The sequence below is a fragment of the Microtus oregoni genome, unplaced genomic scaffold (genome assembly GCF_018167655.1).
Source record: "Microtus oregoni isolate MIOR12 unplaced genomic scaffold, Mior012 000019F_ref0000042, whole genome shotgun sequence".
Classification (NCBI taxonomy): Eukaryota; Metazoa; Chordata; class Mammalia; order Rodentia; family Cricetidae; genus Microtus; species Microtus oregoni.
Genome location: NW_024543078.1, coordinates 18,616,953 through 18,752,500, shown reverse-complemented (window position 1 = coordinate 18,752,500; position 135,548 = coordinate 18,616,953). Strand labels below are relative to the sequence as shown.

The window sequence follows — 135,548 nt, the reverse complement described above, 5'->3', positions numbered from 1 at the left end:
AAAAGAAATTTTTTTGAAAGGAAGAGGGGGAAAAAAATCGCCGACCGGATGTTTCCAATTACAGCGGAGACAGAGAACAGAAGGGGGTGCGCGGGGGGCAGCTGGAAAGACGGGCAAGATTTGGAGAAGGTGTAGGTTGAAGGTGGGAAGAGATGCGGCAGGGCAAAACGCAAGAAAACAAGGCTCTGCGAGGAGAAGGGGAAAACAGGAAAACGAAGCAGAACTAGACAAATGACAAAGTGTTGAGCGCTGATTTATCGCAGAAGCCTCTGGTCATTTCCATATATTGAAATGCGCCCATGCGGCCAGTCAGTCAATTTCTCTTGAGCTGCTGCCGCTGCTGCCCACGGGCTGCCCACGTGACTCCCCTCAGTCAGCCTCTTACCACCCAGCCCCCGGTGCAGAGAAGAGGAGGAAAGACAGGGTGTGAGGCGCAGGAGGCGGCTGTGTGCTCCAGTGGGCGGTGTGGATGGAGGACGACACATTATGTGTCTGTGGGGGTGAGGGGGATGCGGCCCAGGCGGGGAGAAGGGGGATCCAAGGTTAACACTGCCTTTCTCTCTGGTGCCCCCTCCTTACCTCTTCTTTTTATCTCTCCCTTCTTAATGATCTAGAAGGGGGACAGAATACAGACACAGAAAACCTGATCTGTCTCCAAACACAAAATGGGGATGGGTGTGGAGGTGGAGATATTTAAGTCAGATTTGATTTTGGTGTCTTTGATATTATGCGTTGCTTTGGTAGTTTCTTAAAGAAAGGCACGTGTATGTGTGTGTGTGCGCGTGCACACACACACACACACACGCACACACACACACACACACACACACCCTAGATAAAAGCCAGTGAGTTGTTAAAAATGAATTTGCAGCGTTGGAGCTGTTAGCATCATTCAGCGAGCAGCAAGCTTGATAATTTCCAGGTGTTGGGGAAAGCCGTTGTCCGGGAGCTCTCACTGAGCTTATAAATCCCTGTTGGGAGGGAGAAAAAAAATCTTTGGAGGGGAATGAAATATCAAATCACAAGACTCCTATGTAGATTTATGATTGCATAAGAGGCTTGGTCATTTCCATATACTGAAATGTACTGTCCTCCTGAGTCCGCCCAGCCCTTCCAGGAGACTAAGCGTTCAGTTCTGCCTTGATCAATGTTGACTATGAAGCAAGAAGGGGAGGGGAGGTGGTGGAAAGCAGGCTGGCACCAGATGGAGCAGGGTCTCGGGGAAGGTCAAGGTTAGCCCAGGCTGCTATTGAGTCGGTAGCAGCCTCGTAGATAGATCTCTGCCTCGAAGGCACCCACTGGGGCTTCTCAAAATCAAATCTAATAGAAAAGGCAGTCACAGAATGAAATCGCTTCATCTGAATGCTAAAATTGTTATTAGGCTACATTAGAGAGATATCAGGCACGTGGTTACCAAAAAAGAGAGTATGCCTAGCAGTTTGTGTGTGAAAGAAAAGCTATGAATATGTTGATGACATCAATAATGGGCAGGTTGAATATATATATATATATATGTATATGTATATATATATACATATATCTCTTGAAGATACACATGTGTACATATATGTACGTCCACACACATATACATATCCTGAACACCAGATTAACGTATTAAATGACCATTTGTTTTTCTTCAGCAGAGGTATTTGAAGTTTGAATTGCTCAGAATTCTTTGGGAGAAAGGGGTGAAAAATCTTTCAGTCCAGAATAGGTGACCCTTACTGATCCTGCAGTTTGAGTCCCCCCAGGAATTTTGTTGGTGGTTTTGGCTGGGTTGTACCTTTGGAGATACATCCTGCACACTGTAGGTGATGTAGCCCGGGCTCTCAGCCTTTCCTTCTGGCCTTGGGCCCCTGATTAGCGTCTGTCAGAAGCTTTCTCCATTCCTCATTTGCTCTTGCATTCTTTTTTAGAGACAGTTGTTTCTGGAGAAAACGTTCTTCTTACAGACGGATCTCATTCTCTCATTCTAGGGGGAAGGCTGGGGCCAAGCCGCCCAGTAGCCACACTAGCCCGTCCTTATAATGGTTTCCCGTGATTGACATGAGGAGACCCATACTAGCTGTCTTTAACCCAGAGCCCCACCATATCCTAGAGAAGGATTTAGTCTTGAAAAATAAGTGTGGGCTACACTAGATTAAACATGATGACTGCACTCCAAGGGTTAATAAATTTAGAATTAACACATCGCCTCAGCTTGATACAGCTACTATAGATGATTTAATATGCAGCCCAAGCAGGTTGTCAGTCAGCTCACAGATGCAGATAAGATCAAACAGTCTCTTGATTCAATGGATTGAATGGTTGTAGTAGTGAGGGTCTAGAAGGTGCATGATAGAACATATAAGCTGGGTTCTGTGAGAGGCTTCCGCTCCCAACTGCTGTTTGTACACTGTCTTTCCCTAACAGTTCACTTTCTGTAGCAAAAACAGACCCGGGGTGGGGGTGGGGGCTACAACTGCCTTCATCACGTACAGTCATGGGTGCTTTAGATTTTGAGTTAGGGAAAAGATGAGATCCTTTAATACCAAGATGTATTTCTAATTAATTCTGTCTGGTAGTGGTCAGCAATTCCTCCCCCCCCCCCCCGTCCTCCTTTTTTTTTCTCCATGGCCCTTGAGGTCCAGAGCTCAACAGACAGGCTACAAAATTTCTGGGCGATGCCGATAAAAGCAGGCTCATTGCTGAAATGCTGGGGTAATTTCCTCCGTCCTGTGCCTTGCTCCGACTGTGAAGATCTGGATATGGAAACGAGATGCAGAGCTCAGTTGAAATTCAGACTCCAGCACATCGCCCCTGAGAAGTGTTTACGCTAGGAGAATGCTTACAGTTCTGAAACAGATAGTAAAAATAACCAAGTTGGGAGGGCTGGGACACTGGAGGGAGGCTGAGGCGAGTCCACAGGCAAAGTTAGGTGTCTGAAGCCCAGGCTTACTTTGGTGGCTGTAATCCAGATCTCCATGTGCACTGAACTGTGATTGTGTCTGTGTGCAGGTTTAATTTCCTTTTATCTGTCCCAACTCTAGTATTTAAACAGGAAGCCAAAAACCAATTCTGATAGAAATGTATGTGATTTAATATGATAGACAAGTTTATAACAGTTCTTATGATTTGATGAAGAGCAAGGACTCCTCCTAAACCCATTAGATTCTGTCATGGGAATATATATTCAGGCAATTTAAAAATGCATATTATGTATTCAGTAGACCGTCACAGGTCTGAATTGTACCGTGTTATTCTGCTCTGTCAGTATCTCATCTTAATATGAAAATCTGTAAAGAGTGACTATGGCGCCACCAGTTTCCCTGTGTCGATAACTTGCTTGCTTCATGTATTCATTTCGTTTCATTTTATTTTGAATCTTAAAATGTCCAGTCCACACTCTGAGCTAATGACCCACAAAATTTTCCTTTAATAAATAAAGCCATTTGAAGCTGCGTAATGGTTTTACGTGCTGTTAACACTAACTTTTCCCTTTCTGCCCTAATGTCCTAGTCAGCCGTATTCCAGTCTCCTTTCGTAACTGGGAGAAGGTTCTTCACACGTTTCATTCTTGGTAAATGCTATCTTGGATCTTAACATTTTTTCTGGGGGGGGGGAGGAGCTTTTGAGAAAAATCCATCTCCGTGTAACCTGTACATGAACAGATTTTGAGATAAAAATGAAATTTCCAAATTTAGATTGGGAAAATGATTAAACTGGGATTAGGACCAGCAGGGAGACTCCGGACCTGGGCATGACTGCTCCCGGAGCAAGGGGCAGTGGGCATTTATTTCACATCTTAACCAGATCGTAATGCTTCAGAATTTTATTTTCCCCGTCTTGGACAACCTGTAATTGCAGCAGGGGGCACCACCAACATACGAATTACTTGGACATAGGCAGCTTAGCTCTCTCTGCTTCCTCCACTACTTGGAGGCACAGCCACTGGAAGCAGTCATCTTGCAGAAATTTGCATATTTATGATGCCTCCTGCAGGCTCCTGTGATTGCTTTACAGTCAGGAAAGGTAACAGAAAAATATATATCCTCCTTTAAAACATGAAAAAGGATCATATAGAAACCGTGATTCTGATAGAAGACCAATCCTTCTGAAGCCCATAGCATAAAATCTGTTCCCTCAACATTTTTGTTTGGTTTTGTTTTAGGACTTTGAAAGGAATCTTCTGGAAGTTATAGAGACCAAGTCTGATTCTCTGAAAATGTATATAAAAAATACTTAATGTTTTGGAAAAAAATTAGCATAGATTTATCCATTGAACGCCTGTAAAGAACAGGAATTCTTACAGGCAGGGGAAAGACGCTCAATAGATCATTTAAAAGCCACGGCACATATATTTTCCAGTCCTCCTCATAAGCAATGAGCAAATGTGCAGTGTACCTTTGGATATAAAAGTTAATTAGGTCTCAGAAGAGAATAGCTTCATTTTTATTGGCTCTGAGTTCCAAGGATGCCTTCGATACACCTTTTCTCCCAGCCCTTTTGACCTGCTTAGTGGAGACTAAGGCACCCTGATCTGGACTCTCAGGCCCCTTAGATCTGAATACCAGAGCTTTGTCATTCTGGTTGCTGTCTGGAGGGGCGTCCCAGCAAAGTGGCCTCATCATTAAAATCACACTCAGAAAAATCTTCTCTCTCTCTCTCTCTCTCTCTCTCTCTCTCTCACTCAGGCAATGTGCTGTCTCCTCAGGGACTCCAGTTCATATCGTTTGGCAGAGAACACATGATGTCCGGGAACATGGGGGCTGAAGTTTTTTAATTCCCAGCGATCGAGGCACCTTGCTTGAGTTTCCTTCTCCTGGAAGGGCCGAGACTGCTCCTGGGGCTGGCATCAGCAAACAACATCCTCAGTGGGTTTTGAGTCCATTAATCCAAAGCTTTCTCTGTCTCTCCTCTTTTCTGTGAGAATGCCTATCAAAACCAAGAGGGTAAAAAGATTTTTTCCCCTGCAATTAGAGTATATGTAATAAAGATACCATGTAGTAAAAATAATATGTGCTATCAATAATACGCAGTGACATGAATGCCTGACCCGCCTGCAGAAGGGCTCTCTCACCACACATTAGTCTCTACTGCGTGCGGGCTAGGAGCTACCTTTCAGTGTAATATGAGGTGATGTATCTGTCTGTTATTCTGCCTGGGAAAATTCTCATTAAAAGAACTACTACCATTAGCTTATGCTTACAGTGCAACTTTCGCCACATGTTTGACTGCATGGTATCACACCAAAAAATATCTAGAGAATGAATATGTAGTTTTTTTAAAATTGTTGGTTAGTCTGTCATCCTTAAAAATATTTTTAAAAAGGTACCAAGTGAAGTCAGGGACTCTTTTGCTCCTTTCAGCTCTCCCAGTGAGCAGTTTCTTCCTTCTAGAATATTCAAAAATTAGAAGCAGCGAGTCACAGCTTTCAAGGCATTGTCATAAAAGTATTAATTTTGGATGTTTCTACACACCAGATATCATGTCAGCCCTGCTGAGGATAAATAGCTGAACATATACGTCTGAACGCAGCATTTAAATCTCTCTGTGTCACACTGACTTGAAGAGATTGAAACTCTTGTGTGTGTAGATCAGTGGACATAAGAGGAGGCAGCCTGGAATTCCGAATGCAGCGCTGAAGCCAAAGTCACAGTTGTTTAAAAGAGTTGTCCCCGTATGGTCTGAGGTTGCTTCTCAGCTTGATATAGTTTTGCTTTAGGAGTGTTGACATATAATCAATGTTTTTGAATGAGTATCTTTCTGACTCTTTACAATCCTTAAATCAACAGATATGCAAAGGATCTAAAATCTTGAAAAAAAATGCCTTTCCATATTTACTATTAAAATAGTTAATGTACATGGACCACCCCTAATACATTTACAGTTAGAAGCTGGCTTAATTCTGGAAGTCTATGATGTTCACATTTTGTCCCACTTATAATAAAGCTCTGAGTTCAAGATTCAAGATTTTAGAAGATTATGATTACTTATCAGTCACCTTTGAATAGCTCATACTAATACTTTCCATTTTTAAGCCATTGTTTAAGCCAGTTTCCCTTCCCTAAAAATCCCATCTCAGGTTGGGTGGGACAAGGGTTGCCAATATTGGGCTCTGTGAGCTTTACCTCAGAGACCCAGGCTGGCCCTGGGCTGAGAGCCAGGTGGTATAGGCCTTGACATATCCAAGAAGGTATTCCTAGAGCACCAGGCTGCAGACCGAGTCTCACCCAGCATCCAGCTGTTTCAATAGTTTATTTAATTTCAAAATCCAAGAATGAAGAACAATGAAAAGGATATTTTGTCTGGAATCGGGTGTTTTAAACCTCCCGGGAATCTAAGTAAACCACTTCACAAGTTTTATTTATATGCCGGACATTATTTCCCTGCTGTCCTACTCCGTGCTGGGAGGGGTAGGGAGCAAAGTGGCACCAGGCTTTCCTAAGCACAGGCAACTCAGAATTTGGGCGAGTCCGTGACTTGTATTCCATATTCACGGAAGTAACTCTGTGGATACGCATAGGCACTTGGCTGTTTCTGCGAGGCACAAATGCACACAGTTTATGGTCTGTGGTCTGGAAAGCGGTACAGAGACCTGTCCTTCCAAACTATTCAAAACAGTACAGGAATGCGACCTTCTGCTCTGTGTTTGTGCCTTCTCACTCCCAGCAGCAAGCAAACACGCACTTTTAGAATTCATTTCGTTTTTCGAGATGTATTAAGTGCCTATTCCTTGTTCAGGGGCTGCTATCTTCACACGCTATCTTCACAAAAGTGTGCCAGGGGACAGTCTTCAACACTGCCGTGGGGACGGAGTATAGAAAGCTCGTTTCTCAAAGGCCACTGGCTGGTGTGGTGGCGTATGTCTATAAACTTGTCATTTGAGAGGTAGAGGCCGGGGGATCAGGACTACCCTCAGATATTACAGCAAGTTTCAGGCCGGCCTGGACCACATGCAACCCTGTCTCAAAAACAAAAACCCATCAATCCCTCCCCAAATGACTGGCTCTCTGATGACATCATAAAAGTTGTGGAAACAATAGTTTAACGTAGCTCTCTATGCCCAAATGCCAATATTCACGTTACAGTCTCATTCCTAGAAAATTGAGCTGTCTCGACAAAAAGAAAACATCTGTTATGACGAGTGACGGGAGCTGCCTTGCTCCACATAGATTTCTCATGGAGGTTTAGAACTGTTGGGGTCCTGGGTCATGAAGCCCTGACCACCAAAGCAGTGCTGGCGGTGTCCATTAGTAGGTCTTTGGCATGTGTAAGAGGGAATCTTACACAGCATGTTTGTGTGTGTTAGTACTTTAAACATAAAAGTCACCCCAGGCAGAGACTGTGTCTCCTGTTTGCTCAGTGTGGTCTTCCATCTAGAAAACCAGCACAATTCTTAGGAGCAGATTCTTAATTCTGTGAGATGCTTTTGAAAGAGGGAGAGAAAAACAGGCAGGTTGTTATACAACCAGGAATGGCAGAACAGGGAATTTTGTCTAATCTTTACCAAGCTATCAAAGGACAGCAAGAAGGGGTAGACATTTCTACCAGAAAGATTCTCTTTGCTGAATTTAGCTGGAAAATGGAAGAGAGAAAGAGAGAGAGAGAGAGAGAGAGAGAGAGAGAGAGAGAGAAAGAGAGAGAGAGAGATCAGCATGTCTGCAGCTGGTCAATGGCCTATGGGAGTGATTTGCCATTATCTGTCATGGCTATCGGCTAGGCATTGCTGAAGTCTATAAGAAACTGGTGTGGTGGTGCACACTGGCAGGCAGATCTCTGTGAGTTAGAGGCCAGCCTGATCTACATAGTGAGCTCCAGGACAGCTAGAGTGAATTGTGAGACCCTGTCTCAACAAACAAACAGCCAAACATCAACAAACAAATAAGACACACACACACACAGAGAAACTGGCAGAGAAGGAACTTAAGCCTGGTGATATTTTTGATATCCACTTTTCTTTTGTCTCCCAGCTAATTACTGAGGAGATAGATCTACTGACGCTCTTGTGAAATGAGAATAATTGAAGCTGTACGGTATCTGCTGGCCTGATTTGGCAGTCTGTAAACAGCGAGAAAGTAGAAAAAAGGAACTGCTCTTGGGGAAGTGAAAAAGCTTCCACAGTCAGGTGTGGTTGCTACCTAATATAGGGGCCTTTCTGTGAGAAGTCAGTGACCTAATGGATTGACAGAAGAACCCAACCAGGGCTACAGCTTGGTGCTGGCTCAGAGCTGAATCTGAACATTTACCTTAAACGAATCTTCTGCCTGCCTTTTATGGAAAGGCTTTGCTGAAGCAACCAAAAGGGGAGCTGCAAACATTTCAACTTTTACTCCACCTTTTAGACCATTTCTGCTGCCTACTGATGGATATATTAAGTATAGAAACACCATAATTGCCACTTTCCACCAGTACCACCTGTATCTCATCACCATCACCACCACCTCTATCATTACCACAACCACCATCTCCTCCACTACCACTATCTCCTTCACCACCACCATCACCATCACCATCTCTACTACCATCACCATCTCTACCACATCTCCATCTCCACCACCACCACCATCTCCTCCACTACCACCTCTCCTTCACCACCACCATCACCACCATCTCCATCACCATCTCCACCATCACCATCACCATCACCATCTCCACCACCACCTCCATCTCCATCTCTATCACCATCTCCTCCACTACCACCATCTCCTTCACCACCACCATCATCACCATCTCCATCACCATCTCCACCACCACCTCCATCACCACCACCATCTCCTCCACTACCACCATCTCCTTCACCACCACCATCATCACCATCTCCATCACCATCTCCACCACCACCATCTCTATCACCATCTCCACCACCACCATCTCTATCACCATCTCTACTACCATCACCATCTCTACCACATCTCCATCACCACCACCATCTCCTCCACTACCACCTCTCCTTCACCACCACCATCACCACCATCTCCATCACCATCTCCACCATCACCATCACCATCACCATCTCCACCACCACCTCCATCTCCATCTCTATCACCATCTCCTCCACTACCACCATCTCCTTCACCACCACCATCATCACCATCTCCATCACCATCACCATCTCCACCACCACCTCCATCTCCATCTCTATCACCATCTCCTCCACTACCACCATCTCCTTCACCACCACCATCATCACCATCTCCATCACCATCACCATCTCCACCACCACCTCCATCACCACCACCATCTCCTCCACTACCACCATCTCCTTCACCACCACCATCATCACCATCTCCATCACCACCATCTCCATCACCACCACCATCTCCATCTCTATCACCACCACCATCTCTACTACCATCACCATCTCCATCACCACTCCATCTCCATCATCACCACCATCTCCATCTCCACCACCACCATCTCCATCACCACCATCACCATCTCCATCACCATCTCCATCACCTCCATCATCTCCATCACCACCACCACCTCTATCTCCACCAATACCACCACCATCATCTCCATCACCATCTCCATCACCATCTCCATCTCCATCACCTCCATCATCTCCATCACCACCACCACCTCCATCTCCACCAATGCCACCACCACCATCTCCATCACCTCCATCATCTCCATCACTACCACCACCTCCATCTCTACCAATACCACCACCATCATCTCCATCACCATCTCCATCTCCATCACCACCATCTCCATCTCATTCACCATCTCCATCACCCATTACCATTTCTACCACTATCATCCTTATCATCACTACTCCCATCTCCACCACCATCACCATCATTATTACCTTAGCCATCACCACCAACATCATCCCCATCACTATTATCTCCACTACCACCACCATCACCATCATCACTACTGCCATCTCCACCGTTATCCTCCTCATCTCCATCTCTATCTCTGTCACCAACGCTATCATCGCCATCATCACATTAGTATTATTACCACCATCATCTTTGTTATCTTCTTGCACAGGACTGTCATTAGCCACAGCATCATTAATAAACACTAATTGCATATTATAGTGGTGATATACTGGGTCAATAGTACAGGCTTCATTCTGGCCCATTAGTTAATTCAAGGCAAATCCTTCACGAATCTGTTGACAAGGCCAAGCATAGAATGAAGAGTTGATTTCACAAGTGGTTCCCCCCTCTTTCCTGGGGTACCAGAGATTAGGCCTTACACAAAGTCCTTGCACACAGTAAGAAAGGTGTATTCCCAGCCACTTACAAATTCTATTTTGAGACAAGGTCTTGCTAAGTTACCAGGCCTCAGTCTAAGAAATAATTGGGGTTATAGGCGTGTGCCACACGTCTGCCTCTAGCTCCTTTAGCTACCGCTTTCTGAGCAGACCAGTTGATACCAGGAAGGTCCCAACGTTTCTGCAATAAATGTTAATAATAATTCCTTACTCTTGCACTTGTGTGCTTAATGTAGATTGTGTGTAACAGCTAAGATACGGAAAGTGCCATGTGCAGACACAGGGGCATATAATTTAGCCATAAGGGAACAAAACTCTGTCATTTGTGCAGTGTGAAGCTAGAGGACTTTTTGTTCCAGGCAAAGGCAGGCGAATGTGCACAGCCTCACTCATGTGCAGAAGCTGAAATGTTGGTCGGAGAACGCAAGAGGAGACTCGTGCTGAAGGAGCCTGGGAAAGGTGTGGGAGACACAGCAAGAGTGCCCAAAGCTGTTCGTAGGTGCAGGGTACAGTCGGGTGGGAAGGGTCACTACAGTGGGCGAAAACGGTTGACGGTAATTAACTAAAGAGAGAATTTCGAGTGTTTAAAACACAAAGAAATACGTCAGTGGTTACAGGTATGCCAATTACCCCTTCTGGTCATTGCACATTATATATGAGTATTGATAATTGAATCCCATAAACATGTACAATTACTGTGTCAATTAAAAATAAAAATATATCTGGAAATACCAACTCTAATTTTTCCCGCACAGTTGGTAGGCGAGATGAGGGCACGAGGTGCTCTTTCCCTCTTCTCTGGCAAATGCATATTCCCCCCCCAAAACTGTAACACAGAATTATACCTCTTTGTGTCTATCGTTTTTATAATTTATTTTTATTTTATGTTCATTGGTGTTTTACCTGCATGTGTGTCTCTGTGAGGTTGTTAGACCCACCATGTGGGTGCTGGGAATTGAACCCAGGTCCTCTGAAAGAGCAGTTAGTACTCTTAACTGCTGAGCCATCTCTCCAAGCCCTCTTTTTTTTTTTTCTTATTTTGTTTTTATATTTCGAGAGAGGATTTCTCTTTGTCGTCCTGGCTGTCCTGGAACTTGCTTTGTTCCAGGCTGACTGTGAACTCAGAGATCTGCTTGCCTCTGCCTTCTGAGTGCTGGGATTATAGGTGTGCCCCACCATTGCTTGGTACCTCTGTGTATATATCTGGTGTGACAATATACCTGGTATATAGTCTTATTTTTTTTCTGTGTGTGGATAAATGGATAGGTACACACACATACAAATATGCACACAAGCCCCGTTATATACACATACACTAACACAATAAAATAATAAAAACTTACAAGAATAGCAGAGATCTTGTCCAAATAAAGGACTAACTGCCTATAAAATTCCCTTTCAGACAGTGAAGTCATAGCTAGAAGTTGGCAGTAAGACCATCTGAAACTACTAAAAATCATTTTTGCAATGGAGAGAGGGAGAGGGAGAGAGAGAGAGAAAAGAGAGAGAGAGAGATAGAGAGAGAGAGAGAGAGATCCAAAACCTTCCACAGCTGAGTTATTTTGCCTTTTATAAAACAACTTCACATCTGGACTGATAACTTGAATTCCACCCAGTGCCATTTAAACAGCCCAAGTTATAAACCTCTTAAACTTGGGGTTTATAATAGAAACACTGACAGACCCTTAACTATAGTGCCTCATAGTAATGAAAGCACAACTATTTCATTACAGCAGTGTCTGGCGAGGCTGCTATAATTAAGAGTCTGTCAGCGTTTCCATTATAAACCCAAATTTTAAGAGGTTTTTAACTCACATTGTTTTAAATCACACTGGGCTGAAACTTGCTGTACGAAATGTCAGGCCAGATGTGTGTGTGTGTGTGTGTGTGTGCCCGTGCGTGTGTGTATGCATTGCTTTTCCTTTTGTTTACAAAAGGGAATGAAGAAAAGCGGAAGAAAAAAGGAAGCAAATAGGTGAAAGCTGTTTTAAAGTTTGGTTGTGAAAAACCGCATTGACAAAATAGTTTCCTTTTAGCAGGACAAGATTTGTGGGGAGAGGGTAGAGAATAGAGTCCAACCTGTATCTTTGCTTTTTTCCTGGAGTAGATTGGTATTTATCCAAAAAGCATTGTTAAAGGAAAAATGTATCATTGCATCCTGGGTTCTTGAAACTGGCCAGTTTGGAAGCTTGTTACAACGGAAGCTGCTGGAGCAATGCACATATTGCCTTCTATTGTTAACTGTTCAGCTGCTAGATGTTTGGGGTGATCTTCTGAGCTGTCCCTGGTAGGAATGACTTTAAGGCTTAAATGAACTCTCACTGTAGGACTGCCTCACCAAAGCCCTATTGGTTTTTGGGGAAATTAATATAGTTTGGGTGGTTAGGAATTGGTTTTATGGGTATGGTAAGAGGATTTGTAGTTGGTTAGTTCATTGACTCAAAGGCAGTTTATTGAGCATTTACTGTGTCCTGAGTATTGTAGCAAGAATCCCTAATACACTACAGTCAGTGGACATACAGCCTTGTACCTATGTGTCTTTTATGCAAAAGCTGGGATGTTAAATTAAGACCTTCACTCAGGATTGTTCTAACCAGAACGTCTTGTCTATTGAGATGAGTCCCTTAACTGTGACGATTGCTCCTCTTTCTCATGCATGATTGACTGAACACACAGCAGCCTGGTCCAGGGCCAGACCCACCCTTTCCTTTTCTCTTAGATAGGTGCATCAGGATGTATGAAGCAACCTGCCAGCCCCTCAGAAATCCAGGCAGCCACTGGAGAAAGACGTCAGACTGATGGATCTCTCAGGATGGGGGAAGCTGTGTCTTCCAAGCCCACCCCAGAGGAAGAGTTAAGCCTTTGAGGAAGGGGCAGCACTGTCTACTCTTGGGAGCCTCCTTAGGTCCAGGCATCAGGTCAGTTAGGCAGCAGGGGCAAAGCCTCTCCCTCACTCCTCTACTCAAACACAGCCTCGGCTCCTCGGAATGCATTGTCTAACAAACAGCAATGGGGCTAGCAGCCCCCTCTCCACAGTCCCAGAGTTGAAACCTGTGCTGAATGCAGGGTCCTAGCTGAAAGATGACTGCCCCTTTTCTATTTTCTGGTCTGTCAATTAGGTAACAACAACAACAAAAATAGATAAATAAAAAATAAATAAAAAAGAAGGAAAAAGGATGAATAAAAAGCAAGATGGGACGGATTGCATTTTAATCATTCAGTTATTCATTTATTTATTTTTGTCTATAAAAGTGTTTCACCCTAAAGGCAGACAGTGAATATTTTAATCTTGTAGTTTTCATCGAGACAGACTTTTTAACTCTTGGTTCTCCAGTTCGCAGCGAGTCCCCCGTGTCAGGGGATGCTCACAGAGGGCTGGGGTTATAGTAAGCCTCCCTCTCGAGCTGTTTGTTGACCACATGCACGTTCAGAGCCCTGAAGCTAAAAGCACTTTACACCATAAAATAAAAGCACTGTCTTTTTTTCTAAAAGGTTACGTCTGGAGGCCACGCGGCTCATACTTCATACCGAAAACTACTGAAAGGACCATGAAACCCTCTGTGATTTACACCCTCTCTCTGCATTAGGGTATAGATCTACTCGACTCTAAAAATACGGTGGGTTCCTAACCGACGTGAATATATGTGCATTATTTCAGAAAGTCTGTTAGAAAACTTGTCAACACATTATAAAGCATAAACCAGGACTTGGCTATTAAGTACGGAGATCAGAGGCAGAATATATACTGCAGGAAGTATGGGGAGGCTCCTCCGCCGGCAAGATAAAAGGGGGTGGGGAGGGAAAAGGAGGGGTCGTCTGCTGGCCTAGGGTTTAGGCACTGTCGTCACTACAGGTTTGGGAAAGAGCCCACCGAGGACTCTCAAACCAAGCAGCAAGGGTTCTACAACCCCAACGAAGTTAAACTGAACGGCTAGAAAATAATTCTATCGTTGTCATAATTTACTACTTTCTAAAAGCCACTTCTGGAAAGGTAAAAACACTTATTGTGTACCCAAGTGTGCACATTTAAAGTGACCTTTCACCCCGCTCCACAACACCACCTGCATCATTAATCAATACTTATGTAATATTTTCAAATCTCGTAGAACGCCACGTTTTTACTTCTTTAAACACTCATATACACTTCCCCTCCCCCACCTTCGGGCGCTGGAGTGAACATTCAGCAGCCAGGAGGGAGGGGCATCATCGGTACCCGCGAGCACTAGGGACCCAGAGGGGGGCCGGCTAGGACAGATCAAATGCCGACGCAGAGCCCTGGTTTTCTGAGCTGGGTGAAATCTGGTTGGGGGGGGAGGGGCGGTAGCGGATGGCAGGTCCCATTTCACTCTGGGCATTTTATGATGGAGAAATTAAATATATGTTAATCGTGGAAACGTTGCCGCTTTACCTCTGCACTGGCACCCAGGGCAAGCAGCTGCAACTGGCTTTTTAATGTATGTCTTCAGATGTGGCTTCCGAAGGAACCCCCCGGAATCTGAAACAAGTGCAATAACACAGCAGACCTACTTGTAACTAAGTGCTTAATTTCCTATGATTTTTTTTTAAAAAAGAAAATCAATAAAAATGGTGCCAGTTATTTATTGGAAATAACCACAGATAGTGGCCCTGATAGGGTGCCGGTTTTAGAGAGCACACGATTGTGTAATGAATTGTAATTCAGAAGACTGTTAAATGTGAACCACAGAACCTTTCAGAGGTAATAAAGTCATTACTTTTTACACTACAGCCAAGCCAGAAAAGCTTTATACACACCGTTATATATAAATCACACATATACAGTATATATTTCTACAGCACAATTTGTCCATGTATCTGTCTCCTTTCTGTACAGACTTTTATGGATGAGAACAAGATTCAAATCTGCCCAACCGGTCTTGAACGAGCCTGGCTTACTATTGTTACCTACAGGGGCATTTATTTATTTATTTATTTTCCCGAGGCCTCCAGGTTGAACTTTCATTCTCAGCCTACCTACCCTCCAGAGGTCCACCTCGGAGTCCTGCCTCCCCTGGCACCCCCCCCCCCCGCCCCCGCAGCGGCATTCTCTTGGTGATTCTAAGGCTGGTTTAACAAGCAAAAAAATCGAGGAAGAGGTGCTGGCCAGCTCTGAAGAACTCAGTGAAAAGGGGAAACGGTGTCCTGCAGTTAAAGCAATAAAGTCTTCCTGCTCCTCAAACAGACTGCGAGATCTCCCCCCCCCCCAAGGAAAACCAGCTAGAGGGAAACAACCCTCCCTCCCCACCCCAGTCTAAGCCACAGCTTTTCTAACGTCGGGCATCAAAACCTGTGTTTCTTCCTCTAAGGGGCCCGAAGCTTCGCCGAATCAGGCAAGCCATTTTCTAATAGGTTTGAAAGTTTCCTAAGACACAGGAATAAACAGCCACAAGCCCGTGAGGCTGGGAGGTGGGCGAGCGCATGCAAGCCCAGGGCCCTGCCTTAAAACAATACAATCCCCCGCCGGGTGGGTGAATTTACGGAAACGACACCTCTCGGAGGAGGGGTGCAGGGACGCTGGGTGCAGCCGCTGGAGGAGAGCGGAGGAAGGCTCCTGGCTCTGTAGAGACTCACAGATGTCCACCTGCAGCTCGGGTCTCCACCCTGCGCCCTCCGCGCCTCCCGGGACTCCTGTCCATCCCCCGCCCCCGCCCGGGCGCTGCTAGATTTGGACTCGGAGAGCGATCTCCCTGGCTGCGTCGGCGTCGGCGGCGACTGCGGCGGCTGCAGGGTGGTGCAGGCAGGCTGGGAGGCTGGGAGGCGGGAGACGCCAGGGGACTTTGCAGCACGTTTCTGAATAAACTTTCCAATCGCAGGGGGTGCTGTTGCTGTACATTTTACGTAAAACTGAAAGTATCCCACGCCAGAGTGAAGCCCGCTTTTTGACAGCAGCAGCGCGCGCGCGTGTGTGCATTAAAGAGACAGGGGTTTATTTCCAACAGGTCTTTCCTAATTTCCAGGGGAGGGCTGCAGAGAGGACAGAGGGGGCTTTGGGTTCCCGAGTGTGCGCGGTGGCTGCTGGCGCCTGGGCAGCACGGGCGCCTGGGCAGCACGGCCGTGACCCGAGGGCCTCACCACCGTGGCCTCCCGGCTGCTGCTGGTAGCCAGTTTCATTCCTTTTCCCATTTTCTCTTTCCTCAAGTAACAGCTAAGGAACAATTGTGTTCTGTCCGTAAGAAACATTTTCATTCCCTTTGCTCAGTGCTTTTACATTTGCCCCGGTGTGGGAGGGGGTGTGTCCCTCCTTGGAATCAGGCTCGAGGACCTCCCGCAGCGACGGGAGCAGGTTCCTAGAGACCGGGAATCTTGGGGCTACCCGAGCTTTGTCCTCAGACCAGCGACTGCTCAGGGGTGGACGCCTGGGTGCCTCGAGCCCCGGCCCCGGGTGCTCCCCTCTGGGGACTGAACGCACCCAGAATCGGGCTTCTCGGTCTTTGTATCTCGGCCTCTCTTTCTGCGACCCTTGGGAGCTGGGGACTCAGGGTTTCTGTGTGTGGCATTCAGACCCGAACGCTAGTTGGGTCGCTCAGATCCCGAGTCCCTGACTTGGCCTTGGGGGCGCGCTCTCGGCCCTTGAGCCCAGGCCTGCGCCGCCAGCCTCGCCCCAACCCCCTCTCTCCAGGCAGCTTCTGCTCCCTCAGACCCGGGAGCTGGCCTTCCGGACCGCCGACCCTCCAAACTTGGGCTAGATTTCGCTCTCCCGCGCGCTCCCTCCCGCCTCCCCTCGCCCGCTGCCGAGCTCTAACTTGGAGGCTCAGCTCTCAACTTCGGGTGATTTTTTTTTTTTCTTTCCTAGCTTTCCTTAGGCAAAGTTTCCCGAACGCTGCCGCGGGCTCGGGGCTTGCACTCCGGCCCTGGGCGTCCGCTGGAGGGGAGGGGAAGTGGGTGTGCGCATGGAGGAGGGTGTCCGGGACCCACTCTACCTGGTTTCCCTCCGCCCTCGCCTCCCGGGCTCTGGGTTGCAGCGTCCTGGAGCACTCTTGCTCCCCCCACCCCAATAATTTTTTATTTTAGGGTCGGTGAGTGTGTGTGTGTGTGTGTGTGTGTGTGTGTGGAGGGGGGAGTGGAGCAGGGCGCAAGTCTTGCTCCCCCCCCCCCCACTCCTCCCTCCCACCCCGCCGCCCCTTTCTTCTCTCCCGGCCACGCCACCGCCGCGACGCTCGCTGCGGCCACTGGTGAGCCAGCCACCCCAGAGCCCCCTCCCCTCCGCCCGCCCCTCCCCCAGGGGCCGCGTCTGGCGTCTGCGGAGCCCCCCGCCCCGCACCTCCCCCGCCCCGCACTGGCCATTGGCTTGTCCTGGTCTCTTTTTCATGTCCAGCCCCTGATGTGTGTCCATTGGTGTGAGCTTCCCCTTCCCTCCTCCCCTTCTCTCCTGCTCGCCCTGCCCATGTTTTGTGTGTCTCTGTCCATCCAGACTCCTGACGTTCAAGTTCGCAGGGACGTCACGTCCGCACTTGAACTTGCGGCTCAGGGGGGCTTTTGCCATTTTTTTCATCTCTCTCTCTCTCTCTCTCTCTCCCTCTCTCTCTCTCTTCTCTCTCTCTCTCTCTCTCTCTCTCTCTCTTTTTTTTGCTTAAAAAAAAAAAGCCATGACGGCTCTCCCACAATTCATCTTCCCTGCGCCATCTTTGTATTATTTCTAATTTATTTTGGATGTCAAAAGGCACTGATGAAGATATTTTCTCTGGAGTCTCCTTCTTTCTAACCCGGCTCTCCCGATGTGAACCGAGCCGTCGTCCGCACGCCGCCGCCGCCGCCCGCCCCGCAGCCCACCATGTCTCGCCGCAAGCAAGGCAAACCCCAGCACTTAAGCAAACGGGAATTCTCGCGTAAGTAACCCAATAATAGTAATAATAATTATTAATCACGAGGGCGCGCAGGACGCTAAGTAAGAGTGAGGTTGAGAGAGGGGTGTGTGCGTGCATTAAAAAAAATTCAGGTGAAAACCCTTCGTTAGTCTGGGTAAAAAGAGATTAAAGGGGAAAAAGCCCCACATCCCCTCTCGAACGAGAACCGTGTGTGCACTTTAGAGACTGCACGCACCTTTAAATTTTATAAACAATTGACTCCTCCTCTTTCCTTCTCTCCGCCGCTTTATTTCTTCTTTCAAAGAGGAATGCAATGATTTCTACTCCAGTTTTGCAAAAATAATGAACAATGCTAAGGATGCGAACAACTCACATGCAAACCTGGGGGTGGGAGCTGGAAGGAAAGGGGGGTTGCTTCCACTTCACTATAGGAAAACGGAGGGGGGAGGGAGGGCGTCAAGTCTAAAAAACAATTCCTGGGGAGAAAAGAGGTGAGACTGGCCTTAGGACACCAATGTGTACACGGTCAAGTGTGCAGTGGGAGGAAAAGTAGTCACCCCCACAATTGTACGAAAGTGGGACTGTAGAAGGGGGTCCCCCGGCGCTTCTCAGGCAGCCTAGTCCGGAGAGAGGGGCTGCAGCGCCTGGGAGAGCCGGGTGACCGGGAAGGACCAGAGTCGCGCCCGGCGCTGCCGTCTTTTGTTCCGGCCGGAGGTGGGTGTTTGTCCCGCCGCCTTTTGTGCGGGCTCCTCGCGCTTGCCCTCCTGCGCCGCCACCGCCGCCGAAGGGCAGAAGCAAGGGCCGAGTGAGGAGGCGGCCGGGGGCACGCGGTAGAGGGAGGGAGGGCGCACTAGCCGCCGCCGGCCGGTTGCCGTTGCCCGCCCCTCCTGGCTGAGCCCTGGAGGAGGCGAGGCGAAGACGCGTTAAAAAAAAAAAATTAAGTAACGCAAAAGAATGTACAATTCTTGCCCCCCAAAAGAAACTAAATGTTCCGCCTGTCGTATTTTTCATCGCTTTCCTGGGATTTGTTCACAACCCCCCACCTCTTCAGAAATTCCACAATCTTTAATAGAGAAAAAAGAAAAGAAAATAGAAAAAATATTCCTAATACCCCTTCCCCAAAACCCCATCAAGTTGCAAACTTAGAGCGCCGGCGGCGTGGAGAGGGAGCGAGGAACTCCCTCCTCTTACTATTTTTTGGAAGATTTTCAAAAAAAGTGGAAGTGGATTTTGATTGGGAAAAATCTCGTGTCTGAATGTTTACAAGCACCGCGTGTGCGGGAGCCTCCTGCCAACAAACAGACAGAGGACCGAGCGCGCCGCGGCAGCCCCGGAGCAGGCGGCCGCAGCGCCTGGGCCTCGCCCGACCTCGCCGCGCCCCAGTCTGGAGTCGGGTTCGCCCACCCGGCGCTCGCCGCCCACCCGCCAGGCACCGCGGCAGGCCACGCTGCGACTCCGCCAGCCCGGCCTGCGCTCCGGTCCGCCCCTAGCACAATGCCCAGCTCTCACTCCGACCTCCCAGACAGCGAAAGCTGCTGGGTGAAACTCGGTTTTGCAAAACATTTTTATTTTGCCAAGCAACTGGAAAGGCGAATTCTGATAGTCCCCCTCCACTCCACCCGGGGTACTCTTAGATTCCTCTTGTTCTTAACTCTAGACGGCCGGGAGGTTACCACGTGCTTTCCCTGCCCCCCTCCCAATCTAGCCAGTAGTCTTTTTGGACCAAAGCAGTTGCCTGGCTAGGTTGAGGAGGGGGGCGAGGCAGGAAAGAAATGTGTTGAGTATGCATTTTGGGGGTGCAGGGTCCCCGAAATCAGCGAGACCCACCTTTGGATTCTTGCCCTATACCCTGGGCCTGTCTTGCTCCGGGCTTTCTGTGAGCTTATGTAAGAGTGCTAGCGGCTGTGGTGATTATCTCCACCTGAAGGTGTGCTTAGGCGGGTGGTGGGCACTTAAGAAAGTTTGAGTCCTGTAAGGAAAGGCATGGAGCGCCCCCACCCCCCATCAAATCCTCCTTTCATTTATGACTCTTAATTTTTAACCAAAGCTTGAAGGACCCCCTTCCCATGTTCTCTTCTGCTTTTGTTGAGGGAGGGGTGCTCATTGGGAATTGCTTTCCCCCCCCTCTGGGCCCAGGAACTTGTCACACACTTCGGAAGCTCCCCCGCCCTGGCACGTTGCGGGGCCCTCCCTCTCCCCACCCCCGCGCATCTCTCCCTCGCCGCTCTCCCCCGCCCCCACTCCCACCGGCCGCGCCGGATACAGAGCAGACGCGGCGCGCGACGGTGTGAAGTTACAGCCCGGCCAGGTACCGGCGGGAAGGAAGGGCAGTGTTCGCAGGACTCGGGAAAGCCGGGACTTTGGGACATTCGGAAGGATGCTATGGGGGCGCAAGGGACAGTCTGGGAGGCTCAGTCCGAACTGCTCAGTACTAACTCTCCTCCCACTTGGGTCCCTTGTGGGACTCTGCAGACTGGGAGGGTTAATCTCTGCTGTCCCGGGGAGGGACACTAGACTAGGAGGCCAGTTGAAGGGGTCTGGCAGGGATCACTTCTTTGATTTTTCTGGGTGCTCAGAGGGCAGGAACCTCCCGGTTCCTATGACACCCCCAGCCCCCCTCCCCGTCCTCAGCTACGTGGACTGAATGAGCCATTTGGTCGCTAGGAGGCAGAACAAGATCAAGAAAAGCTCCGCGAACTTGAACCTGTACCAGAGCCTCCCCCCCCCCACCCCCTGCCCGGCGTTTCTCGGCGGGGGAGGGACGAGCGTTGAGAGAGTGGGGGTGGGGGGCAACTAACGGTTAGGCAGAATTCCCTTTCTCCACCCCCCATTACCCTTTAGGTCTTTGTTCTTCATTTTGACTTTAAAAAAATGCTTTTGGCTAGGGTAGTGGAGAAGCGCCGGGGCGCGCAGCCGACACCCCCACGTGCAAGGAGACCCGGCAACTCCACACTTCGGGGTCCTTTCAGGGAAGGCATTTTTGGTCTCGAGGAAGTGGGAGAGCGCTCTCGAGCTTAGAGGCCTGACTGAAAGCAGGGATATGGCAAGTTTGCCCTTGGCCTCTAGGTTCACTTTTTTCCACCCCCAGCCCCGCTCAGAGCGCAGGTTTCGGCGTCCACCGCAGTCTTACCGGACGGCTTGGCAACCCGACGCTCCCCCTCCCCGCCTCCTGCAGCTCTCGCCTGGAAGCCTGAAATCACAACAATAGTAATAGTTATCATCATAATGATGCGGGCTAGCAGCGTCATTAATAATGAATAACCGCGGTCGCCGCCTGGCGCGCACACGGTGCCCGGAATTACGGGCGAAACACATTTGCACAGATCTTCCAAAGTAAAAGTGTTAGCCTGTGCACACAGAATGAATTTCAGGACCCGCTCTCGGGGTGTGCGCTATGAAGCCAAGACTTGATCAGGTTTTCCAGCTCAGTTTTCCAAACCTTACTTCCTTTTCACCAACTAGTGGGTTCAGGGAGCCGGCGCTCGGCGGTAGCTCGGCTGGATGGGCGTGGAGGCAGCAGCCGAGTCCCCGGGCCACCCGTCGCCTCCAAGCTGGGACTGCGGGTCGCTGCTGCACGTGTTCGCTGTGCGCGCGGCCTGAGCCTGCAGCCAGGAAGGAGGCTGCTCGCTTTGTGCCGGGGAACCCGGGCGCCCAACTTCACTTTCTAAGCGGCCTACTCCCTCAGGGCCCCGGCCCCCGGCCTGAAGCCCTTGGCTTTGCTTTTGTTTCTTTGCTTTGCCTCTCTAATTTTTCAGCCTCGGTTTGCTTTATCGTGTTAAGAAAAGCCTCCTGGAAAGCAAACTTGAAGACACAGCTCCCATTTCCCCCTCCCCCTTCCCCAGCAGTCCTGATTTCCTAGCCTTCTCTCAACATTTCTTATAAGGATTTTGACCCCTTCTTTTAAATTTTGCAACGGGGCTGGGGGAAGGAGAAGAGAAATAAATACAAATATATAAATATATCTCGGTCTGCTGTCTCTGGGAGACTGAGACCGTCCAGTCTATCTTGTAGAAAGCAGAAGCATTTCATTTTGTCTTCCTCCCCTTGTAGAGAGAATTCGCGGCTAATTATTGTGATTATTTCTCCACTCCCTTCCACTTCAATCGAGGACTCCCCGCTTTGTACCGAGTTAGGCCCGAGCTTAGAAAGGGTGGTATTGTAGGAGAGAATTAGGATGGAGTTGAATTGAAGGGAGGGGGTAAAATGGCTGAGGTTAGGAATGTTTTTAGGGAATGAGGAATTTGCATTAAAATACAGAGAAATTATCTGATGCCCAGAAAGGAAATGTTGATTGCCACTGAGAGAGGATGTCAATGCAAATCAGTAGGCTGCAGTAAGAGAATTGTATTTTCATATTTTCTTTGTGCCCCATTTGGTCCGATTTTTAAAAATGCAGCAGCAATAATAAAAAACACGTTTTGATATTTGTCTGAACATTGCTAGCCAAATGTTTTTCAGGGAAACCGATGTTAAATGTATTTCATACATTAGGATATAATTCTTGTTAATTAGCAATAATTTACGTTAAGAGCATAGAAAATGTTGAGGTTACAGGTTTTATATCTGTACATTTGATCATCTTGTTATTTTCAAGAACTTTGCCTCCTATAAAATTAATTAGGTGAGATGTGGAGGTGTAATCAGCAACCTGTGAATTACCTCTTCATTTCCTGGTTCTGATTGTAAATCAGTTCAGTCACTACGTTTAGAAGACTTTAACCAAGTCTGTTTGGTACCGAATTACCTTTAACTGTTTGATATCTAAGAGACTATCCCCTTTGCTCCTAATACTCTTCCTAGATTCTGAAGTCCTTCAGGCCCTGGGAATAAAAATAACAGCAACAAAAACAAAACCCCAAGTGAATCCTGATGATAGGATTTGCAAAAATGTTTTACCTTTAATAGAACAATTTTTCCCCCTGAGCCTTTCAGTCTCTCAACCCCAGAACTTGCAGCTAAACAACGCCAGCCAAAAGGGCCACAGTTGCCAGTGTTCATTTGAAATACTTAATTCAAGCAGCAGAGCTCCTGGGTCAGGACTTCCCCCTCCTGACTTGGTCAAAATGAAAGCAAATGTGAGAGGAATGACTGAGGTCGCAATGCAGAGCGGTTTCCTTCGCCTCCTTCATCTGGGAAGCATACTTTCGTGCTCTGTGTTTGTCTTTTGATCAGGATGTTGGGCAAAGAAACATTTAAGTGCTTGCTTTGCCGTCTTCATTCGTAGGGAGATAACCTTCATATTCTCGTGATGACCTTATGTTAAATTAGGAGGCGCAGCGAATGCGAGCAGTGATGGCATGTCCTACTTGAGACAGGTGCGGCTTCGGCAGGACGCTCGCAGTACTATTTCACCCAGCACATTAGGGAGTTACTCCAGATCTTCCCCTCAGCATCTAGCCTGGGTAGGGTTGAAATAAATTTAACCTGAGTTCACTGGATTTTTGCACTTTATCAAAATCTGTTCCAATATTCTACACTCAAATTAAAATCTATTTTTTGATTCTCTGTGGCTTTAAGTTCATTAAATGTGAAATTGGCAGCTTGCTAAAGAAGGTCAGACTGATTAACTGTTTAAGACTTGTACGTTGTCTGCTTTGCTTTATTAACTGGCAGCATCTTGGACATGTTTTGTATTTTGTGATTTTTTTTTTTTTTACATTTTAGTATTTTAAGATGGTGTAAGCAAGATTTCCCAGCTCCCCTTTTTCCACTTGCAAGGTTAAAAAAAAAAAAGATAGAAGCTGCTCAGATAGATGCTGGAGTTGTAAAGTTTTTTAAAAAAAGGCAGATAGGAAAGAAAGCCACGTATATCTACCTTGTTATAACACTGGCTGGTGATTGTGAGTGCAGAAATATCCCGTAATGAAGCGTTTGGAGCCCGTTCAGAAAATTAGTCAACTTTGACTACATTAGGTGAAACACCTCAACTCAGAAGAAAGGATGCCCAGCCTTCTGACGTGTGAGCTTGGGAGTCCACTCTGATTTTTATGTCATGGATGCCACCAAGTACCAACATGTTTAGAATATTTCAGACATTCTTTTCTGCAGATTGGAAAAAAAAAAACCCCGACTAATTGGCTTATTTTCTTAAGTACTCAAGACTGTCCCATTTAGTGAATGTGTCTGAGAAGTGCCAGTGAATCTGATATTCCTTTGATTTCGTGGAGTAGCTGAGGATGAGGACAGAAAGATCTTGGCGGTGTGAGACTCACTGCCTTGTGATGGCTAGTTAGGTGGATGAAGTCACTTCCTCAGGGCTGCAGTGTGAGGGTGGCGGAGTCCTGGGTGGCGTAGCAGCCTTCTCTGCTGTGAGGCCACGCATGCACAGCTGGTGCGCATACCCACTAAGGGTGTGTGGGCTCATTCACCTCTTCTAGTCTTGGGCCTAAGAGTTAACTTACTGTACGGAGGGGAAGCAAATTTGGTTTCAGTTCACGTTTTAAATGTAATTGTTATTTAAGTTCTCTTTATATTGTGTTAACTATTAAGTCAGACTCTTCTCAAAAAAATTTACAGTGTGTGTGTTCTCTAGAGTTATTCAAGTCAGAGGGATTTCATTTAGACCATGATGGCCACCCTCATTGATGAATTAACTTGGTTATTGATAACCCTCCACATCATATGTTGCCTATCACACTTTTTGGGGGGGTGTTAGATGGAGGTTGCTGCCCACCCCTATCTTCGTGTGGTGAGGTGGGGGTGGGGTTGAGCATGTATGTGCTCCCTTTCCTCTCCACACTGGCTCTCTAAGAATTGTGCTTTTGTTTCTTCAACTACAGCCGAACCTCTTGAAGCCATTCTTACAGATGATGAACCAGACCACGGCCCGTTGGGAGCTCCAGAAGGGGACCATGACCTCCTCACCTGTGGGCAGTGCCAGATGAACTTCCCATTGGGGGACATTCTTATTTTTATCGAGCACAAACGGAAACAATGCAATGGCAGCCTCTGCTTAGAAAAAGCTGTGGATAAGCCACCTTCCCCTTCACCAATCGAGATGAAAAAGGCATCCAATCCTGTGGAGGTTGGCATCCAGGTCACACCAGAGGATGACGATTGTCTATCAACGTCATCTAGAGGAATTTGCCCCAAACAGGAACACATAGCAGGTAATTGAGAAGCAAGGAGAAAAGCTGTTTGCATGCTTTCTTTTTCGTTTGCAGAGGTGTTGTAGGAGCAGGAAGGCATGCTCAGGGGCCGTCTGTATTTCTCCATGTGACTGTCCATGGAAGTCTTGTTAAAAATCATCATTCCTGTTGCTTCCGTCCAGACTGCTGGAAATAATGTTTTCCCCACCTTACTGAGTCAGATGTAGGTGGGAAAGTGCCACACACTTGACATCCTCTGCCTGCTTCTGACAGTACCAGGTCTCTCTTCTTCCCCTTGCTTGCCTTTTTATTTTAATGTGTTGGACCTTACTACTCCTGCCTCAGTTTCCAGTGTCCACTTGTGGGCTGGTGATGTATATAAAAGGCAAGGTAGCCATATAGGCATTGCGGTTGAGCCAATGGCTTGTCTGAAGGTTTGGAAGGAGTTAACTGAGTTCCAGGGCTAGCCTTGGATCCATACTGGCTGTCAGCCTGTATGGGGCTGTAATTAAACACAGCCCCGTCGTGGGATGACACGGTGACCTTGACTTTAAGATGCCATTTTCGACTGGCCAGGCCAGAGTAGAGAGGGCAGTTGCTGAAGCGCACAGACATGCTTACTCGAAAAGTTTAAGGGCATGTTGGAAATTTCAAAAGGTTGGTTTGACAGGAATGGCTGCTCCCTGCAGCCTGCCTCCTCAGCTCAGTGATAAATGCTTCTCAGTGCTCTCTCTTGTCTCTGATGTGGTTTTGACAGATGTATCTTGATTTTGTTTGTGGTTTACACAACCACATGTCATCCTTACAAATGTCCAGTACCGGCTCCCCTGTTTCTTCTCTAGCCTAATGCAAAAATTTTCTTGAAAAAAAAATGCATGCACATATTCAATAGCTCCTTCTCTCTCTCTCTCTCTCTCTCTCTCTCTCTCTCTCTCTCTGTTAATTTTACCAAGGAGGTAGCTAGGTGTGTGGGTTTCTCAGCAGCTCCAGGGAAATGGAATTAAAAGCTAACAGAGGGACTTTAATTCCCTGCCCTAGTGGTAAACAGCAACACTAGGTAGTGGCTCTTAAAACCCTGTTTGCTTTAGCACATCAGACAAAGCAAAAGCAGATTCTGTGGTGACAGGCCTGCCACATCTGGGAGACAATCTCTTTCTGCATTGCTTCCACCCTACAAAAGCAGGCCTGCTCATTTTTGGAAAGGCAGCGTAGATAGTCACAGGGCTTTTGGAACTTGTCTCTGAAATGGTTGGACCATAATAGGTCAGTGATCTGGAGGGGATTAAATGGCGTATCACCCTCACCCTCTACAGCCACCACCCCCCAAGTCTGGAATATGATCATTAAGATCAAGTGTGGCATTTTTTAATCTTTATTCTTTCTTCTTCTTTTTTTTTTAATGCTTTCTGCAATAATACTCAGGTATTTTCCTTTTAGTGAAGTAAGGACTCTGCTGCCAGAAAAGCTGCTTGTGTAGAGTGTTTTTCTAGACGCTACCACATTGAGCTTCCGAGACACGGAGGTTAAGATTTTTATCCCCCCCTCCCGTAGGATGTAGCAATGACCGTTTCCATGTGCTGGCTTGTGACTGGAAGGAAAATGCACAGAAGTGTAAGGCATGATTAATGAAGCAAGAGCAGGCGGAAGGGGATTTGTCGTCTTTGGAGATCCAAAGCCTTGCTAAATCACCAAATATGGAGGAAGGCTTGTGTGATGTAACATCGTATTTACATATCGAGCTGCTCGTTTAAAAGACAAAACACAGTGTCTGTCAGGCAGGAATTAAAACCACACTGTATTCCTGAAGGCTTAAATAGGTTTCTCGGTTGCAGGTTAGCCAGTTTGAAAACCAGGGCCTCTGTATTTTGAAGACAGATCTGAAGGCTGAGGAAAGCCGTTTAAATAGTTAGGGCTTTGGACTTGTGCTGTTGTGACTCTACATTGATGTACTGGGAAAGAAATAGCCCTTAACCCACTGGTTGCCATAATCATAATGATCCTGAGATATCTCAAAAACTAGTGTGATAGCAGAGCCTAAAGAAGCCAAAAATGAAAAAAAGAAAAAAAAAAGCTGCAAATTTGAGATCTATTTCTAGGGGTAATGGTACATTGTTTCTCTGAAATGGAAAGCTCTCTCTGATACTCATTGAGTACATACATGCAATTCAGGTGTGGGAAACCTTTCATGCAGGAATAATTGCAACATCCTGATTCCTTCCATTGTGCCTCCTCACCTGTTTTTACCCTGGTCACATCTCCAAGTAAGATGTCAGTAACTAGAATCATGACTTCTCGTAATTCACAGTAACGAATTAAGGGTTTCCCATAGCGAAATTAACGTTCTACCACTGCACATAAATTCTGATGCTCTGGACCCCAGGTGCCCCTGAAGCAAGGTTCTGGAAAGATGACTTGTACCCCCCGCTGGTTCCTCCATACCAAGTCTACCAGGCTTCCCAACAGTAAGCATTCAGTAGCCATCTGAACTGTGTCATAGGAGAGAAGCAGGGGTCTCTGTTGGGGAAGAAGTACACCAGTGAATGACTACAAGAATATGGTTGGCAGCTACATGAAAGACAGTCACTTAAGCTTGCTGGGTAGGAGAGACTTTATGAAGTGATCTGAGTCAGGTTTGAGTTCGCTGTGTGCTCTGTGCCATTTTCCAGGCAGGAAGCAGGGATGAAATCTCCCTCAGTAAAGATAGAATTTGAAACAGGGTAAGGTAGAATTCTGAAGGGCAGCAATGAAATAGCTTGCATGTGGGCTGTGCTCAGGCCTCCCAGAATTAACTGAGGTTTTTGTTTGTTTGTTTGTTTTGTTTTGTTTTTTTCAGGATGTTTTTGCCTGATGACTAGATGGATGTATGTTCTCATATACCATGCATATATGTTACCTATTTCCATAGGCAATGGCCCAGCTGCATTTCCAGTTTTGTTTAGCTATTCAGAGCCTTCTGTGATTATTACCCACAGAGGCTATTGGAACAGTCTTCATTGAACTGGCTGTTATCAGCTCATATTGTGTGGTCCAGTTCATCAATATGCATGTCAGAAGCCCATCGACAGATAGGGGCAGCCTTTGACTGATGGAGCTCTCTCTCTCTATTTTTTTTTGAGTCTTTTATTTTATGATGAGTAAAATATTCATTGAAGATTAGCGAGTACGAAACTGTTTTTTTCTTTCACAGAAAAGGCCCCAAACATTATCTCCCAGTGTCAGTCTTGAAGTTTTGGCTCATTGCACATGGGAATCTTTAAATTAGGATTAGCCTATCATAAAGTTAGCTTTTAGACGGAATGGGAGAGCAGAAATCTGCTAAGATGCAGGGCAGCCTGCTGCTCCTGATGGAACACTTGTTTTTTCCTCCCCTAGCATCTAGAATACAGGCATTTTCACTGGGGTGCTTGGAACCATCCGCCTAGACAGAGCAACTGGTCTGGCTAATGAAACACAAGAGAGATTCTCTAATGAGCAGGGAAATATTAAAAGCAGCTGTATTAGCATGTTACTTACAGGTAAACCAAGTGATACCATTCTGCTTTTCCGAATTTACAGAACTAACTTCCCCTTTCTCTTTGTACCCATTCTCATTCTTTGCCTAGGCTAGATTGAACTGGAGGATGTGTTTGTATATTAATTGTAAATGAGACTATAAATGACAGTATTTTATTATGACTATCTATTTTTTATTTCTCTTTATTTGTATGATCCTGAATAAAAAAAAATACTGATCTCTGAAGTCAATTTTCAGTGTGGCAGCAAAAACCGGAAAACACCACCATTCAAAGAAACAAATGTACTGGCAAATGTTTTATTTACCTTCAGAGTCCGTAGAGCAGGGGAGGTTGTTTTGTAACAAATGCCTAGCATTTTCATAGGGAGGCCGTATTTGTGAGGCCACTGCCCACAGACTGATGTTCGTGGGACTGGGAGTACTGTATGCAAGCTGTATTTGTAAATAAGACAGGGAAAGGTTGTGGACTGGCAGCTTGGATGTTTTGTCAAAGTACAATGTCAGAGAAACTCTAAGACACATTGTAAATAGAACTGTCACAGTGATTGCGTGATTGAGCCACAGAAGTGTCCTACAATGGTTGGCATTGTCAGAGGACTTTTGAAAGCTTAATTAAACACGGTGGCCCGCATGGCTGCTAAATTTACTTTGGAGAACCAAAAAAGGAGAAAAAGAAAAACAAAATCTAAAACGTAGAAGACCCCAAAGATCTCAAAGTTCCTCTGATGTTACCCTCTGGGTGGCACAGAAAAGAGGCACCGTGCGTCTTCCAAGGGCGTCTTTCAGGAATAATAGTTTTGAAAATAGGTTCACGTGATGTGGAGAGCATCCTGTGTGTGATGAGGAGATTGTGTTCCTTCTGCTGTCTCCTGCTGTTACAGACAGTTAATGTAAAAATGGCCTTTTATTAGAAACACAAATATGTATTCCCTTCAAGAAAAGAAGCAGAGGGGGACAAAGTTCCCCTCCCATGCTCTGTGTTTATTCTCTGAAAACTAAAACAAACCAACAAAAAACCCCAAATGCTGTAATTTCTAAAATCAACCCATCCTGTGGGGCAGGTTGTGCACTCTCGTCTTAAGGGATCAGAAGTATGTTTTGCACACCTTCCTCCCAGGGAATGTGGCATTTAATTGTGGGGCTGTCCATGGGTTGGAAAATACAACTGGGCGTAGGAAAAGGCCAGGCTGGGTCAGGACAGACACCTTCAGTTCAGAGAAGAGGCCAGTTGGAGGCATATTAATGGCACATTTTAGAGTCCTGGGAGGTCATTAATTTCACACTGTAGCCTCTGTGTTTGGCCAGTATGGGAGAGATAAACTGGGGGCATATAACAAACTTGGGATACAGATTTTCGATTTTCATGATGTCTTATTGTGGTACTTAATAAAGGAAAAGAGACAAATGTGGTTTTTCACGGCTGTCACTGAGGAGCAAAGTTTGGCTTCCCTTGGGGGGAAGGACGGCCCCAGAAGATGTCCCTGGGTGGCAGGCTGCCCTACCTGGTTGATCTGTTTGCACTCTTTATTGCACAAAGCAACTATTTGAGGCAGATTTCACTTCAAGCTCCAGTCCATCTTTACATGGAGTAGTAGTAGTAGCTTCGTTCAGTAAAAAACACACAGCGTCAAGCTGGACCCAGGCTGGCACCTTGCCACATTTTAGCGTGAGATTTAATCACCAAGGATCTTTAGTAGCTTTCTGCTAGTTCAGATTTCATTTGGGTCATGGCTATGTCAGCAGGGTTGTGACTTCAAAGATAAAATGTATTTTTAAATGTAGGGTCCATTTTTAATATTTCAAATCAAACAGGCCTTTATTTTATGTGCCAATTTGGAGGACATAGTAAAGTTTATAAAATATGTGCAGACTATATAATTTAATGGAGAATGACCAGTATTGTTATTTGTAATACAAATAGAAAATTGACCATTGTACCTCTGCTGTGTTCCTTTTGCGGCCCAGGTAAATCAGCACTATTAAACTGCTTTTCCCTTTTCCTGCCAGGGTATGGAGCCCTGGCCAATATCTGTAAATTTACCTTTGTAATTTGCCATGTAGTTTTTACAACAATGACCTAATTAATTTGAGCACGAACCATATTATTGCTACTGGAGTCATTTTCTGTCACAAACTTAATTTCCAGGAAACGCAACCTGACGAATAAGAATTCTTTAGCTCTCCACATGTGTTCTCTGAGACCAAAGGCAAATTTAAAATAATAATAATACTAAAATGCCAGCATTATTAAAGCCAGTATGCTTGATGCCAAGCTCAATTTGAAGCCAGTAAACATCAGACTGTATTTCTAATCAGTTTTAGAATGTGACGTATTCCATATTAGGTTCGCTGGAATCTGTCTCCCTGCTTTTTTACTGGCCAGCTGCACACTCCCTGTGCATTTTAAAACATTTCAGCAAAGGATTTTGCTGTTCTTAGCAGGGTTAGTAACTTGGGGTCTATTTCTGAGCTCATTCGTCATTCTGCAATGGCATTGAGTTAGGTTGGCAAGGGAAGGATTCGAGGCATGGGGGGTGGCGAGGTCACTTCTGATCCCAGCAGGGAATAGGTGAGCTTCATTTGCCTTTACAATAGGCGCACAGTTACTGCACCTTGGAGGGGCTCTCAGGTGCCGCTCAGATGGGCGCATGTAAATGCCCTGTCAGATGTGGAGTCGGAATATTAATGCTTCTTCCACCACTGCACCATAATAAAGCTGTACACAGCAAGCTTAATATGCAGCTAGTCTGGGGATTGTATAAACTTAGATAGCCCAGTGTGAGCGACAGCAATGCAAGAATGCTCGCAATGCCACAGTTCCCATCCTGTTCTCCTCTGATCTGGAGCAAAATGGAAACATCGTCGGCTCCTCCTCTCAGAGTTCTCTCCCCAACTTGACCACCTCCCCCCCCCCCCCAGCCCACCACCAGTTAACCAGTTAGTTGGTTTAATTTTTTTTTTATTTTTGCCTGTGCTGGTATGGAGCAATGCGACATAATTTGTTTCATATGGTTAATTACAGGCGTTTGAATATTTAACATTTTAAATAGCCACAGTCCCAGCTTTTACTGTTAAAAGTATGTGATTTGAACAAAGGGATTACAGTGTAAATATTTGTGGTGATTTGCAACACCCTTTCCCCCCATTAAACACACACACACACACACACACACACACACTCACACGCACCCCCACCCCCACACTGCTGATTTCAGGAATCTGTACCTTTCTTTATACTTCTCTTTGAAAAGCTTCTCTCAATTGGAGCTCCATTAAAATATTTTTTTCATTATATTTTTGAGTCTGCTATTGCTTGAGGTTTTTATAGAGAATTTTTATAATGTGTTCGTTTAACAGAATCAACAGCTGTCAGGACCAGTTGTGGTAAATCCACCAAACATACAAAGCAAAATACACACGTTTCCTGAAACAAAACACTTGGAAAAATAAACGGGCAGAGCTGGCGAATTAGAAGTTTGTCGACAGGGAGCTGGGGTGGCTCAACTCTGAGTCGCCCCAGAGACCCAGCAGTCTGATGCAACACTGCTGATGGGTTACCTGAACAGGTTGTTCCTCTAAGGCGCTGTGCTGTGTACGGCTGACATGCACCAGAGGTAGGCTGGGCCTTCCATGGCTTCCCCTGGTCCTCCCTCCTTCCTCCTTTTTGATCCACCTAGATAGATAAAGTACCAAGTTCTTAGAGTGCTAAACAACACATTATACTCACCTAGACGTGAGATGATCTGTTGGAGACTCGTGTAAAAGAGGTGAGAAAGGCACCTTGCACACCTTTTTTTCTGGACAGGGTTGGCAGCGTGTTGTTCAGAACCAAGTCCGTCTCCACCAGGCAATTCCCAGTGGGGCCTTGGAGCAGGTATGTTGACTAAGGGGGTACCTGGGGACCTCTGGCCACTCACAGTGAGTTTTTGTTTGTGCTCTTACTGTCGTTAACCTTGGTGAAGAACAGTTACATCTCCAGTTTGATCATGCTTTTGGATAGAGGCAAACCCACCAGTTGAAAGCTCCCATGAAAATCAGGCAGGGACTGTCTGGGTGAGCAGCAGAGGAGGCTTCCAAAACAGCCACAGGTGCTGCTGCACCCCACCCCTTCTTCCCTTTTCTTCCTGAACTTTCTAAAACTCACAGGGACGCCACCCACTAAGCACAGGGCACAGAATTTTACATCCCTTAGTTGTTCATTGTCTTGATATGTAATATGAGTTCAAGAATGCTGAAGGAAAAATCGCATCTGTTAATTTTTTTGGGAAATACGATTCTTACCTAGGGGGAGCACAGTGCTTGGCTTGCTGAATCTTGACTTTTTATGTTTCAAAGACAGGGCATCTCACTGGACAAAAGAATGTAGCCTCCCCACATCCTGACTCTAGGTATAACATGATTTCATGGCCTGCTTACATTTAAGGGGCCAACCATAATGAACCATTTTCCCGCCTGTTTTAACTCCTGCCCCAGCCAAAACTCCTTTGTGTTTACAGTTAAAACAATGCATTAACCAATGTGAAAATTCCAATCTCAGGAGTTTCTCCTACTTCATTCCACCTTAAGATTTTTTTTTAAATATTCTTTTCCATTTAAAAGTGAGCACTAGCTACTGAAGAATGATTTTAAGGCTGACCATTTTAAATAATAAATCGTAACCTTCTCATGTTATGTTTTTGTTATGTTAAGGGGAAAAAAATCAATAAGGAAAAATTTAATTCTGATAAAGATACTCTTGGATCTTTGAAAACAACTGCTGTCCTTTTAACTAAAACATTTGAGCAGCTTCAAAGACCATGTATTTCTTCTGATCTCGGAGCTGTGTGACTGGTAGCAAGCAGGAAAAAAAAAACCCGCCTTATTCTACATACAAGTGGATTGCTTAACAAGTCAGCACAGACACGTACTTGTTTGTACAATAGAGATAAAAATTCCTGTATAAAAATAATTCAACTGCTGACAGCAGGCATTGTCGTTGGACCTGTCTTTTGTGCTTGTCCCAGCTCTGGGCCCTCCTCCCCTGCTATCTGCTTGGGGCAGCCTGCTGCCTGTAGGTTCCTGACCACACGACAATCACTGTATAGTAAGTGTAGAGGTACTGTATTTAAAGAGGACTATCCCAAGTCCTGTATATATTTCAGTCTCCTGTGTGAGTGGCCAGCAGAAGCATGGTAGGTAGAGGCTGTAATAGGGAAAACGACTCCAAGGCAGTTAGGGGGAAATTTGGCCTTCAAGTCCCATTTGCCCTGCAATGTAGCACGGGTCTCTAAACTTTTGTCTTTAATCTAATTCTGATTTACCCTGTCAGATCCCATACCAGCCCTCACTCAACTCTGCTCACGCAGAGTAACATTAGTGTCAGAATTGGTCAGGACTGTGGACCTGTGGCTCATTCAGCCCCACGTTCCCTCCTTTCTGATACACATTACAGTGTGGCTCCCATTAAGGCTGGGCCTGCTAAGATGGAACCCCGGGAACCAGGATGAGAACACGAGGTTTCCCACTCCCCCCTCGTTTTTACTTCACAATGCACCCACATTTTTGGTAAGATTGACTATCTCAGACGCCTGAGGTGGAGATGAGGGGTAGGGCGAGGGAAGAGTGGCAGAGAAAGCTATTACTGTCATATTTTTCGATAGTTTAAAGAAACCCCCACAGCATAGATGCTCTGGGGGCCAGCACTGGAGCTTCCAGCATGGACATGTGGTCCTTTGAAAGCTGCTATTCTCAGTGTGGCTCGTCCACCAGCTGGGGCAGGACTCGAACACACTTACACCTTGGGTGGGGTGTGTGGGGTTGCGGGAAGAGCAGTGCACTGGGAATTCTGCCACCAGGCTTCTTTAAATGTCGGAAGGTTAGTGAGGTGTCAGCAGGCAAGGACAGGCTTCTCCAGACTGGTAATTGGGAAGCATGAAAATCCAAATTCCCACGAGACTTTCCACTGACTGGGGTGGGCTGCTGCTGTTGGTGGGTGCACACCCAACTTTCTGCATGTCAGCTGATGTCTGCGTGACCCTTTCCTCTTGAATTAAGTGCTGCCTGTGCAGAATGGGGGCAGTGGGGACTCCAAATACCAAAGGACCGGATGTTCGCTCCCAGAAGTAAACCAGACAGTGCTCTCTCCCTCCTTTCCCATTTCTTTGCCTTCTTGCTCTCTTCCCTTTGGAAGCAGGAACTTCTAAACGGCATGCCACTCCAAGCTGATGAAAAAGCTGTTTTTCTACCACAGTGGATGTTTACACAGGAGAGGCAACTTGAGGGGGAAAGGCTTTCTGGGAGGGCGGGGGTGGAGGCGGCGGCGCGTGGTGATCTGTGCAGTTGGAGAACTGTGTAGTGTTGCCTATAAGCAACTCTGGGCTGTTTTTGATAAATTACCATGTTTAGAGATACGTTTGGCTCTTAAGGGCTTAGTTTTATGAACAAAGTCCGGAACGATGTTTGCAGTCTCTGTCTGTCTCTTAGCCCCTTTGGCTTGACTAGAGGCTCTATGTTTAGTTTAAGCTCAGTCTGGAAGATATAACAATTTTGCATTAAAAAAATGAGGAAATCATAGGAAGAAAAACCCTTTGCTTTTTGGATGAATCTTACTGATAATTTGCTAAAGCTCATTTGAATTTTAAGCACTTCTTTAATCTTCAAAGGCTAAATTGCTTTATGAATATGCATGGTGTGGGCAGACTTCAGTTCATTACCTAGTTGTAAATTCTAATGACCATTAGGTCCTTCCAGTAATTGCGAATTGTTTTGCATTTTTGATTGGCCTATTAACATGTACATTCGGTGCACATCAGGCTGGCCTGTCAGCCTGCTGAAGGAGAAAAAAAAGGTGAAAATTGTTTATAACACCAAGATTCTTAGATTTTCAATCTTGCAAAATTGATGGTGTAAAAAAAATTAAAGCCGTGTTTTTTTCTTCTCAAGATTGAAAGTTCACCAAGAGATTTGACATATTTAATTTACATGATGACTTTGCACTCCTTCATTAATGCAATTTGCATATGAAGCTGTTGTTAATCACTTTTGATCATGTTTTGTGTATTAGCTGCCTCAGTGGCTCTCCTCCTCAGATGCCCCAGCAGAAAGGAGCGAAATGATGCATCCTCTTGCCAAGTTTCCTTTAGTGGATTGAGGAGTTAGGAGTCTAACCTTGAGGAATTACATATGTGTTATCCTCTTTCTTTTTAACGTTAAGTACAGTTTGTGGATGTGTTGGCTGGAAGTTGTTCTCATGTGGGGAGAAGACTGTAAAATGTAAGTGTGTGTGTGATTGAGGCCCATCCAGAGACACACACAAGGATGGACTGAGCACCTCTGTTCTCCCCAGGCGCAGTTGGGCTGCTCCATTGTTAGTGGTTTGATGGCAGGGAGGCCTGGATGTTTCAGCGCTGTGACATCAGGTTCCCCGTTTGGAAGGAAGAAAGCTACATGGAATGGTGCATTGGCTCCTTTAAAATAAACGCCTGCACCTCAGCTGTGTCTGGGAACCAGGCTAGGATGGCTCTTTCATCTTGGAGGTCCAGCAAGTCTTCTGGTCTGAGCTCTATTGTATCTTCTAGTTGCCAAAGTGAACGGGGGTGGGGGGGGGGTGGGGGGGGGTGGGGGGCTCTAGATGCCCCTGTGCCTCCCTCCAGGTGTATGAGGGACCCGCTTGTAAAAACAAGGTGCTAACTAACGGTTTCCGATTCTGGAGAGCCTGTGATGTTGGTGTTGGTTTTGCTGGGGAATAGCCTGTGCTGTATTATTGATGCTCGTCTTTGGTTTATGGGTTTACCACTGGTTAACAAGCAGAATCAGAACATAGACACTGATATTCTGATTAAAAGGAATGTTTAATGAAAGAAAATAAATTGTGATGGAGAATGAACAGTGTATAAGAAACACAACTATAATTTTAACCTCGGAGGGCTCTAGCCTTGCCCTACTGTGACTCCCATCCATACCATGCTAAAAGCACGCTTCAGTTCAAAGTTGTTAATATTCAGCTGGGAAACAGTATCCAGAACACAAATAAATTATTAAGTGCATGAACTTTTTAGGCAGTAAGATGAACTGATGGGGTCCATCTGTGAGATGCAGGGGCTTTTTATTTGTGTGTGTCGAACGATTCTGCCCTCTCCGACTTCACAGCCTTTGGTCTCCGGCCAACTGCATGCATAATTGATTCCACACGCACTATCATTTTCTTGATGTAATTGCTTTACTAAGATATGATGAAATCTAATGGATAATTTGCTATTTGAAAATGGGCAAAAAAAATCTTCATATTTTTATGTTGAGGTGAGAGGGGACAGGAGAGGGGGTGTTCAGGTGACCTTAGCATTTAAGAAAACAAAACAAAAACGGGCAAGAGTAACTTGGCCACTCTGCTTCGGTATTGTAGCCTGTGGGTAGGAGGTCTTTGTGACATGTGGAAGCCAGTGTGTGAATCTCTCTGCCTCTCTCTCTTTCTCTCCCCTTTCTTCTCTCCAACTCCCTTCATTCCTACTCTCTGTCTCTCCCCCCAAACTTTACAAGAGAGGGATCCTCGCAAGGTAGAGGTAAACAGTTTGGTCACCGCGGCCTTATTATTCAGTCTATCCAGGAGTTTTGCCATGTAGGTTTATTTAACTTCCTGGAATGTAAATACTGACAGCCCTAGAAGCGGTAAGAAAGATGACAGCATTAGAGTTAAAAACGTGAGCGTGGAGTAGCTGTGCTTTCCGCCCGGCTATAATAACACTTTACATTGAAACATAATGGTGAGTCGAATCCGACTGAAAACTTGTGCTTATATGGAGTCCAGATTTCCTTCTGCTAGATTGGCATGATCTAGTGTACCCAGGGTGGATTGTTATGTAGTGGAGAAGCTGCATAAATGTCAGCACACAAATGAGTCTGCAGGAAGTCGGTGAAAAGTATTAGAATTTCTTAAATCACCATTAAATTTTGTTGGTAGGACAATCTCATTAACTCCTTAAAGGCTTTGCATAAACTGCTCCAAAATGTATTCGGAGAGAATTTACAGATGTTGAGACATTGTTCTAATCCAATCCAGTTCAGGCTTTAGATGTACCTTACAAAAACTGTTCTGCTTTTCCAAGTCCTGAAAGGGAGCAGAGGGGTGGAAGGAGAAATCCATCTCACTCTGGCAAACTGATTTCAAGTCAAGTCATAATAATGAACAACACATGATCTGAAATTTGATCAGCAAACACACACTTATGCCAAAGAGTTTTCTCTCTCTCTTTCTTTTTTTCTTTCTTCTATTACATACCAGGGTTCTATAAATCAGTAAGCCAGGCAGACAGTAACTATTGTAGGATCAGATTCTAATATGCAATATGAAGCTGCTGTTTTGAAGAAATATTAATGCCATCATCACCAAAAAAGACAATTCAAAAAAAGAAAAAGAAAAAGAAAAAACCGACCTAACCAAACAAACCCCAAACAAAACCCATAATTAACCCCCCAAAGCATTCTTTTTACAAAACTGGAAATGATAGAATAATTTTAACCGGGTGGGGGGGGGCACCCTACCTTCTGAGTGCAAAACTTTGAACTATTAATAGCCCACCAGTGAGATAGGCTGTCTTTGTGCCTTGAAATGCAGAATGAGGGAAATAATTAGCAGGGGAACAAAATTCTCAAAATTTGAAGAACTTGTGTGATTACTAGGGGTGCAGTGAAAGGAAAATGCAAATTCCTTCCTCATCTTAATTAGATGCAATTGTCCCGGGGGTGTGTGGCGTGGGGGATGGGCAGGGCAGGGTGTGCCGGACTGAGGCAGAGCTGGTGCTGATGTGGGGACAGGTTGCAGGGACAGTGACAGGGACAAAGGTGGCTTCCAGCACTGGTGCAGGGTGGGGTGCCTGGAGCCAGATGCCGACGCTGAACCCCAGACTCGAAGTTGACTCAAGTTCTGGGGGTTTCATTTGTCCAGTGTGTGTGTGGAGGTGGCCTGAACAGTTAGCTGGGCCTGGCTCAGAAAGCTCAAGCACCTTGGGCTAGCTTTCCTTGGCCACATGTGTGCCGTGTCTCTAACCCTGTCTCGGACAGAAGGGCCACCAGCTTCTCATGGTGGCCTCCTCATCCCTCCCTGCCCCCGAAGCCAGAGAGTAGCCAAAGCACACTCTTTTAGAGTTTAATGATGGTGGTTGGTCAGAGTTCTGCCAAAGTGTGCGGAACAAGTTTCGTTGGCTGCACTTCCCCTTTCGTGAAATAATAAAAGCCCCGGCCAAGGCTTATGAATCTATTTTTGTTTCATTAATATTATTTATTATGCATTTTATTAATATTTTTAGGAGGGACTGTGCTCTCATTTGACCATTTGTAGTTATAATTAATACATTCCGTACTGGTTGTAAAAAGTGTACTCGCATTTAATTGCAAGTCAGGGTAAATTAATGGATATGATTTAAAACAAAAAACTCACTTAAAATATTCTTGCAGGGGATGAAGGAAGGGGCAGTTCCTGCGTTTCATTTGTTCCCTGGGTGACAGTGGAGAGAGTGTGGGTCTAAGGGGACGGGGTGTGTGGAGGGTGGAGGAGGGGGAGGGGCGCCCAGGAGCTTCCTTCTTTTCTCCAGTCTCTGAGGTTGCCAGGAGGGGCTTAGGCAACAGTGGTGAAGTCCATCTCCGCCGGAGAAGGTGGGGAAGAAAAGGTTAGTGGCAGGAGTGAGGGAGCACAAAGGGAAAATTGTACGTCGGCAGCCTGGCCTCCCTGGCTATGGGGTAGCCAGACTGGTTTAGCAGACAGAATGATAGATTGTTTTGTCAAGGGTCCCAGGGTGCGCCCTGAACTTGAAGCACTTTGCTTATTTTGAATAGAAAGGGGAAAGCGCAGACATAATCGATGTCTAGTTTTTAGGAGCCCCCAAAGAGGTGGGAGAACAGAGAAGACTTGGGGAGGGGCAGGGGAGGCGGGGGGGGGGGGGGGGGGGAGGGGCAGGGCTGGATTGTGGCTGTCCATTAACAGATGAACTTGGCGGTGGGCCAGGCTTTAGATGAGAGCGTGTCAGGGCCTCAGTGCAGTCAAGCCTTTGCAGTGTTTTCCTCTCCCGCCCACCCTCCGGTTTTCTTTTCTTTTTTTTTTCTTTTTTAAATACCTGCTGACTGTACATCAAATGTTCTTAGGTCTTTTGGCCAAAGGCAGAAGATACACACACACACACACACACACACACACACACACACAGAGAGAGAGAGAGAGAGAGAGAGAGAGAGAGAGAGAGAGAGAGCTTGATTTTTTTCTCCCCCTCTTGAACCAGTTGAGGCTAGTCTTTTGGCTACATACTGGGGTTCTATCATCTTTCCTGGCTTGCCATTGAGGTGCGGGGGGGGGGGGGGGGGAAGACTTGTGATAACGCCAGTACCCAGAGGGCCTGGGATCCGAAAGGGTTATGTGTTCTGGGGAGGCCAGCGTGTGTAAGCTCCTGGGTGCTGCTGGCTAGGGCGTGCCCAGTGGGCCTGCGTCTGCAGGTAGGAAATTGGTGGAAACATTTTTTTTTTTTTTTAATGGCTAAAGTTGAACTTGTGGGAAAGCACCTGTGAATTAATCTCTTGGTGGCTGAGAACGATAATCTCGAGAGAGGCCCAGAAACGTGTCCATGCTGGCAGCCCAGCTCTCCCCACACGGGGCCCATGGCAGACCTGTGTGCTGGGGCTGCTTTTGTCCCGATTATCTTATCTTTTTCAGTCTGTTTCTGTGTTTTGGACTTATTGTGACATTATGCATTCCACATATGAGTGCTGGAAGCCTGAGCGACCAGCCCAATAACTCTCTGACACTCTTAGCTCTTTTAGTGTGCCGCCGTGGCCCTCCCACCAACAGTCAGGGAGGTAATTGAATTTCCCTGTTCTGTGCTGGCAAGAGGCAGATTCCAGTTCCCACCTGAGGTGCTGCTGCCCCCCCCCCCCCCCCATCGAGCTGTCCTTGTAGGATTCCAGCAAGGGAACACCAGGGCTTCCAAGTGGTCTGAGGACCAGTCTGAAATGCTGGTCACACATTGTTTTTGTCCCCATAATCTTGCAAAGACATAATTTCAAATATCCCTATGTAATGAGATGAAACCATATTTCTATCCTCAGCCTCATAGGGAGATGCATTAAAAGGAAATCTCCTTACTTAGTAGCAACTAGAAATTGGGAAAATTTGGGGGGGGCCTGTGGGCTCATTCAGTAGCCACCCACAAAACTCAGTCTTAGAGGCGGTCTGATTCTCTTCCACCAGGATGTCTTTGTGACTGAACTGGTAAGAAAGAGAAGCAGACCAAAAGGGGAAATGGCCCTTAAAAATGTGTTTCATCTTCTCTCTTTTCTTCTTTAGCATCTGAACACATAAAATACGGCGGAGGGAGGCTGTAGAGACGGTGTCATTTCTACTTGTGTGACCTTGATTTTTGTCTCTTCAGGCCTCAGTTTCCCCAACTATAAAGTGAGGGAAACTGTAGGACCCACTTCCTAGTGGGGGGACTATCCAGTGAGGATGGTAGAGTCATTGGACTTAGTGTACAACATTTACGAAGGCCAGTTACCGTTATGACGATGACTCAGAACTGGGGTCTCGGTGGGATTCTTCAGGTGTGAGATGAGGAGGTATGGGGTGAGGGGAACAGGCCAGCGGATTCCTTCTGATGTGAGCCTGTGGAGCGGGATCCCCAGGTCTGGAGAGGTCCATAGTCACTTTGGAACTGATGAGACGGGGCATCGGGGATGCTCCCACAGCGTGGGACCTCACTCTGGTCAGAGATACCTGTTGCCTCATGAGGAGCAGCTTCCTGGGCGTGTGATGGCTGTAGGGAGTCATGCCTGGGTCAACTTCCTGCTTCACCACCAACTGGGGGCTGGAGAGATTGCCAGGTCATTTAACCTCTCTGTGAAAAGGCAGCAACCTAAAGTTCTTATGTCCTCGGGTCCATAAGACAGGTAAGAGAGAACTCACACAAATCCCAGGCTCTGCAGGACGCACTTGAGAGTGACTCTTGTCTCTGTCTGATGTGCTGTTGCCCCGCCCGCCCCAAAGAAGTGCTTGTATTGGTGCCATTAGTTCTGGGAGAAAACGGAGAGCCATTCAGTGTTTGGCAACTTCCTTGATGATCCCTAGTACTTCAGAGACTGCCCTTCGATGGAGAACTGTGCCACCTGAGACAGCTTCCTACAGTCGGACTGACCCCTGCAGGGCAGGGAGCTGTGGTGATGGACATTCGGCTCCCCTGAGGCTTCTGGGGGTCATGCTTTTCCAGTTTTCTGGAAAAGGGAAGAGTGTTACTGTCTGGTCTGGGAGGGTGTCCTAGGCATACTGGAGGGCTGACTAAGAGTGGGAATACTGCTTTCAAGTCCTTGCTTCACATGTGTCTAGAAGCTATAGACATTTGGTGACCGTCCTGTGAAGTAGGAGAATTTGTTACCTGGTGTTGTGTGACTTGGTTAGGAAATGGAGGTGGACTGATGGCGAGACCAGGCATCTTGAGGGCTGTGAAGTCTGGCTTTCGGCGGTTCTGATTGTCTCCTTGCGTTTGTTTCCGTGTCTCCTCTAACAGGTGTTAGAGTCAGGATTACAGTGTGTGTGTGTGTGGGGGGGGAGTGTGTGGGGTGTGTGAGTGTGAGAGATCATGTGTGAGGGAGAGGGAGAGGGAGAGGGAGAGAATGAGTGAGTGGTGGCTATTGGGAGACCAGGTTCTGGAGGCAATAACCTGCTTCAAGGAGGTTTTGTTTCTGGCTGAAGTCTGTCATGGTTAGGCAAGTCAGGAAGGCAGGCAGGAAGATTCAGGGGAAGTTTTTGCCTGGAAAGTAGAGTCAACAAGTCCACCTCTGGCTTCCCCAGAGCCAAATTTTTAGCTTCCCCCAGCCCCCTCCCGTTTGTTCCACAGAAAAGTCTGACACTATTAATATTAGTGTTTGCAGAAGCAAGACCTGAGGTTTCTTGTAGATTACTCGATGTATCCCTAAGCAAACAGTGCTCTCTTCCCAGCCTCCCATCATTTCCACAGCCGATCTTGTTTGGAAGCACCTACTGTGTGTCCGAGGCGGTCCAGGGAGGGGAAGGTTGGCAGAAGGGAGTGTTGTTTGGAAAGCTCTACTCTATCCCAGATCCACCACCAAAATGTTGTCTTTGGCTTGTACCCAGGGGATGCTCTGAGCTGATGGGGGCAGTGGAAGTGACCGCTGAGAACACTGGTGGGCAAGGATCCCCACGCCTCTGGCTCAGTTCTGCTGGCTGATGGCCTGTGCAGTCTCGGTGGCTTCTGTCAAGGCCCTGCCTCTTGCCCTTTTCACTTGCTCTCTTGTGTGTCCGTGTCCGTGTGTGTGTGTGTTCAGTAACTCAGTGGGACTCCATGATTGCCCCAGAAGAGAAGCTCTTGGTTTTGTTTGTTGGAACTTCTAGACTAGAAAACAGGACGATAAAAGGGGCACATTACTTTAGAACATCCCTCTGTCCCCACTACTTTCCCTTTTATCCCCTTAAGAATCAGGCCAGATCTCTGATGGTGGCCTTTTGTTTCTTTTCCTTTTTCTTTTCTTTTCCCCCTCTTTTGGTTCTGCCTTCCTTAAAGGTAAGCATGAATTTAATGTCCCTGGAGGCAGGCTGGTGGCCCTTCCAGCCAAGTGCCTGGATGTGGCAAAGCTACAATAAATAGTGGATGTTGAGCCCAATGGAGATTTAACAGAGCCATGACAGAGGAGACCTCAGAGGGGCCGTGGCTGGGCAAGGAGGCTGCTGGATGGACTGGGTACCGTTTCTACTTCGACCTGATTGAAATGTCTCCTAAAAAAATCAATGCTGTTGACTAGTGATAATTTACGGTGCTCCTGGCGCTAAGTAGCTCCCTGCTTAAGAACTCGCTGGCTGTGCAGACGCTGGTGCAGGGCGTCGCGTGTGTCACGATGAGTCAGGAGCACTATAGGTCAGTCCTTTATTTGTCTCATCATGACTTTTACACAGTTGTCATGTAATTTATGGCTGCCTTCACACTGTCAAACATTTTCATTGCATCTTCTTCTTACCGCACGCCTGACACAGACACGATGCGTTTGAAGGCCTGGTATTGTTTCCTAATCTGAGAGGAGGCCTATAAACCACCAAATTACACTATCTTCGGGCTAATCTAAATGCACTGCAGATTAAAATCAGAGCTCATTTGTCCCCGATGCAAATTATTAAGTTCTAATTATAAATATCCATTTAATTACCCCATACATTTTTGTTTGGCCGATGCTTTTGAGGGCTGCTGTCTTGGATGGAAGGAGGGTGGCGGGAGGCATGGGAGACGAATATGTTGGTGATGAATGTCCACATCCCGAATGGTAAAGGTGAAGCGTGCGATGCTCGACTGGCTTATTGTTTGGTTAGATGTAGAGAGGGTTTGGCATGGTTACAAGCCAAAGTTGAAATCCTTTGAAAAAGTGGAAATTATAAAAATCTTTTGGAGAAGAAAGAACAAAATATAGCCAACTAGTAGCTGTCTGCTGGAACACATCACGTACAAGTATGGTGTTCTGCCTGTGACTGACCCAGTCACCTGCCTCGGAATGCGATCCTGTCCAGAATTTGCAGAAGTTGCTGGTAAGAGAAACCATGGCTATTCTGTACCTAGAGTATAGAATTCTTGTTATAGAAAAAAAAAGCCGTATTCCCTCTTCCTCTCCGTGACTCTCAGCTAGGAAATAAGTCTGCTCATCATGTGAAGAGACCTCAATTAAGAGAACCTTAAAGTAAGAAGCCAGCCATACGAAAATCAGCAAAGGTTTTACAGCCAAATATTTGCTTTTCCTTGAAAACAATGGGAAAATTATCAAGACCTGCAAAGGGGTCATGGTGATCTGAGGTCTTCTGGGCATTGTAGATTTTTCTAGACAGGAAGTGTTAACTTCTAACGATATTAAAAGACCCTGGGGACTGGAGAGAGGGCTCAGTGGTTAAGAACACTCATGCTCTTGCTGAGGATCCAGCACTCATTCACAGCCATCCATGACTCTGGTGCGATTCCTAGCCCCACACTCAAGCCATCCATGACTCTGGTGCGATTCCTAGCCCCACACTCACAGCCATCCATGACTCTGGTGCGATTCCTAGCCCCACACTCACAGCCATCCATGACTCTGGTGCGATTCCTAGCCCCACACTCACAGCCATCCATGACTCTGGTGCGATTCCCAGCCCCACACTCACAGCCATCCATGACTCTGGTGCGATTCCCAGCCCCACACTCACAGCCATCCATGACGCTGGTGCGATTCCTAGCCCCACACTCACAGCCATCCATGACGCTGGTGCGATTCCCAGCCCCACACTCACAGCCATCCATGACTCTGGTGCGATTCCTAGCCCCACACTCACAGCCATCCATGACGCTGGTGCGATTCCTAGCCCCACACTCAAGCCATCCATGACTCTGGTGCGATTCCCAGCCCCACACTCACAGCCATCCATGACGCTGGTGCGATTCCCAGCCCCACACTCACAGCCATCCATGACTCTGGTGCGATTCCTAGCCCCACACTCAAGCCATCCATGACTCTGGTGCGATTCCTAGCCCCACACTCAAGCCATCCATGACTCTGGTGCTATTCCCAGCCCCACACTCACAGCCATCCATGACTCTGGTGCGATTCCTAGCCCCACACTCAAGCCATCCATGACTCTGGTGCTATTCCCAGCCCCACACTCACAGCCATCCATGACTCTGGTGCGATTCCTAGCCCCACACTCAAGCCATCCATGACTCTGGTGCGATTCCCAGCCCCACACTCACAGCCATCCATGACTCTGGTGCGATTCCTAGCCCCACACTCACAGCCATCCATGACTCTGGTGCGATTCCTAGCCCCACACTCACAGCCATCCATGAAGCTGGTTCGATTCTCAGCTCCACACTCACAGCCATCCATGACTCTGGTGCGATTCCTAGCCCCACACTCACAGCCATCCATGACTCAGGTTCTATTCCCAGCCCCCACACTCACAGCCATCCATGACGCTGGTTCGATTCCCAGCCCCCACACTCACAGCCATCCATGACTCTGGTTCGATTCCCAGCCCCCACACTCAAGCCATCCATGACTCTGGTTCAATTCCCAGCCCCCACACTCAAGCCATCCATGACTCTGGTGCGATTCCTAGCCCCACACTCACAGCCATCCATGACTCTGGTGCGATTCCTAGCCCCACACTCACAGCCATCCATGACTCAGGTTCTATTCCCAGCCCCCACACTCACAGCCATCCATGACTCTGGTGCGATTCCCAGCCCCACACTCACAGCCATCCATGACTCTGGTTAGATTCTCAGCCATCCATGAAGCTGGTTCGATTCTCAGCTCCCACACTCACAGCCATCTGTAACTCTGGTTCGATTCCCAGCCCCACACTCACAGCCATCCATGACTCTGGTGCGATTCCCAGCCCCACACTCACAGCCATCCATGACTCTGGTTCGATTCCCAGCCCCCACACTCACAGCCATCCATGACTCTGGTTCGATTCTCAGCCCCACACTCACAGTCATCCATGACGCTGGTTCGATTCCCAGCCCCACACTCACAGCCATCCATGACTCTGGTTAGATTCTCAGCCATCCATGAAGCTGGTTCGATTCCCAGCCCCCACACTCAAGCCATCCATGACTCTGGTTAGATTCTCAGCCATCCATGACTCTGGTTCGATTCTTAGCCCCCACACTCACAGCCATCCATGACTCTGGTTTGATTCCCAGCCCCGACATTCATGACCATCCATGCTCTATTTGCAGGGGATCCAACAGGCATGTACATGGTGCACATGCATGGTAAGATATTTTTACATGTAAAATAAATAGTTAAGATATTCATACATGTAAGATAAATAGGTAAAATATTCATACCTGTAAAATAAATAGATAAGATATCCATACATGTAAAATCAATCTAAAACAAACAAGGACACTGGACTAGATAACCACGATTATCTGAGCTCTGATCCTGTACTATGCCAGGACACCCTGTGCTCTTATCACATCTATTTCCCTAAAAGATTAAAAAGCAGCTTTTTGTTTTTTAAAAGGATGTTCCTGTGTCCGCATGTGGGTATGTCAGGTGCTGAAGGTGTCCTCTGAGGTCAGGGGCTCCAGGTCTCCCTGGAGCTGGAGTTAAAGGCTGCTGTGGCTGCCCATGGTGCAGGGAGATGGACTCTTCCCTACTGCGTGTCTCTAGCCCCCTGATCACAGCTTGGAGTCCTGTTCTTTTTCATCTGTACATCAGGTCTTTGGGACTGGTGGCTCTCGAAGGCCCACCACGAGCTAGCAGCCCTCCGTCACCCCTGCTTTAGTGTCTCCTCTTTGGGATCTCCTGGCTGAGCATGCCTCTCACCTGCAAAGGGGGCTGGGCGTCTTCCTGATTTACCAGGTGGAAACTCTGGTATCTTTCAGATTGCTGAAAGCAAAAACGAAACATGGACTAATGGGGTGGTGATAATCTATGGAATTTTCCACCTTACATAGCCCTCTCTCTGTTAATTGTTGCAAGCTGGGTTTTGATAAACTCCAGAGAATATAATGTGTACTTTCTTCAAGCTTGTTTTTTTTTTTTTCTGGCAACTCTAACTATATCAAAATAGAAATACACTTAAAAAAAAACCCACTTGCATTCAAACAAGCAGGTATTTTAAATTCAATTAACTGGCTGCATTCAGTGGTATTTTGTTCCTTCCTTCCCTGAAAGCTGGCTTCACTGTGTGGACACAGCCCGCATATGCTGAGTTCTTGGAGCTTCACATTCTTGCTTGTTAGAGGCATCCGATGCAATGTGTTTAGAAGAACTCGCCCTCTGTTATTGTGGGAAGACAGCATAAGTTGAGGGGAACTGTTCTTTTTTTAATTCTTCATGTAGGTAAAAGCATATGGCCTGTTCTAGGACACGCGATCTTGCGGTCCATCTTTCTAAACACTGTTTACAACTGACTTTTAGTGTGCATAAGTCTACCTGCTACCTTGCTCAGGAAGGGCCTTGTGTAAATGTCGTTACGTCAGAGGTAGGATGATGCTTCCAGGAGCATGCCGCACAGGGGCGTTTGCGATCGTCCTTTGGGTAGTGGTTGTCTGAAACTTTTCTTTATGATCCTCTGGACTCAGAATTAGGAGGAAATGAGCCCATTGAGAAGTATGTTTCTTATAGGACACAGACACACTTACTTGAGATTGAGATTATTACCTCAATAAGATGTAATTAATTTAAATCATTACCTCTTTAATTTATAATGTTTGGATTTTTTCCCCCCCTTAGATGTACTCTGTAAGGGTTCTGATATAATAAGCTGTTTGAGGTTTGGAATGCTCTTCTATCTCTGACAAAAACAAAAAAATAAAATTAAAGTCCTCCCAAACCAAAGGAAGCTAACAGGCCAAACAAATGTATAGTAGCATTTGTGCCAAGAAGACAGCAACAGTTCATGAAGCTGAGAATTTCAAAAACTCGGTGTCCTTTCTTCTCCCCCACCCCTCACGGTGCCCATGTCTCAGTGGGGTGCTGTAAGGTGGGAGGCTACTGCTGGGCGGGCCTGGGGCCCTGGTAGTGCATCCGTGTCACAGTGTGATGTATGGATTATGTCTACCATAGCATATTTTGTTTTCGAGCTGGGCTGTGAGATGGGAGCAAATGATAAATGGAGAAAACCTCAGTTTTCACAAGAAAACACTAGTTCTTGTGGACCCGAGTTTCCAGAATAATCCAGCACTTCTGATAAGGCCAGGTGTTGGTGAGGACACTGCTGACCTTGCAGCAGAACTCTGAAATCTAAGCGATGACAGCCCATTAAATCGGTCGCTTTGTTTAGGGCTCCTGTCTGGCTTTGGTAAGTCATTTAGTACTGTTGTTTAAACTTTGCAAATCCATGAACTTTTTGCGTTTGGCAGAAAGACTTACAGGTAGCTAGCTGGTTGTCAGGCACACATGTGTACAAGCGTGTGTGTGTGTGTGTGTGTGTGTGTGTGTGTGTGATTCATTTTCTTGGGCTTCTGTTTGTGTACTTCTAAATTTGACTCTCAGGTTTCTCCTGGCAATGAATGATGTTTTTCTTACTGAAATCCACTGTGCCACACCCACGAAAGACTTACTGTGTGTTGTAGAAAAAAAAACAATCCCCAAGCAGATCAACAGTATCACCATAAGACACACACATACGCATATATGTGCATGTGCCTCTGTCTGTCACCAGGGGAGATCAGATGGGCTCACGGTGGTATGGCCATAGTATTTATTATCAGTCAGTCTCAATCAGTCAGATGTGGAGGAAGGGCCTTAGGCTTGGTTGTGCTTCTGTTAAGTTAGTATTGAAGGTTTTAAAACATCCCCCATGAAGATACCCCTTTTCCTCAAGCCCAGCTTAGAACAGCCTGTGTCCGACAGTTTGTTATTTACACTTTGCTGGCTGAGAGTCCTAGTTGTAAGTGTAAGGGGCATGGCCCCGGCGGAACTGGTCTCTCCTGAGCTGGGAAGGCTCGCCCTCAAGTCCCTGTCCTCAAGAGTCCTGCGCTGAGTGTATTTCCTGTGCGCTGCCTCCGCATTAAAATGGTTACGTGGATGACACCGTAGTCTACACTGTTACTTCTTATTTACTGTACATCCCCAAAGATCTTACGTCCTAGGTGATTTTACCCACCACGGCTACGGAGAAAATGGCCAGGCCGTTTTGTTTCAATCTGCGTCTCTCTGGAGCACTAGTTCCAAAGGCTGATCAATAGGTTTTATTGTAGACCTCACTGTCTCTGAAAGCACTGTGACCTTATCCTGTTTAAAAATAGTATTTGCTCTTGCCGGTGGAACCTTGACCTGTGAAAACTCATTTGGAACATAACTGACATATCTAGTCAGCTGCAGGTCTAAGACATGCTCGGTGTATGAATTGTGTGCGCAACTGTCCACGAGAACGTGGCCTTAGAGGCAAAATAAGAACCAGTTCCCAAGACAGGAACAAGCCTGCTTGGCTGGTGCAGTCTCAGCGCATGGTGGGGAGTTAAGGAAGTGGAGAACCTGGAGGGTGCATTCAGCCCTAAGTGGGCACGAGACTGGAAGAGGCAGGACAGAGGGCTGACATGACAGGTGGCTTTAGACCAGGGTGGCCACGCTTTAAGGCACCGTAACTCTGAATGCTTTCTTTGGCAGCTCTAGACTCGAGTGTGGATGGTTGGGGGTCCTCCGAAGTACACTCAGATGGGAAGAAGTAGTTTCGGACTTAGAGTTGATCTGCCCTGTTTGATAAGATATTGTTTATTATTACTTCTAGGTGTGGTAATGGTTTTGTGGTTGTGCTTACGATGAAGAGAAAAAAGAACCTTATCCTAAAAAAATACATATTGAAGTATTTACTGATGAAACGATATGTTGTAGGGGATCAAGTTAAATAATCCAGCTGGCAGAGGAGGCGTCGGGGTCCTGGACGAGACTAGCGCAGGTGAAGCTGGGTGATGTCCTCGAGAGCGCAGATTGAGGCCATGCTCGCTGTTCCTACGTAGCTGAGGTTTTCTTGGAAATCAAGGGGTTCCTGACTACTAGGGAGGAAAGCTGCTTTGCTCCCACAAAGATGTGGACTCAGGATCAGGAAGGATGAGGTTCCTTGCATGGAAACCAGTGCCTGGGAGCTCAGTCTGGTGTCCAGAAAGGCCACTGTTGAGAGGGAAAAGAGAGAAGAGGATGACTCTTGGGGTCTGTGCTATCATGGCGCTCCATTTTTCTTAGAAGAGAGAATCCCTTGCCTTCTGTGGTGTCTGTGTGGAAGAGTTGGGGGTAGTGGGTCGGGTCAGGCCAGGACCTCTTTCCTCGGAGTCTTGGGAAGCAGAGCTGGGCTTGCTTATGAAGACGAGGCCTTGGAGCCATGGAGCTGGAGAAGGATTAAGTCTAAGACTGCACTCCATGGAAGGAGGGGCAGAGAACCCAGGCAAGAGTTCGGCAGCGTCTGCCTGACCTGAAAGCGAGGTGACTGTTGGGGATGGTCTTTACACACACAAGCCATAGCGAAGCGGGTCTTCGCAGTGTCTGCCCCATGGAAGCGGAGGCCACGTCTTCCTAAGTCCTTCCAGGCCCAGGTCCCTCCAGCTCCATAAAATGTCTGCTTCTGCTTGCTTCATGCAGAGGCTATTATTAGCAAGTGTCATTCAGTTATCTGTGAGTGGTGCTTTTAGCTGCCATCTAAGTGCCTGACACTTGGGCTTATGGCAGATTAAATTAAATTTTAGGCTGGTTTGGCTTCACTGGCAGTAGACAATGGGGAGCAGCTGCTGTGGAAATGTAACCTGGCACCCTCAAGGACCAGTTGTGTGTGTGTGTGCACGCGTGCACGTGTGTGCGCAGGGGCGTGCACGTGTGCACACATACATGGTTCCTGTCTGTGCTCTTATCTGTCCATCTGGGATTTCTGAGTATGGGAGTGACTCCTGGGAGAGTAGGGATGGTTAACTTTTAGCATTACTGGTCTCCCTACCACACGGCTCTGGTAATAGGGTGGTGCCGGTCACTAGGCTACGCCTCCGTTTCCTCTGGTCCTGTCCCTGTCCTTCCCGAAAGGTTCAGACGCGTTATTTCTCAAACCCAATCTTATCATTGTGCTTGATTGACAGGGAATTTGGGAAGCTGGAGTCGTTTTTTGTTTTCACTGTTGCGCACTGTTTCCTCGATGGTGTTTCTCTTCAAAGAAGGGTTTAATCTCGAACGCCAGTGCCACTAAAAACCAGTGGGTGGAACGTGGAGATAGTTTCTGGCTTGAGACTGATGAGCAAGGTTAATGGTAAACGGGTGTGTGGATAGATTCCTTAGGCGGACCGGCATGGCTAGGGTGGGGGAACATTTGCTCTTTGGTGGCAAAGATACTTTTCACTCTCCTTGGCGTTCTGTGGCCGTGCCTGAGAGTCTGGGACCTTTATGTTGTTGAGTCGGAGCATGACAGTGTTCTTCAAAGCTACTGATTTAAGAATTTTCACAAAACTCGGTGGATAATTTTCCCCTTTTACAAACAGAATGCAAATGTGTATATTACTCCGTCAGAGGGCAATGCTCTTTATTTTTATGATCTAGAGTTTTAAGAATTCAGATTCCAGAATTTATACTCTCTGATTAGGAATGCATTATGCAAATAACTCAGTTTACATATCCAAATACTGTTTTGCATCATTCACACCTCATGTCTTGGGGAAAAAAAAAGTGAAATGTTTCCTCAAAATAAACAAAACCTGCAGAAGAATTTATTGTGAGGGTGAGAACGAGACAGGCACCCATTTGCCTGGGAACTTTTTAGGGAAACTTTAATAATCTTGCATAAATAACTTTGTAAGTTTTGGGGGACTCCTACCTATAGAATGTGCCACTTAAAGTATATTACAACATTGTTGGCTTTTGAATTGTTAAATTTTGAAAAGAAGATGCCCCAACACTTTATAACATACATGTAGCCAGATGGTGGTGGCGCACACCCTTAATCCCAGCACTCGGGAGGCAGAGGCAGGCAGATCTCTGTGAGTTTGAGGCCAGCATGGTCTACAGAGTGAGTTCCAGGATAGCCAGAGCTGTTACATAGAGAAGCCCTGTCTTGGGGGGAAGGAAAGAAGAAAGAAAGAAAAAAGAATCATGGTTATGTCATACACTTATGCGTAGATTGTCATAGCTGTGCATGAAATTTAGGGACAATTAGTAAGTACAGTCATGCTTTAGCAACATGTCTTGTGAAAGAGAGGGGAGAACAAGTAGGTGCCAAGGGAGAGTTAGCCAGGCATGGCCATCACTTCCTAAGTCACGGGCTGGCAAGTGGCAGTGCCAAGCAAAGAGATTCCATGTGCTTTCTGTGGGGTTTTTACCATTCCTGGAGTAGCAAGTAGGATGTGACCTAGAGCTTGTGTCTGAATAGGTGTGACCCCATGCCCATGCAAGTGCCTCTGCCAGCCGCACCCAACCCCATGCGTCAGAGCTGAGCCGGCGCTGATCGACTACCCAGGACTCCAGCGGTTCCAGCCTCACTGTCTTGTGTGATTAATTTCTTGGTGTGGCAAAGCACGCCACATTTCAGTAGCGCTTTCTTTCACAAGAGAGAGGAAGGAAGGGAAGAAAGCCAGCGAGGTTCTTAGTTTCCTCTTCAGCACGAACACGCTGTCTTTCTCCTGCTGCGCCCCGCACTCATCTCTCCTTACAAGCTATAGACACATTTTTGGCACTGCATAGAGTAAGCGTTCCAACATGTTTTTAATCTTTAACTTTCACGTCGTTAAAAAGTCTGATGTACTGACTTTCAGCTGCCTAGAGATAGTTCAGGGCCCACACCTGACAGGTGTAATGTTCTGTGTTTTATGTTTTTCCATATAGAGGTTAAAGAAATTAAAAAAAAAAACCATGAAATGCCTTAAAGATGTTGATGCCTATAGACAGAGAATGCAAATTCCTTAGGTTATGTTGCTTGCTGCATTTCCTACTCCCAACCCCCTCTCAGTATCTGTATTTAAAAGTGTTCCTTGGTGCATTTGGTTAGAAAGGAGTTTTCTGGCTTGATACGAACCGTCATGGACTCCTTGTACTCTACAAGGTAGGGGGTGAAAATCCCACCTCTTTCAGCTGTGAGAGAGGAACTCTAGCATGGTGATGGCTGCTCACTCTGTTGGTAGCACTCACTCTGACTGACAGCTCAGTCTTTCTGCTCTGGGGAGGGGCCTGTGCAGAGTCTGCCCAGATCATCTTGAATTGTAAGGGCTGGGTCTTGGGAAGGCCCCTCCCAGAATGCCTTGTGTCAGGCACCCTGTCTCACATTTTAAATTGAATGGACTTCAATTTGTTTTGTTTTAAGAGGCAGAGGCAGGCAAATCACTGTTTGAGGTCAGCCTGGTCTACAGATTAAGTTCCAGGCTGGCCAAAGCTACATAATGATACCCCTTTCTTAAACAAGAAAAGTTTGCTGGTTTGTTTTGGCTTCTGAGACAAGGTCTTTTGTAGCTGGGACTGACCTGAGACTCGTGTCTGGAGCAGTGGCTGGGGTTACTGACATTCATTACTCCATTTGGCTCAGAATGACCTTTTAAGTGGAACCCCATAATAAAGAGTAGGCTGCCAGAACCCCAGCGGCCTTAAATGGTCTTTAAGGGGCTTCTCTGTCACCTTCACCTGCTTTGGTTGTCTCCGTGTTGTGTGAGGACCTGGCATTTTCATGGCTCTTCCACCTGGTCCCTGGTTCTCACCCTTCCCTTCCACTAAGCTATGGTGCTGCAGGTCAGATGGGTCCACTTTACAGGCCTAAGGTTAAGTCTGCTCTGCATACAGATTGGTCCCCAGCAGTAACGTTCTTCGGGTCTATTGCAGGTAACCTGCTATGTAGGACAATAGTCTGATCCGATGCTTTCTTTACCTGTGATACCTGTGCAGGATGGGAGCCTAGAAGACGGCAGATAGAACAAGATGAGACAATTGCAGGCCCTGGCTTGCTGGATGGAATCTGGGTAGAGAAAATTTGGGTCTCATTCTTAGATTAAGAGAGCTAAATCTCAGTAATTATTTTAAACAGTTTTTAAAAGTTCCGTCTTCCCATTAAGCTGACTTTTAGGGCAAGGTATTTTTTTTCTCTCTGTTGTTGACAAGAGTATCTGAGGGATCATAGAAGAAAGAATAGATATTTGAGAACAGGTATTTTTTATCATAGAAGGCACAAGAAAATTTTATTGAACATTAGGGCTGGGGATTATAGCTCAGTGATAGAGCTCTCTCTCTCTCTCTCTCTCTCTCTCTCTCTCTCTCTCTCACACACACACACACACACACACTTGGATCTAGGCAAGTGAGGAAGGGAGTGGTGGACAGAAAGACTACTTCCTAGGCGGATAAAGGTGTAGCCCAGAGCTAGCTCTCCCCACTTTTGTTTCTTTCTGGCTGGACTCACACCCCCGTATCCAGCAGGAACCAGGAATGGTGCTTCACCTTGTGTAACTGCAGCTGTTCCCTGGCCGTGAGCTTTGCTCTGGCGACGCAGATTGGATGCAGTTTGGAGCGTTCGCGCCTAGCTCGGAAAGAAGATGCTAGTTTGTTTTCCTTCTTCTCCCTGATTGCTCTGTCCTGTTGCAGTCAGTTTCCCACTGCTGCTTTTGGGTCTCCCTGGTGTTGGCGGTCCTGATGTTGCACAGCATATCTCCGGGCAGATTGTCTTTCTTCTTCAGACTGCTGGGTGTCTGAGAAAGATGGAGTTGTGCTGCTGGAGGGATCATTTCTTCTCTGAAGCAGACAAGTCTTAGACGGAGACAAGTCTAAGACTCAGCCAGCCTGACCTCTTCCCAACCATACAGTTCTATTTTTAAAGACGTCTCTCAATAGCAGGAAATCCTTCCCTTTGTCTACCTCCAATCCCTTATGCTTCAGTTTAAACCCATTTCCTCTGCATTCCAGAGAAGACAAAGTATCTCTTCATTAGCGTGGGGCCAAAACCCCCTCATATTTCAGAATTCTCTGCTCTTGTCTCTGGCATTGTGTCTTCTTGAAGAGTCTTTCTCGCCTGAACTGAACCCCTAGACTTGTTCTTGTGTACAACCCTGCTGTTCCCTCAGAGCTGTTCTTCACACAGTGTCAAGCCACCTGAGTGCTTCCCAGGTCCCTCCCTCTGTGCCCTTATATCCCACTTGCCTTTTGACGACCCACTGTTCACTGGGGGCTTTTGCCCAGCTTGATGCCCACAGGAATCCTGGTTCTTCTTCATTGGCCACTTCCAGCCAGGCAGGAGCCGCTCCCTTCTGGTAGCGCCTCTGTGGCCTAGACCATGTGAGCTTGGTTTTCCTGCCCTTATCTGTCGCTCAGCTTCCTGGGATGGAGGAAGGAGAATTATGATCCTGTCCCCAAAGGTACCTCTTCTTCCTTGGCTAATCTGCCGGTGACAACATGGAGAAATACAGAGTGGCCTTTCTTGTCTGTGCTGTAACTCAGCTCGGGGGAAGACTTGTTCATAACTTTCTTCTGACATGTGGAGAACAAAGGTTTTGGAGAGGCAGAGCCGAGATTCGCCGGGAGTCAGCCCGGCCAAGTCTTTTCATTTCCGACAAAACCCGTGTTAAAACAACAGGAGTTGGCCATTGTGTTTCGTGGTACAACAAAGCCTAAACGCACGGGATAAGTGCTTCTCTTCTGTGTGCCGGGGTGAGGAGAGGTGACCGTGAGTGTGTAGGATGCTAGGAAAAGCATTACAGACATGGGAAGGCATTTCAGAGCACACAGACGTGGCATGAGTAATCGCAGGCTTATAGCCACAAGGCTGGCTTTTCAGTTCCTGCCTCCCCTGTTTGTCCTCGGTTCAGCGAAGACAGATGAACTGAAATGGTGAGGTGGGCCACCTGCCCCCTGACTTCAAGGACCCCGGGACCCCTGCCCCAGTGGTGTCTGGAGAGCATCCCTCCGAGGGGCCTTTCTCAGATTGATTTTCTTTCTTCCCATCTTGCCCGGCCCTGTGCTGAGTCTGATCCCCACAGGATGACCTCACAGTGGGCTGGGTGAGTTGGGAACTTCTGCCTCAAGTATCAAGTCAGGAGCAGAAGTGGGGCAGCTGAGCTGTAGGGTGACGAGGAGTTCCTAAGAACCCCAAATCTACATCTATCCTTCTCTCTGCCACAGATAGGGAGGGCAGGGCCATGCCAGAGAGATGGAGTTCCTAAGAACCCCAAATCTACATCTATCCTCTCTGCCACAGATAGGGAGGGCAGGGCCATGCCAGAGAGATGGCCTGGCTCCACAGGTCCAGCACCGGCTGTATTTTCATGGGCTGTTTAGGTAACTGGAGTCTCAGACTGGGGCGTGGCCAAGGCTTGACTCTCATCTCCAACTTTCCTTTTGAAGAGGGGCTTCTCTGGGATTAGTGAAAGGTGTCCAGTGGTGTTCACAGGGCGCCACAGTGACAATATTGTCTTCTCTGTAGATTATACATGGCCTTTGAGGAGGACAGAGATCATGTTCTTGTTTTTATTGTTATTGTAGTTTTATATTTTTGGGTCACCTCATATAATTCTGATTCATATTTGGTGTTCAATGTATAATTTACTCAGGAAGAAGGATTTGATTTGAATTTCCTGATTCTCTGTCACTGAAGGGTGTGAGCTGGGACAATCCCTATTTTGTCCCCATGTCTCTTCAGGTGGAGGGACTGGGAATGGGGATGACATCTTGCAGGGGGCTTAACTCCATGGCTAGGTAGTTTGCACTTCCTGCCTTCAGTCACCTTGAGTCTGAGACAGGGCTTCTGGGGAGCAGAGGGAGCACCCAGCTGGAGCCCAGAGGGGGTAAGAACTGGAGTTTATTCAGCCACAGAAGCTGCCTCTCATGGGAGGGAGGATGGCCTGGGCTCAGAAGGGCCTGAATGTGACTTCCTTCAGGTAGCTCTGGCTGGCTCTGGTCTCAGTTTCAATGCTCTCTCTTTCTCTCTCTCTCTCCCTCTCTCCTTTTATGTTTAAGTAGAGAAATCATCTCATCAATGGAATTCATTCACCTTGTACATCATGTTGTATAAAGAGTCAGCCAGACCAAGTAGATTTATTTGATATAAGTCTGATACCTTTCTTAGTGAAAAACCAACCAAATTTAGTTCCAGATTTAGACAACTTGTTCTGTTGTCTAAATTTGATACTGTCTCCCCACCCAAAATGCATTGACCAAGTGGGGCAGTGGTTTCAGACTAGGAGCCCAGGCCTGGCCAGGTGGCGCACACCTTTGGAGTGCAGCTGTCTGTCCCCACCTGAATGCTGGAGGTGGCCCAGTATGAAGACAGAAGGAGGTCACCACTACCATCAGCCAGCAGTGACTCGTATGGCCTGGAGTCCCCCTGATGCCTTAGCTTAAGTCCAGCAGCTACCTGCCCTCCGCTGGGGACAGTACCGACTGGGATAAAGAGGTATGGTCCAGTGGGATTTGTTGGCAGCGCCTCTGGGTGTCTAGTTTTGGATGAGCTCATTCTCTGCCACATCTATGAACTAAGGCTCCTTTCTCCTTGTGTTATCCAAGAGGACGCCATGTAGGTGGGCCGTGCGGTTGTGTTTGTTAATTCACTTTAGGTGTGTATTGTCCTATAAAACCTGCTCGTTCTCCTGCCCTGTTAAAGGTGACTCATAGATGAGAAGAGAATAAAACACCTTCACTAGACTGAGTATCGCCAGACTCTGAACCAGCTTCCAGTAACATAAGCATGCCCCACAATTATGTCATCGAAGCTGACTTAAATTCAAGAGGCTGCATATAGTTCCCGGGAGCTTGAGTTCTCTGTAGACTTGAGAAGGGAGACCTTAAAGGAGACGCTGCCTCATCTAACCCTGCCAGCGAGTTCCTTCCATTTGTGTGTGTTGAACATTTACCCCGTGTCAGGTGTGATGGCACTGGAAAGGGAGGTGAAGGGCTCAAAGCCGACTCCCATGATGGCTGCCAACTTTCTCATTTGGGGGCCGGATGTGTGGGGAAGCAGTGCTCGAGTGAAGATGGCAAATCCTTTCTGTCTGAGACCAAGACTTGGAGCCAGAACGGCTAAGAACGCACAGGCCAAGTGACTTGTTTGGGTTACCTAGCGGAGCTCAGTCACAAGTCCAAACACACCAAGTCTCAAGGCTGTGCTTTTCCTAGGGGATCAGGTTGACCTCTTCAACAATGCCAGAGCTATAGGTTGGGGTGTGAGTGATTTCTGAATTGTCCCATCAGAACTAAATAGGCTTCGTCTTTTGACAGCCGTCTGAGGTGGGTGAGCACAGCAGCTCCTTCCTGACTCTTGAGCTTCCGTGTTTTGCCTCTTTTTGAGTTGGGAGAATGCAGTGGCTGCACACATTCCCATTTTGGAGTTCCTATGACACTGGGAAGAGGTTCCCCGTGCTCGGCTCGGTCAGCCCTGTGAGGGTCCCTTTACTTTGTCTTTGAACAGTTCCCCATCCCAGGTGTTGGGGCCACTGCAGTAGGTCATGCACCCCACAAGCTGACTGATCTTTTAGTGGTGGATGAGAAGTCCCTTCTCCCGTGTGTCTGCCATTCATACAGAAAAGAGGGCAAAGACTGGAGAAGAAGCGTGCCTCTCCTCTCCCCTTACACCTTACATCGTAACTTTCTATAGCTTTCCTGTGGTTTTGGAGAAATATATGGACCGTATGATGATTGTTTCCCTGAAACTATGCAGGAGAAGTGATGGTTGTGATTAGCAGAGTTAAGTAGAGTTAGGTTCTTTAAGACTTCAGTTTTAAATCAGGTTAGCTCTCTGTTAACTTAAAACAGCCCCCCCCCCAAGAAAAAGAGAGAAGGAGAAAAGGAAATGAGAGAGAAATATTAGCAGTCTGAAGCATGCTAACGAGGGGTCGTTAGCACTTTCTGTCTGCAGAAGTCCCATCTTTAAGTGTTTTATTGGTAAGGGAATAGTCAGGCACATCAAATGATATTATTTTCCAAATTGGCAACTTCTTTCAATTCATATTTTTTCTTGTTATTGCCTATGAAGGAGCATTTACCTGTCAATGTGTTTGCCTAAAGGGGAAGGGCACTGTGGTCGTTTTGGTTGCATCCCGGCCCTCGGTAGAGATTTGGTCCCTTCGCTTTGTGTTTCTCTCAGCCCTTCAAGCCTTGCAGGGGAGACTGGAGGCACTAATAGCAGCTGACATCTCCGGGGTTTGATCTGGCCCCAGTCTTCTGTGCAACACTGGATTTGAGCATGGGCTCTCAGTGTGACTGACATGCGGTGGCTGCAAGGGGAGCCATGGGACAAAGGGTGACCACCAAGGGGGCGTTGAAGTCAGGCCTTTCCCAAGTTTCTGACCAACTTTTCTCCTCCTCATAAACTGTAAGAAACAGATCCACATTTGATCTTTGCTGCCGCCCATCCTCCCATTTTTTTTCCTTTCCTCAAACCAGATGAACCCCTTCATTTATATTATAATGTAAAATGCTGTTCCCTCTAGGCCCCAGGGCCTGTGGGGAAAATGGAATTTGGCTCCAGACCAAACTCCAAAGCCAAGTGCCCCAGGTTGGGCTGCCTGACAGTTTTATAGATGCAGCATTGAACAGCCTCCTGGCAGTTTGGAATGGTGAAGGTTCCCTCATTCATTTTTCAACAAATATTTTGAACACCTGCCATGCAGAGAGAACTATTCCTGGAGTTAGGCATGCCATAGTGGTCAAAGCCTAAAAGAAATTCTTCCTCTTTGGGGGCACTCTTATTCCAGCTGGGAAAGACATCCACTATGTCAATAAACACACACACTGTTTATTCTGTCGATGCCTCGGAGAATAATAAGGTGAGGAAGAGAAAGAGGGAAGGTGTGTTTGGTATAGGATGACTGGAGAAGGCCTGCCGCATGAGGAAACCAGCCCTGTGTGGTGGGTCTGAGGAGGAAGCTTCCAGACAGTAATGTCAGACAAGCTCTCTGTGTAGAGTCAGCCTGGTTGAGGGCTCTTCTGAGGAGGTTGAAGGAGCAGCTGAGGTTGGGGGGAACTGAGGCCAGAGAGATGAAGAGCAGCTTTGTGTGTGGGTTTTGGCTTTGATCAAAGGGAGGTGGAAATCCTGAGAGGAAAGTGATGTCACATGACCAGGTGTCTAGAAGACTACGTAAGCTGCAGAAGCCAGCAGGTGGAATCTAGGCAAGGTGATGGGGGCTTAGGCCAACAAAGTGGGGGTGTGAGAAGGGGTTGGATTCTGGATGGATTCTGAGGATGAAACCGATAAGATTTTTTAACAGGTTAGGTTAGGGGTATGAGAGGAAGAAAAATCAAAGTGGAGCCTGAGCCATTTGGCTGGGTGATTGGAAGAGTAGAATTCTTCTTTCTTGGGATGGGCAAGGAAGAGCAGAGGAGGCATGAGGGTGTGTGGGCGTGTCAGGGACCCACCCTCCTCAATACAGGCCTACGCTATTGCCTCTTTTCATGGAGAAAGCAACTGACCTTCAGATGGTACTGTTGGGTGACCGCCTTCTTGTCCACGGCTTGTGATTCAGATGATTTCAGCCAAATGCTAACAAAGTTCTTCAGGAAAGGCAGGTTGTCGCTGTGCCTTGCCTCCAAACCTTTCCTGGTGATATCTTTGCACTATGTTCTGGTCTGATGGTCGGCGTGGGACTGAGATTTCTTGAGAGAACCTCTTAACCTCCTTCCACAGATCTCCTCCCTTCCCAGTTCCTAAAAAGACAGGCTGGCAGACTGATTTCCCTTGAAGGAGAGCGAGAGCCCTCTCTTGGAAAAGTGAAATAATTCTTGGAATCCTCACAACATCCAAGCCAGCCAAAGTTGAGATCAAGGAAATGATGTGGGGGTAATTTGCAAGGACCAGAGTCAAACAAATTGTTTCTTTGTTCTGACCTCGGTGCGACTCTTCAGACTAGAGGACCATGATCTGGCAAATTCAATGAGAAACGCAGAAGTCCTTGTTTCTGTCTAGGCCACCTTTTCTTTTGAAGAAGTCCCCTTTCAGGGGAGGACTTTCCTTCTTTGTCTCAAGAAAGACCTGCTATACAGCAGTTCAATTTATGCATCCTTCATTTCCGCCTTGATTTTCTGTCTGTCTGTCCGCTCCACGGTGTTAGGCTATCAAAACACAGAGCAATTCTTTGAATCAGAGGTGACCCAAAGGACAGCCTGTCCCAAAGGGTCCAGGCTGTAGTTTACAAATCCAGCCTTGTGGTCAGGAGCCAGGGAAGGAGATCTAACGGCCTCAGTCTTTTCCAGGGTCCTCTTTTAGGCCAGTGCCTAAGTCTTTGGGTGCATGCTGACATGGCTTCCTGCCATGTTCAGTCTCGTAATTGTGTTTGAGACCAGTTTTCTATGGTGCCTGAGTAAATTTTCATTCCTTGGTCACCAGCTACCTCCTCTGCCTATGGGAGAAAGGCGAAGTGCCGTGCCCCAGTGTGCCGTTCCCTGGCCTTACGGTCTCAGTCCATCAGAACTGCCTGTTAGCAGCAGCTGGCACACACCCCTCGTCTATGCGCTGTCCCATCCTGAGCATACTTCCAGCCCTGCTCTTATTCCTGAAGGATCCTGGCTTGGGGTGGAAGGACATGCGCTCAGGAATCCTTCCCTAGATCTTCTTTTCCACCCAGCTCTTGCGTTCGGAACCAAGTGGGAATGAGTCTGAGTCTCCTCTACTTTCGTTGGCCTAATGTGTTCTTATTTAAGGTAGGGCAGACAACCCCCCAGGTTTTCAGTGTTTTAGGCTGGCTCTTTGAGACGAAGAACTTTGTAGCTGTTGCTCAACCTCTTGTGCTTGTGAAATAAAGGACAGCGAGTACCATGACAGGAGAGAAGTCCAGTTTTATCATGGCTTTTTTGGGGGGGGGGCAGTGTTGCACTGTCTTGCCAAGTTAGGGTGCATCAGTAACTGCTTGGCAACCAACCCTGAAGGCCGTGCAATTTGAAAGCTCTGTAGAAGGCTGTGCATGTACCATGTCTTCCGAGAAGCCCAGTTGTGTTCGCTTCAGCAACTGTCGTGATAACTCATGGTTCCACGATTCCCATGCAAACCATCCTTTGTTATTGGATTTGCATGGAAACGTGTCTGGGGTACAGCTTCAAGAGCTTGCTTTCTGCCCGGTGCTATTTGCACGATGGTTTCCACATTTCTGCCATATGTCTTTGGAAAGCTCAGGACTCGGAGGCAGCAGTAGAGTCAGGAGAGTGAGCTAGCTCAGGTGGGGAAGAGGCCAGGCGTGACCGAGTGCAGGGTGTGCGGTGGAGACAGTGAGCTGCTGCGGCAGCTGCACCAGGAAGTGGTTCTTTCCCCCCTTTTCTTGAGAGATTGCAGACCATTTGGAAACGCAAAAGTACTCTGCCAGGTTTTCAACTCTGCTTGCTTGTCCAGAAAGCTGCTCTGAGTTAGCAAGCATAGGCAGCTTAGCGGTGCTGTGTTCATTTCTCATCCTTTCGAGGAAGACGAACACTTTCTTTCCTTTGATCCCGCCTTGCTGTCTCACTCTCTTTCTCTTGGTGTCTTTTGTTTTTTTTTTTCTACTGAACTAGACGACCATTTAATCGTTGGCCTCCTGTCTGTGGGAATATTATGTCTTTTAATAGTGCTTGTTTATGGCCAAGGTCAAAGACAGTATTTCAGAACAAAAATTAGAGTTTGTTCATAATTGAGTACATATGTATGTTACTGTTTATTTTTATAGTTTGCTAATTTATTTTTAAACAGCTCAGTTACGCCAACATGTTTATAGCACTCTTCATCACATGCCTTCCCAGTCAGGGTGTTAAAAGGCACATGCTCTTCAATGCTGTGGATCCCATGTTAGATTAGATAATGCCATCAGGTACCAATTTAATTACATTAATGGAATGTTTAGGCTGAAAAGTACTTTTGTGGAGGATATAATGAAATAACATTTATAAGTACACATGTGTAAACTTCAGCATTACAGACATTATTTGAGGTTGCTGACGGAAAAATGGATACGTATCAGGCGTCGAGAAGAAAGCACAAGGGCATTCACTCACTGCTGGTAAACGCTGCCTTCTCAGTCTGGAAGGGCGCTGGGCACAGCCACCGCTAATCCTCCAAAAGGCAGTACAAAGAGGTGTTTTGAGTACTGTGTTTGTGTATTTTCCTGGGGTGCAGAAGACCAGCCAAGGCTGAAAACCCAAGGCATAGATAGTCCAGGGGTGCAGAAGACCAGCTGAGATTGAAAACCCAAGGCATAGATAGTCCTGGGGTGCAGAGGACCAGCCGAGGCTGAAAACACAAGACATGGTCCAGGGAGGTTTTAGTGCTTGGAGGATCTGAGTGCTGGCATCCTTAGGTTTATGCCGTGGTACTTCAAGCCAGTGTGTCCTGGGGGCTGTCTCATGAGTCAGGGGATTTACAGAGCAGGATAGGAGCCACTGGCAGGGCCCTGTGGTGTAAGACAGGCAAATAAGACTGCACCCTGTCTTAGGGAGCTCCTCGAAGAGGCCAGAGTCTCAGACCCTAGTCAGCATCTGCCCCAGTGCCCTCGGACAGAGGGAGAGCTTGCATTTGAAGTCCCACACACCATTTTGGTCCTAGGTCTGTCTGTCTCTCTGTAATTTAGGGTGGTGGATGTCAACTGCTGGCTGAAAGAGCAGGCTCCTTAGCGGTGTTAACAGCGATCGGTTGCCTATGAGTAATTCATTGTCTTCTCAGCCCATCTGGTGTCCCTTGCGTGGCAAAGTCTACTGTGGTGTCCCATACCCAGCAAAAAACCTATTCAGATTATTTGCCAAATACCACCACTCACCCCCACAGCGTCTGGCGGGTAACTGGGATGTGGCTGCTGGTGCTCTTGGGTGTGTGCTGGTGGCACAGTGTTCTGCTCATCCCTGTTTTGAGGAGTACTTCCTCCCTCCCTCCGTGGAATTAGTCCTCCCTATGGGCTAACCACGAAAGACTTAGTCTAAAATTATAGACTTCCATGTGTGTGGGTCGGGGGGTGGTTATGTACCCCTTCCAATCACAGGGTGGCCGTCTTGGCTCCTGTTGCTGAGAGATGGGGGCTATTGGGAAGGGGCCATATTCGCTTACCTTAGCAATTGAGAGAGCTTAGGAAGCTGAAGGAGAGGTGGGAGGCATGTGGGGCAGGGAGGAAGGGGAAGGCTGAGCTGGACCCTGAGGTAAGACGGGTGAGCTGTTGCTCCTGGTGTCCACAGCGCAGAGGTAGTGTTTGTCCAGCTGAAGGCAGCCCCACTCGGCCGACTACCCGGTGAGTGATTTCCCCGAGCCGACGGCTGCTCCCGCACATCTCGCCTACAAGTCCTGACAAAGTACTGTGTTCCTTTGGGGCTGTTATGACTGCAGCAGGCATTTGGAAAAATCTGGAAGAATGGAGCTCTTAAAGGACAACCTTGAGGCAATTTCTCGGTGCCTGTTTCTTCCCTTCTCTTCGGCCACCCAACAGCTTTGGTTTATGAAAAAACAAGTCCATCCCACTTAGCAACCATCCTGCTGTTAATAACGAAGAAAGGGGACGGGGAGAGGGAGGAAAAAATCATGGTGTTTTTATTTATTTATTTATTTATTTATTTTTTATTTATTTATTTTTTTTTATGGGTCTCATCACCTCATGTGTTACCTTGTGAGGAAGCAGGAGAAAGAGGCAGCTCCAGTCCAGAAAAGGCCAATGGCATGTCTGCTTTCCCAAGCTGCAGACTTGGGGTTTCAGCAAGCACTGGGTTTTGGTGGATCTATTTTATGGTTCTGATCAGCAAAAGAGTTGGGGGTGCTGACTGCTGGGAGAAGCAGGTAGAGGACGTAGTTGGACCTTTCTACAGTTTGAGGGGACAATAGAACATCAAGATTTTTATGACTGCTCTCCCATAGTCCAGCAGAAGGGCACCATGAAGAGCGGGGAACGCAGCAGCTCCCACTCTGGGCCTCGCCTTGTCCCTTGTCTGCTGAGGCCCTGAGGGACACTCTAAATGGGAGGTCTCGGGGAGGACGCACAGTGCTGGTTGTTTGAGCAAACCCGTTCATCCCTTTACTTTTGTTGTGAGCTTGACCTCTCCGCCTTCCAGGCTGAGCCCCTATTTTAAGGAGAGCCTTCGTGAAAGTCGGGAAGCCCAACTGGTCTGAAGTTGACTTTTCTTTTATCACAGTTTCCTCTCTAGGAGAGCAGGTTGGCAGGTTCAAGTGTATGTAAGATTTTGGTGGTCAGAAAAGGTGGCTTCCTTGGCCTTTACAGTGGGTGATTGGGCTGGGTTAGGTTGCACAGTGACTTAGAGGAAGGTAAACTCAGTCAGGCCTGAGAGATTGAGCTTTGATCATTCTTGTACCCAGCCAGGCCAGGGGCAGCAGTTGGGGGGGGGGGGGCGGCTGGCAGGCCAGGGGCAACAGTGGGGGTAGTGTGCTGGGCTTCCTGCTCTGTGGGTAAGTGTGGAGGTTCTGTTCTTGCTAAACTCCTCTGCTCTGTTTGGGGAGTCCTGACAGGCAAGTGTGAGACCAAGGAGACCCAGGTCCCATCACACAAGGGCACTGAGTCTAAATGACACTTCTTCAGTTATCAGACTCTAAGCAACCGTTGGGAAATATGGGGTTCAGTTGAACATGAGTACTGTGTGTCGTATCTTTTTTTCCTTCCTTCCCTTTCTCCCTCATCCTCTCTCACTTCCTCTTTTCCCTCTCCCTTCCTTCTTACTTCACTTCTAGAATAAATAAATTACTATCACCAACTTCAGGAGGCTTAGATCAATACAAATTGAAAAAAGATACACAAAAAAATAATTGCCCTCTGACAGAAAGATCCAGAATATTCTATCAACGGGTCCTAAGTTTGCCTATTGTCTTTCAGCTCTTCTACACAGGTTCAGTTAGTCCCCACAAAGTAAGTTTCCATGCACAAGGGTCACGTGGGTTTCTCAGTCCTGTGCTAGCATCTGCTAGGTGTCGAGCTCACAGAGACTTCGTAACCTTGGAAGCAGGCAGTAACATCAGGAGCACGGTTAATGCTTAGACCCAAGTTCCATGGCTGCGTGTGTTAGACCAGGCTGCGGCAGTCCACAGGCTGATGAACATGTGGGTGGGAGTGGGTGCCCATCCTGGGAATCGGTGGAGAAGAAAGGCCAAGGGGAGCTATTAGTTCTCAGGAAGTGAGAGCCAACTGTACTGGGCAGATGCTGGGCTCTTGGAATGCCTGTCGGACTGGAGTGGTGGCGTGGGTACCTTTAAAATTTCAGATTCCCTGGGAGAGTGAGGCTTCTCTGCAGCTGGCCTTCAGCCCTCAGGCTGTCTTGGTGCTCCAGTTATGGTGAGGGTGTCTCCCAGCTGTTGGGGGATACCACCAAGCTTTGGGGTGGGCCTGGCACAATTTGGTTGGCGTGTAATCACCCTCCAAAGAGTAGGAGTGTTCAGGTTTGGAGTGAGTGCGTCCTGGTGTGCCCCTTCTACACAGACTCCTTCACTACTGCCTCGAGACTCTAAAAACACATACCATGTGTTAAGATGACAGACACCTTGGTTTTGTTCCAAGCCAGTAGCTATTCATCCTAAATAGGCCTGGGCCCTGGAAGACAGTCGGTGTTGGGAAGCCATGGTGTTCTTTTTTGTCCCTTCCCTATCTCTTTTTAAATCCTCATGAAACTCAACTCCCTTAAAGATTAAGGACCTCCTCATGGTCACATAGCTTCCTAGCGACCAGACAGGGATTTCTATGTTGATTGCCTGATGAGGGCCTTCTATCTCTTTGTGTTACCATAATTGGAGCCAAATTTGGTTTTTTTATTTTCCTTTGATGATGACAAATTTAAAAATAAATTTTCGATAATGTGTCAGGAATTGTGCCATCTACAAAGAATGTCATGTCTAGAGAAGTTTCCTAATCCAAGACTTTACTAAGTAGCTTCAAGCTTGGGATCCTCCTGTCTCTGAGTGCCTGGTACAGAGATGATGGATGTGTGTCTTAGCACCTGGCTAGAACTTTTTAAATGGCCACTTACTCCTCTCTTGGAATAAGAAAGCATTATTCAGCATGAAGGGTGTGTTTTGTCTCATGAGGATGCTCTAGGGAGGGAACCCAGAGGAAAATTTGGAAGCTACGTATGGAGTGCAGTGGCCGAGCTTGCGTTGGCTTTCACGGCCTTCTGCAGGGCTCCAGGATGCCTCAGTGGAGTTACTCTGTAATTTTATCAGGCTGAAGTCATCCCCAGGGATTTATTTTTCCGTTCACTATCAGTCTGGCCAGTCAGGGCTGGCCTGCTGTAAGCCCGTGCTTTGGAGAGCTGCAATCTCCTGCACATCTTTCCGGTTCCCCTGGAAACATCAGGATGCTAGAACCTAAGGCCTTCGACCCACATGAGGCAATGACAACTTAAGTCCATTGGGCCATTGAGGGGACAACAGAATATAAGTCTGTTCAGATATTAGAACCCAAGTCCATCGGGCCATGTGAGGGTGCTTTGATGAGTGTCAACACAAATAGCCTGAGCTATGTCTTCATAGCACACAGAGCTGCCAGGTCTCCACTGCCCCTGGGTCCTGGCTTTTCTATGGAGCCAGTGCTTTTCTATGGAGCCAGCTCTAGTCTTTTCCCCCTGGAGCACTGCTAGTTAGAGAATTCACCCAGGGTAAATTTTTGGTTTTTCAGGACAAGATTTCTTTCTGTAGCTTTGGGCTTTTGGAGTCTGTCCCGGAACTAGCTCTTGTAGACCAGGCTGGCCTCGAACTCACAGAGATCTGCCTGTCTTTGCTTCCCTAGTACTGGGATTAAAGGCATGCACCACCACCGCCTGGCAGTATAAAAGATTCTTAATACTACTTCCCCCTTCACTCACAAGTTAACTGGACCAAGCACCATTCTGGAAAGCAGAGGCGAGGGTAGCTTTTCTGAATCTGTCTCCCTGCTCCTCTCCCCACATTTCTATGTGGAGTGAACATTTGCCTGGGAGAAGGCACGGTGGTACCAGCTCGGGGAAGGCCTGCATTTCTTGCCACTCAAGTGGGCACCTAAGGAGAGCACACAAAGCAGGACAAACATTTGAAATTAATATGCCATTAATCATATGACAGAAGGCTCTTTCATTTCCCAAATGTCCCAGACTCCCTGGGACCCCTCATTCCCATGTACAGAGTTGGCTGCCATCAACTACAAGCAGAATAAAGATAGCATCTCCTAGTTAGTAGCTGGAAGTAAGTACAAAACCATTTTCACTGAGAACTCTCTAGAAACGGATCTGGTTTGGGATGCTGCTGCAGAGGCGTCTCATCTGGGAGGGGTTCCGGAAGCAGGTGAACATCACCACAGGATGGACCAAGCAGTTCAGGTCTTCCCCGTATTGTGGATGAGGGTGAGGGACCCAGAAAGGCGGGCTCCTACCCAGCTCTGTTCCTGAGTCCCAGGGACTTTGGGGCTCCTGCTCTGGGCTTGGCTTTGTAACCGGTCCCAAAGCAGCCCCAGGTGGTTTGGCTTAACATCGGCACACACATTTCATTGATGAAGAAACTGAGGCTCAAACAGATGAAAGAGCTGTTCTGAGTTCACAGCCAGGCGGGCAGGAGCAGAGGGTGCCTGCCTGCCTGCCTGCTGGCCCACCCTGGGAGCACTCAGCATACTACACCAAGGCTTGGAGTAGAATGTGCTGGTACTGATTTTCAGCTGTGCCGTGCAGGCCGTCAGTTTGACATCTCTAAGGGGCTGCCTGTAAGAATCAGATGACAGACCACCATGGTCTTCATTCCAAGGGACAGTCCTTGTGGCTTCTTCTCCTGCTTTTGCATAGGGTTCTTGCTGATGCCCATACTGCCTGGGTGATTGTGCTGGCCAGGCCACCAGCCACTCCCTGCCCTGCTGGGAAGGCATGTCTTTCAGCCCACAGAGGTGTGGTTCCTGGGGTGGAGGAGTCAGAGGCAGAAGTCCTTGGGAACCAACCGGTCTCAGGGAACCTTACCTGCCCCCTGTCCTCCATTCACCAGGGCTCGTCTTGGGGATTTTCGCTCCCAGGGGCAGTTTTTCAACCCACGGCCCTGTGCTACTCTCAGACCATTATCAGGCATTCTGGGCAGCAGGACACTGGGAGCTGGAGCCCTCGGTGCCCAGGGCATAGCCCTGACATGCAGTCACATTGGCAAGCAGCCTCAGGCAGGCCTGGGCAGAGGACCGAAAGCAAGAGAAGGAGGGAAGGGAGCTGCAACAGGGCGGGCCAGAGACAAAAGCCAGCTGGAGTAAACAGCCCATGATGGGGTGGGTGCCCTGGCTGAAGGGGCTCTCCCAGGCTGGCCTGCCCTGGGAACAGGCAGATTGGCGCCTGCCCTCTTCCCTTCTTAGTCCTGCTTGACGCCTGCCAGCTGCTGGCTGTGCACCTGGGGCTTGGAGTCGGGTGCTCCAGGGCTAAGAGAACAGAGAGACAAGAGAGTGCTGAGCATCTTTAGAAGATGCCACTTTTCCATACCCTAGGACCTGGGAACTTCTGTTCCTGGGGCTGGTGTGAATAAGTGCAATACTGTCTTAAGTACTGTCTTAAGAAGACAAGACTCACCTGGTGTGGTGGCGCCCACTTTGAGTCCCAGCACTCAGGTGGCAGAGGCAGGTGGAATTCTGTGAGTTCAAGGCCAGTCTGGTTTACAAATGGAGTAACATTTTCGCCAGAGCCCCCCCCCCCCGGGGGGGGGGTGGAAGGATGGGACTCAAAGGAATTTGGGCTCCAAAACAGTGTCCTGACTTTTCACCTCCTTCCTGGGTGGTCTTGGGTTGGGTCTTGGGCTCCTATGTGTAAAATGGAGCTCTCTTCCCTTCTTGCTCAGAGAAAAAATGCATGTCTAGCCCCTCCCTCTGAGATCATGGAGCTTCTCCCAGCAGGTTTTTTGTTTGTTTTGTTTTTTGTTTTTGTTTTACTTTCGTCTCAAACTTGAGAAAAAAGTGTACGGCAGGACAGGAATACAGATTCGCCTGACCAGACACTGTTCGTTCATTGGCTTGGACCCCAAAGACGGAAAATATAATGGAAGCCCTAGTAAACTGAGTACCAGGGGCCACATCAGAGAAACACCCCAAGAAAAGTGAGCTGGAGCCGGGGCATCCTTCCCTTTGTCCATGTGTGTGGACCGAGTCCGAGGGAGGGAAAATAGGAAGAGACATTTCCTTGTCTTGCTCCCCACACATCTGCTTCCTGCCCTCGTAGGGAGATGTACCTGTGGGTGAGTTGGGTAAGTCAACAGTTCGAAAGCATGTGGGAGACAGATACTAGGATATGAATTCGAGAGGTTTCTCAAGCAACAGAGTCTCCGGTTTTCTCAAATAATTGGTATTCTTGGCTAACAGTGGGTTGAGTCCAAACACCCTTGGGCTCCTATGACCCTTGGGCTTTGCTGCCTTTCAGCCTCGTCCCTTCTTCAGTGGCTCCCAGGTCTTCTATGTTGAGTAGCTATGGAGACCCAGGCCCTTCTGCTCAGCTTGGACCACTGTCTTAAACCTATTTGCTGTTGAAATCTGAGAGAACCAAGTGCCAGAAGTGACTTAGCTTATGAGTGTGCCAGGCCACTTCTAGGAAGAGAAGTAGGCTTGGAGCAGCCTGTTGATTCCTGGTACCAGAGTCACGCAATGCTTGGAGATTGGGGCCTCTCTACCTTCTGAGGGTACATCCCATAACCTTATAGGGACCCCTCTTGTCCAACCCTGTTTGGGTGTGTGTCTTATGTATTTGTTTGGCTCCGATAGGGGTCGTGGGTAGGGAGGAGTCTTTAGAGCACACTGTGATCTTCCCGTGAGCTGTCTTTGTGCCCAGCCTGCAATGTCCAAGGCCTCTTCTTCCAGGGCCCCCTGCTTATCACTGTGGGCATTATCTATACCTAGCACCTCTCTGCCCAGGGCTGTGGTGTCCCCTCAAGGAGCTTCACGCCCATCTCCCCAGAGGCCTGTCTTGCTTAGAGTCCAACCCTCTCCTCCCTGCCTCCCCCCCCGCCCCCCGCAACCAGGACTTCGGGTGTGTGTCAGCCAGCCCTGCTCAGAGTGTCCTCTTCCAAAGGACCAGACTCAACTCTTTTGGGGTTGCCCTATGGCTCTCCAGGTTCCTTATCTTCATGGTCTTCCAAGTTCTGTGCACAGCAAGCTCTGTCATGCCCAGAGTCTTCTGTTGGGGGACATGCATGTTGATAGTAAGGTGGTCATTCAGAGAAAGGAAAAAGTAGATTGGTCTGGAAGGGTTAAATTTAAAGGTTGTTAAATTGCTCTGCAAGCTGCAAAGTGCCATCCAGTGGAAGCTATTATTACTATGATCGTCATCATAATGGTCATTATCATTACCATTATAGGATGTGGCAGTGGGGGATGTGGTGGCTGGTGAGTGCTGATCAAGTTTCCAGCCCATTCTCGATGCTACAGCTATGAGTTTGTCTGCCTTTGACATTCTAATTTAATTCTGGTCCTAGTGTCTGAGTCCTCACTTCAAAGCTCTTCGATGCGTCCCTGGCCTGCAAGGCTGACAGCAAGTTGTAGGGATTGACGCAGCCTTCTTAGACATACTTCAACACTAGTTATTTATAGTCTTAAACAAATCTGAATTTATAAGGCAGAACATTTCACTGATTTCACTTTATAAAAAAATCTCCCCCCCCCCCCAGTGGTATGCCTTTCCACGGACTGTTTCTCTAGATCATTGAGCATTTGGGGGTCATCAACTACCCTACCAAAGAATGTCGGTAGAGAGGGAGGCTGAAACTCTTAGCTCGAGATTCCTAGAGGATGCTGCTCAGTTAGGACCGGCTGGCATCAGGTGCCAGCTGTGTATTCTGGCCTACTCAGTGCTGGCGGTGGGAGGTGGGACCCTCAACCCTCCATCTGAGAATCACGGTCCCTCTGGAGTCCAGACAGGAGTAATCCTGAAGACAGACATGGGGTAGTCCGTGCTACTCACCTGTGTCCCACAGTTGTCTGTAGGAAAGGGGGCCTCGTTTTATAGACACTGGCATTGCAGACAGGGGTGAAGAGCTGAGGAGGATCTAATCTCGAATTCCTCTAGGAAGCAGAGAGAGAGCTCATGTTGACACCTAGAAGTGGAAGGCTGCTGGCTGGCCATCTTCCAGAGGGAGATTGGCTCAATTTAAGGCCATCTTGGGGAAGATGGGTGCTGTTCCTGCTCTTCTTAGGGCAGCTGTTAAGGAACCATTCTTGCTGTGTCCCGAGCTGAGCAGAGGGCACTGGCAGACACCATGAGTCTCTCCAGCCTAGCCCTCCGCCTCTGTTCTCTCTAAGTGCTTCATGAAGCCCCTTGCAAATTTGCCCCTAGAACCTCCTCGTCCTGGTGTCCAGGGATCCCACAGCCAAGTCCCGGTTGCCTTCATTTAGTTCCTTTGTGGAGCTTCCGTTCATGGCTTCCAGTCTTGTGCCTGCTTGCTGCTACCCCTGAAGCACTAGTCATCCAGAGTTCATATTGGGGGCAACCTCTGACCTCTTCCCTTTGGTTTATTCCCTCTTTTCTTGCAGTATTTCTAGATCTACAGTATGTTCTGTAGGTGTTTAAATATATTCTATAAAGATGGAAATAGTCATGTGTCTGGAGCCTTGGAGATGGGACAGTTCTATCAAAAGTTGGTCTTAACTTTGCCCCCAAGTGTGGGCATTCTCTGCCTCAGGCTCCTGTGTGGCAAGGGCTCTGCGCTGGGTGTTAAGTCACCTCTCTCTGAGCCGGAGGGAAATTTACTTGGCACCTTATATCTATGCATGCAAATTCAGGGTCCTTTTCAAACATTTCACCTTTCAGGGAAACCCCAAACTCAAACCACAGGGACCACAACATACACACAATGTCCACACCCCACTCAGAAAGCAGCATGATTGCGCCCACTGGCTGAACTGAACCAGAACTTGTGTCTAGGGTGTTGGGGTCTGAGGTTCTGATGGAGCCCACATGCTGTCTCCGGGATAATGAAGCGAGGCAATATCTGGCAACCCTCTGTAGCAGTGTGGCTGATCTCTGCCCCAGGTGTGTGTGAGTAGGAGCAAGCTGCTGATTCAAAGCCCTCACCTGATTCACAGGTAAGAAATAGCCTTGGCTGGAAAGGGCAGATAACATGCACTCCGGGGCACAATGCACCAGGCCTGATAAATCTTTGGAGTTGGCCGATTGCAGGCTAACAGTTGCTTTATCACCAGCCACAAAGAAGGGTTTGGCCCCCGCAGGCAGGATGGAAGAGGAATAGCTGGGTATCTGTGGATCAACTGGTCTCTTTCCGAAGGCTCATGCCAGGGTAGAGTGCGATTTTATTTCTCAATCAGAATAAAATTATTTGTATGCCCTATTGGTTGAGTGCAGCCTCCCTCCCTAAACTGCAAAGAAAGTGGAGGATCCCTTGTCCCTGCTTCCACCCCTTATCACCGCCCACCCAGTTTTCATGTGCCCATCTGTCTGGCTGTAGCCGCGTCTCAGGCTCTTCCTCCTGTGTTGGGAGCTGCATCCCTATTTGACGTCTTCCTGTAGCCTTGAATTATTGCTTCTTCTCTTTCTTTGCTGTGGATTCACAAACTTGCTGTTGATAAAAGGATGCTAACCTCATTTCTGTTGAGGTGCAAGTAATAAAGACCGGGAGCTTTGCATTGCATCGCACAAGCTCAGAGCTTTCTTACGCCCATACACACTTTAGAAATGTGGACTAGACTGCTTTTATTTTCCTAACAAGCCTACGAGGCAGTTACAATTATTATTTCTATTTTACAGATGAGTCTTTTATTTGGTTATTATTCTTAATGAAGAGTCAAGTTTGTGGTGAATCATTAGGAGTGAGCCTGAGGTCATTTGTCACCACAGAACCAGGCTGTGTTGCCTGTCCCAAGTCTGGCTGTGCCAACCGGAGGTTAGGCAGGTGGAACGGACACTTTGCTTCCTATTACATATCTCATCTCAGCTAGCTTTGGGCCAGTTCTATTCTCCTCTCTGTATTTCCCTGATCTCTGCAAGTGACACATAGTTTGTAGGACATCGGGGTATTAGAATTTATTCCAACCTGCTTATTTACAGTCGATGTCTAAGATCAAGTAGGCTAAGGCGATGTGGCCTTGGTCATTGGCCAGTGTGGAGGGAGGCGCAGATGAAAGGCCAAAGCACCGCGTTTCTGCTCCAGGTAATGTAGCCAGTGCAGGTATGCGTCCTTTCTGGACCCTCATCTCTTCCCCGTTTATTGCCAGTAGCCATCTCCCTTCTGTTTTCTTCAGCTGTTTTCTCCTGAGTTCTTTCTGTTTAAGATGGCTTCCCTCCCTTTTATCCACACTCCATTTGCTCCCCTTGCTTTCCCTTAATCCGTGTCTTTCATAGCAGTGGGGCCTTTTCAGCTCTAGTCCTGAAGGCTTAGCTCTCTCAGGGCCTTGCCCTGCTGTAGCTGATGAAGGAGGGGGAAGCAGGGTGTCAGGCTCCTGTACCAGTTCTTTACCATTCATAGTACCGGCCAGCAACTCTTTCTTTGGGAGTTACCCAGAGGCTTGATGCTGTCATTCTTTCTAAGACTAATTCTTGACAAAGCAAGAATCCCCCTAGGATCCTCAGTTCAACCAACGTCTGCTAATGGGAAGCTCCAACCACCTCTCCTTTGACCTGACAGGGTCCTTAGGGCTCTCAATTTTCTACGGTTACCTGTGACCCAAAGGATGCCTACCGTGTTAATGCTTTGGGCTCTGTATCCATCCTTTCCTTGGTGTATTGGGAGGTTTCTGCTTGGAGGAGGAAGGTGACATTTGGTTGTTGAGATTAACAGATGGCTGGAGCACAGGCTTAGGAGTAGAGCTCCTCAGGGGATGGGGTGGAACTGGGGCAAGCAGAGGAGGACAATATGGGACTCCCTGGACTCTCAAGCCCAACACACCTTTTCCGTGTTCTCAAAATGCCTTAGGTATATTTACTTAAGGAAAACAAAGATATGCATACTTGCAAATTTAATACATAGGCAAGATTTTTTTTTGTAGCATGATCATTATAGTCCAAAGCAGTAGCGACTCAAATGTCAATCAAAAGGTGGATTGTCATATGATAACTACACCGCAACAGTAAAATAATGAAATAGTAATATATGTACCAACATGATGAGTCCTCAAATCATTCTGCTCCGTGGAAAAGAGGTTAGATATGAAGGGTGACGGCCTGTATGATTTCATTCAAATGAAATTCTAGAAGAGTCAACTAAATTGGTAGGAAGCAGATCATGAATTGCAAAGAGGTGGGGCGTGTGTGTGGAGGACCCACAGCAAAAGGTCACGTGGAAGTGTTTCAGAGCAATGGAAATGTTCTATGTCTGGATTTTGGTGGTGGTTACATGACTGTATAGCCAAAGTCATCAAGCTGTGCAGTAAGACAAATGACTTATTGAATGTAAATTTTGCCTCTATGAAACAGACAAGACAAAGCTACTAGAGCAGGACCAGTATGAAAGGCGGCTTGTGTGTCTGTTGACTCTTTGGGTTTTCTTAAGACCCAGACCAGCTCTGAAGGGATCTAAGCCTGAGACTGCTGTCTGGGTTCTGAGGAGGCACTGGTAACTACATGAGAGGGGTGGGCTAGGCTGTCTGCAGAGCATGTGCACGTGTGTAATATGAGAGGAACGGAGTAGAGAGGGAACTTGTTTCTTAGGCTCCCAGGGCTTCACCAAGAGAGGAAGATCGAGTATTGGACTCATGCCATTGATCGACAGCAACTTGATGGGAGAAGATGCTAGTGGTGACAGTCTCTGTTCACTTCCTGAAAGTGACAGTTTTTGTTTTAACGTTCACCTTTTTACCCCAAACTGTCCCTCCTGCAGTTTCCAGTGCAGTGGGCGTCCGTGTGGCATTTGAACTTCAGTCACTGATTTGGTAAACCTGAATAGAGTGCCATTTCTGAACCTGGATGGATGTGAATGGTTCTGTAGATTTGGGTCTAGTAACGTCAAAACCCTCTGTGGAAGGGTGTGGTGGGTGCTACCTTGCCGCTCTTCAGGCTCAAGGTCTTGGCTCTCATGGTTGAGTAAGGACATCCAGGATGCTTTGCTACGAACACTCATTTGATCACATAACATTTCCAGCAACAGTTAAATTAACCACCGCCGTCGGTTCCACCAGGACTTCCTCTTAACAGACCCTGAGCATGGAACAACAATGTCTGTGTTTGCTGCTTACTGGCTTCGAAGTTGAGTCTTTTTAGTGTTGCTGGATTTAAAAGAATATCAAAAATACGTTTCCAGAATTTGTCTTGGTGGCTCACTTTTTATAGTTCTAATACTAAGGCATAAAGATTGCCTTGAATTCATGGGCAACTGGTCTACATAGTTGTTCCAGACTAGCTAGGACTCCACAGCAAGACTCTGTCTCAACAAAACAAACAAACAAACAAGAAAACTCGTTCTTTCCCACTTTGTATCCAGGATGTGTTCTTGTAGAATTTAACTTCTTTGTAGTTGGAAATGCACACGGTTGAGAAACACCCACAGCGCTGTGCAGCCCCAAAGGCGGGCTTCACATAAAGAAGGCGCCATTTTGGGGCGATTCCTCAAGTCAGATTTCAGTGCACTGTGCATTCTGGCTGCCCCAGGAACTTCGGGTTTTCTTTTCCCCAGGGTGTGGGGTGGCTGTTGGAGGAGGGTGGGTAGTCATGCTAATCTTTGTGTAGCATAACACGCTACTGCCACTTGCCCTTTTTATCTGGAAGTTCAAGCAGATATCGGACAGGGACTGTTTGTGGGAACCGAGAAGGCTGAAGTTACCATTCTGAACAGAAATGACACTTGGAAGAGCAGAAAGCGGTCTTTAACCTTAGTTTGTTGCATTCCTTGGGTGTCATATATCAGATGCTGTGCCTTTACTAGGGAATAAAGTAAAAACAGGTAGAAGACAGAGTCCTAGCACTTAGGAATCAGCCCGAGAAGACATGTACTTAGTCAGAGGCAGAGAGGCAGCAGCGAGGGGAAGCTGAGCTCTAAGTGAAGGAGTGGTTCAGGAGTGCCCAGGTGCCCAGGCTTGACCCTCAGCGCGACTCTGAAGCATGCACAACATTCTAGGAAGTTGGAGAGGAAGAAGAAAACCCAGAAAGGAAATGAGGGTACAAGAGCGTTTTCACTTGAGCAGGCTATTTTCATTGGTGGATTCAGGGAGCCAAGACCAGAATAGCGACTGGGACATGAATTATGGAGCTCTGGCATGGCCGCTGCGGGAGTTGATCCACATCCTGAAAATCATGACATGCAGCTAAGGGCTCTGAGCAGGAGCTACAGGGGCGTTCCAGAAGACCAAGCTGAAGGTGCCTGGAGTTGGGGTCCACTCTGGAAGACTGAGTTAGCTGGAGTTCCTTCTCCAAGTGAAGTGGCAGCCGAGTACTGTAGGCGGCTAGCATCAGCCTGGGGAGTGTGCACATCACTCTCTGTGGGAGCAGAGGGCCAGGACTGAGGTTTGGTAGTGAGAGTCCATCAGCTCCCTAGAGGTTTCATCGCTGTTCTCCAGGGCCTCATGCTGGAGCGTTGCTCAGGGTGGGGTTTGTCATGATGGTGTGTGATGAAGCAGGGCAGGTACCCACAATCCATACCCTCAGTTACTCTCTGGTAGCAGCCCTTCTTTCTTTCTGTTTGGGGGTGAATAGGCTAGCTTGAGTTGGAGTGAGTTATTGGAATGGAATAAGAGTTGATGAAGAAGAGAATAGACAGGCAGTTGAAAGGGAAAGGGGCCTGGGTGTCTGGAGGTTTGCTAGCTAACAAAGAAAGGGGATAACCTAGTGTCCCAGAACATTCTAGAAAAACATTAGCCCCTTTTGGATTTAAGACGTCGGAACTTCTTTGCAGCCTCTTTCAGTCAAATGAGCTTTGGTTTGCAGTTGATCACTCGGACAGCAGGACTGTCCTGGACAAGAGGATACTGTGTCAGTGTCAGGCAGGGAGCCATGTGCTTACTGCCAGGGAGCCATGGCTTCTGGAAAACATGGTAGGTGTAGGGAAGCTTCCGGGGGCAGAAGTGAATTAGAAAGCAGGGTGGGACTAGATGGAATGACTGGCGACCCACAGATGTTGGTGCTGGGGGCTAGGTGGCATCAAGGAATAAGGGTGAGAAAGTGTGTGACTGGCAAGAACCTCGTTGGCAGTTGGGCTGTGGGCCGGCTCCCTCTGTGTGAATCTAGTTGGGTGAATCATTTTGGGCCTCCTACTGTTTGTGGCCCGCAGCATTTTTTTCCTTTCTTGTCTGAAGGTAAATTCGTTTGGGATGGTCGTAATTTTGGACTAGCTTGTCGTCTTCGGTTATAAGCGTAAGATCTTCCTGTTACTATTTTCGCACCAACCAAAGCTAGAAAGTCCCACCAGACCCTCCTGCAGAGCATCCAAAAGGCAACTGTTGGCCGCCATCACAGGCTGGCAATGAATTGTATAAGTGATACTGACTTCCGTGTCAGCAAAAAGTGAGATGCAAACTGATCACCCATGACATCCCTTAAATGACAGTACCTACGTGTGTCCTTTCTTTCACATTTGCTGTAATCCTGTTATGGCATTGTCCTGTTACTTCAAGTACTGTCATCTGCAAATGCTGTCAGATCGTAACTGATTGCCAAGGACAGAGGGGAGGACTCAGGGAGAATCCAGCGACGTTCCCCACACTCCACAGAGATTAGGATTCTCCCCTCTGATAGACAGGATTCTTGGAGAAATTCTTGAGTTAAAATTAGAAATCCCATCATTCACAGGTTCTGATGAATTAGCCAGATCCTCTCTTTGTGTTCTTAGGCAAAAGGATGCCCTTTGAACCGCAGTTGAGACACACTCTTAGGATATTTTGATGCTTCTCCAGAGTGGGATGAAGGGCAGGTGTTACTAGGTAGGTTTATAAAACCAAAGCAAAAGAACTGATGCATGCAGACTCAAACCAAGCCACTCTTGTTAGTTGGGTCTTTACACAGGGATGTTTCAGACCTAGGCCTCACTCTAGAGGTTGGGAGACAGAGTCAGAAGATCTTCAGTGTCAGAAATTATGAGGTGGAGAGAGTTGGGAATAGCTTTATTTTGTGTGGTTTCACTTGGCCATGTCGGTTTACAAATACCTGGACCAACTTCTTGCTCCTATCTTCCATAAAGGGTTCCTAAGTTCCTAGTCTCAGCCTTGAGTGGCTGGTGGCAGCATCGCTGATTAAAATCAAGCCTCTTGCTTCTTGCATTTCACTACTCACAAAAAGGGAGTAAGAAGAAGTGGCTATGGACACCCTTGTTAAAAGCTGGGTTGATTGTAAGAAAATAAGGCAGCTTAAGGAGCACCCGCTAAGACTTGCGGCTCCGCAAACTTGAGTTTGGACTTCAGGAGAACCTTGCTCAGTTCTCCTTCTACCCAATTCTGTGTTCATTTTAAAGTATCTAGTGTTGATTAGGATATTCTATTATTTATAACTTTCCCCAAGATCCTAAGGGAAGATTATCTCCATTTGAGACTTCCATGTGGATGGCCAAAAAGTACCTGCCCACTGCACTGTTCCCCCATGACTGCTTCATCCCATCCGCCTGTGCAACAATCGGAGTGTGTAATGGCATGGGGGTGTAGACACCCAAAAGCCTGGCTGGAGGTGCAGCGTGGTCATGCTGGCATTAGCATAAGGAGCTTGGCTAATTGACTTGCAAAATATAGGTTAGGGAGTTTTACAGAATATCAAATCATCTTACACTTTTCTGATTAAAGACAAAATATTATATTAAGTAGATCATTACATGGGTAAAAGGTTAAAACTGTGTGCACTTAGGCTTCCCCCTCCTGCCTATGGCGAGTAACAGATTGAAGGCAGGGAGCAGATTCGCTGCTCTCCGAGCTCCGGAGGCCTCGGCAGCCAGCTTAGGTTTATGGGAGGGCCTCGTGCATTAACTTTGCATTTTCCAAGTCCTTTTTCATTCAGACAGAAGTTATCTTAAAATTAAATATGAATTTGCTGGAATGCGGTGTCTGTTAGCAAGGAGAGGGTAGAGCAGTGGGCAGGCTTGGGACACACAGGGATGCGTCTCAGGCTGCCTGTGATAGTGTTCATGATGTCGCTCAAGAAAAGGATGAAGTTAGCATTACCTGCTTTTCTTGGTGCTGTACCCAACAGAAGCAAACTATGTGAAGAGAGGTTTATGCCATGAGGTAGACACGGCGGGGGGGGGGGGGGGGGGCGGGTGTTGGTGGTGGCGGTGACTCCTGCATACAGGGTCCGAAAGACCCCGGAAAGGGCCAGGCTGTGGTGCTCAGGCTCCACGGTCATAGATCTTAAGCTAGTGGTCCTCAGCCTTCCTAAGGTTGGGACCCTTTAATACAGTTCCTCATGTTGTGGTTACCCCCAACCACAAAAGTAGGTTCGCTGTTACTTTATAACTGTAATTTTGCTGCTGCTATGAATCGTAATGTAAACACCTGTGTTTTCTGATGGTCCTAGGCAACCCCCACCCCCAGGGTTGTGACCCACAGGTTGAGAACCGCTACCCTAAGTCTTCCAGAACAGCGCCACCTACTGGGAACTAAGTGTTCATGCTAAGCCTGTGGGGAGCTTCCAGATGCGAATGTAGCTGTCATTCTAAGTCTGTAGTCTCTTCACTGTCACCATCTTGTCCCTGTGTCAATGGCCAACTGTTAGTTGTGATCAGAGCCTTCCTGAAAAGCAGCTCCTGGACCAACCGTGATGCTGAGATGGTCTTCACCACTCTGTTTAAAAGCCCACTGCTGGGCTCCTGGTGTCTGGGCAAGGGAAAGGTTAGGGCCTTTCTAGGCCAGTTGCTCCCATTTTCTTTCGGTAGCTGGGACTGGTAAGTCGTGTCCACACTCACCTGATCCAGCGCTTTGAGCGTCTCTCTTTAGCACTGAATGGGGCCTATGTGCATGAAGTGGGTTTTAGGGTTGAGCCATCGTTCTCCCTCTGCTTGGAGAAGGTGGCTTAACCTTTGCCGCTTGGAGGTGAGGCACAGTGGGCTAGCAGAGTTGTGACTGGTGCTGTCGTTTGATGTGTGTGGGAGAGAACACGTCACCAAGTTGCTCTCTGGAAGTGAGCTATGGTCCTCCTACAGAGCACGGAGGGTCCCAAAAGCCCCGGGAGCAGTTTTCCAGCAAACACCTTGCCTTGGTCTCCAGCCAAATCCACCTTCCAATGCAGAGGCACTTTTCATAGTTCCGCTCTTTCTCTGCTGCCTGAAGGTTCTTAGAGGCCTTTAGGTGTATGTCTAAGTGGATCCTTGGATATACTAAACATCTCTCCTGTCATTTTTTTTCCTTCTGATGGATAAAGGAACCAGAGTAGCCAAAGGTTGGAGAAAGAAAACTGGGGAGAGAACCCCCCAAATGAGCAATCTCGTTCCTCCAGTTCAAAGTGAGAGTCCAATGTGGTCCTCTATGTTCTATGAGAAGGAAAACCCATCCTTTTGCTGAAGGGGCGTGTGTGGAGGTCTTGTAATTGGTGTGTGACTTTAGGACAACACCAACCTCTGTGTTGAGCCCATCTTATTGTCCCCAAGGGGCATTGTTAGTATGTATAGACCCTGCATGACAGTCCCCAAACAACAACGGCATCTCAGTTCTCACTCTCAAATGGCAATTGCCATTTGTTTCTCCTATCTGGCTGTTGGGACAGCTTCCTAAGAATCTAGTATCTGGCAGCTTCATGACGTTGGAGGGAGGTTTTTCTTTACACGAATTGATCAGGTCTTGCTACTTTTCATGTTATTTTCTGAGTCTAGGTTTGCTTTGCTCTCACAGGCAGAATCTAAAAGACGAGGTGTTTGCTCTGGTTCATGCTGCCGCAGGTTTCCCTGAGCTTAAAGGCACAGAGGGTTTCCCTGGGACTAGTGTCTGAAAGTGTATGGCGGAGCCAACGGCAGCAAGGACGTCCATGGCCTGGCTCTAGGATACAGCTGGTGCCATCCCAAGTGCCCTGGCTATAACTGCCTCTCTGTGGCAAGCACGGTGCCGAGCCCTGCAGAACCAGGGTTTGTATGCTGCCTGCTTCACCCTGCCACATCCCAACCATTGGCACATCACAAGATGGCCACTGCAAGGCTCAAGTCCCGTAGATGTGCAACAGCCTCAAGGGAGAAGGGAACTGTTTAAGGAACTGAGATTACTTGGAACCACGTTTCTTGGTTTCTTGACCTTTTTGCTCCTCCCACAGTGCTATCTTGTTGCTGGTGACGCATGCACGTATGCAAATCGTCTTTCCTATTCAGGTTGAAATACCCAGTTCACTTCTGGCCACCTCCTAAGCAGGAGGCATAAGGCATACAGACCTTGATTAAATGTAGAGTAGACGGACTCACACATGACCACAGGCAGGGCCCCCTGCACGCCTACATTCCACGCTGAGGTCTTCCGAGGAGAGGAATCCTCTAACCTCAGCCCCGCACACAGTTCTGCCTGAGCCCTTAAGCTTTTCCCTCTTCCTTTCCCTTTTCTCTGTCCCTCCAAAGTCCCCCTTTCTTTAAGAGAAAAAAATATGTGAGCCCATGCTAAAACTATAGACTTGACCTCAGCCTCACCTGGTGTAGTTGCTGACCACTTGTTCAACACACACACACACACACACACACACACGCACACGCACACACACACACGGTGGGGAGGGGAGAAAGGAGCTGGGGTGGGGGCAGTTTCTGTTCCACAGTCACCGCTGTTTCAATGAAAAGCAGATGGGCTGCCTACAAGTCTGAGTTCCCTTTTTCAGAAGTGTGTCTGTTTCCCATAGCGAGGACCACGGTGGGGGCAGGGCAAAGGTGGGAGGAAGAGGGGGAAAGAAGATGGGAAAGCTAAGTGCAAGGAAGAGGGACGAGAACTCAGAGAGGACTAAAATGCTGAAATGGGAGGCCTTAGCTGAATTTGAACAGGGATTCCTTGAGATTTTAAGGCATGGGGAAGCAGACTGCGACCTTCCCTGTAACCTGCTGTGAATGCACTGTGGCGACCATATTCTCTGACACTGTCAGAATCTGGACAGCCCTGCCGGCTCCTGGAAGGGCAGCCCAGCAACTGTCACCAGCAAAAGCATCAAAAGCATGAGCTGTCGATAGTGACCTGCATTCGCAGAAAATCTGAGGGCTTCCTAATTAGCGGAGGAGCTCTAAATGAGAGTAACACGCTCCACAAGCCCCCTCACACGCGCTAAGTGTCACGACGCAGATAATCATTACATCTAACAAGCGGCTGGTTTTAGCCAGAGTGCTGGGACTCACTTGCCCACCGTGAGAGGCTCAGTTACATGAGGGGAAAAGCCACCAAGGGAAAGAAGGAAAGAAAGAAAGCAGGCACAGGCAGAAGGGAAGAACAGAAATCTGCATTATGCACTTGGGGTGAATGTTACACGCACACACGCACGCACACACACGCACACACACACGCACAGGTGCCCGTGCTAGCCGCATTCTTCCTTTGTTGCTAGCTGAAGCCTTCAGGTACTTGTATCTTCTGTTTTAGATTGTCCTTACTGTAATCTATAATCTGCTAATACATCTCATTCATTTTGATGTTTCCTGGAGATGAGGATCCTGAGTTATTTCTGACCATTGCAGCACTCCATGGGGTCTAAACTGTCAAGCTCAGTGTGTCGACTTGAGTACTACAATCAAAGGGAGTGATGTAGACAATGATTGGGTTCTACTTTAGATGGAGAAATGGATTGGAACTGAGGGGAACCCTGCCGCGGTGGTGGGAACGTGCCTGAGACGACTGGAGTCTGGCTGTAACCTAGACAGGATTCCTGGCCTTGCCCCGGGGCTCTCTGCTCAGAGCAGGAGAATCTGAAACCTGGTTGAAGGCACCGGTTTTAGTAATTTTTAGTAATTTTCAAAGGGCGGAGTGAAACCTACTCTTTGGGCATCTTTTCCTCCTGCTGAGACCATTTCTCTACCCTGTGATAGACACTAGAGGGCCAAGAGTGGGTTCTGAGTGCCCCTGGTATTGTTCTGGAGGAACAGAACTGAAGAGCAGGCATCCTCTACCTCTTTCCCACTCTCCCACTCTGTCCTTGGGATTATTCATGGGAAATAATATAAATCACATCTCGCGAAGCAATCACAGGCTGAAGTGCAGGCTTTCTTGCAGTTCCTTTATCAGTAAATCAGACTTTAGGCGTTTATCAGCAGAAGTTAGATGCGAGCATCATTCTTGCACGGTATGAGAGAAGATTGTTTGGTGGGGACGCCGCCAATCATCTTCTTCCAGCTTGACTCTGCTATCAATTAATGCTGCAATTATTTGTCTCGTTGGATATTTAAAATGTCATCAGAAAGAGATGATTACATATTCCAGAAAGCAAGGCACTGTATAATCAGATGAACTGATTCCAGTTAAATGCAGTGTGGGACCAACCTGTCCTTCAAAGCAGAGTTCTTGAGCTACCGCAGAGGCAACCGCCTTCTGCCCCGCTTTCCGCAAGCTGGGCTCAACCTTGGGGTGCAGCAGGTTGGGGTCGGGCGACACTCAATTATGGGGCACTTTCCAGATCTCAAAATGGAAGCGCTCCTTCAGAGACACGAGAAGTGCGTTTTGGTTATCTCGTTCAATTCATCTGCAGCCCTATAAATAATCAGCCCCTCTATTCTTCTTGCTTCCTGTGGATTCAGATGCCAAATCCTGATTTGTGGCAAACTTGTCACATGCCCCTTCCCCACTCTCTGTGCCTGGTGCCCAGGAACCAAGCAGTGGTGTGGAAATTACAACTGTTTGGGAGCCAAGAAAAACCTCCGTTTCTCGCTTTTCTCCAGTTCCGGATATTCTCGGCCGTGCTCCATCTCTCAGCCTCCTCCCCACACACCTCCTCCACCGCACACCCTCCTTCTGTCCGCTCCATGAACAGGAAACTGAAAAACAGCTCCAATTTTTTTTTTTTTTAATGGTGGAAGAGAAAGCACAACCCGAACTAACAACCCAGCAAACTCCCAACCAAGCTGAACTCCCCCAGAAAGAGTGGCTGTAAATGTACGGTGTGCATAGACACCCCCTCCCACTGCCTTGTCTTCCCAAGTATGCCAAGTGAGGTGAGGGCCAGGTTTCAGTTGTGGATCAGCAGCCTACCCTAGCCCTTTAGGGGTGGAGGTTGAGAACTACTGGGGGTTGCAGACACAGTATCTGAATGCTGTTGTTGGGGCTCAGATAAGCACTGACCCCTGAGGCTTTCCGTAGCTCACTTCCCAACATGGTGCTCTGCTCAGTCAAAGACACTGTGGTGGTCCAGAAGCCTCCTTACCACATGAGAACATGTCTGTTAGATAATTCATTTCATCTGGGGCCAAAAAGATGCCTTTGGAAACCCTTGAGACGACGGGGTATGTGCTGGAGAGTGAGGATGGGAAGATCTGTAGTTAGGTAGACCTCCAGAAGGACTCAAAACACGAGGCATCAAAATGGAGAAGTTCCACCTTGCCTCTGCTAGGCTGGCTGCTGATAGCTCGCACTCTTGTCCTCTCCCCTGTTTCCAGCTATGTTCAGAGAAACCCCCGAAACCAACTTGTGACCTGGGTAGCCTTAGGTCTAGCTCAGGGTGACCTAGGTCCCAGTCCCTCTGTCTTTCTGGTGCAGCCTTGACAGCACGTTCCCGTGCTTGAACTGGGTGGGATGTGGGATGTGGAAGGTGCTGGGGGGAAGAGTGGAGGGCCCTGGTTAGCTCCCCGGAGATGCAGGCGAGAGGCCCTTAAGGGCTTTACTGTGTCTAGACTCCTTGACCCATTGGTTGATTTTATGAAACTCGCTTCTCCACTCCATCTTTTCAGCCTGTCCCAAGCAGAGAGGTGTATGACTGGACATGGACGCGGGGAGAGAGGGGAGACATGGCTTCCTCCTCGGTGGCTCCTGCCAGTCACTTGACTGGGAAGTCCCAACCATCCTGGGGCACATGGAGGACTCCCTTACTTTCTTCCCTGGTTTGTGGTGTGGGGCGATCTGGGTAACAAGATGTGGGTGGCTGCAGGTATTTTACCAGGGCCCGGGCAGGGCACAGCCAACTGAGTGCACCGTCCACCATCAGCTTGCTAGCTCGATTTCAAGCCCTTTTTGTGGAGAAAAACTTTGTGTTTTCAGTACCAGTATTTGGCTAGATGGACTGCCATGATCAGGGTGCAGGCGAAGGTGAAAATAAAGAGGAAAGTGGAGGAAGAGAGAGGAAGGTGGAAAGGGAGAGGAAAGGATCCCAGACTAGCAACTGGGATGGATTTATTAAAGACTAAGGAAATTTGACAACCATTGCAGCTCTTCTAAGTGCGTAATTACACAGCATTTACAAAGTGAATTATTAACCTGATTGTCTGTAACAACCATTGAGTAAATATACAATTACAGATCACCAAAATAGTACAGCCTGCTGATGGGCCAGCAGGCACCTTGAGGGGCTGTAATCACCTCCCAGTTCAAGGCTGGCCTGGTGGCTCCTTTGCTAGTGAATAATTTACTAGGGAGACTTTTGTGCCTTGGGAAGGGAAGGCTTCCCCGTGGCCACTGACAGCTCCGGGTTGGAGTCCCACAGTTGCTCTCCAACAGGAGGAAGAGCTCTGTCTGCGCTGGACTCCTGAGCGCGTCATGAAGAGCTCCTCTTTGCCCAGGCAGTATGGTGTCTGGCCTTCAGACCTGATCTTCAAAGGATGGATCATCAGTGGGGACCAGTGGTTGGCTCGTGCTGAGGACAAGGAGACACTTGTAACTAAGAGGCGACCTCAGAGGAAAGGCAAATGCTTTGTGGCCCGGGCACTGTCTAACCCGAGGGCCTCGCACCTTCAGCTCCCTGACCTTTGTGACACTCCTCCTCTGGGGACAGAGGAGGCCGTCACCTCAATGGGGCCTCTTCCCGGGGAAGTCCATTTCGCTGCACACTGGAGGAGCCGTTAAAGTCAGCCAAGAGCCGCAGGCCATAAATGCGGAATGTGACTTAACCAAAGCAGCTTTTGAGTGGGAAAAGCTGAGTGGAGTTGTCCCAACCTGTCAACTTCAGATTCTTTCCTCCTCTCCATAAATCAAAAAACGGTTGGTGGAAGGGAGGGACAGAGCGTTTCATTTTCAGATTTTGTAAGAAAATAAAATCAAATCAAAAGAGCCTGTCCCACGCTGGTACCTTACATGCCAGGTTTCAGCCTGAGGCAAATTTTTGTGGCCATGTAATAAGCCTTTTTAAAATGGTGACAGACCCTTGACTCTTTGGCTTGAATTACATTGATAAAAGACGTTTTATTGCGTTAGAGCTGGGGATGGAGTACAGGACGTTTCTTGCCTGGTCGGTCTCTTTGAAAGAGCGTCAGCCCGCCGTCCATACACCGCACCACCTGACAAGGCTTGAGTACCATGGCGGCAGAGATCTGTGGGCCGGTGACAGGGGACTTTCTACTTGGCAGTTGAAGGTTGAGGCTCTGAGGAAAAAGGATTTCAGCCTGAGGGGTTTGTTAAGGGACAGTAGAGTCTTTGACACTCCGTGTAGAGCTGAGGGATCTTGACACTGGGGTCCTGGGGTCATCCTCAAGGTTGGGATGGTGTGGAACCAGAAGGTTTCTGGAGAACTTCCTAGACCCAATCCCCAAGCAGCCTCACAGATTTAAAATGAAAATAACCCTCTGGGATCTATCCTCCAGGCCCTCTCAGTGCTGATGGCAAACAGCCTCCTTACCTGGGGTGCCAGGTTTCCACACTCTGAGTACCCACATAGATGTTTCTAGGGAGTGGAAAGGGAGTCGATGAACCAAGGTTGTGAGGTGTTGGGGGTTGTAGGATACCCCTCTCCATGAATCAACAACCAGTAAGCCACAGAAGAGCCGGCAGCACCCCACCTCTGAGGTGACTGGCTTGTACCAGTGTGCACCTCCATTTTGCTCAGGGCACTCTTTTTAGATTGGTCCGTTGTAGAAACAAAGGATTTGAAATTGGATACAAATCCAGGGAAATAACCAAGAAGACAGACCTACTGTTCTGTCAGAGAAGCTGGGCTGCCCTATGCCTTGGCTGTGCTAAAGCGCAGAGGGACCGAGAAGACAGAGTGTCCTGTCCAGGGTGAGGCCTGTTCTGAAAAGACGAGCTGTCATGGAAGGAGGCCCCGCCCCGCCTTACAGAAGAACCTCCTAGATTGAGCCTCACCTCAGGCGAGAGGGCGGCCTAGTTCTGATCTTGAGGAAATGTCAGAACCTGACCTGCTAGACCATTTTCATTTCTTTGCCTTTGGAGCTTTGACTCCTTAAATTAGCTCTGGTAATTTCTGAGCTGTCCTCTGCTAACCACGGGCATAATAGGTTTTAATTCTGGACAATGGCCAATTCTGATTCTTGGAATTTCTTGGCCAAGAATGTCACAGAGCATTCAACTCAGACTGGGCCTTCTCCTGCTTTCCCTGAAGTGCACAGACCACAGAGTCGTCCCAGAAAACCAAGCAACTGTCTGTAGGGTCTATGACAATGCAGGGCGTTTTGCTGTGGCCTACCTCGAGGGGTCCTGAGATGAATAGGGAGGAGCCATTGTCTCCTAGAAGGTGAGCAGGGCTCTGAGGGCCAGGCGTGACTTCTGAACCCTTGGAGGGGGGTAGAGAGTATAAATCTCACAGGGGGCAGGACATACAATTTCTGAAAAGCTACCAAGACTTGATATTCTGATCCTGTTTCCAGTGTGAGGTATCTTTCTGATTGTGTGTGTGTGTGTGGGGGGGGGGGTCCCATTTCTTTAGACCATCCCCCATCCTTTAAAGGGTTGGTTCAGATCAGTCCTAGAGAATAGACTCTACAGCTAACTAGATTGGTGTGTTGCCTGGGCCCCCTCACACATATGATCCAAGTGTTTCTCTCTCTGTCATCCTTGGGAAAGCAAGGGTCCTCTTGCAAGTTTGTTCTTTGAGCTTATCCTGGCATTTCCCCAAGGCTGATTAAATGACGACACAGGGGTTCGCTGTGAATTGACACAGATAAAAAGGCGAGGGGTGGCCTCTTCAGAGTAACTGGGGAGTTGTGTCTTCTGCTGGCATTGATAGACAAACCCGTCTTGGCCCTGGCAGGTGTTATCAGAATTAAACGTTTGCTAAACAAATAGCAATTCCCCTGGACACAGCCCACGTAGTTCGTCCTCACCTCGGCTGAAATGGCTGTTCCTCCTTCCCTTGCCATCTAACTGGGCGGGGGGGGGGGGGGGAGTGTGTTCAAGGGATGGCAGTTTCCTAATCTTTCAATCATCTTGGGGGGTGGGGTATCTAGGACATGTTTGTATGAAGCTAGACCAAGTGGCCGCGAGAGCCATGCTTAGGGCTGCTTCTTAGATTCTTCGCCCCTTCTGCTCATGGGGTCACTGACCATGATTTTGCCCAGCTTCCAGAAGGTCCAACATTTCATGAATAGAAACTGATAAAGGTCGAGTAATTTTTCACGTTCTAGAAAGGTTGTTAACTTCTCCAAAGGCCTCACAGCAGGGTTCCTTTAATAGTAAGCTCTCCCACTGGATTCAAAGTGTTTATTTACAGATCATTACGTACTTGATGGGGAGGATGTTGAGGGGTGCAGTGCACCCTTAGAAAGTAGAATGTTGGAAGACCTGCCAAGTTGTGGTGAATGCGGGAGAGTGAGGGAGCTTCTGAAGTTGTATCAGTAGGCCAGCGTGACTGAGGAAACGTCTCAAGCTGTATCAGTTAGTCAGCATGACTGAGGAAACTTGAGAAGTTATATCAGTTAGCCAGTGTGATTCAGTTTGCAGAACTTGGTTTTACACCAGTTTTCCAGGACAAGAACTACAGGGCACCTGGGCCTGGCCATGCCTTTTGAAGGTGGCTGGGGAGAGACTCCAGTTTCAAGTCCTGTGTGTGCTTTACTGAGCAGTGGTGCGGGCTCTGGCTTTTCCACTGGCCTTCTGGCACTGACTGCAGGGACCTTTTCCCTTGACATTTAGCCTGGGGGTGTGTGGGAAGCTTCTTCCTGGTTTTCTGACCTTCCATCTCATTGGCCCAGGACACACTTGGGTTTCCTCTCTGCTGTGCAGAGGGTGAACTGTTCAAGTCTCTGCCCTGGGAGGATGAAATCCAGAATCACTTTCTCTGTCAAAAAAAAAAAAAAAAAAGAACTAGCTTGTTATCCAAGCCCACATTGGCCCTGTAGGTCCCTTCAGCCAGCTGCCAGCTTGGTTACAAGAAGTCTTGGACAGGCGTGGGAAGCAGGAGAGAGGAGCCACTCAGTCAGTTGATCCAGCTTTCTCTTTTTAAAGTTGAGAAGACTTAGTGCCAGAAGGAGGATGGGATTTATTCAAAGTGAGAAATGGATGGGATTTATTCAAAGTGAGAAATGGATGGTGAGCTGCAGAGTTAGGGCTGAAGTACCAAGGTCCCTGGCTTTGCTCCAGCAAGAAAAGAATCTAGGGACAGGCTGTGGTGATGAGACTCAGTGCATCGCCTAAAGGAAATCCTTTCTCTCTCTCTCTCTCTCTCTCTCTCTCTCTCTCTGTTGTTGTTGTTTGTTTTTTTTTTTAATATTTGAGATAGGATCTTATAGCTTGGATTGGCCAGGAGCTCATTATGTAGCCTAGGCTAGCCTCAAATTCCTGATGCTCCTGCATCAGCCTCCTGGGTGCTAGGCTCACTGGAGGGAACTGTCCCATCAAGCCTTGCAGCGCTGTCTTTAGTATCGTTAAAATTCGTCCTCAGGTTCCTCCCAAACAGCCTGGAAAACGCATCCCATAGAGGCGCGCACACAGTTCTAAAAGAGGCTCAGAGGCACAAAAGTCCCCACTTTGTCTCCTCGCCCCATGGCTTTGGAGAGAAGAAAGGGGAAGTTTGGAGGGAGGGTCACATTGATGGAAGAGACAACGTAGTGTAGGGAAAGCTCAACATTTCTCCACAGTTGTTTGCTGAAGACATTTCAACAAACACAAGGCCGCCTTAAACCGGCAATACATCTGAAATAGATTATTTAAGCCAGGGAGGCAACGTTTCAAAGAAGAACATGGCTGTCAACACTCGCTTGTAGGCCACCCACCGCTTCCTAGAAGGGAACTTGAGGTAGGAAGGGGCGTGGGGGCTTTCTGGGAGTCTGGAAGTAGTCCCTTTCTGTCCCTTGTCTAAGAAGAATGGCATTTCAAAGGATGAGGCTGAAGACCTGACATTTGGATGACCACAGTCACTGCTGTCACCTGGATGAAGCACTTTCTCTTGAATGTGACTGCCTGGTGTGCCCCTCTATGCTGCCTGCCTTGAGGCTTTGCTTCTGCAGAGCACCAACATCCACTCTTGACTTTGTCTCCAAAGCCTTCTCTGGGATTTTCCAAGTCTGGCTCGTCAGTCAGCCTCATGCCCAAGGCCCCGTTCTCCCCTCCACAGTGAAGGATGCTTGGATGTCTCCATCCAGTGGCTTCTGGGTTCACAGGTTCTTCCAATCTCAGATCCAAAGTACTTTGAACAAAGGCATCTATCCTGAGCATGTACAGATTTTTCTTGTCATTGTTTCCAAACAGTAATGTCTTTCCTTAAGCATCTGCAATGTTTTAGAGATGAGTTAAGAACATGGAAGGCTGTGCATAGTGTATGTAAATATTATGCTATTGTATTTGAAGGATTTGAGCAGCTGCAGATTTGGGAACCCTGCATGTGTGGATACCGACAACCCACCAAGATTTCTCTTCCCGTGGGTTCCCATGACAGCCCTGTGCCTTTCTCATGACGTGGTTTTTATGCCCAGTGGGGGGCATCTGTTCATCCCGTGTCTTCTGTGCTGGGTGCCGTCTCTACAGGATAGTCTGAACACTTTGTACTTCCCACAGAAGCCAGACTGTAGCTTGGGGCCATTAGAGGCATTTGGTGGATAATTTGTTGAATGAATGCATGTAAGAATGAATGAAGGGAATGTATCCCGGAGCACACATTTCTGCATAGTGTGGTACATGGCTAAATAAACAACAGAAAAATTGTTGTAAGACAATTTGTCTTTTTATTCAGCTGCCCTCACAGTACCCTCAAAAAGCCCCACCATTCTAAGGCAAAAGCTTAAAGTGTAATAAAAATTTATCTAATTCACGATTAAGTGAAAATACTTTGGGCCCAGAGCCAAAGAATATTATTGGAGTGAACTTTTTTCAACACCCTAAATTTAACCAGCTGGAATTCTTTTTTTAAGTACCATCCTATTCAACCTTTTGAAATGAAAGATTTGCCTTTTAGTGGGAAATCTGCATTTCAACACAGAGATGGAACACAATGTTTCTCTGCTTAGTTATTCTTCAGAAAAGCAAGTTCTTTTTTTTCCTTATTTTTTGAATTATATGCTTTGCTTATGTTAAAGACACAGATTGCAGAAAATTTTGTTTAGGCTTGACAGATTGGTGGCTTGCATTTTTATAGATAAGGGGGCATAAAAAGATGTCATCTCTTCCTTTTTCCTCCTTGAGAGGAGGCCTAGCATGAGAACTTTTTGAAGGTGACATTAGCAACCTGTTTGGATAATCACAGGTCTGAGAGCGTAGAAATTGGCCAAGAAATAAAAAAAAAAGAGAGAGAGAGAGTATTTAAATGAGCTGTGCAATTAAGTCACTGGTGTGGTATCAAATAATATAAAAACCAACCGAGTAGCGAAAAAGAAAATTCTAGAGTATGTTGTCTAGGATTCTCGCTGGCTTCTGCTTTTGCAGAATACATTTCAAGAGAATCACAGGAAACATCATGGTCTGGGTGTGATTGTATAAACCTTTAATCCTAGCACTCAGGAGGCAGAGGCAGGCCAATTTCTATTATTTCAAGGGCAGCCTGGTCTACATCGCAAGTTCTAGGCCAGCTAGGGCTACCTCGTGAGACCCTGTCTCAAAAACAAAAAAACATAAGCAAAAAAAACCAGAGATCATCTTGACTTAGTGAAACCTTAGCCAATGGGGGAAAAGAAATACAGGGGAAAAATGCTCATTTCTGGAGTAAAGGCAGTACGTCTTGAAAATATCAGAAGGTTAATTAGGAATTCTGTATGCAGTGATAAAATTGGCATGCATTCACTCCAGAGCAATGCAAGTCAGGCCACAGGCTTGATTAGTGTTTGTTCTAGAATGCGCTGGTAAGTCAGGCTCTCAGAGAGGGGCTGGTACCCATGTAAAGCTGAGTCAAGAGCTAGAAGTAGGGAACCACAGAGGATGTTCAAGGACTGTCTTTGCTTTTCAGTTAGACAACAGAACTTCTAGGCCAGACTGTCTTCTAGGAGAAGAAAAGATGGAGGATTGTAGAGCCGAAGGGACTGTTCGAACCTTTGTTTTGGCTTGTTAACTCTCAAAGTGGTTTCTCATCTGTTCTCTTATGGGCGATGCAAGGAGAAGAGGGCAGAGCCTCCGAAGCTTCTCTTTTGGGACCCAGTCAGCTAGATGTGCATGGTTAAGAGGAAAATACACAAATACATTTTAGAAAACAGCACGCATCTTTGTATTCCGTGGAGAGGATTGGGATCTCTGTTTTGATATTATTTGAAGAGGGGCTCACTGGGGGTTATACCCTGAGGCTCATACATACAGGCCAGGAGAGTGCTCTACCACTGAGCCGTACACCTCTGCCTTGGACTCCTGAAAGAAGCTGGGTTCCTGAAGCACTGATGGGGTGTTTTGGAAGTGACGCTCAGAGCTTCACAATGTCCATGCATCATAGCTTGGTGATGAGCGGACAGCCATGTGGCTGACTGTATTTCATGCCTGGCTGTAAGGCAGCTGTTAGCTTCAGAAGCAAGCAACATGCGAGTGGTCGAGCAATCTTTGAGATAGTCTTGAGGAAACCCAACACTTGATTGAGCAGCTCCCACTGAGGAGCACCTTGTCAAAAGCGAGTGTGCAGTGGATGCAGAAATGTAAGGTGACTAGTGTCCAGCATTATATCAGAATCATTCCCAACCTGTTGCTTTTCAGTGAGACCTGGAAGTGAAGTCGCTATCTTTTTATTCAGTCGCAAGGAAATGTCGCAGCTTTATGATATATAAACCATTTCTGAGACCCCCCCCTCCACACACCTAGAACAGGTTTAAAGGGACCTTTCCAAAGGAGCAGGAGGTATTTGGTTTCAGAAAAAGGCAATAATATGCCACCCTAGGGAGCCTAGAAGAGAGCGTGTAGCCCTTCCTCGTGCCCATGCAGCAGGCCACCACTGCACAGGTCTCCACTGCACAGGCCAGCACTGCACAGGCCACCACTGCACAGGTCTCCACTGCACAGGCCAGCACTGCACAGGCCACCACTGCACAGGTCTCCACTGCACAGGCCAGCACTGCACAGGCCACCACTGCACAGGTCTCCACTGCACAGGCCAGCACTGCACAGGCCAGCACTGCACAGGTCTCCACTGCACAGGTCTCCACTGCACAGGTCTCCACTGCACAGGCCAGCACTGCACAGGTCTCCACTGCACAGGCCAGCACTGCACAGGTCTCCACTGCACAGGTCCCCACTGCACAGGTCTCCACTGCACAGGCCAGCACTGCACAGGCCAGCACTGCACAGGTCTCCACTGCACAGGTCTCCACTGCACAGGCCACCACTGCACAGGCCAGCACTGCACAGGTCTCCACTGCACAGGTCTCCACTGCACAGGCCAGCACTGCACAGGCCAGCACTGCACAGGCCACCACTGCAGTTGTCGGGAAGCAGTGAGAACTCAGCTCGTCTGACTTCGGATGGTTGTCTCACGTGGGCTTCCTACTTGATGAGGAACCTGGACCACCTAGGTCAGTGATGAGAAGATAAAGGGTGGACTAGAACCTTGAACTCCATTAGGAATTTCCCTGATTTTGACTCTTTTAATCCTAGAAGAGGAGGGTTGTGCAAGGGATGACAATCTCATGGTCCATGGGGCCCTGCCAAGGACCAGCAAAGCTTCCGATTTCCTTACTTCTCTTCCTACTATTAAGTTAACTTGTGTTAGATTTGGCTCTAAGTTATCGTCTCCTGAAGGGCCTACTTAATGGAGACATCCCTCCACCCCATGGAACTTCTGATCTGGTAACTCTAAGGTTGACCCCAAAGATCTGCATTTCCAACAAGATCCAGATGAAGCTGGTACTGGCTCTGGTTCCACGCTTAGGAGCACCCACAAAGAAATAAAGCAGTCATCACCATAGACGTCACTTCCAGCCTGCTAAGAGGCCCTCTTCCTCCTGGGGAGAGAAGAGGGTAGAAAGGGGGTCTTCGGCCTGCTAAGGGCCCTCTTCCTCCTGGGGAGAGAAGAGGGTAGAAAGGGGGTCTTCGGCCTGCGTGGCTCTCTTCCTCTCTGCCGGGGAAGGCAGGGCGACTGCTCTGGTTGATGTTCAGAAGCATTAATTGTGATACTTTCCTTTGCCTAAGCTGTGATGAAATAATTGAAGGCATCATAGCAAGAAGTTAAACCCTAGGGAGGCTATTAACAATTTAACATTTCCAGTTCATGTATGAATGTCGATTCTCCTTGCTAAGGAGAACATTAAAGGGTGGTTTTAGTGGAAGAAGCGGCAGGAATCAGTTGAGTTCATAATCAGCCCTGCCTGACCCTCTTCCTGGAGAGGACATTCAGGCTGCCCCCACCCCCTCATCTCTGTCACCATGACAGTGTGCTGTTTTCTAAAATAAATTACCAGCAGGGGCAACACTGTTTCTCCTTAGCTCGTCTGTCTGCCTAAGAAGCAGAGGGTATGGTAGTGGGCTGAGGTCCCCTGACCCTTGCAGCAGAGTGGGTACTGTGGTCCAGCTCAGGACACCAGGTGAGTGCCCTCGGACTTTCTGAAAGCCTTGCCACATAGCTAGGCTGACCCACTCCAGTAGGTGTTGGCTAGTCTGCCCAGTGAGTTAGTAGAATGAGAATTTTTTTTTTTTGAAAATTAGGTGTGTGTGTGTACATTTATTATTATTATTATTATTATTATTATTATTTTGGTATGGGGTGGTACACATGTGCTGTGGCACATCTATGGAGATCTGAGGACAATTTATAGGCCTTGGTTCTGGGATTGGACCCAGGTTGTCAGGCTTGGTAGCAAGCGCATTGACTCACTGAGCCATCTTCTGGCCCGAGACAACCTCCTTTATTGAGACCTTCCTAGCCAGTGAAGACCACAGGGGAGCCAGCAGAGCCGAAGCCATTCCAGGCCAGAACACAGACTAGGGTCTGCCAACTAACTCAGATCTTTACTTTGTTACTAATTATCCACATAGCCACTGTCAAGTCCCTTTATTTCAGGACTCCAAACAAACTATGAAGATGAATACTCGGACACTTTGGTCACAGAGACCTCACTTTGCCACGTAGTCCCTGCTGCTCTGAGCTTAACCCCCCCACTCCCCGCCAGCAGGTCAGCCTTCATCTGGCAATGCATGTGAATGGTTCAGCTAAAATAATTTGACAGCTCTCTCGTTCCTTGCTGGGGTACACTTAGGGCCACTTCCCAAAGTTACAGGGAATTTGAGGTCATACTCCCCGTGCAGGGGTTCCAGGACCTTGTTGCTTTTGTGCTGGGGGGTCACAGAAATACCTCAGTTTGTGTGGTTTTCTGAGAAAAGAATTTCACGCTCTGCAACAGAAAAGCTTGCTGAGACAGGAGCAGGTGCGAGAGTGGCTTCTCAGATTTCTCCTTGAAAACTTCAAGAACTAAGCCGAGTTGATTTTTACCCCCACTTCCAATTTAGCACCACCAACAAAAGGTACACATATTTGTTTCTGGAGCCCAGTCTCCCTCAGTTGCGGGTTCCTTTTTGTGGTTTTATTTTGTGGCTTTGATCCAAGAGGAGAAGGTGTCATCATTAACCTTCCTAACGTGAAACCCTTTAATACAGTTCCTCATGCTGTGGTGATCCCGGACCATAAATTTATTTTTGTTGCTACTTCATAACTGTAATTTTGCTACTGTTATGAATTGTAATGTAGATATCTGATATGCAGGATATCTGATATGAGACCCCTGTGCAAGGGTCATTCGACCCACAGATTGAGAGTCGCTGGTCTAAGGCTTGGTAAACCTTCACGACTGCCCAATAATAATAGATTTCTTCTGTACACCATTGTTACATATCAGGTTCCTCGTAACAGGGAACTTGGTCCTAAGTGTCCTGACTGTAAATTGATCACAGAGAATTCTTACGTTACACCTGTAACTCCTCTTCACCTAAGTTTTCTTATGACTTTTAGGAAGTACAAATACAAAATACATATACAACCAAACATTTGCTTAAGATAAATTATAAGGAAATTTAGTTTTAACCATTTATTTGGTATGCATATAATCTTAACACTTATTAAAGACTAAGGCAAATTTGTGTACTAATGAGATGGATGAGTGTATTTATTTTTACATAAATAATTAAATCTCGGCTTAATGTTTGATACTGCAGGATGGAGAACATCTTCAGTGTTTCTCAGAGTTCATTGATATTTTGATTGTATAATCGCTAATGTTGAGAACCCACTTCTCAGAAACATGTAGTTCAGCGTGGTGGAGTGTGTAGGCCTAGTTCAGAGATTGTTGGGAATTCTGTCCTAATTCCAAGCCAAAATTAGTTTGATTTTTCCACCTTCTAAAATTCATAAGTTAGTAACCAAACAATGTTTAAAATAAAGCATTCTAGCCGGGCGGTGGTGGCACACACTTTTAATCCCACCACTTGGGAGGCAGAGGCAGGCGGATCTCTGTGAGTTTGAGGCCAGCCTGTTCTACAGAGTGAGTTCCAGGACAGGCTCCATACATAGCTACTGAGAAATCCTGCGTTGAAAAACCAAATTAAAAAATGAATGGATGAATGAATGAATAAGACATTCTATCACAATTCAGTCCAAAGACAGACTAATTTGATGCTTGCATGCTTAAGAATAGCAGTCGGGAAGTATTGGGTCTCTTTGTAAGAGATGGTCAACTCTGTGTAATAAAAACACAGCAGCTCAGAATGTTCCATGAGCCAGAGTCTGCACCCAGGTGCTTCAGGCCGGCAGTTGCTTGGCCTGAGTGGCCGGAACAGTGTGCTGTGCACGTTGCCATGACAGGCCACATGTGGGCAACCCTGGCCAGAGTTTTGAATTAATTTAGTTGTGTGACCCCCCATGTAAGGTTGTAATCCACTGTGTATGGCAACTGTCCTGGAATACACTGGCGGTGCTGTTAGGTGCTGGTACTTTTAACCATGCCCTATTCACTCACCACCCAGCTCAGTTCTCCTGAACTTCATAAACACATGAGCTTCATCTGTCTCCCCCACCACCTCTAGGTCATGAGAAGGGTAGTTAGCTGGGGTGTGTTTGGAAAAGCTGGGCATTGAGGGCAGAATCTCGAGCATCCCAAGGATGCACAAACCCCGTTTCCTTTCCTACAAATACCCACAGCTAAAAGGAACTCACCAAAGCCAGCTGGCCTGGGTCTGAAAAAGCATGGGATAAAACCGGACTTGCTGAACGTAGTGGACAATGAGGACTACTGAGAATTCAAGAACAATGGCAATGGGTTTTTGATCCCACTGCTCGTACTGGCTTTGGGGGAGCCTAGGCAGTTTGGATGCTCACCTTACTAGACCTGGATGGAGGTGGGTGGTCCTTGGACTTCCCACAGGTCAGGGAACCCTGATTGCTCTTGGGGTTGATGAGGGAGGGGGATTTGATCGGGGGAGGGGGAGGGAAATGGGAGGCGGTGGTGGGGAGGAGGCAGAAATCTTTAATAAATAAATAAATTTAAAAAAATAAAAAAAATAAAAGTGGCTCTTGATTTCTATGCAGTGGTGAGCAGTCTCTTCCTGTTGGTTGGCCGGTGTGCGCTGGAATGCTGGCCTTAGTTTCTGAGTGCTGCCCTTGGGATTTTTGTTGTTTGTTTGTTTGTCTTGTCATTTAGTAGCTTTATCCTTTGCCCTAAAGGGATGTGGGAGGGACTTGGCCAAAGTTTCTTAAATGCTAAGGGTCTAACCTTCATTCTCTGGTGCTTTGTACCGTGAGAAGGCTCACCTTCCTGGGGCGCCCATTGACAGGATTCGAGAGTGTGGCCCACGGAGCACTGAAATACCTGCAGTTGGAGGAAGCTTAACAGTGTTATTCCCTGAAAGAAAGAGTGGTTCCCAAACCCGCTCTGTTAGCCTGCTGTTGGCATGGGTTTGTCTGTAGTCATTGAATCCGTGTCAAACAGCCTTGCAGATAAACCCCATTTCTCTGGCCCACCCTGTTAGTGCCAATTTCACCTTGCAATGTCTCTATCCCTTGTAATAATCAAATAACAACAACAAACAAGGAACAGGACCTAAGAACTAGCCCCTGTTTCAGACTTCAAACCAACCTCTTTCTTGTTGTCCAAAAAAATAAGGACCAAAATGAAAAACAAAACAAAACCTGTGGGGGACAGCTCTCTGCTGTTGTTTGTTGCGGGCCCAGGGCCTGGTAACTATCTGCAAGGCTGTTGTAATGATGTTAATCTATTTTAATGGAAGTGAAATGTGATATCCCGTGGTTTACGATGCACGTTGTTTATGGCTGCAGTGCCTGATTCTGGGTTTCTTTCACAGATAAACTTCTGCACTGGAGGGGCCTGTCCTCCCCTCGGTCTGCACACGGAGCTCTAATCCCCACGCCTGGGATGAGTGCAGAATATGCCCCGCAGGGTATTTGTAAGTTGAATGTTATCTCTTCTACAAATATACCAATGTGTGTAGAGTTCCTGAAAATGGTCCTTACTTTTCAGTACTGGAGGGAGTCTCCCCCAACATAGACAGGTACCCCACATGTGCTACTTCATTACTCGCTTGGCACCAGCTCTCCTTACCTGTTCGTAGTCCTCAGAGTGCCTTTCCCTCCCCTTGCATTGCTTTCCTCACGGGAGACCCTGAGCTGACAGCAGCTCGTCCCTGGGGGCTTCTCCCTCGGGTCTTGCCTGGCTCCATAGCTGGTAGCTGGTACATTTCTGTGTTCACAGCCCATCTTACTGGACATTCACTACTATGGCCTTGTAGAGGCTTCGAATTGTTTGGCAGTGCATCACTAGCAGGGGCCAGGACCACAGACAGCTTACAGTTACTCCCGAGATAGTCTAATGCATGTTACTTATGCATTCACATGTGTATCTGGACATGGTATATTTATAGATACATGTGGTTATTATATATGTATATATATGCATACAGATACACAACAATATCCTTGTTTTTCTCCTTATTTTAGAGAAAATATGCCCAGAAATGTAGGTGAAATGTAGCGAGCCCACTGCCGCTTCCCACACTCATGCTTCCACCACCATAACTTCTGTAGTGGGGACCTCTTTACGAAAGTCAGATTTATTCATTTATAATCTATGAATATATTCATATATCATCCTGAAAGATGTTTTAGTAAGCACTTCAGTTTTCTTCTCTGGTTAGAAGTATGTGGTTATGAATCACACATGGCCAAAATATTTGAAGGGAGAATTGATTCTACCAAACACATACACAAAAAAAGCAGGTTCAAGATAAGGAGAAATAGCATCTAATGTTTATTTTCAAGACAACAACAACAACAACGAAACACTGAGGCTGTGGGAAGAAGAAAAGGACAGGAAAGAGCATAACAAAGTATAAGACTCAAAAGCCCAGGCTGTCAGTGAGGCTTCCTTTCCTGAGAGGGTCACCAGCCTGACCCATCCTGTGAATGGTGCCGTAGGGCAGGACGTGCACCTCCACAGCAGATTCAAAGCCACTTGTTTATTTTCTTATTCACTCCTAGGTAATCCCAGGTAACAGGGAACCGTTGTAAGATTTCACAAGCCCTTGAGTCCTGAGGACTGAGGGTGGGGGTAAAAGCACCCTTCTCTCCTCCCCCTCCAAGCTGGGCCCCAGTCCGAGTTAGGTCACTGCAGAGTGTTTAGGAGGTGACTTCACAGATTCTAGTCCCTGCCCGCCATCAGGGGTGCGTGGGGCCGGCACTTGGCTGTGGAAACACAGTCACCCTGGGAAGGGAGACTGAGTGGGGCAGTGGAGGGTGGAGTGGAGAGGTCAAAGCCGGACACGGAAGTCCTTCCTTCCCTCGTCCCGCCATTCACAGCACACTTGTAATAGCAGAGGAGCAATCAGACGACGGTATGTGCCAATGGACTGTGGGCTCCAGAAAGCTCTAGGACAAGCTGGTGTTCCTCCTCAACTGCGTGGACTGTCCTTGGCTTTCAGAGACCCGTGGCCTCCTTGGCTGTGAAATCATTAACAGCGGCTTAGAATTTCCCCATTTGCCTCTGTTGCCAAAGTCTGGGTTGAAGCTGCCATGGGCCTTCTTTCCAAGCTGTGCTGGGAGTGTAACGCGGTTAGTTACACACACACACACACACACACACACACACACACACACACACACACCCATAATTAATCACATCCGGCGGTAATGAAAACCTGCATGCTGGACCCGATAGATTACACCTGGCTATGTGTGCATCTGCTATTTTAGACCCAACCATTCTTAAAAGGCCCTGTTTTTAATGCTCATTTTACATGAAGGAATCCCAAGGCCCAGGGAAATTTCATTTGTTGGGCGCCGAGTCACAAGCTGGGAAATGCCATTCAAGGCCCTATCACAGACCTCCTTGCTGTTTCCAGTCGTGAGGCCGCAGCCACATGACTTTTCACTTGGGTGATAGATTTAGAAACTGAGACTGTTCTCACAAAACGAAGTAAAATACAAGTCAGTAAGTAGATAGGCTAAACAGCTGGGTTTAACCCTTTCAGTGCCTTGGGTTCTTGTACCGGTGAGGGGCAAGGCTCCGTTTATTGCTCTAAATCAAAACAATCCTGGTAAATGCCCAATGAGGCTCTCAGAGTGAGAAGTTGATTCTCATCAGAGTAAATGAAGAATATTATTATATTTTACACATCAATAAATCAATGTAGCCCTAATTTTGCCGTGCAGGAAATCAATTCTGGTCTTTCTAAACCATCAAAGATGTTATGAACAAAGTAATTTCACAAATTACGGCGAGCAACACATTTATTGATGACTGCAGTTTAGGAATTTAGAATCTGTGAGCACTGTAATATAATGTGGTGTGCCAGCATGAGCCGCGCGAAACACAGATTATATGGTGAAATTGTAATGCATCGTTTGCTATTAGTGGACTGGTAATAATTACCAGTTTCAGAGCGGCTCTTTCCATGTAATCTTTAGTCTCGATCGTAACACCCTTCTCATTGACATTATGATTACACTAGCTGCCCCTCATGATCTAGAATATCTAGTTGATGGGAATATAGAATGCAATAGTGAAAAACTGTATGTTGTGTGCTCGTTACAAGATCAAAGCCGTTTTCTCTAACCTGATGTATGAGAGGGGAAGGCCCGCACCATAGCGTTAACGCCCTGTAACATAATCACATAGCTGCCTCGGAAAAACATTTTCCTTTTTTAGGAAGCGAAATAAAACGGACCTTCCTTTAAGCCTCTCGGAAACTCATGGATGAGACGCTGGGTGTGGCTTAGCACGCACAGAATTTGGCTTTGATCAGGGCCATCACAGCACATCTGAAACTGTCCTTGCTAATTATGGGTCCATCCCCAGGCTTTAAGAGATTATGGGGGTCAAATATGATTTTAAGGCATTTGGAGTGACGAAAGTGTTAAGGATTTGCTTCAGCCGACAAAGCTCCTTGGTTACCCAATTCTGATTGCCAGGCTAAATATATGATAATGACCCAGAGTCCTGGGGCGGCCAAGGAGAAAGCCATGGAGGGTCGCAGTGGTTGGAACCAGATTTTTTCCCCCTGCCTATTTAGGACCCAAGTCATTGTTCAATAACAACAAAAAAATTATGAAAATACTCTCAATGAAGCTTTTTATTTCCCTTTGAAGAAAAGAGGCAAATAAAAATAGGCAGATAATGTGATTCTAATGTCAGCATTTTCTTTCAAAATCTCTCTGCCTTTCTTCCTCCTTCTACATTAGACAAATGTTTGAAACCTAATTTTGGTATCTTCCCATCTAATCTTGTTAAAGAGATTTCCCCAGGAGTGGGCTATATTGAGTGAGATTATAAATGCATTGTAAAGTAAATTGCAAGGGCAGGGCAGGAGTCCATTATTTAGACAAGTGCTTGAGCGAGGCTGGCTTGTTTTGGAATATGAGTGTTTGGGGCTCCTCAGAAGACCTTGGCAGCTTTTCTTTCTGACTTGCTAAATGGAGGAATCCTATAATTGATGAATTCCTCATGCCCACTCCTTAGCTCCCTGGTGAGTCTTGCCCATTGAAAAAGTTACTTACAAATGCTAGCCATGGTTTAAGGGCCCCTTCTCATTTAGGGAGAAAGTGTATTTCTCAGTTATATTTTAAGCACAGTCTTTTTTATTTTTATTTTTTAATCCCTGGGCCATCAGCTATTCTCACCCTTGTCCCTAGGCTGCTGTCTCTTCTAGATTTATTTTAAGGTTGCAATCGCCTGGTTAACTCTTGATTAGTTCCGTTCATATACTCCATTTATGTGTGCACACATATAAGCATATACGGGAATATATATTTAAGTTGAACTATCAGGAAAAAAAATGAATGATTTTTGTGAAGTAAAGCTGGCCCCCTCTTTGCCAAAGTGGCATTTACCCACTCTGGGGTTCTTTTCAGTAAGAGAGAAATAACGTGACTTGAGCAGGCCCCTCTCCAGACAGCTTGGCTCCTGGCCAAAGAGTTGACTAGCTGAACTGTATCTTTCTGTTTCTTTCTCAACCAGAGCCGAGTCTCAGCCCAGGGCGCAGGATGTTGTATAATTTGGTTCACGTTGTTAGCCTCTCAAAATAATGAGGAGGAGGCTAGGGTGGCATTGCTCAGCCTGCTGCCTGTCACCGTGCTGGCTGCCTTCAGTGCTCCTACCACCAGTATGCCGGGGCTGCCCAAGTTGGCACCAGCCACTCCTAACTTCTCGGTGCCCTCTTTTGTGGCGCTGCGGCAACCTCCTAAAGATTCAATACAGCTTTTCATTTAATTCAGAATTAAATTTTTCTTTGGAGATTTTAATCACAACATCCCCTTGAGGTTAAACATGGGTGTCCTTATAGGATGGTGTGGAACTTACACACCGGCTGGGATAAGAAAAGGTTGCTGCTCTCTCTTCTTCTAAAGCCTTTTGGGGGTCTCCTGTCATGTTAACAAAACCAAGAATTCATGTGTGTTTCCTCCTAGGCAGTGTAGGACCAGAGAATTGTATTCATTTGACCTTGCCTTTTTGTTATCTCTGTGCGGCGATTGCCTAGGGAGAAAGTTAAGTTCACCTATAGCCGGCAGGAGGAGGACCACAGGAGTTAGGGAGCGAAAGTTCTCTGAGTGAAGTCTAGTGGGCTCCGGCCTTGGCCTTGTCCCACTGCCCTATTCAACCAATGAGACAGCGGCACAGGCGTGAAGTGACTTGCCCACACCACAGCAAGTAGGGTGGGGATATTGAGAAGACATTTGCTGGGGACCCTGGGATGTAGTGCTCCTGTATCAGATCCTGAAATGGGCGGGGCTTTATGCAATAGGGCTTGCATGCAGAATTCTTAGAACGGAGTTAAATGTTGTGAAGATCAATTTGACAAAGATTTGTTGGGCACTGGATGTGAAGGACTCATGAAGGGGTGGGTGGGTGAAGGCGAGGCTTGAGGGGGTGGGGCTAGGAGAGGCTGAATATTGGGACGTGAATGAATAAGCGGTTGCTGATGCCTGCCTCCGTGATTCAACATTGATGTTGGTGTTGTGTTATTTTTGCAGGTAAAGATGAGCCCAGCAGCTACACATGTACGACTTGCAAACAGCCATTCACCAGTGCATGGTTTCTCTTGCAACACGCACAGAACACTCATGGATTAAGGATCTACTTAGAAAGCGAACATGGAAGTCCCCTGACCCCGCGGGTTGGTATCCCTTCGGGACTAGGTGCAGAATGTCCTTCCCAGCCACCTCTCCATGGGATTCATATTGCAGACAATAACCCCTTTAACCTGCTAAGAATACCAGGATCAGTATCGAGAGAGGCTTCCGGCCTGGCAGAAGGGCGCTTTCCACCCACTCCCCCCCTGTTTAGCCCACCACCGAGACATCACTTGGACCCCCACCGCATAGAGCGCCTGGGGGCGGAAGAGATGGCCCTGGCCACCCATCACCCGAGTGCCTTTGACAGGGTGCTGCGGTTGAATCCAATGGCTATGGAGCCTCCCGCCATGGATTTCTCTAGGAGACTTAGAGAGCTGGCAGGGAACACGTCTAGCCCGCCGCTGTCCCCAGGCCGGCCCAGCCCTATGCAAAGGTTACTGCAACCATTCCAGCCAGGTAGCAAGCCACCCTTTCTGGCGACGCCCCCCCTCCCTCCTCTGCAATCCGCCCCTCCTCCCTCCCAGCCCCCGGTCAAGTCCAAGTCATGCGAGTTCTGCGGCAAGACGTTCAAATTTCAGAGCAACCTGGTGGTGCACCGGCGCAGCCACACTGGTGAGAAGCCCTACAAGTGCAACCTGTGCGACCACGCGTGCACACAGGCCAGCAAGCTCAAGCGCCACATGAAGACACACATGCACAAGTCGTCCCCCATGACGGTCAAGTCCGACGACGGCCTTTCCACCGCCAGCTCCCCGGAACCTGGCACCAGCGACCTGGTGGGCAGCGCCAGCAGTGCGCTCAAGTCAGTGGTGGCCAAGTTCAAGAGTGAGAACGACCCCAACCTGATCCCAGAGAACGGGGATGAGGAGGAAGAGGAGGACGATGAGGAAGAAGAGGAAGAAGAGGAAGAGGAGGAGGAGGAGCTGACGGAGAGCGAGAGGGTGGACTATGGCTTCGGGCTGAGCCTGGAGGCTGCGCGCCACCATGAAAACAGCTCTCGGGGTGCGGTGGTGGGCGTGGGCGACGAGGGTCGCGCCCTGCCCGACGTCATGCAGGGCATGGTGCTCAGCTCCATGCAGCACTTCAGCGAGGCCTTCCACCAGGTCCTGGGCGAGAAGCATAAGCGTGGCCACCTGGCCGAGGCCGAGGGCCACAGGGACACTTGCGATGAAGACTCGGTGGCCGGCGAGTCGGACCGCATAGACGATGGCACTGTTAACGGCCGCGGCTGCTCCCCCGGCGAATCAGCTTCGGGGGGTCTGTCCAAAAAGCTGCTGCTGGGTAGCCCCAGCTCGCTGAGCCCCTTCTCCAAGCGCATCAAGCTGGAGAAGGAGTTTGACCTGCCCCCAGCCGCGATGCCCAACACTGAGAACGTGTACTCGCAGTGGCTCGCTGGCTATGCGGCCTCCAGGCAGCTCAAAGATCCCTTCCTTAGCTTCGGAGACTCCAGACAATCGCCTTTCGCCTCCTCATCAGAGCACTCCTCGGAGAACGGGAGCTTGCGCTTCTCCACACCGCCCGGGGAGCTGGACGGAGGGATCTCGGGGCGCAGCGGCACGGGAAGTGGAGGGAGCACGCCCCATATTAGTGGTCCGGGCCCGGGCAGGCCCAGCTCAAAAGAGGGCAGACGCAGCGACACTTGTGAGTACTGTGGGAAAGTCTTCAAGAACTGTAGCAATCTCACTGTCCACAGGAGAAGCCACACGGGCGAAAGGCCTTATAAATGCGAGCTGTGCAACTATGCCTGTGCCCAGAGTAGCAAGCTCACCAGGCACATGAAAACGCATGGCCAGGTGGGGAAGGACGTTTACAAATGTGAAATTTGTAAGATGCCTTTTAGCGTGTACAGTACCCTGGAGAAACACATGAAAAAATGGCACAGTGATCGAGTGTTGAATAATGATATAAAAACTGAATAGAGGTATATTAATACCCTTCCCTCACTCCCACCTGATGCCCCCCCCTTTTCACCTCTTCCCATTGTCCTCCAGCCCTATTCCCTGTAGGATTTTTTTCTAGTCCCATGTGATTAAACAAACAAACAAGCAAACAACAGAAGTGATGGAAGCTAAGAATATGCTTGAGAGTGCTTGTCACCAGCACACCTGTTTTTGGGTTTTGTTTTGTTTTTTCTTTTCTTTTTTTCCTTTTTCTTTCTTCTTTTGTTTTAAGTTTCTTTATGTTCTCACCGTTTGAATGCATGATCTGTTTGGGGCAATACTATTGCATTTTACGCAAACTTTGAGCCTTTCTCTTGTGCAATAATTTACATGTTGTGTATTTTTTTTTAAACTTAGACAGCATGTACGGTATGTTATGGCTATTTTAAATTGTCCCTAATTCATTATGAGCAAACACGTTGCTGTTTCCAGTTCCGTTCTGAGAGAGTGAGAGAGAGAGGGGAAAACGAAACAAACCATGCTGCATAATTCTGTAATACATATCATGTACAGGTTTATTTTATAACGGAGGGAAAACAGTGTTTGGGTTCACAAACCCTCTACAGACAGAACAGAGCACACTAGGGAACAAAAGGATGTGCTAAATGTCTGTCTCTAAAGGGTTGCATGTATTAATTGGAGAGGGGGAAAAAAGGCCTTGAATTGACAAATTAACAGGAAAACAAGTTTTATTCTATCATTTGGTTTTAAAATATGAGTGCCTTGGATCTATTAAAACCATGTTGATGGTTCTTTCTGCTTGTTATAAACTTGTAGCTTAATTCAGCATTGGGTGAGGCAATGAACTTTAGGACCTAGCTTGTGGTTCTCTTCACAACACTGGCTACCTAAAATGTGACCCACTATGTCCCAGTTAGTCTTTTCCCTCGACTTTAACTTTGTGAACAGAACTGATTATACCAGTATAAAAGCTACTTTGCTCCCAGTGAGAGCTTAAATGGAATGGGCTGTTTTGCCTAAAGTTTTGTTTTATTCTTTCTAAATGATGATGAAATTGAATGTGAAGTATGCAAAGGCCTGGAAGGTGGTGAAATAACATTAGGAAGGAGCTGTCTGAAGTAATGCATTTAATGACGTTCTGGCACTGAAAGAAATAGATGCAGACCCACATGGTTGTCAAGTGGACAATCGAACGACACACTTAAGATCTTTTAGACTGTATTCAAAAGAAGAGAGTGTCGCAGTGTGACAGAGGGAAACACACAACCAGTGATTCCTTAGCACGGTGTGGCACTGCTCGCCATGTTAAACCAGAGCAGGTGTATAAGCTAATAGTGATACAATGATGATTAACTATGAATTGTTAAGACGTACATTTAATGTGACATTCTTCAAAAGGAAGAGAAAGAGTTTTAAGAGCAGCAGCATCTGTGTCTGTGCTCCCTAAAAGTTGTCCTGCGTTCCTTTCCATACACTGTGTGCTATTTGTGTTAACACGGGAGACGATTCATTGCTTTCATTTTATTTGATTCCTTTTTCTTTTTTTTTCTGTTTCTTTCCTTTTTTTCCTTTTCTTCTTTTTTTTTTTTTTAAATTAAGCTAGCATCTGCCCCAGTTGGTGTTCCAATAGCACTTGACTCTGCCTATGATGCCTGTATCTTTTTCTCTAATCAGAGATACAGAGGTTGAGTATAAAATAAACCTGCTCAGATAGGACAATTAAGTGCACTGTACAGTTTTCCCAGTTTACAGGTCTTTATTAAGGGAAAAGTTGCAAGAATGCTGAAAAAAATTGAACACAATCTCATTGATGAGCATTTAAAAAATTTTTAAAAACTAAAAAAAAATACAAAAAAACAAAAAACAAAAATCAAAAAAAATATAAACAAAAAACTTTGCCAGCCATTTACTTGACTAATGAGCTTACTTACTTGGACGCAACATTGCAAGCGCTGTGGATGGACAAAGAACACACTTAACATAGAAATGAATGATGCTTTCGCTTCTACAGTGCAAGGATTTTTTTGTACAAAACTTTTTTAAGTATAAATGTTAAGAAAAAATTTTTTAAAAAGACACTTCATTATACTTAGGGGGGAACAGCATTATAGGGTTCCATTGTCTTGGTGGTGTTGCAAGACCTGTTATCCATTTTAAAACGGTAGTGGAAATTCTCTGCCTTGGATCACACCCCGCTCTTCAGGTTGTACAAAAACATCCATGGGGAAAGGTTTAAGATTCTATAGTACTTAAATATAGGAAAATGCACACTCATGTTGATTCCTATGCTAAAACACATTTATGGTCTTTTTTCTGTATTTCTAGAATGGTATTTGAATTAAATGTTCATCTAGTGTTAGGCACTATAGTATTTATATTGAAGCTTGTATTTTTAACTGTTGCTTGTTCTCTTAAAAGGTATCCATGTACCTTTTTTGGTAGTAGAAAAAAAAAAAAGACAGGCTGCCACAGTATATTTTTTTAATTTGGCAGGATAATATAGTGCAAATTATTTGTATGCTTCAAAAAAGGAGAGAGAGAGAGAGAGTGAGAGAGAGAGAGAGAGAGGTGTGACATTGTACCGAGAAGCCATATAATGGCTGTTTGGGGACCCTGCTAGAGTGTCACACGGATGGCTGTCATAGGGGTTGTACATATCCTTTTTTGTCCCTTCCTCCTGCTGCCATGCTGTATGCGGTACTGCAAGCTAATAGCGTTGGTTTGTTCTGTAGTGTGCTTTTGCCCCTCTCCCCCCGTCACCCACCTCCCAGCATCTCCACCTTCATATGCAGTAAAAGAAAGAAAGAAAAAGAAAAGAAAAAAAAGGAAAAAAACAACAACAATGTTTTGCAGTTTTTTTCATTGCCAAAAACTAAATGGTGCTTTATATTTAGATTGGAAAGAATTTCATATGCAAAGCATATTAAAGAGAAAGCCCGCTTTAGTCAATACTTTTTTGTAAATGGCAATGCAGAATATTTTGTTATTGGCCTTTTCTATTCCTGTAATGAGAGCTGTTTGTCGTAACTTGAAATTTTATCTTTTACTATGGGAATCACTATTTATTATCGCTTAGATGCCCTGTTCAAAACAGAGGCACTTAATTTGATCTTTTATTTTTCTCTGTTTTTATTTTTTTTTTATTTGGATGACCAAAGGTCATTACAACCTGGCTTTTTATTGTATTTGTTTCTGGTCTTTGTTAAGTTCTATTGGAAAAACCACTGTCTGTGTTTTTTTGGCAGTTGTCTGCATTAACCTGTTCATACACCCATTTTGTCCCTTTATTGAAAAAAATAAAAAAATTAAAGTACAATGTAAGCTTCTTGTGTCCTCATTTGACACACTCTGTAAATTACTTCCAACAAAATAACAGGTTTGAGAGAAGGCCAGCCTGTCTTTTTCAGAATTATTTCTATGGGCATTTTGATGTGTGTATTCTACCCTAAAGGAGCATATACTTACTATATTAATAGACATACCTCAAGCCATGGAAGTAGTTTTAGGCATTACAGTTTTAGACGAATTGAAAAGTGATTTCTGTGTACTGTTCAAAACCTCTGCTCTGTCCCTAGCAGAATGCACTAGGTACCCGTGAGCCCGGGAGCAGCCCACTTACTTCCTTTGGATTCTCTGCTGTGCTCGTGTGTCTCAAAGTCCTTCCTGTTCTCCCGCTATTTCCCTATCGTAGAGTGTGTTGCCAAAGAAGGGGTCCTTAAACAAGTAGCTCCCTTATTTTCACTGAGTGACCTCTTATAATAAACATGACTCTTTGCCTCAACCCTAAAATTCCAGAAACAAAGGCAGCAGATAGATTAAATCTGTTAAACAGCAATAAGATGAGGGGAGGAAAAGGCTAGGAAGAGCAGAGTGGAGGCCAGCAACCAGAGTTGGCTAGACCAAGCCACATCTCCAGAAGCCGCTGCTGGGCTCCTAAGATGCATCATGGTTTGCCTTGTGATTCTGAAATTCTATGGTCTGAACATGCCACAAGAGTGTGTGTGTGTGTGTGCGTATATATGTATATACACATACATACATACATATGTATACATTTATCAAAAGTTCTACCTTGCTGGTGGCAAATGAGGGTAGATAACCCTTTGATTAATTATCTTTTCATACTTTGCAATGGCTTGAAAGGCAGGTTAGGTCTGTGTTAAAAATCCTCTCAGAAATCTGTGTTGTCGGTTTTCCAGCTACTGCGTGTTGTAGCATCAACCTGCCTTATGATATAGCACATGCCTTTGTGGTACTGTCTCCCCGTCTCCAGTGTAGATGGATGGATCCGACAGTGTTCTTAGTTTTGTTAAAAACCCACACAAAAGCTGTTCTGTTGTCTTCTCGTGGTAGCATCTTTGTCGCATAGTTCTTCCCTCCTGGTGACCGCCAAGTGGCCTTTTATACGAGGCCAGAAGAGTTTGGTCTTTTTAAGTAGAAAGTGAGGTATTGGCTTTTACTTTTATTTATTTATTTTTTAAGCCAGTTTGAGTGGGATAAGGGGACTTCACTGGGAGACATTTGGAACTGGGGGGAGGGTCAAGCACCTTGGGAAAGTTGGTCTTTTTTTTTTTTTTTTCCAGTAAACTGAGGGAAGAAATCTGTGTTTTCTGGGTACCAAACTGATTCCAGAGCAGATGGGAATATGTCCCTGCGCCTGTTGGCTGTAGAGGGTGGTGGCTTCTTCCCCATATTAGATGTCCATGCAGCTTCTGTGGGTCCCCATTGTGCTGTCCAGGGGAGTCAGCGTGCAGCTGTGCAGATTTTATATACAGTACTTATTTTAATTCCTCGGTATATGATGCTCTTAGCGTAATTAGATTTTGTATCCTGACAGACAGAATTAATGGTGGATCCAGTGTCCTCATAGGTTGAGATCTCTTAAATCAAAATGGGGATGGGGAGGGGTGTAAGTATCTGGTGATAAATCACAGATTATGCTTGATTTACATGGTCCCAAAGTTAAATAAATTTGTTGGGAGACAGCTTCTTCAGGTTACTTCCTCTTGTGACTTATTACAACCCTTAGATAAAATATTATTTCTGATGCTCTGTGAGCGGAGGGGGCATGAAAACTTGGACACCAAGAATAGGACTTCTAAGGGACATTTTCTAGCCTGAACCCAAACATTTTAAATTGTACTAGAGAGGAATTTAAAAAAATTTCCTACCACATAACATGAATTACTGATAGGTCTTTGAAGGAGGAAGTACCAAGACTGTCCATTATCACTGAGAATTCACGTTGAGCTTTGGAAAGTCTTGACATGCCAGTAGAATGTTATCTGTGCACGTGAACTCCTGATGCCTGGGATGCTCCCAAGGGAATAAACAAAACAAAACAAAGAGAACTCCATTTGGAAAAAAAAAACTTAATAAGCAGGAATACAGCAAATTCTAGCCCCTATAAATGTTTTCAGTGTGTGTCTGTCCTTCCTGGGATCACTTGCTATCTTCTCATTTACGGTCTTCAGAAAGACCGAATCCAGCACATCTTAAAGTTTGCTCAGAAGTGGGGTGAGCATCGCCATTTGTTGTGAATCAGTTGAATCTCCTGCCCCCTCCCCACCCACACCAGGGCATTCAGTGGATAGAACTGTTTATCTAAATACCGTGTTTTGTATATATATGCAATAGACCCATATTGTAAATATCCATGAGGACTGAAGTGAGAACTCAGGGAAGGGTGGACTAGGTATCCTTTCAACTGGGAAAGAAGGAAACAAGGTGATTTCTTCACAGACACTGGGCTTGGCTGGAAGACACCAGGATTATTTGGGACCAACCCAAAAAGAACCTGAGAAGCCCCTGGGATGGTCTTGACCACCTCCCCCTTTCCTCTGAGAGTTAGGGAGGAAATGCTGTGTCTTCTGGTTTTGTGATCCTTTCCACACCCAAGCATGGTTGCTGATGGCTGTGTTCTCTGTGTTCTTTACCACGGAATTTACTCATTGTCCCCTGGCCTGGCGTGATAGGGAACTTTTTTCTATTTTTAAGTTGTAGAAATTTTGCTGCGATTGATAGCTTTTTCAACCTACTTGGGAAATTATATTCTTGAGACAGCACTAGCTTTGAAAAAGCATGATCTCTCCTTAGCAAATCTTCCTAAGCATCGCCTGAGGCGTTCCCAGAACTTTTTTTTTTTTAAGAAGTGGACACTAGACCGACCGCATAGGCTGTGCTCCAGAGCTTGCTACCCCTGCAGACTGCAGACGTGCTGGTTGGCCATTCACTCTGGCTATCTCGCATCTCATTATCCTGTCAGCCCACTGTTTCATTCACTGTAGCACATGACCATGGAGTCAGTCTTTGGGGAAGGAGTCTGGCCTGTTTCTAATTCCCTATGTCATCTGTCATGGGAGCAGCAGATCCCTCCCTCCCTCCCAAAGGGGAATAGGAGCCAATCCAGTTCACAAGGGTCATTGTACTAAGTAACCAGACTTGGCTGAACACAACTCAGCGATTGATCCAAATACTCTTTTTTTTTTCTTCTCTGTCACATGGCAAAAACTATGTCAGGAAGGCACCATGAATCTACCAGATTTTTCACAGAGACAATGAAAAAAAAAAGAGAGACAAATTAAACAGTTTCTCTTAAGCAGAACCTCCTCCCCCACCCCCAAGTTCCCTGAAGGGCTGGGTGAGTTTTTAAATAACCAGAAATATGGTATATGTGTATGGTGTGCTTTGTCTACTAGGGCTTTAAGTATAAGTAGTGGGTCAGACAAAAAGGTTTGGAGGGACATCCCCTGAAAAGGCCTCAAGGGCAGTGCTAACACTGGGCCACGGAGAGGATCCCCCAGAGTCCACCTGGTCTCCACTGCTGGGGGGGGGGTGGTATGTGGAAACACAGCTGAGCTCCAGACCCCAGGCCTCCTGCCTCATGGAGTCAGGGGAGAGGAGGCCCCAGGCCCCTGCTTCAGGTCACCATGGCAACGAGGCCTGGAATGCCACAGTGCTAGCCTTCATCCCCAGCACATCTGGACTCTCAATTCTGTTGCTTCAAGGCAATGCCCACAGAGGGTGGGGTGGGGGGAGCCTGGAGGAACATCGCCACTGCCCTCCCTTCACCATCGCCTTCCCTGGGACCAAAAAACCAAAACAAAAACACAAATAAACAACAACAACAACAAAAACCCCACATGTCTGAAAGAAGCTCCAGGCAGTTTGGGTGCAATTTGAGGGCGACTTTTTGGTTTTCTCCTCAGAGATTTGTTCACCTCTTGTAACTCGTTGGCTGCTTTGACGTTGAACTGGATGACATTTCATGTTTTCGTTGAGCTGCTTTCACATCAATTTTGATTTTTTTGTTTCCTTATAATTTCATTATCATTTTAAGAAACCGTCTCCCTTCCCTCGCCCCTCTCCCCCTATCCTTGACCGAAGGACTGTTTGCTGCCAAGTTTTCCAAGTCGTAAGGAACAGTGTTTCCTTCCAGGTGTGTCCCAAGTTCAGTAGGCCTTCTGTATGATGGGTTAGGGAGTCTGGGTCCTTCGGGTGACGAGGCGGGAGGTGTGGGAAATCACCTCAGAGGTGGACGTGTCCAGGGAGGGAGAGATTACGTTAGAGATGGTGCCAGTGGCTCACCCTGTGGTTGATGTAAGTCGTAATTTTGAAAAGCTAGCAAGAGAACAGAAAAATCACCAGGCCAAGTCACACCTGTGCTCTTTTTCCTTCCTCTGTCTCCAACCTCTTTGCAGGTTCTTCACACACCCCCATTCGGCGTAGTGCCCAGAGAGCTCAAGATGTGTGGCAGTTTTCGGATGGAAGCTCAAGAGCCCTTAAGTTCTGAGAAACTTTGAAGCCCCCAGGGGCGGGGTGGACATGTGCCGCCCAGCCGATGTCAGCGTGGCCCGTCATCCTGCTAGTTTGTGACGTTCTCTGACAGTAACCCTTCACGAAGCTGTTGTGCGAAGACAAGAGTCCTGCCGAGTCCTTCCAGCCTGGGCCTGCAGTGCCATTTTATTTATATTTTTTAATAAAAAGTAAAAACAAAAAAACATACCCACCTTGGAACAGTGCACCCGTCCCATTAGAGGGCCCCCGGACCGCCGCTGTCCCAGCGCCGTCCAACCCCTTTTGAAACCAGCCAATCCAGCTACCCTTATTGTGGAAATGAGCATGAGCCCCGAACCCCTTGTTTCTATACATTCTATGTTGTCTTTTAAAAAGTGTGCTTAACATTGACATAATAAATGTTGGAGCTTTAGGCAGCGTGAGCTTGTTCTTTAATTTTTAATGTTTGCAAGACAATGTGGCTGCTTTGGGCTTTGTGTTTGTGTACCTGTTCCCTGCAGGAGCCCATAGGGTGGGCAGGAGGACCAGACTCAAGGGATGGGCAGAAGACGCACAAGAGGAAATAGGCTTTCGCTTATCAGATAGCATACATTTTCCAAGAGAATCAAGATGCAAAACTAGGGAATAAATCATAGCAATATCATAATTAATGTAGTAGTATTGCTGTTTATTAATGCTGACGTGTGGTTTTTCCTGTCTGACTTATAATTTGCATACCATTAAATAATGCATAAATATGGCACACTGAATCCTCTTTCTCAAATATATGCTTTTGGTGACTACACGTAGGAGCTGCATTTGTTAATTTAGTTCGGGAAAAGATAACATCGCAGCGGATGGGTGGTAAAAGCCAGTAGTTGCTTGTGAAATACCCTGATGCCAGGATCCCAAATTCCAGTGATTAGGTCTTGATACAGACAAACAAACATGAAACTGCCTAATATTTACATCCGAAAATGCGGTAAAGGGTCTGACAAGGGGCAAGCATCGCTGGAGGAAAGAGGTGGCTAACTATCGGAACAGACCCTTCCAACCATGAGCGCCTTCTATCCTAAAGATCCGTGACACGGCCGAGCCCTACAGATAGGTGCTAAATTCACCAAGGACTTTTCTCAGTGTGGTGTTTTCCACTGTCTGCAGATCCAGAAAAGAACTAGAGACAAGGTGGCATACTAAAATATGCTCATAAATAATAGATCTCAGACACCTGTGCATTGCAGATTTACATATTGGCTGTGAACCTACGTGGGGAAAATCTTACCCATTCACCCTCTGGCTAGATTACCTAACCCAGTGAAAAGATAGCAGAATAATTGGCACCTGGATTCCTCCGTGCTTATTCATCATAAATAATAGTGCTCTGGTTTATATTTGCGCAGTCCTTTCATGCATCTTGTTTCATCTGTGCCTCGCTGGGAAACATCCCACAGCTTCCAGTGCGGAGGGGACCAGGGCTTGCTAAGCCCATGCGGCTTGGATTCTGGACTGGAGTTGATGCTGCTAAATTCTATTCCGTTATAGTCAAAGGGAATGCCCCTCCCTGAGTGCTTCCACTGTTGACACACAGGCGATTCAGGCTCACAAACATACGTGTGGGTTTCCACATACAGAGACCAAGGATGTCCACTGATGGAGCAAGGGCTCCTCCTTGCTATCTTCTCTCTCTCTCTCTCTCTCTCTCTCTCTCTCGCCCTTTCACGACAAATAAAAACCTAGACTGCACACATCTTACATCTTCTTCATGCATTTTTGGTGTTCTTAGGTCAGAACAGGACATCCAGACAGTCATTGCCAAGAGAAACCTCCCTGCACCACATTGTCTGATTTGTTCAACTCTAAGCTCGGAGCTCACAAGGCATCTGGTGAATAGCTTTGCCTAGATGTGCTAGGTCTTTGCTGATTCCTAGGAAAAGTGGTGCCACCTCTCCTGGGAGACCCGAGGGAAACTGCAGCCTTGGGAACCCGGCTGACCTCCACGCTTTCAGATCTGGTCTGTTCTCATCCCCACCTTATTTGTTCTTAGACTCTGTGGCTAAATGAACAGGTAGTTTTCAGAGTCACTTTATTGAAAAGGAGTGACTCAATGCGAGTAAAGGGTACCCTCTCCTCCTCCCATGTAGAGAAGAAAGACCCTTCACTAAAAATAAGCAAAACTCCACATCCTCACTCATACCTTCTTTAGTTGCAAAAAAGAAAGTAAGATTCATATATAGGGCTCATTGCAAAAGGGAGTTAGCCTGGGTGGGGGTAGAAGTTTTGAAACCTCACATGGGATCGATGATTTGGGAAGCCATCTTGCTGTGTGACATGTCAAGGGCATGGTTATTTGAGGAGGGCGGAAGCGGGGACAGGAACTGACAAATCTGACTGGGGTCCTCACTGTGCCCTCTCTGGAGAGAGGAACTTCAAATTGCAGAGAGATTAATTGACTGCCCAGCATGCACTGCTCACACATTAGAGGACACAGTGTTGGCTGCTTGGACGATGGGGGCCAAATCTATCAGCATCATTCTTACCCTCTTCTCATCTGTGCACATCAGCGTCGTCATCTGTCCAACTGTCACACATACAAAAGTCTGTAGAACTTTGGGGTCTGTGATGGCAGAGAGCCACTTGGAGTGCTTACAGCACCAGCCTACTAAATGCTAGCAGTGTCCAAGAAATAAGTACCAAAAGCCAGTGATGGTTTGATGAAAGCTCTTGATCAAGGAGTGCAAATTTGGCTTCTATTAGGGTTGCACCGAGTGCCCAGACCTTGGCAGGATATGTCCAGTCACTTTTGCTTGGCATTTTTAGAAGCCTCTGGACTACAGCCAGGTCCTTCTGATGCTCAGGGATACCGTTCAGGTTTTGTATTTTATCTATCTATCTATCTATCTATCTTTAACAATAGCATCAACCTGAAGAAGCTGATTATTAAGTTACTGCAGCTCTTTAAACCTCAGTACTAACAGCCATTCCTATAATACTTTTCCCCTCAAAATCAGGGTCCCAACTGTAGCGACAGAGAGGGTGCTGTACAGGTTGTCATCGTGTTTCTTGCAGTACCCCACATAGGCTTGGCTCCTTCTTGGGTCTAGTGTGAAGGCAACAGACTTGAGAAGTTCTCTGTCTAATGGAAACTCAGTTCAACACATGCTGCAAAACACACCTACCCCCTTCTAGAATTCCTCCTGCCCAGGAGAAATAGCATCACACTTTTTCTGAGTCCATGGTGGAGACACCACGGTTCGGCTTGCTCCCTTCCAGTTTCCCTTCAAATGGGAGAACGTGCTTCCAGCAATTTCCAGAAGCGGGGATTATATCCTTACCACTTCAGTATAAATTAAAACTCCTTACGTCTATCCACGTTGCCTTTTCCCTTGTCACGTGTTTGCCCCTTCTACCGAGGGCCTAGAGAACACTTTTATTTACATGACAGTTTTCCTCCTGGTTGTATAAATTCAGAAGGAAAAGAAGAGACTAAAGCTGAAAGGAACCATAACAATTATTCACTTTCCAGACGGGACAAGAGGCCAGGAGATGAAGGAAGAGTCTATGCTCGCACGGTGTACAGGAATATCATTGCCAAGCTGGAAAGCATGCGCCTTAACAGCTGAGCTGGAACTAGAATCCAAGTATTCCAGCTCTTGGGCAAAGGGATTCAAATGGCAGATTTTGTCCCCTTGACCTGCTGAATACAGAAGCCTTGGCTGCAGGAAAAAAATGTGCACCTCAGAAGAAATGAAGCAAAAGCCAAAGTTTTGTGTGGTGGTGCCGGCCCTAGTAGGAAGGATTACTCTGTGGTGTCTGTGACTGGGTTGGGTGCTCAGGCTACTTCCTGGAAGGGTTCTTGAATCTGCACCTCCAATGGTAGAAATAAACGTAAGAAGCGAGAATTGCTGAGAGATGGTTTTTAAAAGTTAAAAGGGCATAAAAAAGAGCCACCCATCAAACCAAATTCATCACAAATGACTTAAATAGACTTCACAATCTGGCCCATTCTCTAGACAGGGTTTAAGAGAAACGCCCACTTAATTTGAATTTCAAGCCTGCATCACATCCTGCTAGGAATCCAAAGAGCCAATCGGATGCCTTGAATCTTGTTACAGGAGGTATTGTTCCTGGAACACAGAGATCCCGGGGAAATGGAGTGGCCTGCAGGGTGGACTGATGTGATGGCCGCAGCATTGGGCTGTGAGGATTGTTCCTCTTGCAGCCCCATTTTCGCTGTCTTTCCCCTATGCAGCCTGCATCTCCTCTTTGGACCAGGCACCTGGCTGTGTCTGGAGACGCCCATAGGCGGCCTCGCCCTTACTTTCAGCTCTTCTGCCACGTCTTGCCTTGGCGAGGACGCGGTGGACTCTGAATGTCTTAGGGTCCGATGGGACTGCAGCGATATCAGCATTTGCAAAAGCAAAGCTCACTCTGGAATAGAACGGGGCTGGCATTGGAAGGCAGAATCCCTGGGCTCTCCTCCCAGTTGAAGAGAGTCTGAAGGGAAGGGTTTACCTGTCTCTCTCCCACCCTGCCGTAATGGGCTCCACGACTTTCCCTCCTGGTAACTCAAGCAGGCAGCCCCTGTTGCCCTCTCTGGCCTCTGTCTTCTCTCCTCAGAGAGCCCGCTGAGAGGTGTGTGGAGATCTTTGGCCTTCCTTTGCGCTTTAGGAGTGGCAGCGGCTTGGTCCCTGCTTCAGAGCGACAAGTTCTGCCCGTTGATTGTTTCCCCACACCTTGGAAATACCCCTCCTCAGAGACCCAACCAGAGCTCAGAACTCAGGAACACGCGCACGCACGTTCCCCTCACAGCCATCCCACTGTGTCGGCTGATCTGTGGTCACTCTGCCTCTTCTGGTTTTTCTGCCTCTCTCAGAGGTGTTTTCTTTCTCTCTTGACACTGATAGGCCAGGACAGCATTGGTAGGTCATTCTGTGAGCCTGCAGCTCAGGGCTTTGTTTCTCCTCCTTGACACCATTCCAAGCCAGCCCCACCTTCTCAATTCCCATTCTCAGGCAACACGTGACAGTCACGACTGTAGAGGCTACCCCATAGTCTTAGACTCTGTAATGGATTTAGAGTACTGGAATATATTATTCATGGACATCAGGATGTGACCTAGGGTAGGGGGCTATGCTTTTGGCCTGGCAAAACCATATTTGTTTTAAGTTTATATTTCAGGGAAGAAAGTAACAGTGATTTTGATTTTGAATGGAAATTTAAGCTGTCACTGGGAGGCCTAGTTCCCTGGGTCATTTTATCTGTGCCCTAAGGGTAGAAGTCCCTCTGGCCTTTGCTCTGCAAGAATTGAGAAGGCAAATATTCATACCCCTGCTACCTGCATATCAAGACATTGGGTGTGTCCTACAGACCATCTCTGATGAAGAACTTAACCTTTCTTACCCTTAGCTGGCGAATTGCCTGCCTGGAGTGTAGATTAGAGGGAAAGACAAGTTAAAATGAAAATAATATTAGCTAATATTTATTGAGATTTTCCTACATTCTAGACTCAGGGAAAGGGCCCCTGTGACTAGTGCTTTTGTTACATTCTTGCATCCTTCTGGCTTTCTTGTGTGCCAGCTACAGCTATGTCTCCCCTTCGACTGGCGCTGAGAGAGACCTGACGACCTCCACTGCTACCACAGAGTGACCCCTAAATCCTGTCTCTTCCTCTTTGTGTGTGTTCACATGTGTGGCTGTGCACACATCTGCACATGGAGGCCAGAGTTGATGCTGAGTGACTTCCTCAGTAGCTCTTGACCTTATCATTGTCCTGAGACAGACACTCCCTCTGTACCTGGATTTGATAGCTCCTTTCGACCAGGCTGGTCGGCCAGTGAGTCCAGGAATCTTTTTCTCTCTGTTCCCCTGACTGTAAACTGGGATTTGCAAATCTGGGGTTGTAAATCCATCCTGCTCTACCCTATCTCTGTCTGTCTGTCTGTCTATCTATCTATCTATCTATCTATCTATCTATCTATCTATCATCTATATCTATCATCTATATCTATCTATCATCTATATCTATCTATCATCTATCTATCATCTATCTATCTAGTATCTATCTATCTAGTATCTATCTATCTAGTATCTATCTATCTATCTAGTATCTATCTATCTATCATCTATCTAGTATCTATCTATCTATCTATCATCTATCTAGTATCTATCTATCTATCTATATCTAGTATCTATCAATCATCTATCTAGTATCTATTTATTATCTATCTATCTATCTATCTATCTATCTATCTATCTATCATCTATCTATCCCTATCTCTCCAGCTCCACGAACCCTCCACTTTTAAACTTCTCACCTCTCCCTCTGCATGTGGCTCTCAGTATCGATCTCATTCAAGAGTCCTGTTCACATTTGTAACACTAAGTCGTGTGTATCCTATTTAAAAAAATCAGCACCAGTGCTAATTAGAGTTAAAATGTCCTTGCTTTGAAGGCTTGGTTCTGTTGGTGGTTGATCAAGGCCAGCTGGGTATTTTACCCCTGCCACTCCTCATGAGAGGACCACTTGGATTTGGTTTTATGAAGCTTATCTAAGAATTCACTCATGAATCTTCTCCATCTGCGGCAAGGCTCATTCATTTGTTCAATCAACAAATATTTATGGCATATCTGCTATAGGCAGCCGACTGGGTAAAGTGCTGGGCAAGGGACACAAAGAGGTAAAAGGCACAGTCATTGCCCATCAGAAATTGCCACCAGTGGAGAATTAAATTAATTAGAATCCCACTAAATAACTGGTCTCAGCTAAGCTGATGTGGTGAGAACAGTGAGCCTTTTAAAATGCTAATATATAATTCACTTTGCCAATGTAGACAGCAGTTCCAGGGGAGGGGTGTTAGCACTGTGGGGTGAACGAGAACGCCATTCTTTATGTAGCATCATTGGCATGCAAGCTTACAAACTATTTTTCAAAGGACAGAAATGGGTCTATCTTGGAGGTTCCTCATATGTTTGGCTCAGTCTTGCTTATAAATGCTAACACCATATGCTTTAGAACGAGCGTAGTATGGGGACATAGTCTTTGTCCTGCTATCGAAGGTAAGTGACTTGTGCCGGGGTAAAGCCTGGGTATTTTACCCCTCCAGGCTGAGCTGGAATGTCCTGCTAATTCTTTCTAGGGCAACGTGACTAAGAAGCCTGGAGTTCTCCCATGTCCAGAATTACAATACCTCTTAGAATAGCAACACATAGATGGAGCTTTTCTAATCCTTCGGGTACGCCAGGTGGGGTCTCAGTCACTAGAGGAACCATTCGGAGGTACAAGACCCTCCTCAGAGTTAGTCTTCTGGTGCATAAGACTGTAGGAATAAGAACACGTAATGTTGGGTCTGATGTGATTACTCCATAAACGGCTGAAAACTGGAGGAATGCCGAGGAAGGGCATCACTTTCTGGGTTCTGCAGAGACGGTGAGTTGTGATGGCTCTCAAAAACAGGTTAGAGTTTTGGTGAAAAGTCGAAATGACAAGCTCAGTTCAGCTCAAGGAAGCACTGCTCTGATGGTGATGGGCCAACCAGTGTGCTGGAAGAGGCTCCTCTGTGAAAACGTGGGAACATAACGTTGAAAGCTGATTCAGAACCATATGTTAGAGGCCTTTTAATGGTGGGCTAATGGACTTGTATTTTTGTTTTATATACCTTAAAAACATATATGGTCAGTAAATGCCTTTCCAGAACCATGTTCACAGGCAAGTTTAAGGGATGTCATATCAGGATGTCAAACGGACTGAAGGGGATTCAGAGGGAGTTAAGTTGGTCACAAGTGACCAACGGGAAGCCAGTTCTATAAGACTGTCCAGCACTCTGACTCTGCCATGCAGACAGCACTTGGGTCACTGTCGTCTCTGCTAATGAGCACCCTCTACAGTCCATCTAGATTTCCTATTTTTGCTTGTCTAGGTTCATCTCAGGCTGTCTTAGAAACCATCCGAAGGCCTACCTTACAGATTGACCATTATGGGAAGCTTATAATAAGAAGAGCTTATAGATACAAACATTGGGACCCAGACAAACCAGCCAGTTCCTATTTTTACACACAGAAGGTACCATTTCTCACCAAGCATTTAACCCTTTAGTGTCGAGCCTGGAACGAAAATGACAAACCCAACCAGAAGAACACAAAGTTGAAGGACTTTTGTAGGTCAGTAAACCCCAAGAATTGTGAAGGGGGAGATTTCAAAATGATCCAACAGAATTTAAGCATCAAATCAAAATAGTCTCAAACTTGTAAAAGTTTGTAAAAGTTGTGTTAATGCTGATTTCTCTTAGCAATACATGTCAATATAAGTCATGTTCCACAATTTTACCTTACTGCCATTTGGTGTGTCGTTAAATGAGTTTCCCAAGGATTGCATGGGTTAGGGATAAACAAATGTACAGGCAATCAGAGAAGAATTCTAAGAACAGGCTGGGGCTTTGCTCTCTGGGAGGTGATGTTTCAAAAATAGAGACTTTGGATTTTTGCTTTGCAGTCATGCGTTATATCACGGTATCCTTCCATACCTCTCCCCCCCTCCCCGCCTACTACTGCCTGTCTTAGATGCTGGTCTGCTCTACAACTGTCCAGCGTCATAAGTCAGGGTATTTCAGACACCCAAAGGATCTTTCACGCTAGACTTTCTCTGAGAGTACAGAACTGATTTCTGTGCCTTATCTGTGTCCTCATCCTTCAGCTGGTGAAAAGCAAGGATGCAACGGTTAGTCAAAAGAGCGGGGATTATCCCATGCATTGCTATTGCCAGGATGGCCTCAATCTCCCCTCTCACTGAAGTACAGTAAAGAGCAAGCGAAAACAATAAGTATCTCTATAGACCTTGATGGGGAAGTAGGGTCTCTGAGATGAAGTCTTGTGAGAAGATAGAGCCCCGTTGTATACCAAACACCCCTTTTCTGGGTTAGTGCAGGGCTCAGCCCACATCTTAGTCATGTTACAGTCACTCAAGGGCACATGTACTTGAGTTAGCAAGCTCACATGTGAATACCGGGGACCTGTTTGCATACGTTGCCTTTTCTTTTTTCCCAGTGAGTGCGCGTGTTGGTTTATGTGTAGGAAGAGGGCACATTTCCACGGTTGCACAAAACATTCCTTATGGATGTCTTCTTTGCAACACATACTTATTCATATTGTGTCTTCCCTTTCTGAACAGAAAGACATGCCTTACCTGAGATGACTGTCATGATCTTGGTAACATTTGGGGCCTTGGTCTTTGGTGGTCATTATTCTCTTGTTTTTAGGGTCTTCCTCTTAGAGACTGTACGGCCCCTAGGAATCCACCCTTCTTCTCCAAGCGGTAAGGGTCACAGCAAGCCAGCCAGGCTGAAGGTCAGCTGGTGCTCTCCGAGCCCGAGGAGGCTTTGCGTCTACAGAACAGCTGTGGACAGGTGAGAGCAGAGTAAACCTATCCCCTCTCCTACTGGAAATCGCATTGAATTCTGACCCAAGGGGCCTCCCTGTTGCAAATGGAGAGGTAATCAAGTCACCAGACTGAGTCCTATGAGGGGAGAAGGCTTAGCTTTTCATATCCAGTGTGTGATTTAGAGAACAGAGGGTAGAGGTCAGAAAGACATAGGAAGCCTTGAAGAAAATAGAAGCAAACTGGCAGGTGTCAGCTGGACTGCCACTAGGTGTCCTGGATCGACAGAAAGCATTTCCGAGTTCATGCGAGCCTTAAAAGAATCCAAAGAATCCTACAACATCCTCATTGGTGTCCCAGAAGAACAGGGCCACCAGCTGCCTCGTGAGTGCTGGCATGTGTGCCCCTTCTTCTACAGTTCTCACTGCTTGCAAAGCCATTGTTGGTGTGGGAAAGTCTCACCCGCAGAGACTTGGAGTGAGACGTCTGGGCAGGAGGTCTCACGGGGCAGGAGCCTTCAGCGGATGATGACATTTGGTTGTTAACCAACACAGCCAAGGACAGCGCCCAGTACCTAGAGGAAGGTGGCCGAGGAAACCAGTCCCCAGAAGCTGTTGTTCCCTCAAGGGATGATGGTCCCATTTCACCCCGCTAGCTTGGAACCGTCCTCCTGCTGCAGCCCTCTGTGTTGACTTGGGTCTCTCGGGCGTACTGCTACAGAGAGCTTGGAAAATCTGAAGCAAGGGAGCCAACTCAAGATGTCCTTTCAGGAATGCGGGCACCTGTTGAATGGATGGGCACCTACTCCTGTTCAAAGGGCACAGTGTGCATGTGCATGTTAGGCCTGTCCCAGGCTAAGTGTCTGCCCTTTCACTACCACATGGTTACATTAGGCCTGACCACGTGGAGGGGGGCTCCCCTAACACGGCTCACTCTCTTTTCTCACCCTCTTTTGGAACCAAGCGGAGAGAACTCTAGCATGGGCACCTCTTTTTTTTTTCCTGTGGGCCAAGCTTACAGTTTTCAAAGTGCTATGACAGGATGGTTGCAAAAATAAAAAGCTAGTGAAGGCTTAGTCACAATATTTCTATAGCTGGCAATCAAAAGATCATATTGCATGCAACTGGCAAAATCATCCTAGGGAAATTATGCATTTTCCAGAATACCTTATTCCCTTCTGTGTATTAAACATTACTTTAATATTCTGGTGACAATGTTTTATAATTAATCTAAATGTAAGGGAATGAGCACACTGGAGATTACGTCTTTGTGTGAAGAGGTGAAAGAAGCCGTGTTCCATGGCAGCCCGGATTACTGACTGTTTTTGCTTAAAATCAAGCCCGGAGGACTCAGAGGGCTCGTAGCCCACCACACACTCCACAACGGCAAACGTTCTGTGCACTTCAGGGCTAAACCCCTTTCACTCGCCAAAGTGTTAATGTGAACACGGAAGAAAAGTGTTTTAAGAATTGCATGAGTCCATAGACTTATATTGAACTCATGAGGGGGGAATCTAGCCCCTGAGAGATAAAACTAGAGAGCTGAGCCGTAAACCAGTATGATAGCATCCTTATTATAAGATGCAAATTGAGGGACCCAATTCACTGAAACACATGTTACTGGTATTTAATTTTGCTTGTGGGAATATATCAGAAGTTGGCCTATGCCTTATGCACAATGTACTTAAAACGAGGGCGAGTAACTTTAGCTATAAAAAGAAGCGACAAAGAAGCAACGGGGCAAGTCAGAATGGAGAGATAATTGCAAGGATCTAATTTAAGTGTCACTGTACACAGCTTGCTTTCCTGGATTGGGCTTCGAGGCGCAACGTCGGTGCAAGTGAAGGCAAGGGAGGCTAGCTCTGGCTGGAGAGGCTGGTTTCCTGAGATCAAGCAGGGGTCTGGCCAGCTCCCAGAGAGGAAGCCCCTCTGGGTGGGGCTGCGAGCGGTAGGCCCACACCCAGTGGCCATCACAGGAACTTCACTCCAGCTCCTTCACTGGTGGGCCTGTGGTTTCTAGAAGAGAAGATACACTTCCTCATGAGAAAGAGGTCAGTTCCTCTTTCCTGAGTGGCACAAACAGGCTGCGGGACCCTTGGACTTCCTGCCACTGTCCACCCCAGCAGGTGAGTTATGCTTTCCTTTCAGGCCAACAATACTGAGGCATCAGGCCCTGTGTTTCGCCTAGGGGTTGACTCTGTGCTCTCAGCAAGACATGTCCTCAGCTCTCACCTTCTCTCAGAAGCCTTCCTCAGCTGGGAGCATGTGCTGCCTGAGCCTCCAAGTGTGACCGTGGAGCCACGGCCGCTGAGCCACTAGAAACGCACAGACAGTAGCCTTGCCTCTAGGCAACCGAGTCAGGCTCTTTGTTTTGACAAAATCCCTGAAAGTCTGGTGTGTGGCTAGCCGAGGATAGCAAAGGCCTACCGAAAGTGTCATTTGTTCTGACAATGATATTGGCTTAGTGTAAGAAGGTAAGGCTGGGTCCCCTCCTAACTCATCCCAGAAGCAAACCCCACCTCCTTGAGAGTGGGTGCTAGAGAAAGGCCCGGAAATGAGCAGAATAGGGCTCCCCAGGCCGCCTTAGACCTCTAGCAGGCTGAGGTTTCATGGCAGCTGGGACTAACTCGTCCTCCCCACACCTGCCACCACCTGAAGCTCCTCTAATAAGGTGAGAATGCCTTTGTGACACAATTAGGAGAGAAAGTCTCGCACAACAAAGGACAGGAGCGTGGTAACGCTCAGGTGTGAACGCTCAGGTGGTAACGAAGGAGTTAAAGGATAACCTGCCAATCAATCAGATCTCAAGGAGGCCCATCTGGTGCTTGTGTAGGGGCAGAACAAACATCCTCTCTGCTGAGACAGGGGAGTTGCTCAGAGGGTTGGTGCATGAAGAAGTCTGAAGACTTTGTTCATTGGCCTTGTGGGACCAGTTTACCTCACGTTGAGCAGAGGAGGGGACACATCCACAGGTTTAGTCTCCCAGCTAAGGAGGCTGAGGAGCAGGTGCCTCAGCTTTGCCTTGTCTGGTGCAGGTATTTGTTGAGGTTCTTCAGCCCAGGTGACTTGCTCCATAGGGTGAGTCTCCCGCTTCACAAACTCCAGCTTTACAATGCAAAGTCCCCTCTCTCTACACGGCTCAACCCAAACTCTTGTGACGTTTCCTACAGCAAGCCCAGAGTCATGAACATAATTCCTGAGTGGCGAATCAGCCCTATACAGATACCCAAGTAGAAATGGCCCTCGGAAGGACTGCCACAAATCCCCATGGGATAGTTTCATCTCTCCAGGATGGACTTTACTCCTGTGTACACCTCAATAGTCACAGGTACCCAGGACTCTGGAGAAACTTGCTCCCCCATCTCTTGCCTTAACAAAAGAAAAAAAGAGTGGTCTTTTTTTTTTTTTTCTTTCTTGAGGCTCTTAAAGTTCAGCTTACCCCTTCAGATTGATCTAAATGTTCACAGATGGGCCAGGGCCTGAGGATGGGTGGCGTGGGATTTCTAATTAGCATGTTCCAGTGTACGCATTCAAATGTGTTTTTCCCACAGTTCAGATTCAGACTGACTTCACTCTCCCACTTGGTCTTTGAGAAGTCATCCCCAGATGCTTCCTGGGGAATGGAGAGCCCACGGTGACTTTCTGTGTTAGGCCGTCACTCTACTTGGCCTTGACTTTGTCATGTGAGACTCAAAGGAACAATATGTGACAATCTGTGATGCCAGTTTGTGAAATCCCCCAAGCAGCAGCCGCCCAGTGTGGCTGAAGCAGCCCCTGGGTTTTGGAGGAGAAGTGGGTAAGTTCATGGCGGGCCACCGCTCTCTTTCCAGTCCTGCCGTAAGTTTCTATGTGTGTGCAGTGCCAGCTTGTGAGGCAGTCTCTCCTCGGGTGTTCATCACAGCACTGTGGAACCTTCCAGAAGCAGAGCAGCTGCTGTGCCACAGGCTCACTGACTGGAAACTGAGACCTGACACGGTTGGGGGCTCTCCTGAGGTTATAGCTGGCAGCAGGTTGAGTCTGAACCCAAGGCAGATGTCCCAGAGCGGCATGAAGATGGCACGGGGTGAGGTCTGTGGACCACTGGTTTCCTCTGACAAGTTTGGTCTTCTCTCTTGTTTTTTTCCAGGTGTCACATCTGAGGCCCTTGCCAGCATCTCCTCAGCACTGGCCTGTGGCTTCGTGGGCCTTCTTCATCTTGGGTTGGTTCTAGTTCAGGAGAAATGCTTCCCCAAGATGCAATCTGTCATTATACCAGCTAAGATGGCCATTAAACAGAAATACACAGCCAAACAAATGAGTAAAGCCAGAGAGGCACATAGGCATTGGCGAGGACCCCAGGGAGCTGGAAGCTGTGTCGTGGATGGGAATATGAAGTAGAAGAGCCGCTGTGGGATTGTGGGATATTGGTTGGCAATCCCTCAGAAAGTGAACCAGGCCATGTGATCCGGAAGCGTCACTCCTGGGAGAATCCTCCGAAGACCTGAAAGCAGAGGCTGCAGCAGGTGTCTGCAGCATCAACAAAGGCAGGCTGAACAAACCTTGGGACCAGATGCCCCCCGAAGTGATGTTCAGCCACTGGAAGAAATGAAATATTGACACATGCCGCGACGGAGACAGACCTTGAAGACATCACGCTGAGTGAAAGAAGCCAGACAGAGATTCTCAGGCTGGGAAACCTCACAGGCACAGAGGAGACAGCAGCAGTAGCGGACGCAATGGGCGGAGGTGACTGTCTAATGGGTACAGAATTTACAGGGGGACAATGGAAACTTTCCGGAAAAGGTTCAAGTAATAAATGTTACAATATATGTGCTTTACTGCAATTAAAAATTGATTAAAAAAATCAAGCCAACAGGAACGACTAGGAAACAACCACAACGCCAATGCCGCAGCAGAAAGACCGTGGAGGCAGACACCGGAAGAGACAGGGTGAAGGGTGGGTGTTGTGGAAGGGACGGTGGCAGCAATTAAGAGAAGGAAGGAGAGAAGGGAAAGGGTGGCTCTCGAGCCGGTGCAGAAAGCCCAGGGATCTGTCCCTCAGGGACATGGCCCTCTGCCACCACCCCACCCCAATCAGACAGAAAAGGGCTGGCTGTTTTTGCTCCATGGCAGAGTGCCTGGAGCCTGGGGCAAGATCATCTCCCTGGGGCAGGAGAAGTGTCCATTTCCAGTTTATTTATGTGTTTTATCCCCAGAGTGGGATAAACGACTGTGGAACTGACCTGATATTTATGTCCACTTTAAGGCCCGGGCTTGATATGAGAGCTTTCCCAGTGAACTGCGCCCTCAGAGCCATTTGCTTTAGTGGAGGGGAGACTAGGGAGACGCGTCCTCTTGATTACGTCCTCACGTCTGAATAATTTCTGAGACCTCTCAAAGTGCAAGAAATGGGTTCCTCGACGTTACAGGATGGGGAAAATGATTCCAGTCCCCCTAAGTCCTTCATGTTGATCTGCCTGCCCCGCTTTGCGTGTCCGTTGGGTCTATTCTCTCTTCCTGCACCTTACAGAGAAAGTGGTGCAGTTACACGCAGTCCTCACGTGCACGTCTGTCCGGTCCTGAAGGTCAAAGTGTTAGACGGCTCGGAGGGGTAAGGTGTAGGCAGGGAAACAGCGGGGCAGCTGCCTGGAGTATATCAGGATCTGGAACCAGAGGGCCAAGAATGAAGAACCATCAGACGCTCAAATCACACATGGAGGCCAGCTCCTAGGAGGTGCGCTCCCAGCAACGTGTGCCTTGACCAGGCAGAATCACGCATGCTCAGGGATCCGGCTGGTGAATAGAATTCATTTTCGCCAAATGATTTTGTTTTCCGGTTCCTGAGAAATGACCTGGACAAATTGTCCCTCGTCATCAAATAAAAACCCAAACCAAACCAAACCAAAACAAAAAACAAACAAACAAAAAAAAAACAACTTAAGCTGGTGGAGGCTGAGCCCAAGGGCAAGGGAGTTTAAGTGAGAGAAGAAGCTAACTCTGCCAAGTGACTTAACAAATCTGGGTGTTTTCTGCAAAATCTTAGGCACGCCCGGGAGGAGGATGAGGAGTGAGGGCTGGCTGTAACAAGAGAGAGGAGTCCTGGCTTTGCAAAGGTTCTGAATCGCGTTGAGGAGACATTGTCTTCTCATTGCCACCCTCCTCCTAGCTGTTTCCAACACCCACATCTTTTTGTGTGTAAACGGAGACCCCAAACAGTCTGATACTTTGTCAGGGCTGCTGAGCTGGGTAGAAGGAGCCAGAGATGATGACCCAGGTGTTATGACAGGCTGCGAAGCTCCTTGGTATTTTCTAGTGTGCTTGCCCTTGAGTTTGGCCCCATTCTAGATTCTGGGTGAGGGGAGTATGTTGGGTGTACTGGGGGTGAGTGGAGGGTGGAGGTGGTTCTTGAAAAAGCTGGTGTGCTCAGTGTGGGGCTGGTCCCAATCTGCCACAGGAGGAGGGGACAGAATCGAGGCCAGCCTTTTCTGCAAAGGAGGAATTCCAAGTGTCGGGATCACAATTCTGGCTCACAGAATGTCTATTTAGATGTGAATGCTGTTAGAGCTGGGATTGGGGTAGGGTGGTCATGTGACCCTCCCAGGTAGATACCACAAGGGCCAAGCTCGAGGGGAAGGTGTGGCAAGCCAGGGGAGGAGCTGCTGAGGCCAGTTGGGCAGGTCAGCTTCCAAACCAGGATCTCTGGGTTCTGCTCTAAGCTTTTTGCATTCTTTATCTTCTTTGGGCCTCAGTTTCCGTAACTGTAAATTGAGTAGAGGAATCCCAAGTTTACTTCTGACAAAGACTATGTTTTTCCTTGGAAGGAGGAACCCAGAAAGGACAATTTGAAGACCATTGCTCCACGACAGGCAGGTAGGAAACCTAGGCATAGCCATAGGAGGAGACGGAATTCACAAGGAGTCACTGGCCGTGTGCAAGATGAGGAGCGAGCGCTAGGCCAGCCTGGTTGGGAAAGGAAGGCGCCTGCTGTAAACACCAGGGGAATTCACGAGGAGGATTTGCCTAAGGATCAGCTGCAAGAGGATGCTGACTCTAAGCCCGGTCTCCTCCACACAGCCAGGAGTGGAATGCCTTGTTTTTTTATTTTTTTAAGGGAAATAAATCCAATCGGGTCTTTCATCTTGTTTAGAAATCATAAATTTAACATGTATTGGGGTTAGCAGAGCAGTTCAGGGGCTGTTTGGGGGCATGGGTTCATTAGGCAGAGAGTATTTACGAGGCAGGGTGTAAAGGACACCATTCAACACCGCCTGGCCCAGGGCTGTTCTGGCTGCAGCTTCGGGTGATCCTCAGGAGCTTTGGAGTTTCGTCTGTTGAAATATGGTTTAGAAACCAAAAGCTAAATGCTTCTGAAAGCATTTCCCTCCCGCTTTAGCCTGCTAAATTTCTAACGCTTGGGAATCATGACATAAGCGAGTTTACACACATACACCCAGTGCCTCCCATATCCCAGGATCCACAAGACTCAGGGGCGATGAGGAAAATAAAACGGAGGCTGCTGGGATCGAGGGTGACTCAGACATTTCTGAACGATGACAAGAGGTGGGAATTTCTCTTCTTAGATGAGAAGGCACAGCAGCGCACATCTGCATCTGGAGCTCCAGGTGTCTTTATTTGGGGATATTTGATCTTGGTTTTTGGAAGCCTCTTCATAGTCGATGAGTCCGGTTCCATCCTAATCAACTATAATAGACCTGTCCCAGAGTGAAGAGTTAAAAAAAAAAAAAAACAAAAGACCGTGGAATGTGGTCTGGTTTAGACAACCCATAACGCTATAGTCAATGCAAAGACTCATGATGGGTCAAAGTGCTGAGAATAAGTCTCAAAGTACTCAGCCTTTATCACGCCCTCCTGTCCCCACAAAAGCTAAGGGGACATCGCAGAAGAGCAAGCCGAAAGAATGGATGAGCTGGAGGATGGAAAGGAGAGCTATGAAATGTTATCTTCTAGACAGGACAGCTGTTGTACCAGTTGTTCGTATCAGTCTGTGCAAGACCTGCATTAGAGCAAGTCAGCCAGAACTTCAGCATTGATGAGGGAGAAACACGGTAGATCAGTGGTTCTCAACCTGTGGGTCGCAACTCTCTGGACAAACCTCTCCCTCCAAAAATATTTACATTATGATTCATAACAGTAGCAAAATTACAGTTAGGAAGTAGCAATAAAAAATAATTTTATGGTTGGGGGTGAGCACAACATGAGGAGCTGTGTTACAGGACTGCAGCCTTAGCAAGGCTGAGAAGCACAGCTCTAGCTCCTGTGGGTTGAAGAGCTAATGTTAGGTCAGTAGCCGCTAGGGGAAGAAGACTCGTTCTTCTTTGGGGTTTTGGCCAATGGTATGTTGCTCATACCCCAGTGGATTGCTGTACACCCATGCACTACAGGAAGTACTAAGTGGACTTAGTGGATTATTAGAAGAAAAAGAAGAGGAGGAAAAGAAGTGGGGAGGGAGATGAAGTTTGGAGGTGGGTATGTGGGAAAGTCCAGGAGAAGTTGGAGGGGGAAATGATGGATGATGGATATTGGTGCAGGAGAATTGTCTGTATTCTGTCAATCGTGTTTCAAATAAACGCTGATTGGCCAGGCAGGAAATATGGGCGGGAAAACCAGACAGGAAGTAGAAATGATGTAATGAGAACAGGAGAATTTTCGGAAGGAGGAAGTTAATTCCTCCCACTCCTGCCCAGACCACTGAAGCAGCAGGATGTGATCTGCCCCACTGAAAAAAGGTTAATTTTCAGAAAAATGGGTTAATCAAGACGTGAGAGTTAGCAAGTGAGAAGCTAGAGCTAATGGGCCAATCAGCTTTATAACTTATAGAGATCTATGTGTGATTTTCTTTGGGGATAAACAATTGTGGGGAACTGGACAGGACAGAAAACCCCAACAATAAACAGGCCCCCCACATGTTACAGGATATGATCAAATTCACACACTTTGAAAATTCTCAAAGGATTAAAAACAAAGAAGGAGAAATGCCAGCTCACTGGACACTTGGCAAAGGAAAAGGACATGCTCACTGTGGAAGCATTTGACATGTGTATTTCATTTGTTCCTCTAAGTCATGTGGTGTTATTGCCATTTCTTCAGATAAAGACATTGAGACTCATACTAATTAATGCTTTTGATACAGGTCATGGAGTTAGTGAGAGGTGAGGTCGTGTCTTTCTAGTTGGAAGATCTATGTTTGCGTTCATTTATTTACTCATTCATCCATTCCACACACGAGTTGAACGCTACACATTGAACCTATCACCTCCATGTTGGTCACACAGTATACGCCAAATCACACAAACACTAAAGAGCAAAGTATAACATTATTTGTAATGAGAGTCTGCTTTAAGGAAGGCATGAACTAAAGGAGGAAGAGCTGTGTCAGCTAGAGGGGCATGGCATGATGTTTGGGGAGGATTCTTAGCTGGTCTCAGAGCACAGCGAGTCTACAGAAGTGGGAATGGGGAGAGGTAGCAGACTGTAGTGTCCTCAGGGCGTAGTGAGGGTAGCATGTGAATGGGAAGGGTCCTTTAACTTTGTAAAGTCACATGCTTTGGGGTTGAAATATGTCAATCTTTCAACCCACAAATATTGGTCAGGGTGGGAGGAGCATCAGTGTTCTCGATCCCACGTTCTTGCACCTTAAGAGTGGCCACCTCTGAGCTCAGAAAAGAGACCATAAGCTCACTGCTGGTGATGCTCAGATGCTTCCTAAAGCAATACCTCCATCTCCACTCTCCTGCCGTTTCACCCACACAGGTGGGGCTTAAGAGATGTCACAAAAGGAGACATTTGAGAATGGTACTCAACTTCATATGGAAAAGCAAAAAACCCAGGATAGCCAAAACAATCCTGTACAATAAAAGAACTTCTGGAGGCATCACAATCCCTGACTTCAAACTCTATTACAGAGCTACACTACTAAAAACAGCCTGGTATTGGCAAAACAACAGACAGGAGGGCCAATGGAACTGAAAAGAAGACCTGTATATTAATCCACATACCTTAGAGCACCTGATTTTTGACAAAGAAGCAAAAAATATCAAATGGAAAAAAAGGAAGGATATTTAACAAATGGTGCTGGCATAACTGAATATCAACATGTAGAAGAATGAAAATAGACCCATATCTATCACCATGCACAAAACTCAAGTCCAAATGGATCAAAGACCTCAACATAAAGCCAGCCACACTGAACCTTATAGAAGAGAAAGTGGGAAGTACACTTGAACACATTGGCACAGGAGACCACTTCCTAAATAAAACCCCAGCAGCACAGACACTGAAGGAAACAATTAATAAATGGGACCTCCCGAAACTGAAAAGTTTCTGTAAAGGCCACCGTCAACAAGACGAAACGACAGCCTACAGAATGGGAAAAGATCTTCACTAACCCCACATCAGACAGAGGTCTGATCTCCAAAATATACAAAGAATTCAAGAAATTGGTCATCAAAAGAACACATAATCCAATTAAAAAATGGAGTACACACCTAAACAGAGACCTCTCAACAGAGGAATCTAAGATGGCTGAAAGACACTTAAGGAAATGTTCAACATTCTTAGTCATTAGTCATCAGAGAAATGCAAATCAAAATGACAAAACAACTCTGAGATTCCATCTTACACCTGTAAGAATGGCCAAGATCAAAAACACTGATGACAACTTATGCTGGAGAGGTTGTGGGGAAAAGGGAACACTTTTGCATTGCTGGTGGGAATGCAAGCTGGTACAGCCCCTTTGGATGTCAGTGTGGCGATTTCTCAGAAAATTAGGAAACAACCTTCCTCAAGACCCAGTAATACCACTTTTGGGTATCTGTCCAAAGGATGCTCAATCGTGCCACAAGGGCATGTGCTCAACTATGTTCATAGCAGCTTTGTTTGTCATAGCTAGAAGCTGAAAACAACCTAAGTGCCACTTGAACGAAGAATAGGTAAGGAAAATATGGAACATTTACACAATGGAGTACTACACAGTAAAAAAAAATGATATCTTGAATTTTGCAGGAAAATGGATGGAGCTAGAAAACATTATTTTGAGTGAGGTAACCCAGCCCCCATGATTATCACATGTACTCACTCATAGGTGACTTTAAAACATAAAGCAGAGAAAGCCAGCCTACAAACCACAATCCCAGAGAACTTAGACAGTGATGCAGACACTAAGAGAGATTTACATAGATCTAATCTACATGGGAAGTAGAAAGTAAAAAAAGACAAGATCTCCTGAGTAAATTGGGAGCATGGGGACCTTGGGGAGGGTTGAAGGGGGAGAGGAGAGGCAGGGAGGGGAGCAGAGAAAAATGTAGAGCTCAATAAAAATCAATAAAAAAATTTAAAAAAAGCATTTGTTCAAAAGACTCCTTTCCGGGAGCTAAGCCTTTTTTGTCCCTGGAGAAAACTAACACACTGGTAGATGGGTGCTTGCTTGAAGCACTTTTCTCCGTAGCACAGGTGACCAGGTATTTTACTCGGTTTCTCAGAAGCTGCAATGAACTTGAAGAGATTCTGGGGAGGCCGGAATCCATGGCCCTCCTTCCTCTGCCTTGGTCCAGCTGTGTGTGGCCTGGAGGGGTGCCTGGGGCTTTGATGGTGGTTGGGAGTTGGAGCTGTGAAGTCCCAGAAGAACGTGGTGTCTCATGGTGGTGTGCCACACCGTAGCCTCAGGGGTAGCAGATTGGAGCTCCCTAGGAAGATTCTACTGCCACTACCCTGTCTTTTGTCACCAGCAGTGACGAATGGGAATGTTCCTCCAGAGACTTGCATGGGTGTCCAGGCTAATCTCTTGGGGCCCATTAATTCGGTTGCCTGGGACTCCAGTGACCAATTCACGTGTGGTGGGCTGAGCTCTAGATAAGAAAGGAACGCCAGGCCCGAGTG

The 135,548-nt window shown here is 47.1% G+C and overlaps 1 protein-coding gene across 7 annotated transcripts; it reads left to right on the top strand.

Moving 5' to 3' along the window:
- Nucleotides 1–17,134: 17,134 nt before the first annotated feature.
- Bcl11a (BAF chromatin remodeling complex subunit BCL11A) lies at nucleotides 17,135–115,048 on the top strand. Of its 7 annotated transcripts, none has more exons than XM_041669076.1 (6): nucleotides 17,135–17,244; nucleotides 17,813–18,054; nucleotides 24,813–25,142; nucleotides 99,348–99,449; nucleotides 104,527–106,269; nucleotides 114,230–115,048. In XM_041669076.1, exons 2-6 carry the CDS (start codon nucleotides 18,000–18,002, stop codon nucleotides 114,319–114,321), a joined length of 2,322 nt encoding a protein of 773 aa, XP_041525010.1. In that variant the 5' UTR covers nucleotides 17,135–17,244; nucleotides 17,813–17,999; the 3' UTR covers nucleotides 114,322–115,048. The 7 variants fall into 7 exon arrangements, with proteins under 7 accessions (XP_041525010.1, XP_041525011.1, XP_041525007.1 ...); XM_041669077.1 differs by lacking the exon at nucleotides 17,135–17,244 and adding an exon at nucleotides 17,342–17,400; XM_041669075.1 differs by lacking the exon at nucleotides 17,135–17,244 and having other exon boundaries at nucleotides 17,515–18,054.
- Nucleotides 115,049–135,548: the final 20,500 nt, after the last annotated feature.

Coding starts and splice junctions, on each gene's coding strand:
- Bcl11a (XM_041669073.1), top strand. CDS start 18,000: ATGTCTCGCCGCAAGCAAGGCAAACCCCAGCACTTAAGCAAACGGGAA. Junction 18,055..24,812: donor AAGCAAACGGGAATTCTCGC/GTAAGTAACCCA, acceptor CTTCAACTACAG/CCGAACCTCTTGAAGCCATT. Junction 99,450..104,526: donor ATATGCCCCGCAGGGTATTT/GTAAGTTGAATG, acceptor TTATTTTTGCAG/GTAAAGATGAGCCCAGCAGC.